Source organism: Papio anubis, chromosome 6 (assembly GCF_008728515.1).
Source record: "Papio anubis isolate 15944 chromosome 6, Panubis1.0, whole genome shotgun sequence".
NCBI lineage: Eukaryota > Metazoa > Chordata > Mammalia > Primates > Cercopithecidae > Papio > Papio anubis.
In genome coordinates this window covers 27,030,113-27,170,208 of record NC_044981.1, presented here as the reverse complement: position 1 = coordinate 27,170,208, position 140,096 = coordinate 27,030,113, and the positions used below count along the sequence as shown (strand labels likewise).

The following is a 140,096-nucleotide window of genomic DNA, read 5'->3' as shown; positions in this document are numbered from 1 at the left end:
TTGCTCAGTACAGTAGCCACTAACCACATTAGCTATTGAGCACTGAAATGTGACTATTGCAATTGAATAATTAAGTCTTTTATTTAATTTTAAACAGCTGCATGTGGGGAATGGCTACCATATTGGAGAGTGTAATTCTAGAATATCAAGTGGTAGCTGTAGACACAAGCTGACTTCTTCATAGCTCCTCTCTCTTTCCTCAGAGCCACTGTCTCAAGACTCTGCCCTTCTTCAAGAGAAGAGCCCAGAAGAAGAGAGAATGACTGCTAGGCCCTTGATGGCTGGATTCAGGGTGAGTTATATTTTCATTTCCTGAAGTATCTTACATTTTCTACTTTCATTCTGGTGGTTTGGGGCCCAAAAAACTTCAATTCAGTGACTTGAATTCCAGATATTTTATTTTCTAGGAAACAAGGCCTATTCTCTTTGATCATGAATTTTAAAAGATTGGTTGTCTATTGCCACCTGCCTTCCCATAATGTTTTGGTTTTTGTTTGTTTGTTTGTTTCTGGTAACTAGCATAGCATTTAGTAACTAGCATTTGGTAACTAGCATAGCAGGTAGGTTCTCAATTAGGCATTGTCTGTGGTATTCAGTTCTTCAGCAGCCTTGTCTAACCAAGGAATTAAGGAAGAATTCAAGGAAACACACACATCCATTTTAAGTGGTAAAGAGAAAACATCCCGTAGGAATTCAGAGAAGGAGAGTGTGATTTGGAGGATTTTATGAAGGGGTGGGATTTTGGTGTGCACTGAAATATAGTTGCAATTTGCTCAAAGGAGAACTGAGGGATTTTAAGGGGAGAAAATATAACACAAGGCTTAGAGGTAGAAGAGACTGTGTTTTCTATGGGGCAATGGGTAGTAGCCTTATGTTAAAAATGTTAAGGGTGAAATTTGCTGTGCTAAATAGGACTAAGGGTTTGACTTTGTCATAGAGTTGATTGTGAATTATTAGAAACTTTTGGGGAAAAAAATGCCATGACACAGCTTGTTTCGGCAAGGAACAGTAATGTTTTAGTTTAGATTTAGGGGATGAAAGAGAAAGGAATTGAAAGTAACTCCAGTTAAGAGAATCTAGAATATCTAAGAGGAATAAGGTACTTTGGAAGAGCCACCAGTGTGCTGTGGAGAGAACATGGGTGGGAAACTAATTGGGGTGAGTTAGCATTGTAAATAGATTATGTTAAGGCATATAAGGCAAGTTGAAAATGTCATGGGATCCTTGGGATGTTGCTTTGCCAGCCAGAAACCTCTGTGGCCGGCAGCTCCTTCTGCCTGAGTGAGTATTGGTCTTACCACTGGGCTTGTTCCACTTACTCAGCCTGGCAGGCTGTGCTCAGCTCACACTACTGTCTCAGATCCCACACCTGCCAAGGGTGAGCCACACAACCAGGGGTATGTGGGCAAGTGAGCACGGGGTCTGGCCAGTGAGCACAACCACACACGCTGGCTGCTGCGGTGGGGCAGGCAGCTCCGTGCAAGGCTGCAGCTGGAACAGATGTACCGCATGCAGTGGAAGTACCTCCACTGTGGGCACCCATGTCTGGACAAGGGGAACGCAATGACTTCTGGAAGCTTGGACATGCCAGGAGCCACAGAGCCTCAAAGAGGGTGTCATAGTGCTGGCTCAGGGAGCCTCTAGATTTAGGCTCACTTAAGGTCTGCAGCTCTTCTTCTCATTGCCCACAACATGGCAAGCAGGGAGGCATGTTTCAACCCTGTTTGTGTTACAGCTTTTTCAGTCCTTCCATTTGGCAGGTCCCAAGTTTTTGGCCCATGCTTGGTCCGTATTCAGGAAGAATAAGGTATCTGGACAACTGGAGGGTGAAGAAGTGGGAGAGGAGCTTCATTGAGTGACAGAACAGCTCTCAGGAGACCCAAAGTGGGTGGCTTCTTTCCGCAGACAGGTTGTCTCGATGAGTGTCCAGCTGTCAGCAGAGAGGAGACCTGCAGTGGGTAGCTCCTTTCCGCAGGCAGGTCCTCCCAATGTCTGTTTGAATCTGACTGAGTCTGAGGTTTATATGAGCTCAGAAGGGAGGAAGTGCATGCCAATTGGTCCATGGGTGATCACAGGTGGGTGGAAAAAGCACCAAAAGTTCTCACTCCCTGCCAGGCTGTGGACTGCACCCAGAACTGACAGCCCAGCCCCCCATGCTTTAGGCCATCCCTGACTTGAAAGTGGGGCTTCACTGGGGACCCACCCCTTTCCACCCAGGAGCCTGTCTGCCTCCTGCCACCACCAATCATGTCCTCCATGGTGCCCAGGCTGTTCATGCTGGGCCTGAAGGCCCACACTGAGCCACCGTCAACCCGGCTTCAGCCTCCTTCCCATGCTTTTCAGTGCTCAAAGTCTGGAGGGGGGCAAGGTGGCAGGGGCTGGCATGTCAGCGCTGCTCTGAGCATGTGCACACCTGGTCAGGTTGTGACTGCGCCCAGGCTCAGCCTCAACTTTGCTGTAAAATCAGAGTGGATGCCACGACCAGGGAGATGCTAAGCAGCAGGAGCAGGCACTTTGGAGCTTGTCGGGGACAGGGCTTCCAGGACCCACAAGAGCACAGGGATGCCCAGGTCCGCAGCCACAGCTGGGCAGCTGCAGCTGTTCCTGGGAGGGTAGAGTTCCCGCCCCGCCAACTTTCATGTTGAATTATAATCCCCAGTGTTGGAGGAGAGGCCTGATGGGAGGTGCTGGATCATGGGGGCAGACATCCCCCTTGCTGTTCTTTTGATAGTAAGTGGGTTCTCACGAGATCTGGTTGTTTAAAAGTGTGTGGCACCTCCCCTCTCTCTCTCTTTTCCTCCTTTTCCAGCCATGTAAGGCGCGCCTGCTTCCCCTTCACCTTCCATCATGATTGTAAGTTTCCTGAGGCCTCCCTAGGAGTGCTTCCTGTGCAGCCTGTGAAATGGTGAGTCAATTAAACTTATTTTCTTTATACATTACCTGGTCTCGGGTAGTTCTTTATAGCAATGCAGCAACAGACTAATACATAATATACAATGTATTTATGTAGCAAGTCTATTGTTTGTCTTTCTTACTATGGAGTATGCTCTATGTAGGCAGAGTTTTTCTTTTCTTTCTGTTTTGTTTTGTTTTTTAGTCTCTTTCACGTTAAATCACCTGTGCCTAGAGTATTTAGCATATAGTACTCATTAAACTTATGTTGAATAAGTATTGAATGATTTAAAACAATTAAAAGTTTTTGATCTCTAACCTCACAATGCCCCCTCGATAATCTTGGCAGTCCCTAACACTTCTGTGGAAAACTTAATTTGCTATATTAATTTTAATCTTCATCTGGCTGAATTTTAAGGTTTTCTCTTAAAAATCTTGAATTTTCTTACAGACTTTTAAACTATGTTTTTAGTAGTTGCTCTAGGGATTACAAGATATATATCGTTACTTCTTCACAATCTTTCTACATTTAATGTGTCACTTCACAAAAAACGTGGAAGCCTTACAACGATATGTGTTCAATTATGACGCCTTGTTCTTTTTGTTCTGCTTGTTGTTCTTTGTGTTACATCTACATATGTTATAAGTTGTTCAAGAAAATGTTATTTTTTTTTCTTTAAATAGTTATGTATATTATAAAGAAATAAAGACAAAAGCAGCCAGGTGTAGTGGCTCACGTCTGTAATCCCAGGACTTTGGGAGACCAAGGCAGGTGGATGGCTTGAATTCAGGAATTCAAGACCAGCCTAGCCAACATGATGAAACCCTGTCTCTACTAAAACTTAAAAAAAAAATACCTAGGCCTAGTGGTGCATGCCTGTGTTCCCAGCTACTTGGGTGGCTGAGGTGGGAGGATCACTTGAACCCAGGGTCAGAGGTTGCAGTGAGCCAAGATTGTGCCACTGCACTCCAGCCAGGATGACAGAGAAAACCCTGTCTCAAAAGAGAAAAAGAGAAAAAAAAAAAGATAAAAGCAAACTTTTAAAAACAAATTTTAATTTGCCCAATTATTTCTAAATGCTCTGTATTTCTTTTTGGGAATCAGAATTTCTATCTGGTATGATTTCCCTTCATCCAGAACTTTCTTAATTATTTCTGCATTAATCAGACAAAATCCACAGTGGCACTCCATCCATTTAGCCACTCTAGCCAGAGTCCAGAAATTCACCTTTATAATCCCTTTCTCTTCATCTGCGTTTTCAGTTTGCCATCAAACCTTGTCAAATTTATTTCCTAAATATATTTCAAATCTATCACTTCTTTCTGTCTTTACTCACTTTATTTTTAATCCGTGTCCTCATCATTTCTTGGCTAGATTCCTGGAGCATCCACACAAATATTTTTTCACGTCCATTTTGGTCGTTCTACTTCTACTTATTCCACCTACTGCCGAAAGTGTCTTTTGCAGCTCTCAAATTTGAATTTGTCACCTTTTTGCTTACAACTCTTAAATGGCTTCCTAATGCTGTCAGGATAAAGATGCCACACTTTTTGCATGGCCTGTGAGCCTCATGTGACTGGACTCTAATTTTCAGTCTCAGTTCTTCCCCCATTCTTCATGTATACCTTCTTTGCTCTATTCACAGTGGCCTTCTTTCAATCTCTCTTCCTCCCCATTCCCCCTGTCATGATGGTGACTTCACACTTGCTATTTCCTCTGCTTGGTGTGGTTTTCTTTAAAGATTTGATATGTTGATATTGTGAGTCAGCCTAGCATAAACTCAATTGATATTAGCTATAAACCAAAAACTTCATCGAAGTTCTTTCCCTTTTTTCTAAGACGTGAAATGATAACTCTGAAGACAACATGTGCAGACAGGAGAAAATAGATAAACAATGCACTGCTATTAAGTGCTAAAATTACAAGTTAAAATAGTAAGTTGTAGGAAATCAGGGAAACTGGAGAGTAAGGAATGTTGTGGAACTAGTGTCATTTGAGTGACACTCCAAAGTAGTGTCAAGAATTAGATGGGCTAAAGAAGGAAGAAAGAGCTTTTTGCACAGGAGAAGCAATAATAAAGTATTGTTTGTTGTTATTATTTTTGTTTTTGCTTTTGTTTTTGCTTTTTTAAATTTTTTTATGATAATAAATAAATTAGAGTTAAAATGAGAAATGAGTGTTGGATGTTAGGAGTGCAGCTAATAAAATCATTAATTTTTATGTGTAATATATGCCAGAATCTAGGGGACACATTGAAAACAGGTGGTTTAGTAAAAATCTACATATTGAATGGAGAGACTCTCACCTCAATTTTTCCTTCTACTTGATTTCTATATCCTACCCCGTTTCAGGTAGAAGGTTAAAGTGATCCATTCTGGGGAAATTAACCAACCTAAGATAAAAGAACTGTAGGTGCCACTATTTGGGCATCCTCTAATAAATCAGCCAGGTCCCTTCTCAGTCGTCCTGCAATGGAACCCATTATAAATCATGACCTTACAAACAATTTTCAGTCATCATATTAGTATATTAACTCTCTCTGAAGTATGAATCCAGACTGAAGGACCACTTTTTAATATGCTGATGTATAAAAAGAAGAGCTATCCTTTTTTCCCTATGCTTTATGTTACCTGCCTCTTTTTTTTTTTTTTTTTTGAGACAGTCTCGCTCTGTCACCCAGGCTGGAGTGCAGTGGCCGGATCTCAGCTCACTACAAGCTCTGCCTCCCAGGTTTACGCCACTCTCCTGCCTCAGCCTCCCAAATAGCTGGGACTACAGGTGCCCGCCACCTCGCCCGGCTAGTTTTTTGTATTTTTAGTAGAGACGGGGTTTCACCGTGTTAGCCAGGCTGGTCTCGATCTCCTGACCTCGTGATCCGCCCGTCTCGGCCTCCCAAAGTGCTGGGATTACAGGCTTGAGCCACCGTGCCCGGCCACTTGCCTCTTTATCCATGACTGAAAGTGAAAAATAATGTAGATTTGTCATTAGAAAGACCTAATAATTATTTTTTCATTTCAAAAGAGTAAATTTCCCCCTTTTCATCCTTTCCTTTGTCCTTAAACCTAGAGTTTACGCTCTTTTTATACCAAGTATAAAGCAATAACATTAGCATTTACTTGACAAAGAATAATTAGCTAAAAGTATTACTTTGTACAAGTACTAAAAAATCTAATATAAAAGCTTATTGAAAATAAAAAGCTGTTAGTATTTTTTAAGATAATAGTTTCAATGCTGAGTAAGTAGTTTTCTCATAGGATAATTTCTGTAAGACCATTTCTCTCTGATAACAGTTTTCATTTCTTAATCCCTGATAATTGTTTCTCTTTTCTAATATTCACCATTTAGTTTTTTCCCTAATCATTCTTCTCACCTGACAGAATGTTTGCTTCATTCCCTGTATCAGGCACTTTCACACCACTAGTATTTCCTTCTCACTCCTCCCTTGATTACTATCTTATAGTCCCAGTATTTATAGTCCCAGTATTTTATGTTCTCAGTATCTGCAATTTCATTATTCCATTCCTAATATAGCAGCTTCTTTTCTCCCAACATTTGGCACACAGTAGAGTCATATTTTTATGTCTTTTAGATGGGAAGCTTGAACCTGGGGCCAAGACATCAAGAGTAGAGCAGCAGGACATTTCAAAAGAAGATTAATCTCAAGGATTAGAGATGGAAGAACTTGCAAAGAGAAAGTCTATACCAGAATAAATCTGGAAATCTAGAGGCCAGTTTAAGAATCAGCAGCTAAACAAGGGGAATAATCTAGGGTAGGAGATAGCTACCTGCACAAAAATTCCTACCAGAGAAAGAGATGTAGAATCTAATGAATTTGTGAGAATTTTTACTATAAGATCAATACTTGTTACAGAGCAGAGAGATCCTATAGAATTGTCATAAATATGGTACGTGTTGAAAGACACACAAACAAAACTCAGATTTAATTATACAAAGAAAGTATGATGGAAAAAAACCCTTGTAAATATAGTGAATATGGGAGAACCTTCAGAGGCCGTGTCTTGTTCAGCATCAAAGAACTCATTGTGGAGAGAGAGACCCTATAAATCTACTGAATGTGGAAAGGGATTTAATCAGAGTTCCCACTTAAGAAATCTTCAGAAAACTCATATAGGAGAAAAGCCCTACAAATGCAGGAAGTGTGGGAAGGCCTTCATTTATTGCTCAGTTCTTAATTCAACATCAGAGAATTCACAGTGGAGAGAGACCTTATGAGTGTACTGAATGTGGCAAGACATTCAGTCGTAGTACACACCTTACTCAGCATCAAAGAATTCACACCAGTGAGAAGCCCTGTAAATGTCTTGAATGTGGCAAGGCTTTTAATCAGAACACACATCTTACTCTACATCAGAGAATCCATACTGGAGAGAAACCTTATGAATGCAATGAATGTGGTAGGTCCTTTAGTCAGAGTGCACATCTTACTCAGCATCAAAGAATGCATACAGGAGAAACACCCTATGAATGTAATGAATGTGAGAAAGCCTTCCATGATCACTCAGCTCTTATTCAACATCATATTGTCCATACTGCAGAGAAACCCTATGAATGTCATGACTGTGGGAAAGCTTTCAGTTACTGTTCGGACCTCTTTCAACATCAGAGAATGCACACTGGAGAGAAACCATGCCAATGCAATGAATGTGGGAATGCCTTTAGTGATTATTCAGCCCTTATTCAGCATCATAGAACTCACACTGGAGAAAAGCCCTATGACTGTAATGAATGTGAGAAAGCCTTTGGTAACTATTCAGCTGTTATTCGACATCAAAGAACACATACAGGAGAAAAGCCTTATGAATGTAAGCAATGTGGAAAAGCCTTTAGCAGAAGCACATACCTTACTCAACATCAGAGAAGTCATACAGGAGAGAAACCATATAAATGCAATGAATGTGAAAAAACTTTCAGCCAGAGTTCATTCCTTACACAGCATACGAGGGTTCATACTGGAGAAAAACCCTACAAATGTAATGAATGTGGAAAAGCTTTTAGTGACCGCTCAGGACATATTCAGAGAACTCACACTGGAGAGAAGCCCTGTGAATGTAATGACTGTGGGAAACCTTTCAGTTTCTGTTCACCCCTAATTCAACATAAGAGAAATCATACCAGAAAGAAGCCCTATAAATGCACTGACTGTGGAAAAGCCTTCAGTGATCGGTTAGCACTTGTTCAACATCAGATAAATCACACTGGAGAAAATACCTATAAATGTACTGAATGTGGAAAAGCATTCAGTCAGAGTATACACCTCAAAAATCACCAGAAAACTCATACTAGTGAAAAATCCTATAAATGTAATGAATGTAGAAAGGCATTCAGTTACTGCTCTGGTCTTATTCAACATCAGGTCATTCATACTGTAGAAAAACCTTATGAATGCAGTAAATGTGGCAAAGCCTTTAGGCAGAGGACAGACCTTAAAAAACATCAGAAAATGCATACTGAAGAGAAACCCTATGAATGTAATGAATGTGGGAAAGCCTTTAGCCAGAGCACATATCTTACAAAACACCAAAAAATTCATAATGAAGAGAAATCAAATATACATACTGAGTGTGGGGAAACCATAAGACAAAACTCTTCTTTTTTACAACAATAAAAACTTCACGCTGGAGAGAAATTCTCTGACTGCCTTAAGAATTTGGTTAATATGGACACCCTTCCCAGGGAAACAGAAGGAGGATCATAAAAACTGTTGACTGCTTAGAATGATCACATGGTTTAGTGGAGAGAGCATGTTTCTGGGTTTTAGAAGTCATGGATCTCAATCTCAGCTCTATTACTAACTAGATCTTTTACTTCGGGGTAAGTCACTTCATATCTTCAGGCCTTAATTTCCTCATCTGAAAAATTGGAAGGCCTGATTTGTTGAGCTTTAAGATCCTCAATTATTATATTTACTAGGAATTCAAGTTTCTATAAATGTGGTTCAGATTTGTGACTTATTTAATACACATCAGGTATGACTCACAAGTGAGCTTGTAGTAGCTATTAAGGAGTCAATAAAGATATAAAGCACATGTCATGTAGCTGTTTATTACCCTTGTATTACTTTTCTAAAATACATGTCACAAATATTGAAGAAAACTAAGAGAGAAAGTGGTATAAGTTCTATGAATTATTACATTAGGGGTTTGAGATCTTTTCTTGATTAAGAATATGGTGTTAGATAAAAACTGAGAAAAAAAGAATCAGATTGTTGATAGATAAAGGCTAAGTTACCTGGATTTCATTCAAGCCCAATCTTGCAATATAAACCCTACTAAGTTGAACATGGCAATCATCATGTTCCAGCTGAGAAGGGGCTAGAAAACATGACTTAATCAGGTATCTAGAAAGGATGAAATTGGAAAGTGCATTTGTTATTTCCACACCTAAATACGTAAAGGCCATGTAAATGAGAGTAAATTTTGAGATCTAATATGTCTAGAAAAGTCTATTGTCTTTTTCCTATGGTTACAGAGACAATGGCCTGAAAATATGAAGATTACCTCAGAAGACTGTAATTTAAAACTGATCATCTAGGGACAGGAAAAAGCCATTTGTTATGGAACTTATCCAGTGTGTGGCTTTGGAGACTTAGTGCAGACTTACTGAGTTTGGGGTTGGTTTTGGTGTCCAGGACAACTGCTTACACATAAGGATAAATAATGGTGAACCTGCTAGACAGTCATTGAGAAAACTTACACTTAAAGCAGCAGTGTTTAAGCTTTTGTGAATGTATATGTCTGTCTGAGAACCTATTACTTTCATAGACTTTCTCACTGGAATAATGCATGGCACATTCATATGATTTTGTGAACAGCTACAAAATGAATATGTATAAAATTGGTAGTACTACATACACATAAGTACTAATAATTAATTTGAAAGCATAATAGAAAAAGTATTCACAATAGCTGTAGAAATATGAAATATAGGAATGAGTTTAATAACAAATATACGAGACAACAAAAATGATTTAGAAATTTTTATGAGAAAAGGCTGATTCATACATGAGGAATTATGTACCTTTATGGGATGAGTGAATAAAATTGTCAGTTAAAACCGTATTTGTAAGTTGAATTTAAGATGATTCTAATTTTAGTATGAAAGAAAAAAAGGGAGATGAGTGGGCAAAATATTTCCAAAATGTGATAATTCTGAGTTAGCATGGCAGGGAAACTGCAAAAAAATTGATAGATCAATAAAGCACAAGAGAAAACACTGTAATTTTTTCAGTACATGAAAAAATTTAGCATATGAAATTCTAAATGAGGAGTGGTTCGATAATTCAGTAAGTTTTCAAAAAAGTAGCTAGTTGTTATAGAAAATACAGTTCCAAGATGGTTAAACATTAAATATAAAATTGAAATTATAAGAGAAGTAAATATATATACACAAATACTTAAACACTCGGGATTGTGGGAGCTTTCTGAAATATTCACAAAAAATAATTGATAGCTATCTCTACCAAAAGACACTAAAATTTATGTTTCCAAATACCTTAAAAACTGAAAAATCACGCCGGGCGCAGTGGCTCACGCCTGTAATCCCAGCACTTTGGGAAGCCGAGGCGGGCGGATCACGAGGTCAAGAAATGGAGACCATCCTGGCTAACACGGTGAAACCCCGTCTCTACTAAAAATACAGAAAATTACGGGGCGTGGTGGCGGGCGCCTGTAGTCCCAGCTACTCCAAAGGCTGAGGCAGGACAATGGCGTGAACCCAGGAGGTGGAGCTTGCAGTGAGCAGAGATCGCGCCACTGCCCTCCTGCCTGGGCGACAGAGGGAGACTCCGTCTCAAAAAAAAACCCAATCGAAAAATCAAATGACAGTTTGAAAAAAGAACTTTTCTGTGATATATACGATAGAAAAGAAATGTAATGAAATAAAACTCAAAAGGAAGAAGTTAAGGATCTGATACTGAAGAAATACAACGTGACCAATAAAACGTGAAAAAATATTTGGCCTAATTTGTTTTCAGAAAATTGTGGTTTAGAACAACTATTAGATACACTTTTTGTTTTAACAAATTCACAGAGTATTAAAAACAAATGCTACTCAGTTGTGGGGTTTGAGTATATTAATATACTGTTATGATTCCCATATTTATTGGTACAATATTTCTGGAGGCAGTTTGACTATATGCAACATGGGACTTAGAAATATTTACATTGGCTAATGTAGCATATTCATTTCTGGAAATGTATTTTAAGGATATATATACATAAGGATATACAATCTTGGATATACATACAGACTTATCAACAAGGATTTGTTTAGATTAATTTTTATTGATACATAATTATATGTATTTATGAGGTACATGTGATATTTTGATGCATACAATATGTAATGATCAAATCAGGGTATTGAGGATATTCACTTCAAACACTTATTATTTCTTCGTATTAGGAACATTTTGAATTTTCTAGTTATTTTGAAATATAGTCAGGTGTTACTTAATGACATGATGTTTTCTGAGAAATGCATCATTGATACATAGATTTTGATGTGCAAACATGATAGGATGTACTTACACAAACCTAGACGAAATAGTCTACCGTACACCTGAGCTAAGCTATATGATATTATTGTTCCTAGACTACAAACCTGTACAGCATGTTACTGTACTGAATGCTGCAGGCAATTGTAACACAGTGGTATTTGTGTATATAAACATTAAAAAGGTACAGTTAAAGTACAGTATAAAATATTTAAAAATGGTACACCTATATAGGGTACTAACCATGAATGGAACTGGCAGGCCTGGAAGTTGCTGTGTGTGGGTCAGTGAGTGAGTGGTGAGTGAATGTGAAGGCCTAGAACATTACTGTATACTACTGTAAACTTTTATAAACCCTGTACACTTAGGCTACACTAAATTTACTTTATAATTCTTCAATAATAAATTGATCTTACTATAAACTAAACTTAGTTTATAAACTTAAAAGCTTTTAATTTTTTAACTTTTAACTCATTTTAACTTTTTGACTCTGTAATAACACTTAGTTTAAAACACAAACACATGGTATAACTGTACAAATATATTCTTATTCTGTAAACTATTTCCTATTTTTAGCTTTATAAAAAAAATCCTTTAAAACTTTTTTTTAAAAAACTGAGTCACAAACACATACATTAGCCTAGGCCTACACAAACTTGGTATCATCAAGATGTCGCTAGACAGGTATTTTTCAGGTCCAGCATAATCTTATGGGACCATCACGTATGTGGTCCATCATTCACAGAAAAGTTATTATGTGGTGCATGACTATATACAATAAGTTATTGCTAACTATAGTCACCCTATTGTGCTATCACACACTAGAACTTAAGCCTTCTATCTGTGTGTAGCCACTGACCAACCTCTCTTCATTGCCTCACCACTTCCCAACCTCTGGTAACTATCACTCTACTCTCTACGTCTACGAGATCAGCCTTTTGAGCTCCCATGTATGAATGAGAACATGCAATATTTGTCTTTCACTGCCTGGGTTACTTCACTTAACATGATGACCTCCAGTTCTATTCACATTGCTGCAAATGTCAGAATTTCACTCTTTTTATGGCTGAATAGTATTCTATTATGTATATATATCACATTTTCTTTATTTATCCATTCAAGAACACTTGTTGATTCCGTATCTTCACTATTGTGAATAGTACTGCAATAAACATAGGGTTCAGATATCCCTTTGATATACTGATTTATTTTCCTTTCGATAAATGCACAGTAGTGGGATTGCTGGATCATATGGTAGTTCTGTTTTTAGTTTTCTAAGAAACCTCCATTCTATTGTCCATAATGACTGTACTAATTAATATTCCCACCAACAGTGTATAAGAGTTCCCTTTGGTCTGCATCCTCACCAGCATTTTTTTTTTTTAATAGCCATTCTGAGGTGAGATGATACCACATCATGGTTTTGATTTGCATTTCCCTGATAATGAATGTTGTTGAGCATCGTTTCATATACCTATTGCTCATTTGTACGTCTTCTTTTGAGACACGTCTACTCAGATACTTTGTCTACTTTTTAATAGGATTATTGTTTTGTGGTTTTTCTTTTGCTCTTATATGAGTTCCTTGTATATTCTGGATGCTAATCCTTTGTTGGACAAATAGTTTGCAAATATTTTCTTCCATTCTACAGGTTGTCCCTTTGCTCTGTTGGTTGAATTTTTTGCTGTGCAGAAGCTTTGAGTTTAATGTAGTTTCATTTGTCTGTTTTTGGTTTTGTTGTCTGTGCTTTGGAAGTGTTGGCTATAAAATATTTGCCTAGACTAAAGCCCTGAAGCATTTCCACTGTGATTTATTTTAGTAGATTTATAGTTTGGGGTCTTATGTTTAAGTCCTTAATCCATTTTGAGTTGATTTTTGTATATGGCAAGAGATAGGAGTCTAGTTTCATTCTTTTGCATAAGAATATCCAGCTTTCCCAGCATCATTTCTTGAAGAGGTTGTTCTTTCCCAATGTATGTTCTTGTCATCTTTGTTGAAAATCAGTTGGCTGTAAATATATGGGTTCATTTGGGGATTCTCTGTTCTGTTGCATTGCCCTATGTGTCTGCTTTTATACCAGTACCATGCTGTTTTGGTTACTATAGCTTTTAGTATATTTTCAAGTCAAGTAGTGTGATGCCTTCCAGCTTTGTTCTTTTTGCTTAGTATTGCCTTGGCTATTTGAGTTTTTTTGTGGTTCTATATGGATTTTAGGATTTTTTTTCTATTTATTTGAAGAATGTAATTGGTTTAGGGTTTGCATTGAATTTGTAGTTTGCTTTGGGTGGTATGGTCATTCTAATAATATTAATTTTTCCAATTTATGAGCAAGTGATGTCTATATTTGTTTGCCCTCTTCAATTGTTTTTCATCAGCGTTTCATAGTTTTCCTTGTAGAGGTCTTTCAACTCCTTGGCTAAATTTATTCCTAGGTATTTTATGTTTATATTTTATGTTGTAGTTGTCATAAATGGGATTTTGTTCTTGATTTATTTTTCAGCTCGTTCATTGTTGATGTGTTGAAATGCAACTAATATTTGTATGTTAATTTTTATATCCTGCAATTTTGCTAAATTCATTTATCAGTTCTACAAGTTTTCTGGTGGAGTCTTTAGGTTTTTCTAAATATAAGATCATGATGTCTGCAGAGAGGTGCAATTTGACTTCCTCTTTTCCAATTTGGATGACTTTTCTTTCTTTTGTCTAGCTACTCTACCTAGTACTTTCAGTACTAGGTTGAGTAGGAGTGGTGAATGTGGACATCTTTTTTTATTGGGGTGCTCAGACCCAACACCAGGTCTTGGGGGCTACAAAGTCCGGCAGAGTCAAAGGAATGACACAAGACAAGTTAAGAATACATAGGGTGGGTCCAGGGCACCAACACCAGTATGGAGGCCGTGAAGGCCCCGAGCTCTAGGAGCCCACACTGTTTATTGGTAATCAAACAAAGAAGCAGGTGGTGAGGAAGTGCGGACGTGGGGGTAGACAGGTGAGGACGTGAAGACGTGGGGGTAGAAAGATAGCCGTGCATCAAACGTAGATGTGACAGTTTAGCATATGCTCTGCTACTTGAGATAAGGGAGGAGAGGTCCTTCTAATTCAAGATACAATGAATTTACAATCTTGGGAGAACAAGGAACAAGGGGCCAGTGAGTCTGGACACATTCCAGAGGCTAGGAGGGGCCCTGAGCCCTGGGTTCTCTCCAAGCCACAAGGGGTTTTATGCCCTGGGCTTAGATTGTAGTGCGGCAGGGCACCCTTCCATGCTTTGGCACAGAGTTTAGTGTTCCATAGGCCATGAGGGGTTTTAGACCTTGGACCCAGGACATGTTCCAACACTCTTACATTATGTCAGACAAGTGGGCCTTGCCTCAGCCCTTCCACCAGCACTTTTCTTGTGTCAGTTCTTAAAAGAAAGGCTTTCAGTTTTTCCCCATTCAGTATAAGGTTACCTGTGGATTTGTCATATATGGCCTTTATTATGTTAAATTATGTTCTTTCTATGCCTAATTGGTTGAGAGTTTTTATCATGAAGTAATGTTGAATTTTATCAATGCATTTTCTGCATCTGTTGAGATGATTATATGATTTTGGCCCTTCATTCTCTTGATGTAATACATCACATTTATTGATTTGTGTACACTAAGCCATGTCTGCATCCCTGGGATAAATCCCATTTAACTATGATATATTCTCTTTTTGACGTGTTGTTGGATTTGGTTTGCTAGTATTTTGTTGAGAATTTTTGTATCTATGTTTATGTGAGATATTGGCCTGTAGTTTTGTTGTTGCTGTGTCCTTGTCTGATTTTGGTATCAGGGTAATGCTAGTCTTGTAAAATGACTTAAGAAGAATTCTCTCCTTCAGTTTTTTGGAATAACTTTAGAAGAATTGGTGTTAGTTCTTATTTACGAATTTGGTAGAATTCAGCAGTAAAGCCATTTTCTCATAGGCTGTTCTTTGTTGGGAGACTTTTTCTTACTGATTTAATCTTGTTACTCATTGTTGGTCTGTTTAGGTTGTCTGTTTCAATCTTGATAGGATGTATGTGTCCAGAAATTTATCTGTTTCTAGGCTTTCTACTTCATTAGCATGTAATTGTTCATAGTAGTCTCTAATGATCCTTTGTATTTCTTTAGTATCAGTTGTAATGTTTTCTTCTTAGTTTCTGATTGTATTTATCTGGATCTTCTCTTGCTCTTGGTTAGCCTAGCTAGTGGTTTATTAATTTTGTTAATCTTTAAAAACTTTTTGTTTCATTGATCCCTGTGATTTTTTCAGTCTTTATTTCATTTAGTTCTGCTTGGATCTTTATCATTTATATTAATTTGAGATTTGGTTTGTTCTTGATTTTTCTATCTTTGAGGTGCATCACTAGTTTGTTTATTTAAAATCTTTCCAGTTATGTAGGCATTTAGTGCTACAAACTTGCCTCTTAATACTGTTTTTGCTGTGTCCCATAGGATTTGGCCAGTTGTGTTTCTATTTTCATTTATTTCAATAAGTCTTTTTTCTTCTTAATTTCTTCACTGGCCCAATGGTCATCCAGGAGCATGTTTAATTTCCATGTATTTTTAGTTTTCAAAATTCCCCTTGTTATTCATTTCTAGTTTTATTGCATTGTGGTCTGAAAAGATACTTGATATTTTGACTTTTAAAAATGTGTTGAGATTTGTTTTGTGGCCTAACATATGGTCTATCCTGGAGACCATACGTTCCAGATGCTGATGAGAAGGACGTGTGTTCTGCAGCTGTTGGATGAGATGTTCTGTAAATGTTGTGTTAGGTCCATTTGGTCTGTAGTGCAGATTAAGTCCAATGTTTATTGATTTTCTGTCTAGATGATCTGTCCAGTGATGAAAGTGAGATGCTGAAGCCCCAAACTATTATTTTATTGAGATCTCGCTCTTTAGCTCTAATGATATTGGCTTTATACATCAGGGTGCTCCAGTGTTGGGTGCATATATATTTGCAATTGTTATATCATTTTGCTGAATTTATCCCTTCATCATTATATAATTGTATAAACTATGTACATTCAAGGTTATTATTGATAGATGAGGACTTATTCCTGCCATTTTGTTTATTGTGTCCTGATTGTTTTGTATATTCCTTGTTCCTTTCTCTTTTATTCTTTACCTTTACCATTTTTTTTTTTTTTTGGTAGTGGTAACTTTGACTCCCTTCTCATTTGTCTATCCATTCTACCAGTGAGTTTTATACTTCTCTGTGTTTTCATGATGGTAGATAGTGTCCTTTTATTTTCAGATGTAGGATTCCCTTAAGCATTTCTTGTAGGACTGATGAGTTTCCTCAGTTTTTGCTTGTCTGGGAAAGACTTTCTTTATTCTACATTTTTAAGGATAGCTTTGCTGGGTATGGTAGACTTGGCTGACAGTTTTGGATTTTCTTTTCCCTTTCAGCACTTTGAATTTCTCATCCCATTCTCTCCTGAATTTCTGCACAGAAAAATTCCCTGTCAGTTTGATGGTGATTCCCTTTTATGTGACTCGATGCTTTTCTTTTGCTGTTCTTAGAATTCTTTGTCTTTAACTTTTGACAGTTTGACTATAACCTGCCTTGGAGAAGACCTTTTTGGGTTCAGTCTATTCAGGGATCTTTGATCTTTTTGTATGTAGTTGTCTACATGTCTTTCAAGCCTTAGGAATTTTTCAGATATTATTTTATTAAATAAGTTTTCTATGCCTCTTTCCATGTGTTCTCCTCTTAGAATTCCCAGAATTCCAATATTTGGTCACTTTATGGTGTCCCATATGTTATATAGACTTTTATCATTCTTTTTTATTTTTATTTATTTATTTTTTTGGTGTGACTGGGTTATTTCAAAGGACCTGTCTTCAAGTTTGGAAATTATTTTTTCTGCTTGACTTGATCTATTGTTGAAGCCCTTGATTGTATTTTCAATTTAGTCATTGAATTCCAGGATTTCTGTTTGGTTCCTTTTTATGATATCTCTTTATTGAATTCCTCATTCAGGTCATTAACTGTTATTCTGATTCCTTTGTATTGTTCATCTTATTTTTTGGTTTGTTTTTGAGATGGAGTCTTGCTCTGTTGCCCAGGCCGGAGTGCAGTAGTGTGATCTCAGCTCACTGCAACCTCCACCTCCCGGATTCAAGCGATTCTCCTGCCTCAGCCTCCTGAGTAGCTGGGATTACAGGCACGTGCCACCACGCCTGGCTAATTTTTGTATTTTTAGTAGAGACAGGGTTTCACCATGTTAGCCAGGATAGTCTTGATCTCCTGACCTCGTGATCCGCCTGCCTTAGCCTCCCAAAGTGCTGGGATTATAGGCATGAGCCACCGCGTCCAGCCTCACTGAGTTTCTTTAATATCATTATTTTAATTTTTTTGGGCATTTCATAGATTTTTCATTGGTAACTATTACTGAATAATTACTGTTTTCTTTTGGAGATGTCATGTTTCTTGCTTTTTTTATGTTTCTCATGCCCACGTTGATATCTATGCATCTGGAATAACAGTCACTTCTTCCAATTTTGTGGATTGCCTTTTGTAGGGAAAAAAAATTTTTCCTTTAAAGGTTATCCATAGTGTTGGCTGGGTATCATGCTTTGGTGTTGATTCTAGATGGGCACAGTAGTATAGTTTCTATGGCTGTAATCAGTGTCAGTAATGTCTATGATTTTCTCAGTGGCTTATGTTTCAGTTGTTAATGAAGGCTGTGGTGAGGCTTTGCTAGGGATGGACATGCCAGGTGGGCTGGTCCTTAAGCACCAGTGTTGGTGGTAGTGGGCTGGATGTGCCAGTCCATGGGCCCTTGAGTGGGCCAGTGTTTGGGCCTCCAGCTGGCTTGCTTGGGTGCTAGCAGTGACAGCAATGGACCAGGTGGGCAGGTCCTTGGGCCCTCACATGGTGTGTGCGGGGTCACTGGTGGCAATGATGGTAGACCAATCTTTGGGACCCCAAGCAATGCACATGGCACCAGCAGTGGCAACAGCAGACCAGGTGAGCTAGTCTCCAGGGCCCTGGGTGGCACATGTGGGTGACTGTCAGTGGCTGTGGTAGTGGCAGGCTGGGTGGGCTAGTCCCTGGGTCCCTGGGAGGCATATGTGGACACTGGCAGAAGATGAAATGTGCTTGTCTTACACCTCTGAATGGCACACATGTATGCCAGTAGTGGTGGGCAAGGTAGGCCTATCTCCAGGCCTCCAGACAGCATGCATGGACAGCAGTGACAGACAGGGTGGGTCAATCTCCAGATCCTTAGATAACATTCTTGGGCACCAGTGGTGGTGGTGGTCAGCTGGGCAGACCTGCCCTCTGGCCCCTGGATGGCACACATCACCACCAGTTGCAGTAGGCAGGGCAGTTCAATACACAGGCCTGTAGATGGTGCACTCAGGCACTGTTGGCAACCGGTGGAGTTGGCCTGTCCTCAGGCCCCAAAACAGTATGCGGGTAGACCAGTCCTCAGGGTCCTTGAAGGTACATGCAGGTGTGTGGTGCCCCAGCCCTGAAAGAGGTAGGGTTGCTGTCAGTGGCAGTAGCCCTAAGCAGATGGCTTTCATGATCTGGGGAATACATGGTTCAGCTCCTTTTAATCTGGGGACACTCTCTCTAGTGTGTGCACTGCCCACTTCCCAGGGTGTAAGACACTGTGAACAACAGTCCTGGGGACCTGGCTGCACTGCTGGATCCATCCAGCATAATGACACTGAAGCCCTCTGGGTGGGCATGAGTATGTAAGCAGGGCTTTAGGGATGTGGAGATGCAGAGGCTGTGGAGTTCCAGGGTAGGATGTAGTCTAGTGGGGACTGGGCTCTCAATATGGTACCATGCTGCAGCTGCTTGGGTCTCAGGTTTGTGGGACCCAGCACAAACTCGCTCTGTGGAGCAATGCCATTCTGTGAACTCCAGGCAGCTCCTTATACAAGTCTCAGGGCCTGTGAGGGCCAAGGGACTCTCTTGTGGCTGGCTGGGATTCCAGGAGTCCATGGTGGGAATATGGACTGTTGGCATTCTCTCCCTTACTTTCCCCTACTCCTCCTGCAATGAGGACTTCCTCCCAGCTCTGAGCTGATCCAGCTTGGCCAGCTGCTTTCCTTTCTTCTTCTTTCATGCCTCGGAGGTTCCCTGTCACTTCCCTGCTGAATTCCCTTTTAGAAGCTGTTATTTTACATGTTGTTATTTACTCACTGTTTTAATCCTTCTGTGTAAAGAGGCTAGTGCTGGGTGCCTCTAGTCAGGGATCTTCAAGCCCCCTCTCAATGAGGATTTTTTTTTTTTTTTTTTTTTGAGATGGAGTCTCAGTCTGTCTCATAGGCTGGAGTGCAATGGTGCAATCCCAGCTCACGCAGTCTTGACCTCCCTGGGCTCAGGTGATCCTCCCACCTCAGTCTCCCAGGGAAGCTGGGACTATAGCTGAGACTATAGGCATGCGCCACCATGCCCAGTTAATTTTTTTATTTTTGGTAGAGACAGGGTTTTTCCAAGTTGCCCAGACTGGTCTCAAACTCCTGGACTTAAGCAATCCACCTGCCTTAGCCTCCTAAAGTGCTAGGATTATAGACGTGAGCCATTGCCCCTGACCACAACAAGGATTTTTAATTTAACTTTGCTACATGGATGAAAAGCTAGAAACAACCAATTGGTGTTTCACAGTGGGAAACTGGTTAAATGAGCTGGAATATTGTAGAATCTTTAAAAATAACAGTATAGAATATTCAGCAAAAATTAATATAAAGCAATAAAACAGGTTAAAACTAAGTATAGTGTGTGTATATATATATATAAATAATGTATATAATCACTGGAATTATATGCAACAAAATGTGGAACTTTATTGGTTATCATTTTATTTTCCAATCTTTCCTTAATTTACATGTATTATTTTATATGCAGAGAAACTTTTTTTTTTTTTTAAAGGAACTTGGTAACTAAGCAAATTTGATGGTCTTGGAATATAAGAATACTTTAGGGAATTATTATACAATGAATTTTAAAAGTATTAATATTAATTAAATGTAAGATTGTCATGCACCTATAATCATATGGCTTTTTTGTTGTTGCTGTTTCAACCTAAGAAAATTCATTTACTTAATTCCCCATACAGCAAATACCATCCTACTCACTGAAACACATTTCAGTGACTTTCACTTCTACTTCCCAACACTTTTACCATGTGGCAACTGCAATTGGAATATCCTCATTTATTTTTCTTTTTTTTAAAATTTTTTTTTATTATTATACTTTAAGTTCTAGGGTACATGTGCACAACGTGCAGGTTTGTTACATATGTATACATGTGCCATGTTGGTGTGCTGTACCCATTAACGCATCATTTACATTAGGTATATCTCCTAATGTTATCCCTCCCCCCGTCCCCTCCCTACAATAGGCCCCAGTGTGTGATGTTCCCCTTCCTGTGTTCAAGTGATCTCATTGTTCAATTCCCACTTATGAGTGAGAACATGTGGTGTTTGGTTTTCTGTTCTTGTGATAGTTTGCTGAGAATGATGGTTTCCAGCTGCATCCATGTCCCTACAAAGGACACAAACTCATCCTTTTTTATGGCTGCATAGTATTCCATGGTGTATATGTGCCACATTTTCTTAATCCAGTCTGTCACTGATGGACATTTGGGTTGATTCCAAGTCTTTGCTATTGTGAATAATGTTGCAATAAACATACATGTGCATGTGTCTTTATAGCAGCATGATTTATAATCCTCTGGGTATATCCCAAGTAATGGGATGGCTGGGTCAAATGGTATTTCTAGTTCTAGATCCTTGAGGAATCGCCACACTGTTTTCCACAATGGTTGAACTAGTTTACAGTCCCACCAACAGTGTAAAAGTGTTCCTATTTCTCCACATCCTCTCCAGCACCTGTTGTTTCCTGACTTTTTAATGATTGCCATTCTAACTGGTGTGAGATGGTATCTCATTGTGGTTTTGATTTGCATTTCTCTGACGACAAGTGATGATGAGCATTTCTTTATGTGTCTGTTGGCTGCATAAATGTCTTCTTTTGAGAAGTGTCTGTTCATATCTTTCACCCACTTTTTGATGGAGTCATTTGTTTTGTTTTGTTTTGGTTTTTTTCTTGTAAATTTGTCTGAGTTCTTTGTAGATTCTGGATATTAGCCCTTTGTCAGATGACTAGATTGCAAAAATTTTCTCCCATTCTGTAGGTTGCCTGTTCACTCTGATGGTAGTTTCTTTTGCTGTGCAGAAACTCTTTAGTTTAATTAGATCCCATTTGTCAATTTTGGCTTTTGTTGCCATTGCTTTTGGTGTTTTAGACATTAAGTCCTTGCCCATGCCTATGTCCTGAATGGTATTACCTAGGTTTTCTTCTAGGGTTTTTATGGTTTTAGGTCTAACATTTAAGTCTCTAATCCATCTTGAATTAATTTTCGTATAAGGAGTAAGGAAAGGATCCAGTTTCAGCTTTCCACTTATGGCTAGCCAATTTTCCCAGTGTCATTTATTAAATAGGGAATCCTTTCCCCATTTCTTGTTTTTCTTAGGTTTGTCAAAGATCAGATGGCTGTAGATGTGTGGTATTATTTCTGAGGGCTCTGTTCTGTTCCATTGGTCTATATATCTGTTTTGGTACCAGTACCATGCTGTTTTGGTTACTGTAGCCTTGTAGTATACTTTGAAGTCAGGTAGCATGATGCCTCCAGCTTTGTTCTTTTGGCTTAGAATTGTCTCGGCAATGTGGGGTCTTTTTCGGTTCCATATGAACTTTAAAGCAGTTTTTTCCAATTCTGTGAAGTAAGTCATTGGTAGCTTAATGGGGATGGCATTGAATCTATAAATTACCTTGGGCAGTATGGTCATTTTCACAATATTGATTCTTCCTATCCATGAGCATGGTATGTTCTTCCATTTGTTTGTGTCCTCTTTTATTTCACTGAGCAGTGGTTTGTAGTTCTCCTTGAAGAGGTCCTTTACATCCCTTGTAAGTTGGATTCCTAGGCGTTTTATTCTCTTTGAAGCTATTGTGAATGGGAGTTGATTCATGATTTGGGTCTCTGTTTATCTGTTAGTGGTGTATAAGAATGCTTGTGATTTTTGCACATTGATTTTGTATCCTGAGACTTTGCTGAAGTTTCTTATCAGCTTAAGGAGATTTTGGGCTGAGACAATGGGGTTTTCTAAATATACAATCATGTCATCTGTAAACAGGGACAATTTGACTTCTTCTTTTCCTAACTGAATACCCTTTATTTCTTTCTCTTGCCTGATTGCCCTGGCCAGAACTTCCAATACTATGTTGAATAGGAGTGGTGAGAGAGGGCATCTCTGTCTTGTGCCAGTTTTCAGAGGGAATGCTTCCAGTTTTTGCCCATTCAGTATGATATTGGCTGTGGGTTTGTCATAAATAGCTCTTATTATTTTGAGATATGTTCCATCAATACTGAATTTATTGAGAGTTTTTAGCATGAAGGGCTGTTGAATTTTGTCAAAGGCCTTTTCTGCATCTATTGAGATAATCATGTGGTTTTTGTATTTGGTTGTGTTTATATGCTGGATTACATTTATTGATTTTTGTATCTTGAACTAGCCTTGCATCCCAGGGATGAAACCCACTTGATCATGGTGGATAAGCTTTTTGATATGCTGCTGGTTTGGTTTGCCAGTATTTTATTGAGGATTTTTGCATCGATGTTCATCAGGGATATTGGTCTAAAATTCTCTTTTTTTGTTGTGTCTCTGCCAGGCTTTGGTATCAGGATGATGTTGGCCTCATAAAATGAGTTAGGGAGGATTCCCTCTTTTTCTATTGATTGAAATAGTCTCAGAAGGAATGGTACCAGCTCCTCCTTGTACCTCTGGTAGAATTCAGCTGTGAATTCTTCTGGTCCTGGACTTTTTTTTGGTTGGTAGGCTATTAATTATTGCCTTAATTTCAGAGCCTGCTATTGGTCTATTCAGGGATTCAACTTCTTCCTGGTTTAGTCTTGGGAGAGTGTAAGTGTCTAGGAAATTATCCATTTCTTCTAGGTTTTCTAGTTGATTTTCATAGAGGTGTTTATAGTATTCTCTGATGGTAGTTTGTATTTCTTGGGGTCGGTGGTGATATCCCCTTTATCATTTTTTATTGTGTCTATTTGATTCTTCTCTCTTTTCTTCTTTATTACTCTTGCTAGTGGTCTACCAATTTTGTTGATCTTTTCAAAAAGTCAGCTCCTGGATGCATTGATTTTTTGGAGGGTTCTTTGTGTCTCTATCTCCTTCAGTTCTGCTCTGATCTTTGTTATTTCTTGCCTTCTGCTAGCTTTTGAATGTGTTTGCTCTTGCTTCTCTAGTTCTTTTAATTGTGATGTTAGGGTGTCAATTTTAGATCTTTCCTACTCTCTCATGGGCATTTAGTGCTATAAATTTCCCTCTACACACTGCTTTAAATGTGTCCCAGAGATTCTGGTATGTTGTATCTTTGTTCTCATTGGTTTCAAAGAACATCTTTATTTCTGCCTTCATTTTTTATATACCCAGTAGTCATTTGGGAGCAGGTTGTTCAGTTTCCATGTAGTTGAGCAGTTTTGATTGAGTTTCTTAGTCCTGAGTTCTAGTTTGATTGCACTGTGGTCTGAGAGATAGTTTGTTATAATTTCTGTTCTTTCAATTTGCTGAGAAGTGCTTTACTTCCAACTATGTGGTCAATTGTGGAATAAGTGCAATGTGGTGCTGAGAAGAATGTATATTCTGTTGATTTGGTGTGGAGAGTTCTGTAGATGTCTATTAGGTCTGCTTGGTGCAGAGTTGAGTTCAGTTCCTGGATATCCTTGTTAACTTTCTGTCTCGTTGATCTGTCTAATGTTGACAGTGGGGTGTTAAAGTCTCCCATTATTATTGTATGGGAGTCTAAGTCTCTTTGTAAGTCTCTAAAGACTTGCCTTATGAATCTGGATGCTCCCGTATTGGGTGCATATATATTTAGGATAGTTAACGCTTCCTGATGAATTGATCCCTTTACCATTATGTAATGGCCTTCTTTGTCTCTTTTGATCTTTGATGGTTTAAAGTCTGTTTTATCAGAGACTAGGATTGCAACCCCTGCTTTTTTTTGTTTTCCATGTGCTTGGTAAATCTTCCTCCATCTCTTTATTTTAAGCCTATGTGTGTCTCTGCATATGAGATGGGTCTCCTGAATACAGCAAACTGATGGGTCTTGACTCTTTATCCAATGTGCCAGTCTGTGTCTTTTAATTGGACAATTTAGTCCATTTACATTTAAGGTTAATATTGTTATGTGTGAACTTGATCCTGTCATTATGATATTAGCTGGTTATTTTGCTCGTTAGTTGATGCAGTTTCTTCCTAGCATCGATGGACTTTACATTTTGGCATGTTTTTGCAATGGCTGGTATCAGTTGTTCCTTTCCATGTTTAGTGCTTCCTTCAGGATCTCTTGTAGGGCAGGCCTGGTGGTGACAAAATCTCTAAGCATTTGCTTGTCTGTAAAGGATTTTATTTCTCCTTCACTTATGAAACTTAGTTTGGCCGGATATGAAATTCTGGGTTGAAAATTCTTTTCTTTAAGAATGTTGAATATTGGCCCCCACTGTCTTCTGGCTTGGAGAGTTTCTGCTGAGAGATCTGCTGTTAGTCTGATGGGCTTCCCTTTGTGGGCAACCCGACCTTTCTCTCTGGCTGCCCTTAACATTTTTTCCTCTTTTCAACTTTGGTGAATCTGACAATTATGTGTCCTGGAGTTGCTCTTCTTGAGGAGTATCTTTGTGGCATTCTCTGTATTTCCTGAATTTGAATGTTGGCCTGCCTTACTAGGTTGGGGAAGTTCTCCTGGGTGATATCCTGCAGAGTGTTTTCCAACTTGGTTCCATTTTCCCCGTCAGTTTCAGACACACCAATCAGATGTAGATTTGGTCTTTTCACATAATCCCACATTTCTTGGAGGCTTTGTTCACTTCTTTTCACTCTTTATTCTCTAAATTTCTCTTCTCGCTTCATTTCATTCATTTGATCTTCAATCACTGATAATCTTTCTTCCAGTTGATCGAGTCGGTTACTGAAGCTTGTGCATTTGTCACGTAGTTCTCGTGTCATGGTTTTCATCTCTATCAGTTCTTTTAAGGTCTTCTCTGCATTGATTATTCTACTTATCCATTCATCCATTCTTTTTTCAAGGTTTTTAGTTTCTTTGTGCTGGTTACATAATTCCTCCTTTAGCTCTGAGAAGTTTGATCAACTGAAACCTTCTTCTCTCAACCCATCAAAGTCATTCTCCATCTAGCTTTGTTCCGTTGCTGGCGATGAGCTGCATTCCTTTGGAGGGGGAGATGTGCTCTGATTTTTTGAATTTCTAGCTTTTCTGCACTGCTTTTTCACCATCTTTGTGGTTTTATCTGCCTTTGGTCTTTGATGATGGTGATGTACTGATGGGGTTTTGGTGTGGGGGTCCTTTCTGTTTGTCAGTTTTCCTTCTAACAGTCAGGACCCTCAGCTGCAGGTCTGTTGGAGTTTGCTTGAGGTCCACTCCAGACCCTGTTTTCCTGGGTATCAGCAGTGGAGGCTGCAGAAGATAGAATATTGCTGAACAGTGAGTGTTGCTGTCTGATTATTGCGCTGGGAGCTTCGTCTCAGGGTGTACCCAGCCTTGTGAGGTGTGATGTGTCCGTCTGCACCTAGTGGGGGATGTCTCCCAGTTAGTCTACTCAGGGGTCAGGGACCCACTTGAGCAGGCAGTCTGTCCGTTCTCAGATCTGAACATCTGTGCTGGGAGAACCACTGCTCTCTTCAAAGCTGTCAGACAGGGACTTTTACATCTGCAGAGGTTTCTGCTGCTTTTTGTTTAGCTATGCCCTGTCCACAGAGGTGGAGTCTACAGAGGCAGGCAGGCCTCCTTGAGCTGCGGTGGGCTCCACCCAATTCGAGCTTCCAGGCGGCTTTGTTTATCTACTTAAGCCTCAGCAATGGTGGGCGCCCCTCCCCCAGCCTCACTGCCACCTTGCAGTTAGATCTCCAACTGCTGTGCCAGCAATGAGGGAGGCTCCATGGGCATGGGACCCTCTGGGCCAGGTGTGGGATATAATCGCCTGGTGTGCCGTTTGCTAAGACCTTTGGTAAAGCACAGTATTAGGGTGGGAGTTACCCGATTTTCCAGGTGTTGTGTGTCTCAATTTCCCTAGGCTAGGGAAAGGAATTCCTTTCCCCATTGCACTTCCCAGGTGAGGCGATGCCTCGCCCTGCTTCAGCTCTCGCTGGTCGGGTTGCACCCGCAGACCAGCATCAACGGTCCGACACACCCTAGTGAGATGAACCCAGTACCTCAGTTGAAAATGCAGAAATCACCCATCTTCTGTGTCGCCCACGCTGGGAGCTGGAGGCTGGAACTGTTCCTATGCGGCCATCTTGGGTACCACCCCTCATTTGTTTTTCTTACTCCTGCCTCTTTCAAACTTCTCATGGCCGGCCTAGCACATACATAGTTTTAGTTTATTATTATTTGCCTTCATCAGCTCCATTCAACATTCATCTCTTCTTTTTTTGAATTTCTGTAGTGTATATTCTTGTGGTGTTTAGTGCTTATTGGTACTGTGATGTTCAGTAACAAGTTCTTTGAGGGTAGGGTCCATACATTAGAGTTTTAGAACTTCACAGAAGCTAAGGAGAAGTAGAGATTTACAAGATGCTCGGTGAATTTTCACTGACCCAGGAAGAGTGTTGTAATATTGACTGCATAAGGGAGGATGCTTTAGTAACATTGACTGAAAGTGAGTTCTGTGATAACAAGACCATAAGGAAGTCAGGCACTTTATTTGATTTGCAAGATGAGTCTTAGAACTGTTTGGTTCAACTCACAAATATATAACCACATCTATCTTTCACTATGTATTTATATATTTAAATATATATACTTATATGTATATATTTAAAATGAATTAAATCAAAATTTACAGTGATTACTCAAATCAAAGTTGATGCTACCCAGCAATCTTTTATTTCTTTAAATAGACAACTAAGGTACAGAAATGGTATGGTCTGAATGTTTGCATCCATACAAAATTCATATGTTGAAACCTAATCCCCAATGTGGTGATATTGAGAGCTGTATCATTTGAGAGATAATCAGTTAATGAAGGCTACCCTCATGAATAAAATTATTCCTTTTATAAAAGAAGCCTGGGGGAGCTTGTTTACCATTTGGGCCATGCAAGGACACATAGAAGACATCATCTATCAAGAAGAGAGCAAGCCCTCATCAGACACCAAATCTGCTGGCACCTTGATCTTGAACTTTCCAGCCCTCAAAACTGTGAACAATACATTTCTGTTGTTTATGAATTACTTAGTCTAAGGTATTTTTAAATAGCATTCTGAATAAATTAAGACAATAGATGTAGGTCTCCATAATAATTTCTAACTTCTATACTTAACACAACTGTCTTGGAATTTTTTACTTGATATGCTCAATTATCTCTAGCACTGACCACCAAACTCCAGCTATAGATACTGAACCTTCATGCCTAATTTATTCTGGTATGTTCTTCCATAGCTTATTCAAAAATAACTTTGGAAATAACTCTTCCATTGAAATAGTGAATCACTTAGTTGGTTTGGTCTTCATGAAGTATCCATTTGCTTTTTCCTGTTTATGAGAGGAGCCTGTTAATCTTTATTAATGTAAAATAACTTCTTCCATTTCTCTTTACGTGCATGTTTTAACATACTAAGGTTATTTGTTATACCTAGTTGATTTCCATTCAGGTTTGGCTCTGTACTCAGAAGTTGTTAGTATATAGGAATATATCTTATAACAGACTCAAAATATCAGTGGTTACACAAAGTTTAAGGACAAAAGCCACCCAGAATTCACAGATATAAGAAGTCCATAATAGCAAGAACATAGGATCTTGCAATCTCATTGCTCCATCATCTTCAACCTATGCTTACATTTTGAGGTTACGGCATCTTGCCTGTTTTCAAGCTGGCAGGAATTGAAAGATGACACTTTCCCATTAGAGGCATGACCTATGGGTTTTGTGCAATATTTTAATATATATTCCATTGACCATAAATGAGTCATATTACTTCATGTACCTGTGATGAGAATAAGGAAAGTTTCAAATGACTTTAAAGGGAAACATGATAATAAGCAGTCAGCAGAGGTCTTAAAGTGGTTGTATCTCTTATCAGTTACATTTCAATAGAAAATGACCTGGTTTCAGCTGGGTGCATTGGTTCATGCATATAATCCTAGCACTTTGGGAGGCTGAGGATGGTGGATAACTTGAGCTCAAGAGTTTGAGACCAGCTTGGGCAACATGGCAAAACCCTGTCTCTACAAAAATATATAAAAATTAGCTGGGTGTGGTGGTGTGTGAAAAGTAAATGATCTGGTTTCATCATAAAGTCATTGACCATGAATTCAGGCAGGAGGGTAGGTTGGTAGGTTACATGTCCCAGTAGGGTAGCTCAATCCTTGGAGAAGTGAAAAGGTTGAGAGAAAGTGCCTCTATGGGGCAGGTACATGCTCAGAAGGTACAGACATAGTCAAGATGTAGGAGGTTGTCCTTTTCCCAAAAACATGGTTTTGAGCTTAATCTTAAATTATTAACTTTTAATAGACCTTTCTTCCCAAGTGATGTGCCCAAATCTGGGCAGCAAGCTGAATACGAGCACCTGCAAAGCAAACACATTACAAAGGAAATCTAAATCATTTTTCAAGAAAGGTGAAGGTTTGTTGCTTTCTTAAATAACCGTGTACTCTCCACCCAAATCTGTCAGGGAAGTTGGAGCATTTGTTTTACTCTAACTTACCTGGAAATTAAAGTCATTTCCCTTCAGTCTAGTACAGACATGAAACTTGTTAACCAGACTCAATCTGGTGAACCCCCCTGACAGGATAATGTTGAAGAGTTCTCTTAAATGGAATGCACATTTGCGAGAAGCAGTATAGGAAATGGTTAAGGGCAGGCCGGGTACGATGGCTCACGCCTGTAACCCAGCACTTTGGGAGGCCGAGACGGGCAGATCACGAGGTCAGGAGTTCAAGACCAGCCTGGTCAACATGGTGAAACCCCGTCTCTACCAAAAATACAAAAATTAGCTGGACGTGGTGGTGGGCGCAGCTACTCGGGAGGCTGAGGCAGGAGAATTGCTTGAACCCATGAGGCAGAGGTTGCAGTGAGCCAAGACCGGGCCATTGCACTCCAGCCTGGGCAACAGAGTGAGGCTCCATCTTAAAAAAAAAAAAAAAAGGAAAATGGTTAAGGGCACCAGTTTCTCCACTTGACAACTGAGTAACTTTTGGTCAGTTAATATAACCTCTCAGAGGTATTTCCTTCATCTGTAAAATATGCACGATTACCTACACAGAATTACATTAGGGGTTAAATGAGATGATATAAAGTGCCAGATACTTTGTGGGTATTTTATTATTATTGTAATTATGCAATACAATAATGAGGCCCAGGCGTGATGGCTCACGCCTGGAATCCCAGCACTCTGGGAGGCCGAGGTGGGTGGATCACCTAAGTTCAGGCATTAGAGACCAGCCTGGCCAACACGGTGAAACCCTGTCTCTACTAAAAAAATACCAAAAGTTAGCCAGGCATAGTGGTGGGCACCTGTAATCCCAGCTACTCATGAGGCTGAAACAGGAGAATCGCTTGAGCCAGGGAGGCAGAGGTAGCAGGGAGCCAAGATCACGCCATTGCACTCCAGCCTGGGCACAAGAGCGAAACTCCATCTCAAAAAAAAAAAAAAAAAAAAAAAGACTTAAAGAAACAAAAGTAGGCCGGGCGCGGTGGCTCAAGCCTGTAATCCCAGCACTTTGGGAGGCCGAGACGGGTGGATCACAATGTCAGGAGATCGAGACCATCCTGGCTAACCCGGTGAAACCCCGTCTCTACTAAAAAATACAAAAAACTAGCCGGGCGAGGTGGCGGGCGCCTGTAATCCCAGCTACTCGGAGGCTGAGGCAGGAGAATGGCGTAAACCCGGGAGGCGGAGCTTGCAGTGAGCTGAGATCCGGCCACAGCACTCCAGCCTGGGCGATAGAGCGAGACTCCGTCTCAAAAAAAAAAAAAAAAAAAAAAAAAAGAAACAAAAGTATATATTCATGAGTTGTAAAATCCTACAATGTTGTTAAATATCTATTCAACTAAAATTGATTAATAGATTAATGTAACTCCAACTAAAATCTCAACATTTTATTGAGTTTAATAAGCTTTTCTAAATATTTTTATGAAAATGTAAAAAGCCAAGAATAGCTAAAACATTCTCGATGAAGAAGGAACTAAGAAAACTTGCTCAACCCTATGTGAAAACTTCATTTAAAGCCTTGTAAACTGACAATGTGGTTATTGGTACAATGATGGACAAATGCGCCAATGGACCAATGGACAAAAAAAAAAACAAAAAAAACCACACATTTGGTATATAATAATAGGATAATGTAGAAGTGTAAAGAAAGAAAGAACTATTCAGTAAATCATGCTGACACAATTAGATATTCTCATGGAAAATATATCACACATTAAAATTTCAGGTGCAGTAATGCTGAAATGTAAAAAGCAAAGTATAAAGCATTTAGAAGAGAATATAGAAAATATCCACAGGACTTTTGGGTAGGAGAGGATTTCTTAAAGAAGGAATAACACATAATAATACTAAATATAAGGGGAAAATGATAAATTTAATGACATTAAATTTGTAAGTTAAGAATAAATGAAATAAGCCGGGCACGGTGGCTCATATCTGTAATCCCAGCACTTTGGGAGGCTGAGGCAGGCAGATCGCGAGGTCAAGAGATCGAGACCATCCTAGCTAACATGGTAAAACCTCGTCTCTACTAAAAATACAAAAATTAGCCGGGTGTGATGGCAGTCGCCTGTAGTCCCAGCTACTGGGGAGGCTGAAGCAGGAGAATCACTTGAACCTGGGAGGCGGAGGTTGCAGTGAGCCGAGATCATGCACTCCAGCCTGGCAACAGAGTGAGACTCCGTCTCAAAATAAGTAAGTAAGTAAGTAAATAAATAAATAAATAAATAAAATGAAGAACTATGTTCATCAAAAGACACCATAAAATTATGAAACTGAAAGTCACAGGTCAGAGAAGTTATTTGCAATATAAATAACTTACCCAGGATTATCATGAAAATACAGAATATATAAAGAACTTCTATCAGTCCATGAGAAAAATATAGACAATTCAATAGAAAAATGGAGAAAATTGGGAAAAATAGAGACTTCCCAAAAGATGAGATCCAAAATGGTCACATTAAAAGTTAATAGTTCTATTTATATATTGGTTATGAAACAAACCACTCTAAAAGTCACTGGCTTAATATAACATTTATTTTGTTCACAAACTTGCAATTAGATCTGAGTGCCATGGGGTCAGCTTGTCTTTGATTCACTGGGCGTGAGTTGTGGCTGCTTGAAGTTGGGCTCAAATTATCTGAAGATTCTAGCAATTAAATGTCTGAAGGTTGATTCTGGCTGTTGGCTGTAACCTGAATTTGGACTCCGATAGGATCAGCTACATGTAGGCTCTCCACACTGCTGCTTGGCTTCTTTGCAACATGGTGGCCAGATCTCAAGGACAAGCTGAGAGAGAGAGATTGGTAATGAATGAATATATGAATGCATCAGGCAGAAGGTATTTTGCCTTTTATCATTTAGTCTGAGATTTCAGGAATGGTGTCTCTTCTGCTTCATTCTTTTTGTTAAAAGCAAGACATTAATTCCACCCCACAATCAAAGAGAGGGAAATTAGACTCCACCTTTTGATGGGCAGAATGCCAAATAATTGGTGGACATATTTTAAAACAACTACAGCAATCACCCTTGTTAGAAATTAGGAAATTGCGGCCGGGCGTGGTGGCTCAAGCCTGTAATCCCAGCACTTTGGGAGGCCGAGACGGGCGGATCACGAGGTCAGGAGATCGAGACCATCCTGGCTAACACAGTGAAACCCCGTCTCTACTAAAAATACAAAAATTTAGCCGGGCGAGGTGGCGGGCGCCTGTAGTCCCAGCTACTCGGGAGGCTGAGGCAGGAGAATGGCGTGAACCCGGGAGGTGGAGCTTGCAGTGAGCTGAGATCCGGCCACTGCACTCCAGCCTGGGTGACAGAGCGAGACTCCGTCTCAAAAAAAAAAAAAAAAAAAAAGAAATTAGGAAATTGCAAATTAACCCTGTAATTAGATACTACTGATCTTCTACCAGAATTGCTAAAATTAAAAAAACAAAAAGTAATCATTATTGGTAAGGATATAAAGTAGTAAGAACTTTCTTTTTTGTTGTTTTGTTTTGTTTTAAGACGGAGTCTCGCTCTGTCTCCCAGGCTGGAGTGCAGTGGCGTGATCTCGGCTCACTGCAAGCTCCGCCTCCCAGGTTGACGCCATTCTCCTGCCTCAGCCTCCCGAGTAGCTGGGACTACAGGCGCCCGCCACCACGCCCGTTAGCCAGGATGATCTCTATCTCCTAACCTCGTGATCCACCCGCCTCGGCCTCCCGAAGTGCTGGGATTACAGGCGTCAGCCACCACGCCTGGCCCAAGTAGTAAGAACTTTCATCACTACTACTGAGAATCTAAATTGATAAAACCACTTTAGAAAACAGTTGGATATTATTCAGTAAGTTAAGGATATACATATCTTATTATCCTAGATACATATCCAAGAGAAATGTTTGCATGTGTGCAAATATGTACGAGAATGTTCATAGTAGTAGTGTTTGTATAACCAAGAACTAGAAACAACCTGAGTGCACATTTACAAAAATTGGATAGTGTTGAATGCAAGTCAATAATGACAATGGACAGGTCAGAGATATGTACAATATGAATGAATCTTATAAAAATAATTTTGTGAAAAGACGACACAAAAAGAAAGTATGATTAGACTTATATAAATTTCAAACCAAACAAAATTATGTTATATTGTTCAGGGATATATGTATAGGTGGTAAAATGTATTAAAAATGTAAATAAATGGACTGGGCACAGTGGCTCATCCCTGTAATCCCAGAACTTTGAGAGGCCAAGGTGGGCAGATCACCTGAGGTCAGGAGTTTGAGACCAGGCTGGCCAACATGGCGAACCGCCCTCTACTAAAAATACAAAAATTAGCCAGGTGTGGTGGTGGGTGCCCATAATCCCAGCTACTCGGGAGGCTGAGGCATGAGAATCACTTGAACCAGGGAGGTGGAGGTTGCAGTGAGCTTAGATCACCCCAATGCACTCCAGGCTGGGTGACAGAGAGAGGCTCTGTCTCAAAAAAAAAAAAAAAAAAAAGTGAATAAATGATTACCATAAGTCAGGATTGTGGTTTTCTGTGGGAGTGAAGAGAGTGTGCAAGGCAGAGGTTGTGAATTGAAGAGGCATGACAGCAGTGTTCTATTTATCCTGAATTATGGTTAAACATGTGTACACTGTAAAACTACTTTTCAAAGCTCTACATGTAGGTCTTATTTAGTTCTCTGCATATTTTACAATAGGAAGACATAAAACAAACATGGAAGCTTTTTATATATCAATGTGGAAAGATTTCCAAAATATATTGTGAAGTATCAAAAGCAAGGTCCAGAACATGTGAATCTATATTTGTATTTACATGCAAGTAGATAAAGAAGAATAGACAAGAAATTAACAATAGTAGAAACCTCTGGAGGATGAAGGAAAGGGTAGAAACCAAGTATGTAGGTGACAGGGATGAGAGAAAACTTTTCACTGTAACTATTTGTCTTTTAAACTCTGTGAGTGTATTACCTTTTCAAAATACAAGCCAAATTAACAAACAAAATCTCTTAAAGCCCTAAAAGAGACCTCAGAGAAAAGTATGTCTTCTTAGAACAGATTCCCACTCCCTCAAGGCTTCATGTGTTATCTTCATTCTTAGGAGCCAGGAGCTCAGGAGTCAGTGTTTGTTTCTGGACAGAGAAAAGGTTTGGAAAGAATTAGTGATTACGCAGATCAACACCTACAGCTCCCCAGATGGGACTATAAGTCTCAGATGCTTAGTCCTACTGCAGGGTCAAGCTTTAACTTCTCATACAAGCACTGACCAGTGTAGTGGATCAATGTGATTAAACAGCCCTGTGATTAGTAACTTGGTCAGTTTTACACATATAATCACAACAGGCAGCTATACAGAGTTCAGAACATTTAGCAATGAACAGACCATTCCTGTCCCCTTTCAGGAAAAAACTTATGTATTGAGCACTTCCTGTGTACTCTGGTGGACCATTTATTTAACAAATTATTAATGAGTAGCTGCTACATCACAAGTACTCTGCTGGGCGCTGGGACTATGGCTGTGAACATAATGGGCAAAACTTCCTCTCCTCATGGATTTTGTATTCTAACGTGAAATGCAAAGAAATGAAATGAATAAATAAAATATGTAGTATACTAGATAGTGATAAGCAATTACTTAGAAAAATAAAGCAGGAAAGATAATAGCAATGGCTATTTTTTTTTTTATTTTTTAATGTTTTGCATTTTTAAAGATGTCGAACAGGTAAGTCCCCACTGAGAAAGTGACATTTAAGAAAAAACCTAAAGGGAATAAGGAAAGGAACAGGGCACATATGTGGGAAAAGAAGTTTCCAGGCAAACAGTAAGTGCAAAGGCCTGAGGCAGGAGTTTGCCTGATGTTTGAGGAAGAACAAGGGGGTCTTGTGGCTAGAGGGGAAGAAAAGGGAGAAGAGCCCTCACAGGCCACTAGAAGCACTTTGGCTATTAAACTGAATGAGAAGGGAACCCTGGGAGAGTCTTGAACAGAGGCACTGCTGCTGCATTTAGAATACATAGTAAGAGGGCAGTGATAAATAGAAGCAGGGAGACCAGTGAAGAGCCTGTTGTGAAAATCTGGGTGAGATGTGATGACAGATTTTCTAGTATGGTAGCAATGGAAGTGGTAAAAAATGGTTAGGTTATGGATATATTTTGAAGGTAGAGCTGATGGGATGTAGGATCTGAAGGAAAGAGCAATCACAGATGATAGCACAGATATACTGGCTGTTTATTGAGATGGGGAAGATTCTTGAGGAGCAAGCCTGAAAGAATAATCAGGAGTTCATTTTTTGAAAGGTAAAAAATGCTTGTCAAGAAAGCAGTTACAGACAGGGCGCCGTGGCTCATACCTGTAATCTCAGCACTTTAGGAGGCTGAGGTGGGTGGATCACCTGAGTTCAGGAGTTTGAGACCAGCCTGGCCAATATAGTGAAACTCCATCTCTACTAAAACCACAAAAATTAGTTGAGTGTGATGTCGCGTGCCTGTAATCCCAGCTACTCGGGATGCTGAGGCAGTAGAAACATTGGAACCTAGGAGGCAGGGGAAGTTGCAGTGAGCTGAGATCGCGCCAGTGCACTCCAGCCTGGGCCACAGAGCAAGGCTCCGTCTCAAAAAAAAAAAAAAAAAAAAAGGTAGTGAGTCTAGTGTTTGAAGCAGCAGTCCTAGATGGAAAGAGGCATTTGTATGTCTGTGGTATTTAAGGACTGAGCCCTGAGTATGCTAATTATTTAGGGAAGGATCATGCAAGCGATCATTTAATTTATACATGTAATAATAAGTACTATTAACATAACTAAAATAATCTCAGGAATCCTATGTATATTCCAGGAGCTTCTAAAACCTCTCTTGGGGAGTCAGCAAGAGCTTTCAGAAAGAGGTAATGGGTTATGTTTAAACTGAGATCTGAAGGACAAGTAGGAACTGGAGAATAAGAAAAGGGGAGGACCCTCCAGAGAAAATGCAACTGCAAAGTCCACAAGCAAGAGAGGACATGAAACAATCAGGAATTTCACTGTCCCTTCCACGTCAATGTCTCTGTCACACTTGTTCTGTCGGAGGAATGACTATAGGAGTTTTGGGAATGTTAAATTGTAGAGATTTTAAATTGGGGTTTGGTGGGCAATATTTGCGTGGCTTCTAGTCACTTCTGTGTAGAAGAAAATTATTTGGCATATAGTCATGTAACTCCTAGAACATACCAACTCAGAGGCAGCCTCAACAAAAGCCCAGTTCCCTGAAATAAGCTCCGGTTTTCAAACACAGGAACTCCTGGTTCCTGTCAAAACGCATCCAAACATTATCCAGTCGGAAGTGAAATTCTGAAAGTCTGGCTCCCTCGTATGCAAAGAAAACCCTTTGAGATTTTTGATAGTAGGTGGTTAAGACACTTGTCCCTGAGGCGGAGGTGTTAACTCCAGAGCTCCCCAGTTCTTCTCAAGCAGGGTTTCCCGAGGGCTTTGCTTGCTGGGCTCCTCCTGGATTCTCTCTGTAGTTCCTCCTCAGAGCTCAAGGAAGCTTTTGAAGAAAGGATTTCAAAGGTTAAATATTTGACAGATTGGGACTGCGTAGAGATGGAGGGACTGAAGACACCTGCTTCTTGAGGGGGCCAATTGTCAAGAGGCAGAAAAAAGGAGGAACGAGTAGGGAGGAAGGAAAGAAAAAGACTCAGGAAAACAATGAAACCATCTTCATGTTACAAAAACTGTAAAAATTGAATGGAATATTAGCAGTGCTACCTATTCGTAAGCAATGTGATGCCGTAGAAGCCTGCTGGGCTCATGACCTCAGAGGTTGAAAGATCAAAACCATCCTGGCCTACAGGCAACTTGGAGTGTAAATCTACTTCTGTATCTTCCCTAAAAGTCTGAGAATCAAATCAGTGATGGCACTCCATGGAAAGATACCACTTGATAAATTTCTGGTAGTTGTTTGCCTCTGACACATTGCCCCAGCCTAAAAATTCTCTCCTCTCGAGCTCCCAACATGGAAACAATTGGGAATACTAAGTTAGAACCTCCATCTATCGAGGTGGACTTGCATATTGTGTACAATTTCGTGGAGAAAGGGGGATGACAAATTCCGCAGTGACTTCCATTACATCTTCCAGTAAAGGGGCTTTAAAATTGTTATTTACCTATTAAGTTTTGATTATGTACTAGCAGTAGATGCAAATATAACACAATCCAGAAAAACTATCTTTAACACACATTTCAGGTAACAGGAAATAACATTAGACTTCAATATTTATATCTATATTTGGTCCAAAGAAGTGTCATAGAAGGATCAAAAAAAAAAAAAAAAAAAACTACAAAATGACATTGTACTAGGATAAAAATTCTATAAGAGACATGGAATGGCACTATGAATGCAGAAAAATAAAGGATCAATGTAAAATCTTCCACAATTAAAGAGAGGGCACTGTTCACCTCCCTCTTTTAAAAGGTTGTTGGTAAGTATTAAATTACTATGGTGTTTAGATTCCTATGATACAAGTCACTATATCCTTCAGAAAAACTTAAACTTAATGAAAAATGTTAGATGTCCACTGAAAACATGTGGTAGGTATCACGTTAGTCAAAATTCTTTTAGACAGGCAAGAACACCCCAGAGCAGTGAAAAGTATAAATAATGGGACATTTTATGAGATTTGTCAGGCTCTTACCATTGCTTTCAACTGGTTGCTTCCCACTTTTTTTTTTTTTTTTTTTGAGACGGAGTAGCACTGTGTCCCTCAGGCTGCAGTGCAGTGGAGCGATCTCGGCTCACTGCAACCTCCGCCCCCCGGGTTCAAGCGATTCTCCTGCCTCAGCCTCCTGAGTAGCTGGGATTACAGGCATGCGCCACCACGTCTGGCTACTTTCTTTTTGTATTTTTGGTAGAGGCGGAGTTTCAGCATATTGGCCAAGCTGGTCTCGAACTCCCGACCTCAGGTGATCCGCCCGTTTCGACCTCCCAAAGTGCTGGGATTATAGGCGTGAGCCACTGCTCCCGGCCAACTTCCCACTTCTCTTGTTTTTGTTTTTTAATTGTTTCTTTGTTCCTCTTTGTGTGTTTTTTGGTTATTTCTTGTTACCCAGTAAATATGGCAGTGCTGACAGATTTAACTAAACTTTACACAAATATTTATTAGGAGCAATCAGTTGTTTTCTTGTTTATTTTTCTTTCTACGAACTACACAAATAAGAATTTTTTTTTATGTTACTTACATTTCTTTTCTATGAACCTGCAGAAAACATAAACGAATGGTGGTTGAATTGATTCTGTGGAAGTTAAAGTTCTACTGAGTTACTCTTTTTCACATGTAAGAACCAGTGTATACTCCACTGAACTGTGATAATCATTGATCCTATTTGTAGAACTGTAAGAAAATGTTTGCTAGGGAGCCTGGGTAGCTCAGTCGGTAGAGCATCAGACTTTTAATCTGAGGGTCCAGGGTTCAAGTCCCTGTCCAGGCGCTAACAGAGGTGTTTTTACTTGCTTAGAATGAGGACACATCAAGAAATCCGTTAAATTTTACCTTAGCCAGTAGCAAAGATTTGAGGACAGAGGGCTAGGTGAGGACCGAGGGCTATCTTTGTTTGAGACGTAGTCTCACTCTGTAGCCCAAGCTGGAGTGCAGTGGAGCCATCTCGGCTCACTGCAACCTTAGCCTCTGGGGCTCAAGCGATTCCCCTGCCTCAGCCTCCCAAGCTGCTGGGACTACAGGCGCGCGCCACCATACCCGGTTAATTTTTTTGTATTTTTAGTAGAGACGGGGTTACACCATGTTGCAATAGGTGGTCTCCAACTCCTGAGCTCCGGCGATCCACCCGCCTCGGCCTCCCAAAGTGCTGGGATTACAGGCGTGAGACATCACTCCCGGCCTAAAGAGTTCTTAGACATGACATCAAAGATAATTCGTGAAAGAAAAGTTGGTTAATTGTGTATGTGACCAGCAATTGGATGACAGTCCTTGGGCTCCCCTTGGTAAACTGCTCGCCACTTTACCAAGGAAAATGAAAGAGGGCAGTCCTTCAGTCTTAGCGTGGACAGGGAGATAGAGTAAATGAGAGAGAAAAAAAAAATACGAGCATGCTAGCCTTAGCCCATGTTCCATCATCATCCAAAAGCTTACATTACTAATGATAAAAGATTTGCAATATTCCAGAATGACCCTGTCTAGTGTCATTATAAAGGAAGCTGCAAATGAGAGCTGGTGTTCAGGGACTTCCTAAAAGCTCTCTTCCCTGATTGATATAAGCCACAAGAAGAGAAAGATCTTATCTTTATTAGTTTATTATTTTTTTCGTGTTTTTGTCAAAATGGCCCCAAAAGGGATCCAATCGAAACTGTAGCTGTCATGTAATAATTTGAGCTATACATCAAGTTTATCCTCTTTATTTCAGGGGCACCGTTTTTGTTTCGTTTAAAATCTTGTGACTTTGCAAGCGAATGAAGAAACTATCATTTGATAATTACATATTTATACATGTATCGAAATATCACTCTATACCCCATATATATGTACAATACTTACTGTCAACTAAAAATCTTAAAATTACACTGCTATCACTAACAATTTCATAAAAGTCAGAAGTTGGAAGTTGTCAGGCTCATGATAACGGATACAAGTTTTGCAACATTCAAATTTTTGCTAGAAAGCCCCACTCTTATCATTGGTCACAAATACTGTCAGTTGTTTTCCTTGAAGTGGCAGGCTCACTTGGTTAATTAAAAAATTAAAAAAAATCATGTCTGTCAAATACCGAGTCTTAATAACCATAGTTTGTTAATCATTCTTTCAAATAAAAATGGTGTTTTCTGAAAAAGCCACTAGCTATGCTTGTAACGGAATCAGCTGGAGGAGTGCTTTTTCGGGAGATAACATTGTGCTGAGGTATGCAACGGAAGTCCTTTATGTATACTTTCCATTTCGTCACACAGAACACACACAAGTCGAGTTGAACTTTAATAACATTGATCATTTTTACTGCATCAAGGGAAAAAATCTCTTCTACGATCGTCTATGAAATTTTTTTATAGAAACAAACAAGACGGTTAACACGATTCCCCTCCGGTGACAGCTGCGTTCGCTCCACGACTGCCTAGATTCTACTCGAGAAGACTACACCTAGTGTTTTGCTTGGCGCCCTCCTCCTAGGCTCGCTGTGATAAACGAGTGTCTGCTAAGAGGCTCAGACCATCTTTGGCAGGTTGGAAAACACAGATTCGGAGGTTATGGCCTGAGGCCATCTAGTTATCGAGTAGCGAATCTTCAACTTCCTTGGCAGAGATAGGGACAGTGTAAACGATCAGATGCAAAATGAAATAATTAGAAAATGAAAATTTTGTCGGTACTGAAAGGTGATTTTGATGATTGAAACTAAGATCAGGGGGTTTTGTAATCCGGTCAGCAGACTGGCGCAGCGGAAGCGTGCGAGGCCCGTAACCCAGAGGTCGATGGATCGAAACCATCCTCTGCTACGAGTTTTAGCACGCCACCCCCCAAGAAAAGCCAAATCCCTGGATTTTATGCTTTCAACCATTCCTGAAAACCGCCATTTCCGCTCTGAGTTATGAGTTTCTTTCCTATGAAATCTCACCATTTACCCAAAAGTCGCACACCTCACAGAGCCATACGGTCCTACATTGGAAAATTCCTTTCTTCCCTGGTGTCAGACAAAAGTGTATGCTCAGCTGAGATGCATTTTTATTACTACTTTGTATGCAATTTCACCGTGGAAATGACAAAACCCACATTAACTTCTGCTAATTGCTGGGATATTCTCTTCCTTATTAATTATTTGCTTTAATAAGTATTTGACAATGTATAACTTTATTGTTTTAAGCTAGTTGCTCTCCACCTCTCTGCCTTTGTCATTACTTTTGTTGTTTTTCTTGGTCACCAGAAAAGTCCTTTTTTGGGTGCCAATGTTAAGTTCAATAACTAGCTGCTGAAGGGAATCAGTCGGTTCCACTTCTTCAGTCTTCCCTTTTACAGATCGTAGGTAAATGAATAAGGACTGTTGTATTGATCCTATTTGCATTCATCCTATATAGACCAGTTTGATTTCTTAGACTTAGTGCAAAAAAAAAACAAAAAACAAAAAACAAAACAAAACAAAAAAAAACAAGTAATAGTGAATACAAGCAATGTTCAGAGTACATGAATACACTTCTGTCCAATGAATTGACTCCATGGAATTCAAACCACCTCCTTAGTTGTCTTTTCTGAGTCTAATAATTCATTTATAACACCAGTCAACATTAGTGATATGTGCTAAAATCATTTCTCAATATGAATAAGAATCTCTTCTTAGGACCTATGTGGCTTGGTTGGTACAATACCAGACTTTTACTTTGAAAGTAAAGGGGTCAAACTCTTGTCCAGATGTAGTGGCAGGCCGAGTGCAGTGGCTCACACCTGTAATCCCAGCACTTTGGGAGGTGGAGGCAGGTGGATCACTTGAGATCAGGAGTTAGAGACCAGTCTGGCCAACATGGTGAAACCCTGTCTCTACTAAAAATATAAAATTAGCCAGGTATGGTGGCACATGCCTGTAGTCCCTGCCACTCACGAGGCTGAGGCATGAGAATCGCTAAAACGAGGGAGGCACAGGTTGCAGCGAGCCGAGATCATGCCACCACACTCCAGCCTGGGTGACAAAAGCAAAACTCCGTCTCAAAAAACAAAACAAAACAGATGTAGTGGTGTTTTCTGGTTTGTACAGCCAGGTTTCTATGTATTTGAGTGGGCATACTTAAGAAATCATACCCGAAGTGTCTCATACGTACTTGGATATGATTTAAATGCTAAATTCTGGAACCCTTCGGCCCTTTTGGAAGGTGGTGAGTGTATTTGGTGACAGAGACTGGGGTCATAGGTGGACAGAGGGCCTATCTGGTAGGCAGCCTCTAAGATGATCCCCAATAATCTCTACCTTCTGATATTCTTGCCCTGGTGTAGTTCCCTATGTACCAGGGGTGGTCTTTGTGTCTAATGTAAGTGATAGATCTAGCTCTAGAGGAAAGCCAGTTACTATGTCACCAGCTGTCCTGTGTAGTAGCCCATTTGGGGAGGGAGTGAGCCTTCCTGCCAGCACCTACTAGGGAGATTGAAAGAAGATCCTCCAGACCCAGTCAAGCCTTATGATGACTAGAGCCCTAGCCTGGCATCTTCATTGCAACCCCATGAGGAACCCTGAGCTGGAACTACCCAAATACAACACTTTGATTTTCTGAGTTACAGACACAGTAAGATAATAAATGTGTTGTTTTAAACCACTACATTTGGAATTATTTGTTACAGCAATTGATAAGCAATACAAATCTCAAATAAATTAAGTTTATAACTTAAGGCTCTCTGGACTATTCAAGAAATGCACTTCCAGGATGCCGATCTACTGTAGGTCACCTCGTGTCTTTGATTTAACAAGATGAAGATATTTTCTAATTTCTTTACTTGGTGAATTCCTAAGTGACAGGACTATTTTTCGGGCATTCACTAGGGATGATAGTTGAGGAAGTCTACTTAGGGGAAGAAAGTGGGAAAACTTTATTGGTCACGGCCAGACATGGTGGCTCATACCTGTAATCCCAGCACTTTAGGAGGCCGAAGTGGGAGGATCAGTTGAGCTCAGAAGTTCAAGACCAGCATGGCCAAAACAGTGATACCCATCTCTACTAAAAATACAAAAATTAGCTGGGTGTAGTGGTGCACACCTGTAATCCCGGCTACTTGGGAGGCTGAGGCAGGAGAATCACTTGAACCAAGTAGGCAGAGCTTACAGTGAACCAAGATTGCACCACTGCATTCCAGCCTGGGTGACAGAGCAAGACACGTCTCAAAAAAAAAAAAAAAAAAAAAAAAATTGGTCAGCCACTGTATCCAACTGATCAAAGTTTTGCTCCATAGAGCATTAATAGCCCTACATATAGAAGTTGTGCATGTGCAGATATCAAAGATCTCTCAGCAGCTCATATTTCAACAGCAACAGAGAAGCCTTATAGTAGAAGACAAGAAGTTCAACAGAGGTGAACAGTGAAGTCCTGCTGTTTTCTGCACACAGAGGAAATTGGTTGCCATGACTATTGGGGTAAAACAAGTTGCAAGGTAAGATGGCAAGAGAATCGGAGGTGGCACAAAAGATATGTCTGATACCCAAGAGTATGCTTGTCTTACAAAATATTTTAGGAAGTGTTCCTTTCTCCCTATTGCTTGAGAGTTTATGCAAGATTCATGTTATTTGTTTCATAAATATTTGGAAGAATTCACCTTTGAAGCAGCATAGGCCTGGAGTTTTCTCTGTAAGGTTTTAAATTACCGATTCATTTGTTTAATAGGTATAGGACTATTTAAATTTTCTATTACTTCCTGTATCAGTTTTTGTAACCTGTGTCTTCCTAGGAATTTTTTCATTTCATCTACGTTTTTAAATGCATTGCCATGTTATTATTTATAATATTCTCTCATACACTTTTTACTGTGTGCAGGGATGTATAGTGATGTCCTTTTTTATTTATTTATTTTTAAATTTTTATTTATTTATTTATTTTTTGAGATGGAGTTTCACTTTTGTTGCCCAGGCTGGAGTGCAATGGCATGATCTCGGCTCACCACAACCTCGCCTCCCGGGTTCAAGCAATTCTCCTGCCTCAGCTTCCCAAGTAAGTGGGATTACAGGTGTGAGCCTCCATGCCAGGCTAATTTTGTATTTTTAGTAGAAACGGGGTTTTGCCACGTTGGCCAGGCTGGTTTCAAACCCCTGACCTCAGGTGATCCGCCTGCCTCAGCCTCCCAAAGTGCTGGGATTATAGGCATGAGCCACCACGCCCAGCCTTTTTATAATATTCTCTTATATACTTTTTGCTGTGTGCAGGGATGTATAGTGATGTCCTTTTTTCATTTCTGATATTAGTAATTTATGTGAACTCTTATATATAAGAATATATCTTATCAGACTTGCTAGGTAGTTATCAATTTTATTAATATGTTCAAGTAACCAGTCCTTGGCTTTGTTTATTTTCTTTATATGTTTATTTTCCATTTCATTTTTCTGCTTTTAACTCTCTTGTTTTCTTCTTTTATGACCTATAACATGATTTCCTGTTCTTCTAAAAGTCCTTAAAAGTTTATTTTTTTAAGCTTTTTAAAATAATGTATTAAAGACTATACCTTTGTCAACTGAAAAATCATGAGATGTATAAATTTGGAAAGAATACTTTACTTTTTAAAAATAGTTACAGCCTGTAAGCTGGTTATACTGACAGGTTGGAAAGTGTAGCTTCCAGCCAAAGCCAGAAGGAGACACTTCAAGGGAGGAGGGATTGGGCAGGAGTTTTATGCTGAACAGGTTTACTACACACACATATTTAACAGGTTATAGGAGGAGTTATGAATATTTTCAAAGGGGGAATGTGCATATACATGATAAGTAAACATGTAAGTTACATGTCACTTATGTTTATTATGTTACTATGGGGTCGAGACTTAATATTTAAAAATATTACAATTAGCCCCTATACATCAAAAGGTGAAGCAGGGACACGAAGGTAAAGCAGAGACATGAAGCAGCGTCTGTAAACTGGCCAGAACCGGTCTGTGGTTGGTGGTCTTTTTATTAGAAGTTACTGAAACTAGTCTGTTGTCTAATCAAAGCTGTAGTTATGGCTTGTGAAATGGAGGGATCAGTTAGTCAGTGTTTGATGGGTGGTAAGCTGTAACTTTTTAAAAAAATATTGTTTATCTTTAAGCCGGTGTTTGTTTAGCTGTTAGAGAAAAAGGAGAAAAATTAACCTTGTGGCAATTAGAATAGAGTTTATTTTTTAAGTGTATGGGTGTGTGACTTAACCCTTGTCTGGCGTGGCCTTAGGTCTTGTTTATAATTTCCTACCTTATTGCCACAAAGAGTTTCTTTCTTTCTTTCTCCTTCCTTCCTTCCTTCCTTCCTTCCTTCCTTCCTTCCTTCCTTCCTTCCTTCCTTCCTTTCTTTTTCTCTCTTTCTTTCTTTCTTTCTTTCTTTCTTTCTTTCTTTCTTTCTTTCTTTCTTTCTTTCTTTCTTTCTTTCTTTTCTTTCTTTCTTTCTCTTCTTTCTCTTTCTCTCTCTCTCTTTTCCTTCCTTCCTTCCTCCCTTCCTCCCTTTCTCTCTTTGTCTCTTTCTCCCTTTCTCCCTTTCTCCCTTTCTCCCTTTCTCTCTTTCTCTCTTTCTTTCTTTCTCTTCTCTCTCTCTCTTTTTTATTTTTATTTTTTTTAAGACAGAGTCTTGCTCTGTCGCCCAGGCTGCAGTAGCACATTCTCGGCTCACTGCAACCTCCACCTCCTGGGTTCAAGTGATTCTCCTGCTTCAGCCTCCTGAGTAGCTGGGATTACAGGCGCCCATCACCATGCCTGGCTAATACAAAGAGTTCATTTCATCAGTCTTATGAACTCTATTTTAACATTAATGCTGGTCAGTTATTGTGTCTAAACTACAAAATGGCGGAAGTATGACGAAGTGTATCTAACTTCCCATCCTGTAACCTCCCTATGAAATTTGCATAATCATATGTCAATGTGTCTATTTGGAAACAGAAATAGTGTTCCATGCCAAGCATCTTTTGGGAATCCATGAATCTAATCAACTTTATAAACTTAATGCAAAATTCGTGCAAATAAATGGTTTACAAATTTGAGAAATATACAAGAAAGTATAGAAATAAGAGCAAATATTGTTTATTTTAAACTTATTTACAGGGCATTTTGGATATATACAGATATGAAGTACTAATAAACATATAAGCCAATTCAAGAAATAAAAAATTACAAATGAAGGTGAAGTCATCTATATTCCCAACTCTTTTCACATCTTCCAAACCTCTTAAAGATAACCACTACTTTGAATTTGATTTTTACCATGTCCTTACATTTCTTTATTTTTACTACATTAGAGTTTTTATTGATATAACTTTTCATGTTTTTAGAACCTGTATGTATTTTACACTTTACATACTCATCTGCAATGTACACATTTATGCTTGAAGAAACTTTCATAGATTGAATCGCAATGGATTTTTGTTTTCAAATTTTTACCTAGGTGCAATCAGGACTAAATTTATTTTTTATTTTATCATATATTGTTTCTCTTCAAGGATGACAACCAAATGAATAAATTTCTTTTTTTTCTTCTTCTTTTTCTTTTCTTTTCTTTTTTTTTTTTCTTTTGTTTGTTTGTTTGTTAGTTTGTTTTGAGACGGAGTCTTGCTCTGTCGCCCAGGCTGGAGTGCAGTGGCGCGATCTCGGCTCAATGCAAACTCCACCTCCCAGGTTCACGCCTTTCTCCTGCCTCAGCCTCCCGAGTAGCTGGGCCCGGCTAATTTTTTGTGTATTTAGTAGAGACGGGTTTCGCCGTGTTAGCCAGGTTGGTCTCGATCTCCTGACTTTGTGATCCGCCTGCCTCGGCCTCCCAAAGTGCTGGGATTACAGGCGTGAGCCACTGCGCCCAGCCTTCTTTCCTTTCCTTTCCTTTTTTTTTTTTTTTTCAGACAGGGTCTTGCTGTCTCCCAGGCTGGAGTTCAGTGGCGTGGTCTTGGCTCATTGCAGCCTGGAGCTCCCAGGCCAAAGGACTAAATTTCTAAACTCAGAAAAATTTAAAAATGCATTCTCTTGTAGTTAAAATAATTTTTATCAGGATTCCTTTGATGCAATAGAAAGCTGTGTGGTAAGCAGGGGGAAGTAATCATATTTAAAATGGCACAGGTTAATCTGGAAACTCTATTATCATAATTAATCAACATCAAAGTGCAGATAATTGGGTAGGAAGATGAAACAAAGCTAGTACTGTTCTCCAGGATTAGGCTGTTCTCATATATAGAGCTAATATAAGTGGAAAGACACATGTTAGTCCCATAAAAGAAAACAAAGCAGCTCACCAGCAAGAAGACAACATGAGTGGCTTCTGTTTCAGGAAAAGATTGTGGAGAGAGACTGATACTGTGAATATGAAAGACCGTCTTTTGATGCCTTAAGAAAATAGTCACCATGTAGAAACTACTCTAAATCATGAGGAACAAAAAGAGGAAACCTTGAGTAAACATGGCACTTTGAAATATCGTTGCATGGTAGTATATAAAATGTTTGTTTTACAGTATATCAGAGAATATCCAAGTCCAACATTAGTGGATTTGCTGGTGGCTATGGTGCTTATAATGACCCACATATTGATTAGCATGTTGTTTATTTAGGAATAAATCAATAAGGGAAAAAATTATGGGGAGATTTGAGGTTTGAGCCATGCCCACTTGGAATGACAAGGACTGATAATAACAGCCTGAAATATACTCAGGAGAGAAGAAGTACATACACAAATGTCCCGTGTCATTTTATAAATGTATAGCCCTGTTTTACAACAAGTATCAACAAAAGTACTTCTAATTCCGAAGGATGACATTATATATGGAACACCCTGATGATAACTGTTATAACGTTAGCCAAAGTTAGGTGCATAAGAATCACATCTAAGGGGTTCTTCTGATGGGGCCGAAATAAGATGATGTACATACATATAATGAATAGCAATGAGTTCCCCATGAGCCCAATGCCAGTTTGAAAGACAGGTAAGATTCCCAGTGTTGTGTCACTTGAATACAAAATATTCACGATTTTCTTGGATCTTTTGATTGAAGCCAGCGCAGCCTAAACAGCAGCATAAATATATTCCACATATGAAAGTTTAGCAATCACTGAATTCTTAGAAAGAAATTTCAATTTTGACATGGAAATTATCATGAACGAGGGACAAATCTATCATGAAAGAGGGACAAATACTCAACTATACATGAATTCATTACATTTTTGTGGGATTTCCAGAGGCTGGATGCCATGTATTGTTCAAATATCTAGAGAGCAGATTAAGTTTACGTGGCAGTTGGGCTTTGCATACACATTTTTACCATTTGTTCTAGCCCATTTTACAGGATTAGTCTGTTCTATTTTAAAGATAGTTTCCCATGTAATAAAAAACAATCTTATTTCAAATTCTAATATTGAATTTTAATTGTAAACTTATAACTTGAAATATTTTGTACTTTTTATACACAGGTAATATTTATAACCTATAAATAGCAATATATAAATATGAATCCACTTTTCAGAGCACTAATTGTACAATACTGTTATTTTATGAATAATAAAATGTATTTATAGAATATGGTTAACTACTGAGTAATTTATGTCATTAATGCTAAATTTGCTTGTTCTGAAAAACTTTCTTTGCTTAGGAAGCATATTTAATATTTTTACAAATGTAGTAAAGGTGTAATTGAAGTTGACAAAGTGATGAAATGTAATAAGGTATTAAATAAATTTACTTTCCAGTTAGCCAACAGGGTTGATGAAGTCCTTTTCATTTAATGGATAAACAGCCCTTCTCCTGACACTGAATTACCATCTAGTTATTACATAACTTTCTATGTTTCCTTACAGCTTGGTCTCCAGCTTGCCCTGCAGTATTCAGAATACTGTACACATGCACACACATCCTATTGATTCTGTTTCTCTGGAGACCTCAGACTTAGGAAGCGGAAATGCAACCTGCATGCCCAGGGCCAGATGCAAGCTCCAAAAAGTCCTAAGAGAACCTTTGGCTTGTACCTCTGATTGATCTTTGGAGTCCGTGCAAGCAGAAGATGATAGCTAAGGCAGAGTTGCAGGTGGCTTGGCTTAGAGATAAGGAGTACGCCAGCTCAGAGCCCATCTGCAAAGACCAGAGTGTTGGTTTTTTTCTCCCTCCAGATATTTATGAAAATCTTTGTCAAGTCACTGGCTGACTGCTAAGGTAACATAACTTCAGTGACAACACATGACAAGCAATATAGTCTTTGCAAAAATAGTTTGGGAAACTCACTAAAGAAACAGATGACTGAAATCCTCAAACATCAAAAATCAACTATAGCAAACCCTGTGGAGGCGAAAACATCTGATATCCAGAGTTTCCAGATTATAATATTCAAAATGTCCACTTTCAACAAAAAACTACAGGACATAAAGAAACAGAAATATGTGGCTCATTCACAGGGAAAAAAAGAAATGGACAGAAACTATCCCTGAGGAAGCCCAGACATTGGGTTTGCTAGATAAAGACTTTAAATCAACTGTCTTAAAGAGCTAAAGGAAACCATGAACAAAGAACTGAATGAAACCAAAAGAATGGTGTATAAACAAGTAAAGAGAATATAAACATATAAAGAGAACAAAAAGATAGAATGATAAAATGGAACCAAATAGAAATTATAGAGTTGAAAAGTGTAATAGTTTAAAAATTTACTAGAGGTGCTCAACAGCAGATTTGAGGATGTGAAAGAAGGAACCATTGAGCTTGAAGATAGGACAATTGAAAATATCCAGTCGGCTCATGCCTGCAATCCCAGAACTTTGGGAGCCGAGGAAGGCAGATCGCTTGAGCCCAGGAGTTCGAGACCAGCCTGGCCAACATGGTGAAACCCCATCTCTACTAAAAATACAAAAATTAGCCAGGCGTGGTGGCACATGCCTGTAGTCCCAGCTACTTGGGTGGCTGAGGCAGGAGAATCGTCTGAACTAGGGAGATGGAAGTTGCAGTGTGCCAAGATCATGCCTCTGCACTCCAGCCTGGGCGACAGTGAGACTCCATCTCAAAAAAAAAAAAAAAAAAAAAATCTTCACAATCTTGTGGTAAGAAAAATTTTGTTAGGACATAGAAAACACTAACAACAAAAAATTTTAAATACAATTTCACTAAAATTAAAATCTGCTCTTCAAAAAACACCCTTAATAAGATGAAAAAGGATAGCCAAAAATTGTTAGAAAATATCTGTAATACATATATCTGACAATGAACCTGTATCTAGGCTATATAATTTACCTCACAACCTCACAACAACATAATACCTATTAAATAAGGAGCAGCTGAGCACGGTGGCTCACATCTGTAATCCCAGCACTTTGGGAGGCCAAGGCAGGTGGATTACAAGGTCAAGAAATCAAGATCATCCTGGCCAACATGGTGAAACCCCGTCTCTACTAAAAATACAAAAATTAGCTGGCCATGGTGGCGTGTGCCTATAGTCCCAGCTACTTGGGAGGCTGAGGCAGGAGAATCGCTTGAACCTGGGAGGCAGATGTTGCAGTGAGCTGTGATTGTGCCACTGCACTCCAGCCTGGTGAAAGAGGAAGACTCAGTCAAGAAGAAGAAGAGGAAGAGGAAGAGGAAGGAGCAAAAGGTTTCAATAAATACTTCATAAAATAAGATTAATGAATGGCCAATAAAGCATTCAATAATGAATGCTCAACATCTTTATTCACTAGGCTAATGTAAATGAAAACCATTGTGAGATTCCACTACACACCCACTAGACTGGCTAAAGTTATTAAAGTTAACATACTGAAAATACCAAGTGTTGGCAAGGATGTGTAGCAGCTAAAACTTTTAAGTTCCTGGTGAGAATGTAAAGTTGTTCAAATAGTTTGGAAATTATCGGACAGTTTTTATCTATTTAAAGACATGCCCAAAGAACTGTATCCTAATTTTCGTAGCAGCTTTTTTTGAAATAGTTGAAAACTGGAAAAAAACTAAATGTCCATTAATATGTGAATGAACAAACAAACAATTATATATTCATATAATGAACTATTACTCAGCAATAAAATGAAATGCACCACTCTTACATACAACAATGTGGATGAATCTGAAGAACATTGCTCTGAATAAAAGAAGCCAGGCAGAACCAGTTCAGCGGCTGATGCCTGTAATCCCAGCACTTTGGGAGGCTGAGGTGGGGGAATCACTTGAGGTCAGGAGTTCGAGACCAGGCTGGCCAACATAGTGAAACACCCGTCTCTACTGAAAATTAAAAAATTAGCCAGGCATGGTGGTGCGCACCTGTAATCCCAGCTACTTAGGAGGCTCAGGCAGGAGAATCACTTGAACTCAGGAGGCAGAGGTTGCTGTGAGCCGAGATCATGCCACTGCACTCCAGCCTTGGCGACAGAGTGAGACTCTGTCTCAAAAAAAAAAAAGAAGCCAGACAGTAAAGAAGAGATACTCTATTACTCCATTTGTAATAAATCTTACGAGTCACAACTAATGTAATAGAAATTAGAGCCGTTGGTTGACTGGGCCCAGGTCGAGGATGCACTGATTGCAAAAGAACGTGGGAAATTTGGGGAGAATAAAATGTTCTGATTGAGGTGGTTGTGACATTGTGTGTGTGTGTGTGTCAAAATGATGAAACTGTACAACTTAAAATGACTCTTCTGTACATAAGTTATACCTCAATAAAGTTTATGCACACACAAAACAAGAAAAACAGGATTAGTAAGATAGAAAATTCAGAGTATATTGAATTAAATAGAAAGAAGATTTAAAATATATTAGATGCAATAAACAACAAAAAGGGAAGAGAGAAAAAGTAGGTAAAGAAGGAATAAAATGAAGAATTAGTATCAATAAAAAGAAAATCAAAAAGAGGAAATATTAAAAAGAAACATAATTAAATTACCAAAAGATAAAAAAAGTATTGGTGATGGCTAAAATATAGAAAAGTTGCGAACACACTTTTAGAATAAACAGCAACCAATAAGTGAGTCAGAGAAAGTGCTTGAAAAGGAGACAAAGGTTATAAATTGATATCCAGATATGCAGGGAAAGAGGAAAGAGAACACAAATATATAATTATTATGGCATTTTATTTACAGCATGTTATGTAAAATCCTACAAAGGAAAGTTTGGGAAGAAGAAAATAAAGTAATAAACCAATATGAAAATAGCAATGTTTACAAAAGGAAAATGATTTTACTTTAAGACAATCTGAAATATCAAAGAGTTAAAAAAAAAAACCAAAACTTAAGCAAAGACGTCAAGGAGGGAAAATATATTTTAAAATAATACCTGAATTGTTAAATATATTTCTAAATTATCAATACTAAAAATTAAAAGAATAATTAAAAGCAGCGTTAAAATAAAATAAAAAATATTGTTTAACAGAAGATGATTTAAAAAGAATACAAACCTGAGGTCAGGAGTTCAAGACCAGCCTGGCCAACATGATGAAACTCCGTCTTTACTAAAAACACAAAAATTAGCCAGGCGTGGTGGCACATGCCTGTAATTCCAGCTACTCCAGAGGCTAAGGCAGGAGAATCGTTTGAACCCAGGAGGCAGAGGTTGCAGTGAGCCAAGATCGCGCCACTACACTCCAACCTGGGCAACAAGAGCAAGACTCCATCTCAAAAAATAAAATAAAATAAAATATAAAAAGAATATAAAACATTTTCAACTTAAATATAAAGATGATTTGTAAAAGAATATAAAACATTTAATAAAATAAGACAGTATGAATAGAGAGGGAATAGAAATTGAGGGGGAACAGTATAAAGATAAAAAGAATGAAGAGAGAGAAAAAAGAAAAATAAGATATGAAAATCAGTGAAAAGAAAGTGTACGATAAGAAATAGACACTGTAGTAATGAAAGAAACAATACTAAAAGAAGATACAGAATGAGAAAAAATGAATGCGACCGGGCGCGGTGGCTCATGCCTGTAATCCCAGCACTTTGGGAGGCCAAGGCGGGCGGATCACGAGGTCAGGAAATCGAGACCACCCTGGCTAACACGGTGAAACCCCATCTCTACTAAAAAAAAAAAAAAAAAAAAAGAAAGAAAGAAAGAAAGAAAGAAAGAATAAAAAAGAAAGCTAGAATTTGGAGAGTTTTGTGTAAAAAATTGTAAAAGGACAGCAAAAGAATAAAAGTTATACAAATCCACTTCTGAAGTCAGAGAAAAGCAAAACCATCTGAGGAATGTTGTGAGCTTTAATCATTGAAAGAGAAGAGCTTTATAGAGAAGTGGTTGTAAGAAAAAAATATAAAATATCTGGAAACGATGCAAAGCATTTCAAATGTGAAAACATGGACCAAAACAATATAGAGATAAATAAGGGAAGTTACAACAGTACAGAAGAAGAGGTTATCCAGAAAGGAGCAGTAAAAAGAAATCCATAATTGGATTTTTAAAAAATTACTTAAGGTATAAAGTATAGGAAGAATAAAAACACTGAGGAGATATAATACATGAAATTAACTAAAGCTTGATTAAATAATATCAAAATAGTATATAAAGTATGGGGAGAATTTTAAAAATAAAGAATATCAAAGTAGAAAATGAAATATATAGAGAAAGAATATAAAGATAAGGTTACTTATTTAATAAATACTTGCTGAGCACTTATGTGTAAGCAATGTTCTAACACTTTACAGATACTTAACATAACTAACCCTCACAAAATCCTGTAAGGTAGGTAAAATTATTATTCCAAATTTACAGATGAGGACAAGAAGAGATTGAGTAACTTGCCCAGGTTCTCACAGCTCATAGGTTGCAAAATTGTACTTGACCCAGGCAGTGGAGCCCATTCTGTTAAGCACTACTGAGAAAATAAGTAGCAGAGAAGAAAAAGAGAAATGAAGGAAGAGAGAGAAAAATTTAAAAAAGAACAAAAATGTAAAGAGTCAGAACTTGGTAACCAAAATTAATGAAGTAAGACTGAAATAGAGGAAGGAAAATAGAAAGCTTGAATTACATTAATTTTGGAAGAGAAAGAATAGGAGTTGTACTGGCTGTTAAATTTGGGGGAACCAAAGCAAAACGAAAACACAAGGGGCCTCTTGTTAATAAATTACTAAGAATTTCAAGACAATGACAGCAGAACATTAAATCACGTATGGGGCTCTTCTATACATGGAGAAATAAGACAAGGAAAAGCTTTCCAGAATCCTTAAACTGCCTTTGAATTCTCAGAGCAGGGGCCTTTGAAGAATATTTACCACAGGAGATTGCTGCTGCCCACAACTGCAGGCAGATACTCTCGTGCTGTGCAGAGAGGCCAAGGTTGGCTCCTTCCCTTTTAGGGAGGGCTCATCTGCATTTTGACTTGTCATCCTTAGTGCACATGCCTTTTGTGGAGGGTGGATTGCTCTGATGCATCCAGAGAAGCTGCAAATAGCTCTTCCAGACGCCAAGTATCATCATGGTGAATTTATTAGAATTATTAACTGAAGGTGCAAAGCCACCACCTGGAAACACACACTTTTCCCTGCCTGAACAATGCAATAGAATATTCTGCTGCATTCCCCAAGGCTCTAGGACTGTGATGGGAGAAATTAATCGGTTTAATTTCACTCAGCCAATAAAATTACCACGAGTTTTACTATTGCTTGGGCCTTGTTGCATCTTCCCAGAGAATGTTTTTTCCCTTAAGATGCTGCTATGACTTTTTTCATTTGGAGCAGGTTTATATTTCTGAAGTTTCTTTAAAAAGCAAACTTAATACTGTTTTGTTTAATGAGTCAATTCAATTTTTAATTGAATTATCAGTACCTATATTAATTGGTATGTACAAAGTGATTTTCCTAAGATTTAAAAATTTTTACTGTATTTTAATTGCTTCTAACAACTTGTGTTAAATATTATAAAGTATATTTTACTGTGAAAATTTGAATGTACATTCATATTGACATACACACAAAAATGCAATATATAAAAGTTAAAATACTTTTTTGCAAATACAAATTTACCCAATAAAACTGAAGAAATAAAATATTGCCAATACTTTGAAGCCCTAAATCTGCCCTTCTCAATCTCATCTTCCTTTCTTCCTCTGCAGAATAATTATTTTATATTTATTATTCTTTTTACTGTTCTCAATTGATTTGCCACATATATATGCATTATGAGAGAATATGTTAAGTTTGCATGTTTCTGAACTTTATATTAATGTTGTTCACACTTCTACATTCTGCTTTGTGAAGCTGGGGCTGGGACTGCAAACCTCACCCTATACCCTCTCTCAGAATCTAGCAGTGGAGGACTCTAGAAGGACAATGGAAAGCTGGAAAAGAGAGAATAAACTCTCAATTCTGTTGTTCTCTTCCTGTTAGCATCATCCCAGCAGCACTTCACTCTGTAGCAGCAGTAAGTTCCAGCAGCAATTAGTTCACGTTTTCAGTGTTGTTTTCCACACTCCCAGAACCAACCTCATCATATCCTCTCGGAGATCACAGCACCAGCTGGCCAGTGACCCCTCCTCAGAGATCTGGCTTCAGCACTGAGTCCCTTTCTCCAAGCTTTGAGCTTCTAATAACCCCACCTCTTGCACATGTATTTCCTCAGCTCTTGGGGTGGTAGCTGTTTCATGATGTTACTACTGTTCCTTTTTGCCTTTTTAGTCTTCCAATACCCATTTTACCAATTCCACCTAATACATCCTGTTAAAATAATCAGTGTGCTCTCTGTTTTCCTTACTTGATACTAATACACCTCATGTGTATGAATCAAAAGACAAAATTTATTTTCCAGTTTTTGAACTTTATATCTATATTGTCTTTTTATTCTTTGTCTGCCTTCTTTTCCACAACTTTTGGTTTGTGATATTCATCCATATTATTGAATGTACCTGGAGACCATTCACTTTACATTGTGGTATTGTATTCCCCTGCACAGGTATATCACAATTAATTTATTTATTTTCTGGTGTTTGTTTTTGTGAATACACATTCAGATACCTTCCAGATTTTTTATATTCTAAATAATACTGCTATAAACATTCCTGTATTTGCCTTGTAGTACAAATGTATAAGCTTTCTATAAGGCAGTGGTTTCCCAAATATTGGGTTTTATAATTTTAGCTCTTGTATTTAGCTCTTTAATCCATTGAGTCAATTTTTGTATATGGTGTGAGGTAAGTGTCAAACTTTATTCTTTTGCACATATCTATCAATTTGTCCCGGCACCATTTGTTGGAAAGACTGTTCTTTTCCCATTGAATAGTCTTGGACTCTTGGAAAAAGTCAGTTGACCATAGACATAAGGGTTTATTTCTGACTTCTCAACTGCAGATTCCATTCGTCTATATGTTTATTCTTATGGCAGTGCAACATTGTTTTAATTACTGTTGCTTTATAGTAAATTTTGAAATCAGGAAGTGTGAGTCTTTCAACTTCGTTCTAGTTTTTCAAGGGTTCCATGCAATTGTAGATGCATTTTTGGGGTTGAAGAAATTCCCTTCTATTTCTAGTTTGTTGAGACTTTTTATCATGAAAGAGTGTTTAATTTTTGTCAGATGCATTTCTTCATCTTTTGAGATGATCATGTGGTTTTTGGGTTTTATTCTGTTGACATGGTGTATCACATTACCTGATTTTCAGAATTTAAAACTATCTTGCACTTCTGGGATAAATCCCACTTGGTGATGATATCTAATTCTTTTTACATGTTGTTGGATTCATATTGCTGGTGTTTTGTTGAGTATTTTTATGTCTGTATTCATAAGAAATATTGGTCTGTAGTTTTCTTGTGATGGCTTTGCCTGGTTTTGGTATAAGGATACTGGTACTGGCCTCGTAGAATGAGTTGAGAAGTGTTCCCTCCTTTTCTGTTTTTTGGAAGAGTTTGTGAAGAGTTGGTATTAATTCTTTTAAGTGTTTGGTAGAATTCAACACTGAAGCCATCTAGGTCTGGACATTTATTTGTATATAGTTTTTTTATTACTAATTTATCTCTTTATTTATTATAGATGTATTCAGATTGTCTATTTCTTCTGAAGTCAGTTTCAGTAGTTCGCATTATTACAGGGATTTGTCTGTTCCATCTAAGTTATCTAATGTTTTGGCATACAGTTTTTCACAGCATTCCTTTATAGTCTTTTTGTTTCTATATGGTTAGTAGTAATGTTCACTCTTTCATTTTTGGGTTCCAATAATTTCGGTTCTCTTTTTTTCTTGGACAGTCTAGCTAAAGGTTTGCTAATTTTGTTGATCTTTTCGAAGAGCTAGTTTTTCATTTCATTGATTTTCTTTACATTTTTCTATTACTAATTCCATTAATTTCACTGTTATCCTGAATTTTGCTTCTGTTTAGTTTGGTCTTTTTCCAGTGTCTTAAGGTGAAAACTTAGTTTACTCATTTGATATCTTTCTTCTTTTTTAATATGGGCATTTATAGCTATAAATTTTCCTCTAAACCCTAATTTACCTGAATCCCGTAAGTTTTGGTATGTTGTTTCTTTATTTTCATTTATCTGAAGTATTTTCTAATTTACCTTAATATTTCTTCTTTAACCCACTGGCTATTTAGAAATTTAATTTCCACATATTTGTGGATTTTTAAATTTCTCTGTGTTTGATTTCTGATTTCATTCCATCATGATCAGACAACATAATTTGCATTATTTCTATCCGTTTCAATTTATTTGGATTTGTTTTATGACCTAGCATAGGATCTGTCTCAGAGAATGTTCCATATGCTCTTGAGAAGAATGTACATTCTGCTGCTGTTTAATGGAGATTCTATAAATATTTGTTAGGTCTAGTTGGGTTTATAGCATTCTTCAGGTCTTGTGTTTCTCTACTGATCTATTTTGTAGTTGTTCTATTCATTATTGAAAGTGGGGCTGAGGATTCCAACTATTATTTTTGCATTGTCTATTTTTTTCTTCATTTCTGTCACTTTTGTCTTATGTATTTTGGTGTTCTTATTAATTGCATAGATGTTTATAATTATGATATCTTCCTGATGGATTAGCCCTTTTTGTCCTTACTTGTCCCTAGTAGCATTATTTGTTTTAAAGTCTACTTTTTCTATTAGTATAGCCATTACAGCTTTTTTTGGATGAAGTTGCATGACATATGTTTTACATCCTTTTACTTTCAATTTACTTGTATCTTTAAATGTAAATGGTGTCTTCTCTAGACAAAAGATAGTTGAATACTGTTTCTTTATCCACCCTGACAATCTCTGCCTTTTGATTGACTTGCTTAATATATGTACATGTAATATTATTATTACAATTATATTACTGCTATATTTGGATTTGTCTGGTATTTACTTTTTATTTTCTGTATGTCTCATGCCTTTTGGTTCTTCTATTCCTCCTATATTCCATTTTTGCATTAAGTAAATATTTTATACTGTAGCATTTAATCTCTTTGATGGTTTTTCCACTATAAATTTTGAATTATTTCTTCAGATTTATACTAACTTAATTTCAGTGAGATATAAAAATCTCACTCCCATATAGCTCTTTCTCCTATTTCTCCCTTTTAATCATATTATTGTTATACATATTACAACTATAAATATTACAAACCTAACATTATTACAATTATTACTTTATGTAATTTTATGTGTTTTAAATAAGCTGAGAGAAACAAGAGGAGAAAAAATATGTGTGTGTGTATATATATATATAAAGAGAGAGCTTATTCTATATTAATCTTCTTATTTATCATTTCTGGTTTCTTTGTTTATTCCTATAAATTTGTCTTAAGTTATTTCCTTAGCCCAGTGCAGCTTTCTTCTCACCCACCTCCTTTTGCATAAAACAAATCCAAATAAATTAGCATATATATTACATTTCTATATGCTATAGGCTCCCAGATGCATAATATGCATATTGTTTTGTACAATTACTTTTTGAATCAGTTAAGTACACATTTATACTGTCTTTTATAATTACGTGATTATCCTTACCAGTGCTCTTGTTTTAAATGTGTATTTGAATTACCATATAGTGTCACCTTCAGTCTGAAGAATTTCCTTTAGTATTTCTAAGACAGATCTTCTAACAACAAATTCAGTTTTTGTTTATGTGGGAATGTCTATTTTGCTTTCGTTTTTGAAAGGTAGCTTTGCTAGATATAGAACTTTGGGCTGACAGTATTTTTTGTTGAACACTTTGAATATCTTATCCTGCCGGGCGCGGTGGCTCACGCCTGTAATCCCAGCACTTTTGGAGGCTGAGGTGGGTGGATCACGAGGTCAGGAGATCGAGACCATCGTGGCTAACACAGTGAAACCCCATCTCTACTAAAAATACAAAAAGATTAGCCAGGCGTGGTGGCAGGCGTACAGGCAGGACCTGTAGTCCCAGCTACTCTCGGGAGGCTGAGGCAGGAGAATGGTGTGAACCTGGGAGGCAGAGTTTGCAGTGAGCCAAGATTGCGCCACTGCACTCCAGTCTGGACAACAGAGCGAGACTCCATCTCAAAAAAAAAAAAAAAGAGAGAGAGAATAAGAATATCTTATTCCACTGCCTCTGGCCTCCATTGTTTCACATGAGAAGTCAGTCATTAATTTGTTTAGGGTTCTTCTGTAAGTGATGAGTCATTTTTCTCTTACTACTTTCAAGATTTTCTCTTCGTCTTTGTCTTTCAGTGCTTTTACTTGACATGTCTCTTTGTGGAACTCTTTGTATAATCCTATGTAGAATTCGTTGAGCTTTCTGGATGTGTAGATTAATGTTTTTCAATTAGATTGGGAAGTTTTCAGCCACTCTCTTTGACAATTTTTTCTACTCCTTTCTCTGTCTCCTTTCCTAGTGCTTTCATTTTGTGTATGTTGGTGTGCTTAATGGTATTCCACATTTCTTTACCTCCTCTCCTGAAACCACTGTTGCACTCTCTTTGCTATCTCTATTGTTTTGCCTTTTCCGGACTGTCATGTATTTGAAGTCATATGTAGCCTTTTCAGATGGTTCCATTCACTTAGCAATGTGGGTTTTAGGTTCCTCTATATCTTTTCATGACTTGACAGTGCATTTCTTTTTAATGTTGAATAATATTCCACTGTATGGTTATGCCATAGTTTATTCATTTGCCTGTTGAAGGACTTCTTGGTTGCTTCCAATTTTTGCAATTATGAATAAAACTTCTATAAACATTCATGTGCAAGTCCTTATGTGGACACTCACTTTAAGCTCATTTGGATGAACATATGGATTGTGGTGGTTGAATTGTATTGTAGGACTGTGTTTTAGCTTTGTAAGAAATTGCCACAGTGTCCTCCAACGTGGATGTACCATTTTGCATTATCATCAGTAATGAATGAGAGTACCTGTTGCTCCACCTCCTCCTTAGCATGTGGTGTTTTGAATTTTAGCCAATTGAATAGGTGTGTAGTAATATCTTACTGATGTTCAATTTTTAATTATAGTATCTTACTGATGTTTAAATTGCAATCAGTAGTATTTACTGATGTTTAGTTATATATAGCTAAACATTGACATATAGCATATGTTTAGCATCCTTTTACACTGTTTACCATCTGTATATCTTCTTTGGCGGGGTTTCTGTTCAGATATTTTGCCCATTAATTTTTTACCTTATTATGAGTTTTAACATTCTATGTATGTTTTGTATACCAGTGCTTCAGCAGATACATACCTATTATGCAAATATTTTCTCCAGTCTGTGGCGTGTCTTTTCACTCTCTTAACAGTGCCTTTCACAGAGCAGAAGAGAACAGGAGGTGGCCTGAGCAAGGGACTGAGCCGAGTGTTTGTGGAGGGCTCAGGTTCTGGGCCGTAAGACGCGATTTCCCGTTCGTCCACTCCGGATCTCTGAGGCCACTCCTGATGGCAATCGCCATGAGTTTTCCAAGTGCGAACAGGAAGGAAACCTGGATTTGGCCGCTGGGAGACACAGGTGGACCTCAAAGGTGGCTGTGCGGCAAATGACTGACATCTACTGGCAGCGTCAAGAGCTGCAGAAGGGGAGAAGCGCGGGGATCTTCAATCAGGGGCCTTCCCGACTGCTAGTGCCACAAATGCCATCCGGACGGCACAGGTACACCGGTCCAGACCTCCAGTCCTGCGCACCTGCGAAAGCCGCCCGCACTCACCCCGCGGGGCGCGGATAGTGCTCCCCACTCAGACTCAGGGGATCCCGCGGGCAGACAGATCTGCACCGGGGCCCTGAGCCCTCTGAGCCTGTACCTTCGAGGCCCATAATAGTCGCAGCCTGGAAACTGTGCACCCACTCGATTCCAGCTCCGCGCCACTTGGTGAATCCGGACCACAGGGTCCCAGACAGCCGCTGCCGACGCCAGGGGCGAGGGGCCGTGCGCTTCCTCTCGAGTTCCTCTCCCCGCGCCAAGTACTGTAACTCGCTGCAGAGAGAGCAAAACGTCTGACCGCCCCGCTGAGGTCTCAAAACAGCTAAGCAAGTTACCGGGACTGCTGAAGTCCCGCGCGTCCCCCGTTCCCGCGGGTGCCGGGTCTGGAGAGTGCCAAGCGCCCTGAGACTCGCGCTTTCCTCGCGCGTGAATCCCAACGGTCAACCGAACACTGCGCTCTTCGACTCGGTCCGATTGTGCAGATGTCCGAAACCTCGGAAGCCAAAACCTTGCTTGAAGCCACTGACTGCGCCTCATATCTCCTCATGGGCAGTTTCCTGAGCAAGCTGGGACTTTCGCCCTCATCCCCAGCCCAGGTGCGCGCCGACTTGCCCGAGAGGCCCACGAAACGCCGGCCAACTCAGCCCCTTCACCAAGTTCATCGGGTTCAGTTCGTCCACCGCGCCCACCCTGCCCCACGGTATAGACCTGTGAGGAGGTCGCCAAACCTGGATCCTGCCAATCCAACCACGTGGCTGGCCAACGAGGCTTGGAGGCGCTTTCCCATGAAGAAGTCCCAGAATTCCACCCTGGGGCCTCTCCCTTCAGACTGGTGGGAAACTTACTTAAAGCGGACTATTTGGTCTCTTCGACATCCTAGGCCAATTTGGAGCCCAGTGACCATCAAGATCACTCCTCCTGACGAGAGGGTGTCCCCTTCCACTTCTCCTGAAGATGTAATTGCCCTTGCAGGACCCCCACCCTCTGAGGAGCCCTCAGATCCGTGTTCAAAGGAGACAGTGTTGAGGGCCCTCAGAGAGTGCAGAAAAGGGAAAGGGAGGTTGGAAGAACCACTATTCCCTGAGGGCTTGGACAGTAAGAGAAGGAGTCCAGAGACCAGACCATCTGCATTTAAGCCTCTGATGAAAAATGGAACCCTCACTTCTTTTGTGCCCAGGCCTGGGCCGCTGAAGAGAAGTCTCCATTCCTGGAGCTCGGATCACAGCTTGACTAAGAGACCCAGTTGCTCCTCCATGAACTCCTTGGCCAGCATATACAGAGGTGGCCCCCTCAGCTCCAAAAGGAATGCTATTTCCAGCTCTTACAGCTCTTCCAGAAATTTCTCAGACCCTTGGAAAAGAAGTATTCCCAGTGTATCATTCGAGACACCAGAGTGGCCAATAAAAAAGAAAAAAATTGATCATCGGCCTTACTCTCCAGTCCCACTGGTATCAGATTTTGAGTCCTCAGGAGCATCTGGAAGTTCTGGGCAGCAAAATCAAAAGATTCCACAGCTGCCGTCTAGCCCTGAGAACCTGCTGTCGGAGATCCCGCTTCCCCAGCTTGGTTATGCGGTCTCTGATGAGGACTTGACCTTGGGGAAGAAAACTGAACTACAGCGGAGCAACAACGCGAGAGAAGATACAACTGAGGTCACCACAGACCCTGTCCCTGAGACTTGGCTTGCTATTCAGCCTTCCCTATCTCTCACTCTGCCTTCTTCGGAAACAGATCTAACCCAGGGAGCGAATCCTCAGTTGCAAAACTTAACAAAAATGCAGAAGTCTCTAGGTCCACTGACCTCCCCACAGTCCACCGGAGAGGCAACCAGTGTGGCCCATTCTCCTTTGAAGACACCCAGCCTACCAACCCCACCAGGGTGCTCACAGTCAGAGCTCCTTCCAGGCACCTCTCCAGACTCAAAGCCCACAGCTACTTTCATCCTGCTGACCCCCACCTCTCCCACATCACCAGTTACTGACACCATCTGGCTGCCTTCAACCTTTCAGGCTGACAGGTCTCCCATGCCCCCAGACCCACCTGCACCACCCACCATCCAAAGTACTTTGCTTGGAATGGTGAGTAGCCCAACTCCCCATCTTTCCGCATCTGCACCTCCTGATGCAACTTCTGTTCACCTCATGTTAAAACCGATTTTGGGGCCCCTGCGCAATAGCGAGATTGGAGGCTCCTCATATTCCAAAATTTCAGTCACAGCTGCAGCGTCTTTAAGCTCTTCCCTCTCAACAACTCAGGGCACCTTAACTCCTACCTTCAAGCCTATCTTTGGCAGCATAGATCCACTTAAAACTATGCCCATGATAGCTCCTTTCTCCTCCAAGCAGACCCCTCCTCCATTTACTCATGCTTCTACCCATCATTTCCATGGCCTGGTCAAGGCCACCACTGTGGTCATGCCCACCACCCTAGCCAGCACATCTAAAGACTCTGTTTTTAAGCCACCTTTGGATTTTGGTGTAGTGAATGTTACAGGTGCCATAGGCAACACTTATTCTGTCCCTTCCACTTGCAACACTTTCCTGCTTAGGACTGCTCAGGCCTTCAGAGCCGACTTCACCCCAGCCACAGGATTCATTTTCCCACCACACCACCGCCCTACCATTCCTACTGTGCACACAGTCACCATCTTTACCCAGGTCCTTTCCAGTGCTGTCCAAATATCCCCTAGAAGCAGCACTGCTAATTTCAGGAGTGTGGGCAGCCCTCTGCCCGCCTCAGCCCTAGTATCCACGAACTGGCCTGCATCATCCCCCAGTGTCTCCAGCCTGACTCCAGCAATCACAAGTCCCTTGGGATCAAGCTCAAGGCCACCTTTCCCACTATCCCAAGGAGCTAATCTCCAGCCTGCATTTGGTGCCACAGATGGACAGAAACAAGGGCCTTCCCAGCCAGCCCTTACTCCAAGTGTCAGTAGCTCTTTTCTTTTTGGGAGCTCAGCAGTGGCATTGCCAACCCCAGTGCCAACTCCAGCTCAACCAGCCTTCATCAGTACCACACAGTCAGCCTTGGGGTGTTTGATACCCTCAGCCTCCACCTCTCAAACCCCTGCCAGCACCTGGCCAGGCATTGGCAGCATTCCAGCAGGTTTTCCCATTAGTCAAGCTAGTACAACTGGGTTTAGAATTGTAATTCAGACCCACCAAAGTGGGGCTTTTGGCTCAGTGTTTGGCAGCAGAGCCCCACGACCTTTCGCTTTTGGGGGATTCGTGACCCCTATGGACTGTGATGAGTCTGGGATTAGAATGACTGGCCCAGACATGAGCTCCACCTCCGGAGCTTTCAGCATTGGAGCATTGCCTAGTGGGACTACCAGTACCATGATCCCATATGGAAAAGGCTGGAGCCAGAACACTCAAGGCCTGCCCAGCCACAGCACAGCTTTTGCCTTGGGGAGAGCCAGCATTTCTGCAAGAAAGATTATGGCCCCCATTGCTCAAAGCACCCCAGTCCCTGGACAAGCTAAGGCAGGCAGCAGTGTTGACTTTGGGATGCCTTTTCCACCTGCCCAGGGCTCTGTTGGGAGAGGACCTTTTAGATCATCAGCCTCTTCATTTTCCATGGGCACAAAATCAAAAACCTCAAAGAATCGGGAACAAGGGCATTCCCGAAGGCATCATGCCTACAAGAAGTAGCCTGTGTTCCCTGTCACTTGCACCCTGATTTGGACCTCAGTATTGTTTTTGAAAAACCTCAGTGTCTTCCAATTTTCTAAAGTAAACATACTTCAGATCTAAAGCTGGAGCTTTAGATGTTCACACTGTGTGTACTAATCTACATCCTTGAAGAACGTGAAGGACTAAAGCATCTAGTGGTGATTGCAGATTGAGGCCAGGTGTTCCGTTGGACTTGAACAGAACCTCGCCTTCCGCTTCCTGTCCACTCCTCTCTGTGTCAGGTGTGCAGCATGCACATCAGCAGGATCTATAATATCCAGACTTTCCAAACAAGTTGAATGTCTATCAGTAAGAACATTTTTTCATACATCCCACCATCCCTACTGCTGGTAAACGCTAACATGTTCTCTGTCAGTCACTATACATTGTCTTTTTGAGAGTGTCACTTAAATGGAATCAAACAGTATGCAACCTTTGGAGACTGGCTTCCTTCACTCAGCATAATTCCACTGAGATTTATGCAAGTTGTTACTTATATCAATCATTTATTTCTTTTATTGATGATTAAAAATCCATTTTTAATTGTATTCAATTGTATGAGTGTACCACAGTTCATTTATCCATTTACCTGTTGAAGAACATTTATTTCCATTTTTTCTCGATAATAAGTAAAGTCACCATAAACATTCATGTTCAGGTTTTTGTGTGAACATGTTTTCATTTCTCTAGGAAAATTTCTGGGAGTGGTATTGCTGGGTCATATGATAAGTGTATATTTAACCTTATGAGAAACTGTCAAACTACTGAGTTAATGAGAATCCTATGAGTAGGCACTGTTTCAGTCATTATTTTGCAGATGGGGACAGAATAATGAGGAAGCCAAGTAGTTTGTCTAACGACACACAGTGAGAAAGTGACAAAGGCATGAATTGCGTCTGGGGTGTTGGCCAGGATGCAGAGAAAACAGTGTACGTTGGTGGTAGAAATGTAAATTAATACAGCCATTATGGTAAATGGTATGAAAGTTCCTCAAAAAACTAAAAATAGAACTGCCATATGATGCCCCAATCTCACTTCTGGATATATATTCAAGGAAATTGAAGTCAATGTGTTGAAGGGATATCTGCACTCCCATGTTTATTGCGGCATTATTCACAACAGCCAGGATATGGCATCAACCTAAATGTCTGTCCATCAATGACTGAATGGATAAAGAAAATGTGGCATAGATACACAATGAAATATTATTCAGCCTTAACAAGAAGGAAATTCCGTCATTTGCAAATGTGTAAGATGAACCTGGAGAACATCATGCTAAGTGAAATAAGACAAGCACAGAAAGCAAATACCACATGATCTCATTTATTTGTGGAATCTAATATAGTTGAACTCATAGAACTAAAGAGTAGAATGTGGTTACTGGGGTTGGGGGAGAGGAAGGGAATGAGAGATAGATAGGAGGAATAAGTTTTGAAATATATTGCACAGCAAGGTGACTATAAGTCAACAAAAATGAATTGCCTATTTCAAAATAAGAGAGTAAATTTCAAATGTCCCACCATAAAAAATGATAGGTAATTCAGCTCCTCTGGGTATGAAAAAATAAAAGATAGGCAAGGGAACATATCCAGCACCTGATTTAATTTAATTAACTAGCTTGATTTAATCATTCCACACTGTATACATATATGGAAACATCAAAACATCACACTGTACCTCATAAATGTAGACAATTATGATTTGTCGATGAAAAATAATTTTAAATTTTAAAAAATTGTTGCTAGGTAGTTTGGCTCCAAAGACTGTGCTCCTCACCCCTCATTATGGGACTTTCCTGGAGTAAAGGGTAGTGGTAAAAGTATAATATAGTCCAAATCTAGGCTGACACGTGGCTCACCTCACATAGGAAAGTTTCCCAATCACTCTGTGCCTTTTACCTAATTAATAGAGAATAACTCAAAGGAAAATTAAGCATCTTAAGCCCTTAGACTAGTAGTTGAATACAGGGAGGAAACAATGCCTCTTAGCTGATAGTACATTCCATAGTCCTCTTTCCGGACACCCAACACCTACGATGTCTTCAACTTTCCTCAGTGTAGAAAGTATGATATAAATGTGGGTTATTTTCAATCTACCCCTGGAAGGCAGTCATTTTCCTTAGTCAAGAGTTAATAATCTAGGAATGGTCCAATTGCTTCAGCTCTTTTTTCTGGATCGATAGCAGACACCATGCTGGTTAGTCTAAAGAATGTCAAAACTGTGTTTACAACTGTAAAATTAGTGATATATTAATCAATGGACATTGAAAAGAGGTCATGATAAAAATTTATGGTATACAAGATGCGGACTGGCTACATCAGCCATAGTCCAACAAAATATAACACAAGCCACAAATGTGAGCCAGGTATATAATTTTAAATAGTCTAGAAGCCACATTAAATGGGTGGTGATATGTATTATTTAATATACTCAAAATATTATTTTAACATTTAATTAATTTGAAAAAAATTAGAGTTTTTTCACATAAAGTGTACAAAATCTGTTGTGTATTTTACATTTACATCCATCTCAAGTTCAGTCACATTTCTTTCCTTCTTTTTTTTTTTTTTTTTTTAGAGACAAGGTCTCACTTTGTCATCCAGGCTGGAGTGCAGTGGTGTGATCTCGGCTCACTGCAGCCTCGACCTCCCGTGCTCAGGTGATCCTCCCACCTCAGCCTCCCAAGTAACTGGGATTACAGGCACGCTCCGCCATGCACAACTAATTTTTTATGGAAACGAGGTTTCACCATGCTGCCCAGGCTAAGTCTAGCCACATTTCATGTGCTCAATAGCCACTGTAGATAACAAGTACATGAATAGTGCAGGTCTAAAACGTTTTAGAGTTGCTTCTTATCCTTCATCAACACAGCATAAGAATATGGCAAGACTTACAGCTTTCTCCCTTAAGGAGGGCACCCCAGGTTCAATCCCCAAAGACTCTGTATTCAACAATTATATTACAAGTCTTCTTACTGGCTAGTACTCTAGCTTAAGGAAACAGAATAACTCCTCTTGAATGTTGTTGTGTTTACTTCAAGTGAAACTGTCATGAAAGATATGACTGGATTCTCTAAAAGAGAGAATGCTGGAATTTAATGAAATTAAAGGACTGGTTAAAGAATAGCTATAAATTGTTTGGTGCCTTTGTATGTGTGTCTATATGTCTATCTATCTGTGGGTTTGTGTGTGAGCAGCTGCCCTGTATGTGTTGATTTCCCCACCAGTAGTTTTAACTGACTTCCCCACCATTGCCACAGAAATAGCCTGACTCTCTTTACTCATTTTCCAGGGACCTCAGGATATACCCTCTGCTCCACTCCTGGACTGGCATAGTTAGTACTGCACATGCCCAACCACTCACGACAATGCATAAAAGGAAGCCAAAAAGAAAACAATAGAAAAGCATACGGTCTTCATGTAGTAATTGCAGCCAGCCACAGAAGAGACCTGTCCCTACTCAGGAGATCTTTCTTTGCCTCTGAAGTCCAGATCCATGGTCCAAACAGACATGTTTTCCTGAATATTGAATGAATGAGCACCTCAGTTAAACAATAAGTATTTCTTAGTTTTCTGGAGCTCCATTTAATTTCTGTTTATTTTTTTTCTTTTGGAATTAATACATTAAAAGGAAACTTTCTTCCTATTTAGGAGAAGGCTTTCAAAATCTATCAGAGCCAGTACCCCTATTAGGTCCACCATTCTGTCATACATTAAGGCCTTTTATAAACAATCCTACCTTCCTGGGAGGAGAGCAAAGCTCAGCAAAATAGTTTTGCATTGAGAGGGTGTTATCTGTGGGAGGCACAGCTCAGGTACTTTTTCCAGATAGTGCTAGAAATTTCCTTCTGCTCCTATGGACCACTTCATTGCTCTACAACTCCATTTAGGAAGTTGTCCTCTGGTCAATTTTGCCTTAGCTCCCTGAAGTGTATATAGAACATACTTTCCTTTTTCTTGCCTTCTTTCTTTCCTTTCTTCATTTCTGCTTTCACTTTTTTTGAGTACTTTATTGAAGTATACTTTACATACATACAATAAAATGTAAAAAAAAAAAAGTATACATAGACCTCAATGAATTTTATATATGTATAATTTCATGTAATTTTGAAATTACACCATCCAGATTAAGATTGAGAAAATATCCAAATTGCATTGGGTTCCCTTATCAAGTCAATAATGCATCCTGCAAGCGAAGTTGTATTCTGACTTCTATCACCAGATGTTAGTTTGCCTGTTCCGGAACTCGATAGAAATGAAATCATAGAGTATATCCCATGGTGTGGCATTTTTGCACAACGTTATGGTTTTGAGATGTATTTATGTCATTTTAAGATTTATTTGAGTTGGGTGTGGTGACTCATGCCTGTAATCCCAGCACGTTTGGAGGCCGAGATGGGAGGATTGCTTGAGCTCAGGAGTTCAAGACCAGCATGGGCAACATAGAGAAAGCCCCTCTCTACAAAAAATACAAAACCTGAAAAAAAAAAAAAAAAAATTAGCCGGGTGTGGTGGAGCGCGCCTGTAGCCCCAGCCACTCGGGAGGCTGAAGCGGGAGGATTGCTTGAACCTGGGAAGCAGAGGAGAGGTTGCAGTGAGCCTAGATCGCCTAGCTGCCCTCCAGCCTGGGTGAGAGAGGCCATGTCTCAAAAATAATAATAATAATAATAATAATAATAAATAAAAACTTTTATGTGTATTTAAAGAGTACTTGTGTTGTCACAGAAATTCATTCTTAGAGCTAAATAGGATTCCATTTTATAAATAAACCAGAATTTGTTGGTATGAGTAAATATAAACTTACTGATTATCATCTTAGCAAAGGAAAGTAAAAGGTCCTTTCGGCCTGCTAGCAGAGTGGCGCAGCGGCAGCGTGCTGGGCCCATAACCTAGAGATCGACGGATCGTAAGCCATTCTCTGCTAGGGTGTTTATGTTAATGATCACTATTTCCCAGGATCGTGGGTAGCTTGATATAATAAAGAAAATCAGATACTCAACGTCTCCTTACTTAACGTCTTAAAATTAATTATTACTCCATCGCCCAACTTTTATAAAGGCGTTAATCGTTTTCTTTTCTCATCTGTTCTTGCAATACCTTCCCTTATCAGTCATTTCAAAAGAGAGATGACAAATATAACTTTAATTTCTAGTGGATTCGCGTTCTGTCTTCCAGTGAATATAATACACACCTATCTTTGGTATGTTATGGTTTTATAATTTTCGTACACGAGAAGGAAAAGCATTTTTTACTTCTGCTCAATAACTATGCAGTCGTCCTTTGGTATCCGTGAAAGGTTGGTTTCAGGACCTCCCGCGAATAGTAAAATCTACCAATGCTCAAGCCCTTGATGTAAAATGACCGAGTATTTGCATATAACCTATGTACACCTTCCGGCATACTTTAAACCATTTCTAGATTATTTATCGCACCTTATATCAGGGGTCCCAAACCTCCTGGCCGCGAAGCGGTACCGGTCCGGTCCGTGGAAAAATTGGCTTCTACTAAATCGGTCCCTACTGCCAAAAATGTTGTGGATCGCTGTCTTACATGATGCGAATGCTATGTAAATAGTTGTTATATCGCACTGCATAGGGAATAATGACAAGAAAATTTCTGTGCATGTTCAGTATAGACGCAGGGTTTTTTCAAGTATTTTAGATCCGCGGTAGGTTGAATCCATTGCATGCAGAACCCATGGTTACGAAGGGCCAGCTGTTTCGCATTTTTACTTGGGTTAGACTCTCCTGCTCACTGTTACTCCTTTGTACGCTTTCACACATGATTTGTAAACTTCAGATAAAGTTAACGAGAATGCTTTGTGAATTCTTCTCTAAAGCAATATATGTTAATCACGAAGACACCTTCTTTTTTTTTTTTTTTTTTTTTTTTTTGAGACGGAGTTTCGCTCTTGTTGCCTAGGCTGGAGTGCAATGGCACGAACTCGGCTCACCGCAACCTCCGCCTCCCAGATTCAAGCGATTCTCCTGACTCAGCCTCCCTAGTAGCTGGGATTACAGGCATGTACCACCACGCCTTTAGTAGAGACGGGGTTTCTCCATGTTGGTCAGGCTGGTCTGAAACTCCCGACTTCAGGTAATCCGCCCGCCTCGGCCTTCCAAAGTGCTGGGATTATAGGCGTGAGCTACCGCGACCGGCCCAAAAAGACACAATTTTTATCCCCACATACATAAACTAGAGTCATTTGGACTTTATGGGGAAAACAGAAACAAATAAGTTAAATCTGAAATGCTAGTGGGGGAAATGGAATGCATTAAATGTTTTTTAAGTTTATGCATCAGGATTCAATAGCAAAATCGGGGAGGGGAGTCTTAGTACGATATTTGCAATTTTTGTTGTTGTTGATGAGGAAATTTTTTTTTTTTTTTTTTTTTTTTTTTGACTACAGGCGCGCACTACCACGCCCACCTAACCTTTTTTTTTTTTTTTAGACGGAGTTTAGCTCATGTTGCTTAGGCTGGAGTGCAATGGCGCGATCTCGGCTCAGTGCAACCTCCGCCTCCCGGGTTTAAGCAATTCTCCTGCCTCAGCCTCCCGAGTAGATGGGATTACAGGCATGCGCCACCACTCCTGGCTAATTTTGTATTTTTGGTAGAGACGGAGTTTCACCATGTTGGTCAGGCTAGTCTCCAACTCCTGACCTTAGGTGATCCGCCTACCTCGGACTACCAAAGTGCTGGGATTATAGGCGTGAGCCACCGCTCCCGGCCTATGTTTCGTGTTTTTAGTAGAGACAGGGCTTCGCTATATTGGTCTCGAACTCATGGACTCAAGCGATCCGCCCGCCTCCGTCTCTCAAAGTGCTGGCAATTACAAGAATAAACCCCCACACCCAGCCGTGAGAAAAAAAATTTAAATTAAAGCCCTCTTTAGTGAGTCGTTACATATGGAAAAAAAAAAGTATATAAATTATTCTAAACAATGAGCACCCTAATTAATGAGAATTTACACACAAAAAAATGAATCGGACAAACGGAAATAAGATGATGAGGGGAGCATGTTTTGTTCCTTTAATCTTGCTGCTTTGAAGATATTCTTGACCCCCTAGGCCTACAATCTTCAATTTATTTTTACCCACTGACTCCAAAAAGCATTTTGACTAAATGTCCAGTCATAGGAGACTAGTTTATACCTACAGTGCGTGTACACATTGGGATAGTGTGAAACAGAGTGAATAGGGACGATATCTATTAACTTCTATGGAACAATTTCTAGAAGACATTGTTAAGTGAAGAAAAAGCAAAATGCAAAGGACTATTTATAGTACTATATTACTTTCTGAAGTGCAAGAAGAAAGGAAAAATAAGACAGACATGCAGAAGGATAAATCAGGAAGCAATGAAGTCAATTATCAATTACCTAGAAGTGTAGTGGTTGCCAGACTCTGGGGCTCACACTTTTAATCCCAGCCCTGTGGGAGGCCGGGGCGGGCGGGTCCTTGAGATCAAGAGATCAGGAGACCAGCCTGAGAGAAAGGGCAAAATCCTGTCTCTACAAAAACAAAAACAAAAACAAAAACAAAACAAAACAAAAAAAACACGAGCTATTCTGGAGAGGTGAGAGGGTGGTTTGAGCCTCCGGGAGGTGGAGGTTGCAGTGAGCTGAGATCATGGCCCTACATTCCAGCCTGGGCTGGTATTCAAGAGAATACCAAACCACGGTGTAGGAAAAGAAAGAACCAGACCAAGTTACTTTTAACTTGGGGCAGGACGAGAATTACAAACAAATCTTGGACTCTTTTTAATTGATTTTGTTTTCTGTTGTAATGTGGACAAAGCAATTTTGAAGCAATTTTAGGTGTATTATAGGATAGGGCACGTGAGTAAATGTGTTGATTTACTCATTTGAGTAAATCATTTCAGCCACTATTCTAATTGCAGAAGAGGATCATACAAATAGATGGTGGGAAGGCAAACAATAAAAATTTAAATTAAAAAAAATTTTTTAAAAGCCCCTCAGGAGATACATTAGAATTGTAAATATCTGGACGGGCACGGTGGCTCATGCAGGTGCCGGTAATTCCAGCACTTTGGGAGGACGAGGCCAGATGATCACCTGAGGTCGGCGGTTCAAGACCAGCCTGACCAATATGGAGAAACCCCATCTCTACTAAAAATACAAAATTAGCTGGGGGGTAGTGGCACATGCCTGCAATCCTAGCTACTCGGGAGGCTGAATCAGGAGAATCGCTTGAACCTGGGAGGTGGAGGTTGCAGTGAGCCGATATCACGCCACTGCACTCCAGCCTGGGCAACAAGAGAAAAACTCTGGCTAAAAACAAAAAAAAAAAAAAAAAAAAAAAAAAAAAAAAAAACCTCTCGGCTTTCGGAGGGGGCAAAGGTGCAACTGTCTTCGGTCGTCCGGAATCCGGGTTCATCCGACACCAGCCACCGAAGTTCGACCCCAACCAGATCAAAGTCGTATACCTGAGGTGAAGTCGGTGCCACTTCTGCGCTGGCCCCCAAGATCGGCCCCCTGGGTCTGTCTCCGAAAAAGGTTGGTGATGACATTGCCAAGGCAACGGGTGACTGGAAGGGCCTAAGGATTACAGTGAAATGGACCATTCAGAACAGACAGGCCCAGATTGAGGTGGTGCCTTCTGCCTCTGCCCTGATCATCAAAGCCCTCAAGGAACCACCAAGAGACAGAAAGAAACAGAAAAACATTAAACACAGTGGGAATATCACTTTTGATGAGATCATCAACATTGCTCGACAGATGCGGCACCGATCCTTAGCCAGAGAACTCTCTGGAACCATTAAAGAGATCCTGGGGACTGCCCAGTCTGTGGGCTGTAATGTTGATGGCAGCCACCCTCATGACATCATAGATGACATCAACAGTGGTTCCGTGGAATGCCCAGCCAGTTAAGCACAAAGGAAAGTATTTCAATAAAGGATCATTTGACAACTGGTGAAAAAAAAAAGTAAATATCGTTGGGTACTCATAATTATTAAAATATTCATATGTATGTGCACACGCATGTATATGTGCACATGTACATATGTGTGTGTCTATTTGCATATTTTGTATATGTGAGTATACACATGTATTTCCTAGATATTGTTGATAATCTAGAAGCAAAGATATCTTAGAAACAGTAAGTACCCCTAGACCCTGGATATTGGTCTCTAATACATTCCTCACTAAAAGATCACCTCTGAGAAATAGGAGACTTCAGGACGGGGACAGGGTAAATGTAGTAGAGCCTAGAACAATTTGTCACGCCAGAAATTAAGAAAGTTTTAAGAAATATGGTGGAGGAATGTCACAAGGACAGAGTACTTAGCTTGAAGGGTCTGCCTCTGACAAAATCTGGGATACATGGACTACCAAAGTTATTAAGGCAATAATGGAATTGTAAACCACTGAAAAATAAGCTTTTATGAGCCCATACAGATAATAAATACATAAATGGATGTTAAAGGGGGACTCTTTTTTTATTTTTTATTTTTTGAGCCAGAGTCTCACTCTGTCACCCAGGCTGGAGTGCAGTGGCACAATCTCGGCTCACTGCAACCTCCGCCTCCCGGGTTCAAGCGATTCCCCTACATCAGCTTCCCAAGTAGCTGGGACAACAGGCGCCCGACACCATACCCGGCTTTTTTTTTTTTTTTTTTTTTTAAGTAGAGATGGGGTTTCACCATATTGGCCAAGCTGGTCTTGAACTCCTGACCTTGAGATCCGCCCTCCTCGACCTCCCAAAGTGTTGGGATTAGAGGCGTGAGCCACAGCGCCCGGCCAAGGGGGATTCTTGATTACAATAGAATGCCAAAGTAAAAACTGGTAAATGTGAAGAAAATTCTGGAGTTAAAAAAAAACATCATTTTGCAACCATCATAGTAAATATGGTCCACGTAGGAATTATCAATAGACGCTAACTCTAGAGGAAAATTTTGATGGGGAGCAAGTTATTTGTATGATCTTTAAGCATCTCCCGCAGATTGCTTATTAGTTGCAAGGAGGAAACTATACATATATATCAACTTGACTATGTGATTGGAATTAACCTCAGTAATGAGGGGCAATGAACATTGCATGTCTCCAGATTTAATAGTCCTGAGAACGACATGTCACATACATTCTATTCTCTGGGATGCAAAACGTGAACCCAATTATAAGGGGAGAAAAATCACGCAAAGCCCAAATAAGAAATGTTCTATGTTTTAAAAATGTGAGCAGTTACCATGTTCTTCAAAAAGTCAATGTCATAAAATAGAAAGGTTGTGAAAATGTTCCAGGTTAAAGGAGACTAAAGGGGTACGGAAAACACCCAATTCTAGACTGATTCCTGAATCGGAGGGGGTAAATACTACAAAGGATATTATTGGTCAATTGAAAAAAATGGAATACAGGTTAGAAAATTCCTAAAAACTTATATCAATGTTAAATATACTGAATTGGTAACTATATTATGGCTATAGCACAAGAAACTACTCCTTTAGGAAATACTCACTGAAATATTTAAGGGCAAAGGAACATAATATATATAATTTACTCTTAAATGTTCTGGGACACATACACACAAACATACACAGATATAAACATATACGGAGAGAGAGAGAATTAACGTTAATAGGTGAATCCTGATAAAAGGAATATGGGTGGTCTTTATACTATTCTTATTCTTAATTTTTTTCCTTAAGTTTAAAATTATTTCTGGATAAAATGTTTTAAAAGGCCGAGCGCAATGGCTCACGCCTGTAATCCCAGCACTGTGGGAGGCCGAGGCGGGTGGATCACCTGAGGTCAGGAGTTCGAGACCAGTCTGGCCAAGAAGGTGAGACCCTCATCTCTACTAAAAATGCAAAAATTAGCTGGGCGTGGTGGCGGGCGCCTGTAGTCCCAGCTACTCGGAAGGCTGAGGCAGAAGAATCGCTTGAACCCGGGAGGCGGAGGTTGCAGTCAGCTGAGATCGTGCCGCTGCACTCCAGCCTGGTCGACAGAGTAAGACTCTGTCCAAAAAATAAAAAATAAATAAAAAATAAAAAACATTTTAATAAAAATTTGAGGAAGTGAAAATATTAGTATAACGAACATTCAACTTCCCATCAACCAGCTTAAACAATTAACAATATTTTGTCAATATTTTCTCTATTGCTCTCCAACATCAGCTAGTATTGTGAAGCAAATCCAAGACTGGAGATTCCAAAGCACTTTACTTTGACAATAAGCAAAGGTACAGATTACTCGTTCATATGTAAACAGAGAGGAAGGTGACACACAAACTTCTGTTAATTGTTCGGAGGAGAGGGTAGTCAGGGTCTGACCAATGCCTTTGGTTCTTTGGCTTTGCAACATGAAGCACTATGTGAGTGGAGCAAGGGATCGGTTGCACCATGCGGACATCATGGCTGAGAGCCCTTCAGGTGCGTGCTGGATGTAGTAAACTGTAATCTAAGAATGGAGAGTAATTCCACTCAGATCCGCAGGAATTCTGTGGAACCTCAGGAGGAAATAAAACTGATAGATGATCGAGAGAAATAAGAGGAAGCAAAAGGAGGAAAGCTGTCGATAATATATATAACGTTTCTGAGAACAACTCAGACCTGCGACAGAAACCTGGTTACCCTCTTAAAGAAAAGAGTCGACGAAGGTGGGATTCGAACCCACGCGTGCAGAGCACAATGGATTAGCAGTCCATCGCCTTAACCACTCGGCCACCTCGTCCTTCTGGCTGCAAGACGTTTTTGGGATACTCCTTTAAGGCTTGTTTTTGACGAAGCTTTGCAGCTTGATTTTGGTGATGTGTTGATATGGATTGTGATGTCCTTCAAATTGTGGTCTCCTTAAAGAATTCTTACACAAAACAAGTTCTTTCCACCTTCGTATGGAGAACCTTTTACAGTTTGATGATCCTGCCCAACGCCCGTGTGTCCAGTCTTGAGTGTCATCGTTCCTCTGTATCCATTCTCACTTTCCAACTACAGTGAATTATTTTTCTCCCCAAGCTCCATGCTCTCCTTCTCATTTTCTAACCGCAGCACTCCTAACTCTTCTCTCTGCCCTCACTTCACCTGCCTTAGTTCATCACTCATTTCTCAGATCTCAAGTTAGGCCTTACAGCCCTTCTTACTGAAGGCTAAGCCGCTGAAAATTGGGGGTGGAGGGGGAGGAGGGGGGGGGACCCTTTTTCTGTTGCAAATGTATTTCTGTTCTGTTTCTGCCACAGAATTTTATCCCAATATTACGTATTTTTATGCGTAAAGACCCTGTCATAACGCACAGCAACGGAAAATACTTATATAAATTGAAACCTCTAATTTTTTTTATTTCCATTAATAATCCCCAAGAGTTTCACCGTTTTTCTTCTGGTTTGAATTACCTTTATATTCAATGGTGGCACACAATAACAAACACAAATCAACAATTTTGGTAAGTAATTTAGTATATATGAAAAGTAGAGTTGCATTGGAAATGCATCTTTTAGTGCAATGGCTGTTAACATGTTTTTTCTCCATCAATTCATGTGTCCGCGGATAAATACTTCTTATAGCTGGAATAAGAAAGGTTCGGTGGAATTAACAACTAAAAGATCAGTAGATTGTGGTTTTGAATAAGTCCGAGGCTTCCAAAAGGTGTTTTTATGATTATTTAAGGTGCATTATTTAAAGTGGAACCTTCAACACATTCCCATTACGTTTATCTAGTTTAATAAATAAATGGTAGCAGTAAATAAAAGTGGAACCTAGCAGGAGATTTGGGACCACGCAAAACATATAACTTTACGGATATTCTTATTTGATAAAAGTCAAAGAATTTTCTTAGTAGTCTCAATAATTGTAAAAAAAATGAAAACACTAACTTTCCACGGCCCAATATGTACGTTCCGATTTGTTAAAAACGGAATGTTATTAGTCGTAAGTAAATGAGGAATTTGTCAGTTCCTTCATAAAATCATGTAAAATACGCAATTGAGACACGCAGCCCTGTGTCTTGTTTACAGAAGACTTTGGAGACACCAGCATTTCCAATTGTTCTGTCACAGTAAGATGTTATCTAAAAGGCGAGAATGATTCGCAGGGGGAGACGGAAGCAGGGAGCATTCACATCCCACAGGGAGTTAATGCGCGGTAGGGGAGACACATTTGGGGAAATGTTTCTTTGTAGCCTCTAGGATCTCGTGGTCTCCGGTCCAGCAACCCTGTCGCTAAGCTTCTCTGCTGCACCGGGCGCTGGCTTCTCTGACATTCCTTTTTCAGAGAAGAAAAAGCGCAAGAACTTTTTCCTGATCACATTCCCTGCCTTCTCTCCTGGCTTACCGCTTTCTTCTTTCGTCCCCGCCTCTCTCCAAAACCGAACCGCCCCAGCAATTTCCGGGTGATCGAACTTCTCCAATCTGTCTAAGAGGGTCCGAGCTCTGAAATCCCTTCTTCAGGAGCTGGTCCATGCCCAGACGTGGAAATGCCAAGAAAGCCGAGTTGCTGCGCGCCCAGCAATGCGCTCAGGGAATCCTTACTAGGAAACGCTGAGGGACTTTGCGGGTTGGGGAGAGTGGGCGGGGAGGGGGCGTAGAGTAAACACTGTTATGCTGGGACAGGGAGTCTTTTCAGCTCATTTCCTCCTCTTCTCTGTCCAAGCAAAACTTGCTTGTGCAAACTCGAAGCAGCATCTATCTTTATTGACTATTGACTGTCGCCAGTTGTATCTTCCCGTCACCTGTTCTATCGGCCCAGCCCTCAGAAGTTGAGCTTGTATCCCCTTGTGGTCTTGTCTGAGGGCAGTTTTCTCTCGGCTTCGGCGACTGTCAGCTCTTCCAGACCCATTACGTGGGTAAATCCTTTCCTTAGTTTCCATCCCAACTTTTCTCTGTCCGTGACTATCACCCAATTTCCTTTACCTCTTCTCACCAGCCTCAGTTTTAGCAGAGGACAAAATACTAAGGTTCCACCGAGACTTGAACTCGGATTACTGGATTCAGAGTCCAGAGTGCTAACCATTACACCATGGAACCTACATCTGCGGCAGTCTTTCCTAAAGTCATAGGTGACCTATTTCGCCACCTTAGGTTGCTTCCCTCTGCCCCGAAGTTTGGGTGATGGGTACATTCTGCTTTTCCTCTTGGAGGATTAAGTCAAAAAGACGCTTACCTGCCACATGCCTACATTCGACACTTTTTACACCAGAGTCTTAATGGAAAACGTTGACTTCCAAATGTCCGGAGTCCTCTCATCCTTGTATTTCCTTTCAAGTGGTTTAAGAGCTTGGCACCTCGGCCTTGGGTCTCTCTATTTCATCAGTGGAAAACAAGTGAGATTGTTAAACAAGACTGTGTGCCAGGTGCCAGGCACACAGTATACCAGGTTACCGTGTGTCAGGTTTTGTGACAAGTGTTTTCTATTGTTACCTCACCTGTGAGGCTCACAACCACGCTGTGAGATGGGACCCATAATTTCTATTTTACAGGTGAGAAATTTGAGTCAGATACCTGAGATGCTTTACTCCTTTTCGTTATAGATCTAATTGTTTTCTCAAAAATCATTTTTACCAGGGTAACATGTAGCGTTTTTGAGGACACGTTATGGAAAGATTTTACCGAAGTCACAGGGGAGCCACGTTGCTGTTTACAGAAAACTGAAATAAATGCATTTGAACTACAGGGTTAGAGGACGATCCCGGCAACCCTAGGATAGCAACTCAGGGAAAGAAGGGGAAGAGTAGACAAAGGTCCCTCTGGAGTCTCCCAGGACAGTGCACAGCTCCCCTGGTCCTTCCACTGCCCTTCACCAATGGGAAATATGTACAGGGTAGACTTCCAAACGGACACAAAGAAAACTCCCTGCTTCTCCCTTGCATATCCTTTTGTGATACACACAGAAGACCATGTGAAAACATACACACACACACACACACACACACACACCCCACACACACAATCGGTTTCTGTGAACAAAACAAAACAAAGTCTGTGTTCCTCGTTTAAAGTGATAGCTTCCTCACAGGGCAATTTTGTCTCTCAGTTAAATTCGAAAGAGTTTTCAGAGACACACATCCACAACATTCTAAGAGTTTATTCTTTATCTTGTGTCTCGATAATTTGAGAAAGAAGGTAGGTTTCAGGACTAATTTGGAAGGAAAATGTGAAGTCAAATAAGCTTTATTGTTTTAAAAAATGCCAGTTATCTTTCCACTCCTTGAACTCTTTCCGCGCCCCCCACCCCTACTCTCATTAAGCAGGCTCCCAATCTTGGAGGTCTCTGCTCTGAACAACTTTCTGTCCCCAGTCCTTATTCCTGGAGGAAACAGAAAGAACATTTAAAACAAAAAAAAGAAGAACATTACCTGGGGAGATGTAGCATTTCAGATGATTCGGAAACAAACTTAGGTTCTAGGTTCATTAAGAAATGGGGACGGTGAATTTGAATCATCTTAGAGCATGAAAACCAAATTTGTCGGAGGAGGGGGAAAGAAAGCGAGTGGCCCGTACGGGGATCGAACCCGCGACCTTGGCGTTATTAGCACCACGCTCTAACCAACTGAGCTAACCGGCCGCTCCCCAGTAGCTAGCTTTGTTATTCTTCTCACCCGCATCCCCGCCACTGCTCCACTAAAGTATTAAATTCTTTAATGTAATTCCTGTTTGTCTTACAGGGAGGAACAATTTGTCAGTTGCTTTAGAGTCTTAATAGAAAGAACGAGAAATTTCCTCTCAATGCAAAAACAGAACAAAATAGCTGTATTCGTAGACTTGAAAGAGGACGCTTAAACCTTTCAAACTGTGGCTAATGGCCCAAGAATTTATGGAAATATTTGCTGCCTTCTGAATGTCTAGTCAATACATGCAGACAATGAATCAGATTCGGTGAAATATTAACGAGTCTTTGCCTCGTAAAAGCCGTTCACTAAAACAACATACAAATTGGTACCTGAAGGATTTTCCCAACGAGTCTGATTCTCGATGGTCCCACAATCGAGATCGTCCCAGGTTTCTTATGTCCAGATCCTCAATTTGGGAGTCTTCCTATGTGTTCCCTTAGATTCCCAAAGTGACTTCAAATCAAAGGTCGCTTCGAAGACCTTGGTATTGGAAAATGCTAGAAATGTGGTTCTAGTCACCATTCCAGGGGCCGTTAAACCGAATCGTTGTCTACTCAGCCATTGTTTCCCAAAAGCATTACCATTGTTTTTAATATCTTGTTTATCGTTCCAGAGATTTTGAATACATAGACAAAGTTACCCAAGTGTTTTCTTTTTTTCTCTTTACGAATAGTAGCATTTTATACACTTTTTAAATCCCTTGCCTTTTAAAATTTTTACTTACAACGTATTTTTGCAACCTTTCCATATCAGAATAGACAAGTGTTCTCCATTCTTTTAAAAATATGTATAGTATTATATATACTATACACGTGTATACCTATGTAACAAACCTGCACATTCTGCATATGTACCCCAGAATTTAAAGTATAATAATTTAAAAAATATACGTGTAGTAGTTGGCCAGGAGCAGTGGCTCATGCCTGTAATCACCACACTTTGGGAGGCCGAGGTGGGCAGATCATCTGGGTCAGGAGTTGGAGACCAGCCTGGCCAACATGGTGAAACCCCATCTTTACTAAAAATACAAAAATTATCCAGGCATGGTGGCACACGCCTGTAATCTCAGCTACTCAGGAGGCTGAGACAGGAGAATCACTTGAACTTGGGAGGTGGAGGTTGCAGTGAGTGGAGACTGTGCCACTGCACTCCAGCCTGGGTGACAGAGTGAGACTTCATCTCAAAAAAAAAAAAAAAAAAAAAAAGGTATAGTATTCAATTATGTTAGTATATATCATAGTTTAATGAGCAGTTAGTTTAGTTTTCCATCCTGCTATTGCAAACTATGTCTATGAACATACACCATCTCTGATAATCTGCCATGATACCACGCATTCATGTGGAAAAGCTGCATCAAAGAATACGTATATTGGCAATTTTGACGGCCATTGTCCCCCTGTGCTTTAGAGGGTTGATCCCAATATTCTTTTTCCTTGCTTGTTTGTTTTAACTATATTGAGCACAAATAGGACGCTGGGCACATTTCTACCCCTCTTTCTTCCTGAATTACAGTCAGTGAAAATGTAGAGAAATTCATACTGGGGAATGTTTGTTTCTGGAATATCACCTTCTCTCAGTTAGGCAAGACTTTGGGAATGTGACAGAATCAGGTGGGAGAAGGAAGGGGCTGCATGGAGAGCAAGGAGAAGGGCCAGCAGAGGCCTTCCTTTGTGCACCTCAGAGAGAATAACATGGCAAAAACACCTGATGGGAGAGGAGCTAAGACAGTGTCAGTGTGTCTGGTGATTAAGACTGAGTTGCAGAGTGATGTGCAAGCAGTAGGAGATGAGACCTGAGGAGGAGAAAACATGTGCATGCTGCAGGACCCTCTAGTAGATTATTATAAATAAATCAGGATACTTTACTTGATGGTGAAGAGGATGGGGCACTAAAATTAACAGGCGTTAATTGATCTATATTGAGTCTAAACTAAGAACTATGATTACTCTGTATAGGCCAAGTTAAGGATTTTTGAATTGGCCCTACCAACAATGGGAATCCATGGAAGGATTTTAGGCAGAGAAGTCTCATGAACAGATTTGCATTTTGAAAAGATCTTTTTAAGCTCCTGTAACAGACAAGCCCATTGTTACCGGGCCCATGCTTAGCTTCCATCACTGACATTAGGCTACTCAATTCATGTAATCAATCTGCCAGCACTGTAGAGGCTAATTATTAAGGCTAGCTGACAAAAACTGGTAGAATCATTCCAGTTAGTTAGTTGTTTAGTTCTGTGGTGGACGCACTCTGGTTAACTTAACTTGTGACACAAATATCTTCACGCTTTGTGTCCACACATCTCCCCACCTAGGTTCCTTTCGAGGACCCCAGTGTATGTACATGTAGGGAAACACCCTAACTTTACCCCATATCCACCTGGAGCGTCCTTAAGTGGAACTCTGCCATGCTCCGGTGGGAGCCAGGTTCCCAGCAGCAAGTGAGCAACCAGAGCCCAGCCTGGACCTGGAGAGGCGTGTCCGGCCCAATGTTCCATGCAACGCTATCTTCCCGCAAAAGTGCTACTAGGCATTGATCCCGCAGTGGAAATGCTCCGAGCCAAAGGGCCCTTAAACAAGGTTCCTGCGAACCTAATCCCTGAGGTCTTTGTGACGATCGGGAGATGGGACCATCAAGGGAAAGGATCGTGGAGAAACAGGCGACGCAGTAGCCTCTGCCCTAATTGAGCTCTCCCTGCAGAATCTTGTCTTCTACGTATTCCCTCCCCATTCTCTCTTCTTTTCTTCCCTAAAAGTCATGTGATGTTTGAAAATATTGTCTGACAATAAATGAATTGCTGGAGACTGGTAATGTTCACTCAAGTGGTCAGGGACTCTTGGTCTAGAAGCAGAGACTTTTACTTATGGAAATCCCCAAGAGCTTCTCTTTGAATAAAGCCAGCAGGCAACAGTTCGCATTAGGAAGAGAGCAGAGACTCCTCCACCCCCAATCTCGCCCCCTTTAAAGGCAGGAACCTCCTCCTATTCAGAACACTGCTGACAACATGCAGAGAGAAATACCTAATAGAACAGTATTAAAGCTTTTTGAAAGCTGAGAGTGTTCGAGAGATCGTGCAATGGTGCCTTTGTAAGGACGTCCACTGACAAGGTAAGCTAAGGGAATCTTGAAAAACAGAAACACCCCGAAAAATTACAAGTTGTTTCCGCTCGGTTTCGACCCGAGGACCTTTCGCGTGTAAGGCGAACGTGATGACCACTACACTACGGAAACCGACGTGCGCCATCGGCTTCCTTCGTTAAGGGAGAAATAAATTTTTCTCTTTCAACTTTGGTAATGTCGAGTTGATTGGCTTTTCCTTTCAGTAAATTGTCAAGGTTACTATGCTTTTCTTTACTACAAATCCTTCATTAAGACTTTTTTTTTTTTTCAGACGTGACTGGAGAATTTAAGAAAATTTCCCCTGAGATGCGAGGCTCCTTACTGTAGACGTTGATTTTTTTTCTTTTTCTTTTTTTTTCTTTTCACGGGGCAGAGGCAGGAATTCAGAAGAGTGTGATTTCGTTGTTGTTGATGTTTATGGAAAAAAATATAAGGAGATGTAATGTAGTAAACAAGATTCTACATAGTGTAAAAGGAAGGGTTGTGGTGGCCAGAATATTGCGAACTTAAGTTGAGGCTCAAAGTGAATGTATCTCCTATCTTGATGATCAGATGTCTGCGTTTCCTGTCTGGAGATCTTCATATTGTTCTGCATATATCACGAGGGTAAGCATGTTTACAGAATTTGGTAAGGGCAGAGGACTATCAGGAAAGTGGAAAGGTTCTATTGTCTATCAAATACCTCTCTATACAGCATTCAATTTGTGTAGTTAATTAGTGTCTCACTGGGGTGATTGTGAAAATCCTGTTCAAATACACCAGTCTGCATTTTTCCTTAAAGATGCTGACCATGAAGGCCATTGTTAATATCTGTCTTTTTTAAAGGGAAGAATTCAACTCCTCTTTCCCTACTGATTACACAGTTTCTGCAAATGAGTCCCAAATCTGAGAAAAATAGGAAATGACTCTTTTACTAATTCTGCAACTTGGACGATTAACTATTAACCTCAGTTCCTTGTCTCAAAATAAGATTAACGTTTACTTTATAGAATGGTATGGGTTCACATATTATTCAAATCGTGTTTATTGTGTGCCCATTGCATATATGGGCATTGCAATGGACAGTAGGGTTTTATTAGTAAACGAAACCAGGCACTGCACCTGTCTTCTTGGAAATTATATTCTTGTGAGAGACAGACAGTAATCAAGTTATCATCCAAATTAATGCATCATGTCCAAGAAAAGAGGGACATATAGTGCTCTCATTTAATATATGAAGATTAATTTAGAAAGTTTAGGGGAAGATTTCTCTCAGAAAATAATAATTCTGCTCAAGTTTGAAGGTTGGGGAGATGTTAACTAGGTTTAAAAGAGTGTTAAAGGTAAAAGAAATCATATGTACCCAAACCCATGGTAAATAAGAGGGACTGATTTGCAAGTAGGACAGTGTGGTTGGAGAGAAAGGGGCAGTGGGGTATGAAATAAAGCTGAACACATGAGAATCAGCCGTGGAGAGGATTTCAGGTCATAATATTAAGGATTACATTATTAAATAGCTATAAAATGTGTGATAATCGGCTCTTTTAAAATGCCAGTTTCTGCCCTTTATCCTTTCGTTCTCTCAAAGTACATAGGATGTGAGACCTAGTGTGAACTAATCTCTAAGTTAAAACCAGCTAAAATTTCCCCCAAATAATTTGGGAATACTCAGAGGAATTCAGATCATATGTATACCCTTAGCCAACTAAGAACAAAGGCGATGGTTTCAGTTGAGATCCCAGCAAATTTGACTCCCCTACCTAGAATTCCAGTTCTGTGTTCTCTCCGCCCCCACTCCCCTACCCCATCCGGTGCTGGGCTCTGCAGATGCACTAGGATTTAAGACATTGAAGTGTAGGTGGACTAGGGAGGTGGTAGCACTTATTTTCTAGTCTTGTACCCAATCAAGCAGAAATCCTGCACTCCATAGTTCTCTTTTTTTTTTTAAAACCAAAATCTGTGACTGAAATACACTCCAGTAACTCAATACACCATTAAACCATTTCCTCCTCTCCTTTCTCATTTCAAATTCCCTCAAACATCCTGGCAAATCCAGAGCCCGCTGTGCACAGTTCTGATTCCGGGCGGAGTAGGGCTCCCTCCTTGCAACCAGGACGTCTTCATCTCCACCTTGAGCTGAGCTGGATGTCGAGTCCTTGGCAATATCCTGCACCAGCTGCTGCCAGCCTAGATACCCTGCCTGCGAGGGCCCCAGTGCCGGATTTCATGTCTGTCTGTTCCATAGACCTATTTCTAAATCACACACTCAAGTAAACTCAACCCAGGCAGGACTATTTCGTGCCTAAATTAAACTCGCTAGAGCGGTGACTCTAGTGACAGATAACTGACAACCTCTGGCAGAGTGGCCGCCGAACCCAGGGAAGCCTCCGCCTGGACTCCAGACCCCTGCGCGTCTCCCGGGATTCCTAGAAAGGTGAGGCTCGGAGTTGACCCTGTTGCAGAAACACTTTAGCAGAGAGACGCAGATCAAGTTGGGCTGCTGACCAAGTCCCTGAAGGAATTGCTGGTGGTAAGAACAGGGTCGCGGCGGCAACCGCGGCGAAGGAAAGCAGAGTAAGGTTAAGTAGTCATCTCTATCCAAAGAGATCTGCCGCAGCTCCAGACAGGAAACTTTTCTTAGTAATCTTCTCTATCCCCTACTACTTTCCAGCCCATCCCCTCCACGCACAAATCTCCTGCGGAAGGTTTCTGAAAATAATTCTGTAAAGGAAAAAACAATAATAAATGTTTGCCAGAGATGGATGACACCTGGTAGCGTCGTCTCTCATTTTTCGTTTGTTTACTTGTTTAGACCCTCTTCTCTCTCTCTCTCTTTTTTTTTTTTTTTTTTTTTGACTAATTGCAAATTGTTCAGTAGCCATTTGGCTGTCTTTGTGAAGCTCGTGTTCAAATTGTTTAACCATACACCTTAAAGTGCAAATGAAAACAAAGCCTATTAAAGAAAATTTAGAAAAATCCTTTTTGCCTTTGCGATAGTCAAATGTTTTGTAGATTTGACAAAACAAGTAAGCATTTTTAAAAAGATTGAAACTATAGACTTCATCCAAACTAAACGTTATTTTCATTAAAAGGCTATTGAGAGAGAAAACGCCAGCCTCAGACTGGAAGAAGGTATTCGTGAGACAAATTTTTTGGAAAAGTTGTTGTTTCCACTGGATTTAAAAACCAGAATCCTTTCACAGGCTAGGCGGACATGCTAATTATTACATTACAGAAATTCCCTGCTACAATCAGGCCTTTCACAGCAGAATGAGATGGTGATTCTTTGGATATACTGAAACCTAATAACTTTTAATGTTTCTCTTTTTTCTTTTTCTTACTTTCTTTCTTTCTTTCTTTTTTTTTTTTTGAGACGGAGTTTCGCTCTTGTTGCCCAGGCTGAAGTGCAGTGCTGCGGCGATCTCAGGTCACTGCAACCTCTCTCTCCTGATTCAAGCAAGTCTCCTGCCTTAGTCTCCCAAGTAGCTGGGATTACAGGCAGATGCTGATACGCCTGGTTAATTTTGTATTTTTAGTAGAGACAGGGTTTCACCATGTTGGTAAGGCTGGTCTCGAATACCTGACCTCAGATGATCCACCCGTCTTGGCCTCACAAAGTGTTGGGATTACAGGCATGAGCCACTGTGCCCAGCCATGTTTTTTATTTATATTTTTACCCACGTGTGTTTCTTTCCTTCATGCTTTTTTTTTTTTTCTTTTTCTTCCCCCCACCCCCCGAGATGGAGTCTCACTCTCTCCCTGGCTGTAATGCAGTGGCACGATCTCAGCTCACTGCAACATCCACTTCCCAGGTTCAAGCAATTCTCATGCCTCAGCCTCCTGAGTACTGGGATTACAGGCGTGCGCCACCATGCCTGGCTAATTTTTGTATTTTTAGTAGAGACAAGGTTTCACCATGTTGGCCAGGCTGGTCTCAAACTCCTGACCTCGTGATCCGCTGGCCTCCGCCTCCCAAAGTGCTAGGATTACGGGCGTGAGCTGCCGCACCTGGCCCTTTCCTTCATACTTTCTATTTGTTAAAATTAATGCTATAGGAACTCCATGATTCATAACCAAATACAGCTTATACCTAGAGTCTAAATTTCTCCCCCAAAGCTAGGCAGAATAAACACAGGGATTCGATTTCAAGGAACTCTTCAATGTTTTCCTATGGCTTTGATTTCCAACTCTCTTCTTGACTTTGAGGAGCCGGGAGGATCCAACACACTAAGATCTGGAGACCACTCAAGCTTCTGCAAAGTCAATGCTTGTCTGGAGGACACTGCTGAGCAGGGGATGTGATGGGGGAGGGGTGAGCTGTCCCCAGTTGACTGTCAGAAGGTGATGAAAAAAGAGGTGGTATCTGCGAATTCATGTGACTGGGAGTTCATGTGTGGTGAGTGTGTCTAGGAGTCATCAGTCATTCTATTGTTTGTGTCACTCATACTGCTCTGGAAAGCATATGCTCAGTGATTATGTCAATCTGTTTAATGGACAGATGATGTACAACATTCATCTATTCTTTATTTCTTTTCCTATTTCAACTGACATTTGTCACTGTCTTTTTTCCTTTTCCAGCATTTCCCGGGTATCTGGAAGATGCTCAACAGTGAGATGGTGCTCTTCCTCCAAATCTGTTGACATGACAGGACAGTGCCGCTTATGAATCTCCGACAAATAGCAAAGTGGAAAACTGCTCTTGGCAGCTAAAACTTGAATTGATCACAATGTTTCAGGAAACAGAGAAGAAAGACAGTATTTCCCAGTTAGCAAGATCTTGAGTCTTATGATTTTTTTCTGACATTAAATCTGAAGCATAAATGGCATGAGTTTATTATTTTCAACAATTTGATTAGACATTTATTTCAAAGAAATTAATGAGTAGCCTACAATATGCCCCATCCTGAGCTAGGCTCTAGAGGTAACAGATAATCTGAAAAAATGGACGTGCCCGAGGTAACAGAGGGCTCAAGCCCTGATTTTCATTATAAAATTACCCAAAACAGGGTGGTTATATTTTAAATTGACAAATGAAACCTCGGAGATAAATACTCATGCACTATCACAGAAACATAGAAAAGGGGAAACTCTGTCACTCCAAATAATGAGGAAAAGCTTTCAGAAGAAGTTATAACTGATCCAAGACTTAATAGATGAAAAGTAAGAAATTGGCTGATGAGAGATGGAGGGGTTAGGGGAATTTGTCATTAGCGGCAGCATGGAGAAATAAGTCAGTGTTTGCAGAGACTCCAAGGAATTCTAAATTTGAGGCAGGGAGTAGGAGCAAATAAGACAAAATGAGAAAATAAGGGTTAGAGCAGGAAGACAGAGGAGTATCTTTCACTTAACACTTTAGTGTGATGTGCTGTGGAGAGTTAGGAAAGTTTGAAGAAGAAAAGTTATATTTTCCGTTTCAAGCTAAAGTCTCAATGGCTGCTATGCAAATGAGAAATTTAGGGGACCAAATATGGAGACAAAGGAGCAAGGAAAGCTTTTCTGCATACCTTAAGGTAAGGCCTCAGAAAATTTAATACTTTAATTGGATTACCTGAAAGAAAGGAGTCAATAGAGTAGACGTAATCATTGAAACGATTATCCAAGGAAAGTTTCTATAAATAGAAGCCTAGTATCAGACTTCTGAACAGTAATATAAAAAATTAGATCAGCATTAAAAAATAGAAATAAAGTGTGAACCAAGAATTACATAACAAGCTAAGCTAATCTTCAAGAATCAAGATTATGGAAAATAAATCGGGAGGCTGAGTCTGGAGAATCGCTTGAACTCAGGAGGTGGAAGTTGCCGTGAGCCGAGTTGTGCTGTTGCACTCCAGCCTGGGCAGTGAGAGAGACTCCGTCTCAAAAACAAACAAACAAACAAACAAAATATATATATATGTATATATATGACGACAACTAAACAATATCGTTTCTTCAAATTGAGGTATTAAGTGTTACTTAATACCCCCTCTGGCAGGTGAAATTATCTTGATGACTGTGCTTGGATTCAGCAGTGACAATCTATAGTTTGTATTCAGACATATTGGTTGCGTTCACAGCGTTCATAGATGATCGATATAAATGATGAAAAGCTAACACCCACTGTGGCCCGTTCGGGGATCCAGCCCGCAACCTTGGCATTATTAGCACAACGGTCGAACCAATTACGTTAACCGGTGGTGACGCGAAGTTCACTTCCCTCTTAACAAGATACATATATGTTAAAAAAAAAAAAAAAAAAAGCCGGGAGCAGTGGCTCACGCCTGTAATCCCAGCACTTTGGGAGGCCGAGGCGGGAGGATCACGAGGTCAGAAGATCGAGACCACCCTGGCTAACACGGTGAAACCCCGTCTCTACTAAAAATACAAAAAATTAGCCGGGTGTGCTGGCGGGCGCCAGTAGTCCCAGCTACTCGGGAGGCTGTGGCAGGAGAATGGCGTGAACCCAGGAGGCGGAGCTTGCAGTGAGCCGAGATTGCGCCTCTGCACTCCAGTCTGGGTGACAGAGCGAGACTCCGTCCCCCCTCCCAAAAAACAAAAACAAAAACAAAACAAAAAACTATTTTTTTCTCTCTTCACTTTTTTTTTTTTTTTTTTGAGACGGAATGTCGCTCTTGTTGCCCAGGCTAGAGTGCAATGACGCGATCTCGGCTCACCGCAACCTCCGCCTCCCGTGTTCAAGCTATTCTCCTGCCTCAGCCTCCCGAGAAACTGAGATTACAGGCATGCACCACCACGCCCGGCTAATTTTGCATTTTCAGTAGAGACGGAGTTTCTTCTTGTTGGTCAGGCTAGTCTAGGAACTACCAACCTCGGGTGATCAGCTCGCCTCGGCCTCCCAAATTGCTGGGATTATAGGCGTGAGCCACCGCGCCCGGCCTCAAGCAATTTTCTTATTCGAGTTCAAAATGGGTCGTAAAGTAGCGGAGACAATTCGCAATATCAACAACGCATTTGGCCCGGGAACTGCTAATGAACGTACAATGCAGTGGTAGTTGAAGAAGTTTTGCGAAGGTGAGGAGAGCCTTGAAGATGAAGAGTGTAGTGGCAAGACAATTGAGAGCAATCAGCGAAGTTGATCCTCTTACAACTACCAGAGAAGTTGCCAAATGACTCAGCGTCGACCATTTTACCTTGCGGCATTTGAAGCAAATTGGAAAGGTGAAAAAGCTTGGTAAATGGGTGGCTCATGAGCTGAGCAAAAATTTTTTTTAAAAAATCGCCGTTCTGAAGTGTCATCTTCCTTTATTCCACGCAACAACGAACCATTTCTCCATCGGAATGTGACGTGCGATGAAAAGTGGATTTTATACGACAACCGGCGACGATTAGTTCAGGGATTGGACCGAGAAGAAGCTCCAAAGCACTTCCCAAAGCCAAACTTGTACCAAAAAAGGTCATATTCGCTTTTTGGTGATCTGCTGCTTGTCTGATTTACCATAGCTTTCTGAACACCCGTGAAACCATTACATCTGAGAAGTATGCTCAAATCAATGAGATACACCGAAAACTGCAATGCCTGCAGTCAGCATTGGTTAACAGGAAGGGCCCAATTATTCACGACAACACTCGACTGCACGTCGCACAAGTAACGCTTCTAAAGTTGAGCGAATTAGGCTACGAAGATTTTCCTAATCCATCATATTCATCTGACCTCTCACCAACCGACTACCACTTCTTCAAGCATCTCCACAACTTTTTGCAGGTAAAACGCTTCCACAACCAGCGGGATGCAAGCATTTTCTAACTGTTCAATCCCGTAGCACAGGTTTTTACCCTCCAGGGATAAACAAACTTATTTCTTGTTGGCAAAAATGTCTTGATTTTAATGGTTCCTATTTTGACTAAAAAAGATGTGTTTGAGCCTAGTCATAATGATTTAAAAATTCACTGTCCGGGCCGGGCGCGGTGGCTCAAGCCTGTAATCCCAGCACTTTGGGAGGCCGAGACGGGCGGATCACGAGGTCAGGAGATCGAGACCATCCTGGCTAACACGGTGAAACCCCGTCTCTACTAAAAAATTACAAAAAACTAGCCGGGTGAGGTGGCGGGCGCCTGTAGTCCCAGCTACTCGGGAGGCTGAGGCAGGAGAATGGCGTGAACCCGGGAGGCGGAGCTTGCAGTGAGCCGAGATCTGGCCACTGCACTCCAGCCTAAATATTAATTTTAACGAATTGAAAGTATGAAGGGGCCGGGCGCGGTGGCTCAAGCCTGTAATTCCAGCACTTTGGGAGGCCGAGACGGGCGGATCACGAGGTCAGGAGATCGGGACCATCCTGGCGAACACGGTGAAACCCCGTTTCTACTAAAAAATACAAAAAACTAGCTGGGCGAGGTGGCGGGCGCCTGTAGTCCCACCTACTCGGGAGGCTGAGGCAGGAGAATGGCGTAAACCCGGGAGGCGGAGCTTGCAGTGAGCTAAGATCTGGCCACTGCACTCCAGCCTGGGCGACAGAGCGAGACTCCGTCTCAAAAAAAAAAAAAAAAAAAGAAAGTATGAAGGAAGAAACACCCTGTGGATAAAAATATGCTAAAAAGAAAAACATATTAAAAGTTATTAGGTTTGCGTATATCCAAAGAATCCTCCTCTCATTCTGCTATGGATTGCTGCACAGAAGAGAAAGTTTTTTGGGGTGTACTGGTTAGCACATCTGCCTACAAGAAAGGGGTCTCAGATTTTAAACTGATGAAAACAATAGCTTTTCCAAAAAGATTTCTCACTTTATCGAGAAATACAAATAATCACATTCCCTAAATGCCAAAGTCTTCCTGTTCTCTCTGTTGTTCCAAACTTAAATATGAAAGGTTTTCCCAGTTCTTCTAGAAAAAGGACTCTGCCAGATTTGGTCTAGGCCATTTAGTCATTTAGGCAAAAAGGTGCTGTTAAGTCTACATATTACCATTATACACACACACACACACACACACACACACACATTCTCTCTCTCTCTGATTCTTCTCTTAAAACACTTTTACGTTTTGAGGTGTTAATTTTGCCCACTTTGAAAACTAAAATAGGTAAACAATTTGTCAAAAGATAACATGTCTGTTTTAAATTTATGAGGTTAATAAATCAGTTCCTACATTCCAACATTTAACGTCAATTATGATTTATGGAGTAACTTTATTAAATTTGTGCCGCCTTTCATCTTTACTGTTTGTTTTTGCACACTTTTAACTGTTGCATGATTTATCACACATTTTGGCCAAGATTCTTCCCCTTAGTGAGTTATGTCTTTATTCATAGTAGGAGGAAATCATGTGATTCTACAGAAAAATGTATTTTCATGTATTTTATGACATTTAATTAAAAATAATAGAGTACTCATTACTAATCCATGCACACATCGTCAGTACACAATATAAATATATAAGAAAATACAACAAAACTGAAACTATGGTAGATTAACAGACTGCAAAAATTAGTGATGAGCCAACAATAAAAAATAAAATTTACTGTGTGTACACCAATAAAAATGTACACACAGATGATAAATTGGAAATGATACTTCCAAGGCACAGAGAGGCTAAATGCATTTCTTTATCCATTCATCCAACGGTGAACACAAGAATTCCATATATTGGCTGGGCGCGGTTGTTCACGCCTGTAATCCCAGCACTTTGGGAGGCCAAGGCGAGCTCAGGAGTTCAAGATCAGCCTGGGCAACATGGTGAAAACCCATCGCTACTAAAAATACAAAAAAAAAGAAAGAAAGAAAGAAAGAAAGAAATCTGCGGGGTATACTGACGTAGGCTTGTAATCCCAGCTACTCGGGAGGCTGAGGCACAAGAATCGTTTGAACCCGGGAGGCAGAGGTTTCAGTGAGTCAAAATCACACCGCTGCACTACAGCCTGGGCAGAGGGAGACTCTGTGCCACCAAAAAAAAAAAAAAAAAAAAAAAAAAAAAAAATTCCATATCTTGGTAGTATGCAGATAATCTCTTGGACATACTGATTTCACTTCCTTTAGCTGTATACCCACTAGAGGGTTTGCTGGATCATATGGTATCCCTATTTTTTATTTTTTGAGGAACCACCATACTGTTTTCCATAATAAATGGTATTAGTTCTTTAAATAGTTGATAGAATTCACCAGAGAAGCTACAGGTCCTGGGCTTTTCTTTGACGGGAGACGTTTTTATTACTGATTCAATTTCCTTATCTACTATTGGTCTGTTCAGATTTTCTATGTCTTCATGATTCAGGCTTGGTAGGTTGTGTATGTCTAGGAATTTTTTTTCATTTTTCCCAGTCCTTATCCTGCCTGGCAGACAACTGGACACACTCGACTCCCGGGCCCTCAATTTCTTCCCTTGGAGCACTGCCCAACACAAAGAGTGGGCCGTTTCCAGGGTTCAATCCACTGGCTCCTGGTAATTTTCTTGGGGTAATTTTCTGCCTCCCAAGAGATGGAGATCACAGAGCCTTCTATTGTTGGAGAAGGCCTAACAGAGGGAGCACTTAAACAGAAAAAAATGTACTCTACTGGGGGGCTAAGTAAAATTTCTGTGCTGTGTTTGAAAAGAAAATTTTTCACAAGTTGTAGTATTTTCTTTGTGTGACTCGTGAACTCCAATATTACTGATTTTAATAAATAGAAAAGCTTATCAATCTTGATAATTTCCTGAAAGAAAAGATCAATTCGATGTTACCAAATCTGGGATACCCAGAAAAATTTTCTTCTCCCCCTGGGAGAAAAATTGTCAAACATGAGGGTTTCTGTAGTGCAGTGGTTATCACGTTCACCTCACACACGAAAGGTCCCCAGTCCGAAACCGGGTAGAAACAACTTGCGTTTTTGAGGAATCCTTAGCTGAATTTCTCAGTGCACGTTTTTAGAATTGCACCCCCGCACCATCTTTAGCCGTTTAGGAGAGAAGGTTGTCCTTGTCACCTGTGGTGTGAATATAAACCAAAGTACCCCTGCCGCCTTTCTCCCACCAGAGCCCCTACCGTTTTCGACACGGAAAAAGTCCTCTTCAAAGCCAAGAGTCCATGTCTCCTCAGGTGGACGCGAACAGTCCCAAGCAATTTTTTGCCGAGCAAAGTATTATTATTATAATTGATGCTCTCATCGCCTGGTCCCCAAAAGACCTCAGGGACTCGGTTCGCAGGCAACTTGAACGATCTTTCATTTCAGGAACATTTTTCCTGCAGAGTCAATGCGAGGCCGAGATTTTGCTGAAAGCCACCGTTTCCGGGAGCACTGGGCAGACTCGCCTCTCCAGGTGCAGGCTGGGCTCCAGTCGCTCACTCGCTGCTCCTAAGTTTCGCTCCATGGGATCATCACAAGGTTCCACTTAGACTCAGGACGCTCCAGGAAGATTAGGAGTGGGATTAGGGTGTTTTCCTATATGTACATGTACTGAGGTCCTCGAAAGGAACCTGGGCTGGCAGATGTTCTCGCTGAGTTTCCCTCCCCACCCAAACTCAAGAGTCCAGCTCGGAGATTACTGCACTCAGGCCAAGGCCAGCCCCTGTGGGTAAATGGAGCCTACTGGCTCTGGATATATGGACCCGTTTGTGGATTTCTTTTTTTTTTTTTTTTTTTTAGGTATAGAAGGAGCCAAACAGCCACTCGCCTCTTTTCAGATTTATTCACGAAGAGATCAACCGGAATCCTAGAAAAGTTATTCCCAGGTGGGATGAATTCATTAATGAAGGAAGCGGCTCTGAGTAGGGCAAGTGGTAGACTGTAATGGATATGATGGTGTTCTACCTAGAACCCATTGGTTTTCTACATTGCCCAATGTTTTGTGGGGCAAGGTACGCAGACACCCAACATCCTGGTGTGCTGTTTGCTGCTAACTCAAAGCTGAGCTCTTTCCAGGAATTGTTCTAAGCTAAAGAAAGCTACCCTGTTTAAGATTATACCTTTTCTCTGGGATCAGCCTACATCTAAAGCCACGTCTATGAGTGGATACAATGACCCAGCTCCTTTTCCCCAATTCAGGACAATTCTAAAGGATCATTATAGCTCCAGAGCTCCCCATGGGAATGGTTGAGTCCTCTTTTGTTTATCATTCTTGGATACACAATAGACTTCCTTCGTGAAAACTATATCCTGGAGCCTGTTTCTCATGGAATACAAAAACCTAATGCACTCTGTTTTTTTTGGTTGAGACGGAGTCTAGCTCTGTCGCTCAGGCTGGAGTGCAATGGAGAGATCTGGGCTCACTGCAAGCTCCGCCTCCCGGGTTCAGGCCATTCTCCTGCCTCAGCCTCCCCAGTAGCTGGGACTACAGGCGCCCACCACCACGTCCGGCTAATTTTTTGTATTTTTAGTAGTGATGGGGTTTCACCATGTTAGCCAGGATGGTCTCAACTCCTGACCTCGTGATCCACCCGCCTCAGCATCCCAAAGTGCTGGGAGTACAGGCGTGAGCCACCGCACCTGGCTAATGCAATCTTAATATAAAACCGAATACAATCTCCTAGAGTCTGTTTACAAAGACCTACTAAAAACGGTATTTTAAAGCATATATCAGATTTGTCTCTCCTAAAATCAGAATTATAAAATAGCTTCCCGTTTTACTTGAACTAAAGCCAAAGTCCTAAGACCTCCTACAAGATCCTACATACTCCGATCCTCCATCTCTCTCTGATCTCATCTCTATGACTCTCTTCCTCCCTTGTGCTCTGGCCACTGAACCCTTTTACTGTTCCTCAAACATTCCATGCGAGTACCCACCTTTAGACTTTTATAGTGGTTGTGCTCTGCTTGTAACACCTCACATGTCAGATGGCTTGATTGCTCATTTTCTTCCAGTCACAATCTTATTAAGGCTGCACTAACAGCTCTGTTTAGCATTCCAACCTATTCCCATCACTCCAATTCCTCCTACCTGCCTCTATTTACCAATCACATTTAACACCTTCTTACATATTTTATAATTTATGTTTTTATTATGTTTGTTATCTATCTCTGTTTCCATCCTCTATGAGGGCAGATATTTCATTGGCGCAGTACTACTGATGCGTTGCTATGGTTCCCTGATGCCTGTCAAGTGTCTAGAACTGGACCTGTATAGTTGTTACACAAAGTTAAAGAGATCTTTTTAAAACGTGAATCTGGCTGGGCACAGTGGCTCACACCTGTAATCCCAGCACTTTGGGAGGCCGAGGTGGGTGGATCATTTGAAGTCAGGAGTTCCAGACCAGTCTGGCCAACATGGCGAAACTCCGTCTCTACTAAAAATACAAAAAAAAAAAAAAAAAAAAAAATTAGCTGGGTGTGGTGGTACATGCCTGTAATCCCAGCTACTGGGTACCGTACTAGGGAGCCTGAGGCAGGAGACTCGCTTGAATCCGGGAGGTGGAACTTGCAGTGAGCCAAAATTGCGCCACTGTACTCCAGCCTGGGGGACAGAGCCAGACTCCGTCTCAAAAATAAATAATAAACAAAATTTTAAAATGTGACTCTGTCCATGTGACTTTTCTGCCTTAAATCCTTGCATAGATTCCCATTATTGTTAGGACCAATTCAAAAATCCTTAACTTGGCCTATAGTGATCATAGTTCTTAGTTTAGACTTAATGTAGGTCAATTAACACCTGATAATTTATTTTTATTTTTATTTATTTATTTATTTTAGACGGAGTCTTGCTCTGTTGCCCAGGCTGGAGTGCAGTGGCGCTATCTTGGCTCACTACAAGCTCCACCTCCCAGGTTCACGCCATTCTCCTGCCTCAGCCTCCTGAGTAGCTGGGACTACAGGCCCCTGCCACCACGCCTGGCTAATTTTTGCATTTTCAGTAGAGATGGCGTTTCACCGTGTTAGCCAGGCTGGTCTCAAACTCCTGACCTCAGGTGATCCGCCCACCTCAGTCTCCCAAAGTTCTGGGATTACAGGCGTGAGCCACCGCACCCTGCCAATTTATTTTTAGTGCCACATCCACTTTACCATCAAGTATTCTGATTAATTTATAGTAATCTACTAGAGGGTTTTGCATCATATATTAATACATGTTCTCTCCTCCTCAGACTTCGTCTTCTACTAGTCGCCCTGTACCACTCCGCAGCTCAGTCTTAATCTCCAGACAGACTGAGGTGTCTTAGTTTCTCTCCCTCAGGTGTTTCTGCCCGTGTTGGTCTCTCTGAGGTTCACAAAATAAGGCCGCTGTTGTCTCCTTCTCCCTGCTCTCCACTCAGCCCCTTCCTTCTCCCACCTGATTCTATCACAGTCCCTTTACATCATTACTTGTAACCCCAAAACAATATTCCAGAATATAGTATGTCCCAACTAGAAAGTCTACACACTGATTGCCTAGTTTCACTTCGAATTTGTAGCAGGGAATTCAGGAAGAAGGTGTAGAAATGTGTCCAGGATCCTATTTGTGCTCAGTATAGTTAAAACAAACAAGCAAGCAAAAAGAGTGTTGGGATCAACCCTCTAAAGCACAGGGGGACAATGGCCATCAAAATTGCCAATGTAAATTTTCTTTGATGCAGCCTTTCCACATGTGCAAAGTATCATGGCATACATCAGATACAGTGTATGCTCATAGATACGGACAATTTGCAATAGGAGGATGGAAGTCTAAGCTATGCCCGTTGAACTATGGTATAAACACATATAACTGAATCCTATGCATATTTAAAAGAGAATGAAGGACATTTTTCTGTTCTGATATGAAAGAATTGCAAAAATATATTCTGAGTTAAAAAAAAAGCAAAGGGTTTAAAAGTGGATTATCGGAAAAAACCCCCACCCCCAATATTCAACGTGGGTTCTTTTCTATTTCCCTAAGCGTTGGCTGGTCTGAGAAATAAAGGGAAAGAGTACAAAAGAGAGAAATTTTAAAGCTGGGTGTCCGGGGAAGATGTCACATGTCGGCAGGTTCCATGATGCTCCCTGAGCCGTAAAACCAGCAAGTTGTTATTAGCGATTTTCAAAAGGGGAGGGAGTATACGAATAGGGCGTGGGTCACAGAGATCACATACTTTAAGGGCGACAAAAGATCACAAGGCAGGATGTCAGGGCGAGATCACAAAGTCAGGGTGAAACTAGAATCACTAATGAACTTCCATGTCCACTTGTGCATGCATTGTCATTGATAAACAAGGTTCAAGAGCAGAGAACCGGTCTTACTATAATTTGCCAGGCTGGAATTTCCTAATCCTAGCAAGCCTGGGGGCGCTGCAGGAGACTAGGGCGTGTTTCATTCCTATCTACTTCTGCATAAAGACACACACTCCCAGGGCGGCCATTTTAGAGGCCCCGCCCTGGGAATGCATTCTTTTCCCAGGGCTGTTAATTATTAATATTCCTTACTGGGGAAACAAGTCAGTGATATTTATCTCACCTGTTTTCAGTAATAAGAGAAATATGACTGTGTTCCGCCTGGCCCAGACAGTCAGACTTTAAAGTTATCTCCTTTGTTCCCTGAAAATCGCTGTTATCCTGTTCTTAAGGTGCCCAGATTTCATATTGTTCGAATACACATGCTCTACAAACAATTTGTGCAGTTAATGCAATCATCGCAGGGTCCTAAGAAGAGATTAAAGTAAAGACAGGCATAGGAAATCACAAGAGTATTGATTGGGGAAGTGATAAATGTCCATGAAATCTTCACAATTTATATTCTTCTGCCGCAGCTTCAGCCGGTCCCTCCATTCAGGGTCCCTGACTTCCCACAACAGTGGATAAAATGCCACTATTTGTGAAGAGAAAAAAGAAAACATTTGTTTAACTTTGTCTATGTGTTCAAAATCTCTGAAACAATAAAGAAGATACAAAAAACAATGATAATATTTTTGGGAGACAATGGCTGGGTAGAAAGATTGGTTTAACTGTCCCTGAGTGGTGTAGAGCCACATTTCTAGAATTCTCCAATACCAAGGTCTTCAAAGTGGGCTTTGATTTGAGATCACTCTGGAAGTCTGAGGCAACAGGTAGGGACACTTCCAAATGGAGGCTCCGGGCATAAGAAACCTAGGACGATCTCGACGGTGGGACCATCGAAAACAGACTCGTCGGGAATGTCCTTCAGATGCCAATTTCTAGGTTGTGTTAGTGAACGGCCCTTAAAAAACAAGGACTCACTAATATTTCACGGAGTCTGATTCACTGTCTGCACGTACTGATTACCAGACATTTAGAAAGCAACAAATGTTTCCATGGATTCCTGGACTATTCACAGCAGTTTGAAATTTTTAAGCGTCCTTTTTCAACTCTAGGAACATGGCTTAAAAACTAAAATAATAAAAATAAATAAAAGAAAAATGTTCTTTCCTTGTTTTGCTTTTGTTTTAAGAGAAAGTTTCTCATTTTTTTTTATTAAGAGTGTAAAGCAAGTAAGAAATTGTCTTTTCTTGTTAGACAAACAGGAATTATATTGCTAAATTTAATTCTGTCCCAAAAAAGGGATGAAGGTCGAGATTAAATGCAAGACAAAGAGGTCGGTGTTAACCAGGGTCTGTTAGCTCAGTTGGTTAGAGCGTGGTGCTAATAACGCCAAGGTCGTGGGTTCGATCCCCGTACGGGCCACCTCAGCACTTTTTCAGGGCAGTTCTAGAGAAACTCGTCGGTTTTCAGCCAGCTGAGGGCTACAGATAATTAACAAAGCAATGCGTTGGTTTTCAGCTAGCGAAGAAAATAAGTCCTCTCAGACGGTCCAAGTTCGCCGCCGCCATTTCTTAATCCATCTGAAACCTAACTCCATTCCCGAATCCCCAAAATTTCTACATCTTCTCAGGTAAAGTTCTTATTGTTTTCCACTAGGTGTAAGGGCTGGGGACAGAAAGCTGTTCACGGCAGACGACCCAAGACTGGGAGCACTGCCTAAGAAAGAAAAAAAATTAGAAGATTACTGGCTTTTAAAAAGTTATTTAAATGAAGCTCACTTGATCTCAAATTGTCCTTCCAAATTACTCCTGAAACCAATCTTCTTCCTCAAATTGTCAAAAGATACAAGATAAAGGGAAGACATTCTTAGGAGATTGTTATTATATGTCTCTGAAGACTCTTTCAGATTTAACTGACAGAAAAGATTGCCCTGAGAGGAAGCTATCGCTTTGAACATGGAGCACAGACTTGGTTTGGTTTATTTTGGTTTGGTTTCTTGTTTTGTTTTTAGGAAAGGATGAACTAGACAAGAGTCGAAGCTGGCCTCTTGTGATTAATAAACATGCATATTGCATACTGCTTCCAACTTGAAAGGGCAATTCAATATTTCTTCTCTGTTATCTCGTATCTCTTGTAACTTTGAGAAACAAGGTTGGTTTCAGTAGTAATTTGGAAGGACAGTTTGAAATCAACTAAGGTTTATTTAAATAATTTTTTAAAAGCCGGTAAAATTCTAATTTTTAATTTTTTTTTTTTTCCTTCGGCAGGACTCCCGATTTTGGGCCCTTTGCCCTGAACAGCTTTCTGTCCCCAGCCCTTACACCTGGAGGAAAAGAATAAGAACTTTACCTGAGGAGATGTAGACATCTGGGGGATTCGGGAACGGAGTTAGGTTTCAGAGAGATTAAGAAATGATGGCAGGGAATTTGGACTGTCTGAGAGCACTGTTAATTACTCTCAGCTCTTCGCTGGCTAAAAACCGACGAGTTGCATTGTTAATTACCCTTAGCTCTTCGGTGGCTGAAAACCGACGAGTTTCTCTAGAATTACCGAGAAGTACTGAGGAAAACATGTGGCCCATACGGGGATAGAACCCGCGAGCTTGGTGTTATTAGCCCCATGCTCTAACCAGCTAAGCTAACCGGCCAACAGCCGAAGTTTTGGGTCTCTTCCTCCCCCTCCCAGCCCATTCATCTAGACCCTCATCTTTTTTTGGTGAAAGCATTAAATTCAGCAATATAATTCCTGTTTGTCCCACAAGGAGAAACAATTTCTTAGTTACTTTAGACAATTCAATATCATATTACCTCTGATGATTCTGGGTAGTCTTTTCTGTCCTGTATAGTTTCCATGCCTGCACATACTCATGAGTATTAAGCTGAACACTGCAGAAGTTTTTTCTGGAGTTATCTCTTATTACAGCTCTCTTCTTTCTGGTATGCTGTCATATTAACTGTAGCTGCCCTAGTCTCCCAGTCTATCAACTCCTCATCAACTCTGGGAGTCCACCGGCTCTGCTTGGGTTCTGTCTTCCTTCACTGGGGCCTGGAAACTCAAGGCCATAGTTAGGGGCTAATCCTGGTGTTCACTTCCCCCTCTCTCCAATCATTCATTTTTTCCCCTGTGATTCAGGGGTTATTATTCTTCCTTACCAAATATTGTACGTCTTGAAAAGTGTCATTTCATCTTTTTTGTTAGGTTTTGGTTCTTTACAGCAGGAATGTAAATCTGATCCCTGTTATTCCAACTTGACTAGAATCATCTCCCAGTTATTTGGAGGATGAGGAGCTATCTGGAGGAGCTATTTTCTGCTAAGCGTTGCAGGCTTTTGGCACCAGAGAGGACCCTGTTATTATGTAAGTGCAGCAGCCTGTCTCCCAGGGCTGTCCGGAGATCTTGCAGCCTCAGGATTCTTGGGGCAGGCAGACACTGAACTGCGTCTCCAGGCTCTGACTGGGACAACATGTCTGAAGAGTTCAGGCTACAGGCCCCAGGGGGGCTAAATTGCCTGCTCTTCTTTTGGGTTTGCCCCGGAATGCTCTGTTTGACTGATTGGAGTGGGCACAGAGGTAGAGAGCGAGCTTGGGGGAGGGCAGGTTCTGGGACCAGGGGTCCGGAGGGTCAAATATAACTAAAATGGGCATTCGGATCTCTGCTGGACATCAACTGGTAGGTGGGATCCACGCACTTTTTCTTTATTTGTGCCCTGTAGCCACCAGTAGATATCCTTCACCTGAGGAAATTGGAACACCTTCGCCTCTGCACTCTATGGGCGTCTTCTGGTAAGGGAATCTGGGCGGTCCTCCCAGCGTCTGTACCTAGGAGGCCCCAAGGGTGGTTGCCATCTGGCACAGCCTAGGGGATTGTGAGTGGATGAATGCCAGCCGCCCAGAACCTGAGTTCCCCACAGCGAGTCTGCTCAGTCCCTGTCCTTCCCCACAACAGAGGGTACGGAGACCAGAGATCTGTGTGAACTCGCTTGTGGACTAGATGATTTTTGATAAGTTGTTAGCTGACGACCTTTAAATTACCTTTCTTGCAAAAGTTACATTTTACATCTATCGGTGGTGGTGTTAGAAAGAGTTGCTTGTGTACATCTTTAAAAGCTGCTTTGTTTGAAATTCTCAGGAGATTGAGTATCCTAGCTGCTTTTATTATGGCATAAATATTTAGCCACTAATTCAATTAGATCTTATGGTATTTATACTAAAATTATAAAATCCTAGTGACCCTACAATTGTATCGAGATAAGTAGGCTTTTTTCACCTTTTCAAATAGTTAACGTTCTAATTTTAAAGTGTATTTGGAGAAATAGAAGTTAGCATTTTTATTATATGCCCTGAGAACTTCTTTAGTTTCATTGAGAATCATTTCATGTATCTGATTTTGTAAATCAGTTACCCTTTAAAAATAATAATAATTTTTCACTGTTTTTGTCTTTTCTGTTTTCTCTATGAAGTAGCTAATATATCTTATCTATTGGAACTAATATAAAAGTTTCTTTTAGATACAAATCCATATTCCAAGCACACCTGCATTTTTTTCAGTGAACATTTTAAAAAGAGAGAACAGAAATAAATCTATATAAGAAATATGTGGGCCGGGCGCGGTGGCTCACGCCTGTAATACCAGCACAATCGAGAGGCCGAGGCAGGCGGATCACAAGGTCAGAGTTCGAGGCCAGCCTGACCAACATGGTGAAACCCCACCTCTACTAAAAATACAAAAATTAGCCGGGTCATGGTGGTGTGCGGCTGTAGTCCCAGCTACTTGGAAGGCTGAGACAGGAGAATTGCTTGAACCCGGGAGGCGGAGGTTGCAGTGAGATAGGGCCACTCTACTCTGCACTTCACTATTCCAGCCTGGGCGACAGAGCGAGACTCCGTCTCAAAAAGAAAGAAAGAAAGAAATATGTGAGAGGATTTAGAGAAATTATATTCTGTAAATCCGACAGTGGTCAACTTGCAAGTATTTTCCCGGGTGGTTGAGACAAAACCACTTAGATTCCACCTCTACCAAACAACTTGATAAATGCAAAAGAAGAGGAGAATGCTAACACAGGAACTCTGCCCAGAAACTAAATCAGCAGAGATGTCAGGTTAACAAACTGTTGACAGTTCCCCATCTCCAAAAAAGAACTTCTCATTGTTATAAAGGTGCTTAAAATCTAAACATGAACCCTGTGCCTAGCCTACAATTTTTTCAACAAACTGCAAAGAACCCTACACTAGTTATTAATATCAAGTTTCCACCCAAAATGGTCCAATAATTTGTTTGAAATACTTAACATGTGAACTGTTAACTTGGCAAACTACAATTATGATGAAGTTTTATAATAAGATTTCAACCAGCCTACTGCTAAAGTTTCACCATTGTAATTTCCCATGAGCCACTGCGCCCAGCCAGAATTTCCTTTCAAGGCTGAATATTCCATTGTATGTGTATACCACGTTTTGTTTATCCATAAATCTGTTGATGGATATTTGGATATCGTGAATAACACTGCTATGAATCTGTTTGAGCCCCTGTTTTCATTTCTTTTGGATATATACCCAAAAATGGAAGTGCTGGATCATATGGTAATTCTACACTTAACTGAGGATTGGCCGGGTGCTGTGGCTGACGCCTGTAATACGAGCACTTTGGGAGGCCGAGATGGGCGGATTGCCTGAGCTCAGGAGTTCGTGACCAGCCTGGGCAACACGGTGAAACTTGGTCTCTACTAAAATACAAAAAAAAACTTAGCCAGGCATGGCAACGCGACCCTGTAGTCCCAGCTACTCGGGAGGCTGAGGCAGGAGAATTGCTTCAACTCAGGAGGCAGAGGCAGGCAAGGTGCAGTGAGCCGAGATCACACCACTGCACTCTAGCCTGGGAGTCAGAGCAAGACTCTGTCTAAAAAAAAAAAAAAAAAAAAAAAGAGAATTTTGAGAAATCTTACTGTTTTCCAAGGTGGCTGCACCGCTTTTCATTTCCACCAGCGATACACAAGGGTTCCTTACCAATAAATCCTTACAAATTTATTTTCTGTTTTTTGATAATAGCCATCCTAATTGGCCCACAAATTACTCTAAAGTATACTTATGAGAGTCATATAGATTAATGGAATAAAATAGGGACTACAAAAATAGATGTACATGTATAATAAATTTGCTTTCAACATAGGTGCCTATGTGCTTTATAAGGAAAGGATAGTCTTTTAAAAAATGGTGCAGATACAAGGAGATAGTCATATGGAAAAAAAATTAACTTTCACCCTTATTTTAGAATACACAAAAAAATTAACTGAAAATAGATCATAGGCCTAAACGAAAGTGCTAATTTATAAATCTCTGAGAAGGAAATATAGGAGAAAATCATGATTATGAAATAGGCAAAGATGTCATAGGATATCTTTCACAAACATTAAGTCTGACAACAAATGCTGAGGAGGTTGTATAACCGGAACTCTCATACAATGCTTTTTGGAATGTAAAGTGCACCACCACTTTGGATAACACTGGTAGCTTCTTATAAAGTTAAACACCCACTTACTAAATGACCAGTAATTCCACTTCTAGGTATTTCCTGGAAAAGAAGTGAAAACATATGCAATGGTTAATTTTTCATGTCAACATGGCTAGCTCATAGTACTCAGATATTTGATCGAACACTAGTTTAGACGTTGATGTGAAGGTACTTCTAGATGAGATTAACATTTAAATCAGTACACTTTGAGTAAAGCAGATTGCTTCCTACCAGTTGAAAAATACTTAAGAGAAAAAAGACTAACTTCTTTCCCCAGGAAGAGGGACTTCTGCCAGGAGACTGCCTTTGAGTTTTAGCTGCCACAGTAACTTTTCCTGGATCTCCAGCCTACTGGCATACCGTGCAGAATCTGAATTGGCCAGATTCTACAATCATGTAAGTCCATTCCTTAAAATCACACACACACACACGCGTGCACACACATACACACACAAACACATACTATTGGTTGTCTGTTTCTGAAGAACTCTGGCTTATATATGTCTACACAAAGACTTGTTACACAAATGTGCACAGCAGCCCTATTTATAATAGCTAGAACGTGAAAATAATAAAAATGTTCACCCACACATGAATGGAAAAACAAATGGTGGCATGTCTGTACAAATAGAATACATTTTACCAATAAAGTGCTAATAAATGGAATAAATTACTGATATGTGCAACAACATGAATGAATCTCAAAAATGTTCTGAGCAAAAACCAGGAACTAGAGTACATAGCATATAATTCCATTTAAATTCCAGAAAAGGCAAAACCATCATAATGGAAAGGGCCTATAGTTGACTGGAAACTGTGTGGTTGGAGTGTGACTGACTGGGAAAGGGCATGTGTTAGTTTCCTATTACTGCTGTGAAAAATTACCACAAACTTAATAGCTTAAAACAACACAAATTTTTTATCTCACAGCTCTGGATGTCAGCGGTCTAGAGTGAGTCAGCAGGGCTGTCTTTCTTCTGTAAGCTCTACAGAATCTGTTTCCTCACCTTCGCCAGCTAGAAGAGGCTGCTGGCATTACTTGGCTCATCGCCCTGCATCACTCCAACCTTTTTTTTTTTTTTTTTTTTTTAAGATGGAGTCTCACTCTGTTCCCCAAGCTGGAGTGCAGTGGCGCGATCTCTGCTCACTGTGACCTCCGCCTCCCGGGTTCAAGCAATTCTCCTGCCTCAGCCTGCTGAGTAGGGAGGATTACAGGCGCATGCCACCATGCCTGGCTAATTTTTGTATTTTTAGTAGAGATGAGGTTTCACCATGTTGGTCGGGCTGGTTTCAAACTCCTGACCTCAGGTGATCCGCCACCTCAGCCTCCCAAAGTGCTGGGATTATAGGCGTGAGCCACTGTGCCCCGCCTCATCACTCCAACTTTTGCTTCCACTGTCACATCTCCTTCTCTGACAATGATCCCTCTTAAAAGGATCCTTGTGATTATAATGCCCAATCCAGGTAATTGAGGATAATCACCTCATTTCATAATCCTTAATTTAATCACAGCTGCAAAGTTCCTTTTGCTGTGAAAGATAACATTCACAGGTTTCAAGGATAAGAATGTGGACATTGTTGGGGGACCACTATTCTCACTATCACAGGCCACAAGGGAACGTTTTGGGATCATGGAAACGTGCTCTACTTTGATTGTGGTAGTTGTTACATATATGTATAAATATGCCAAAACATCAAATTGTATACTTTATCATATGTAAATCATCCCATAATAAAGTTTTTCTTAAACAAAAAAATCATAATCTTGCAAAACTGTTTTGGATTCTGTTTTTTCCACATAACAATATCTCAACAGCAACTACCAGACGTAGAATAACAACTAATTATTGCATTCTAAAGAGTGGAGAAATCAGTAAATATTTGCTAAATTAATACATATTCTTGTACTATTTTATGCTGTTAGGCAGAAAACGTGTTGTCCTCCTTTGTAGTAGAACATTATAGCTGTCATCATCTCTCCGACTTTCAAGTTTCTCAAAGTCTCCTTCTTGTGTACATTCCCTCCTTCAGTGATGCAAAGAGAACATTTCAGGTTCAACTTCTGCTGAATATGCCAACTCTTGAAAATGAGCTCTGATTTTGCCAACTGCAAAGTGCTATTTGCTAGATCTTTAAATACTGATAAAATAGTGATTCCAAGTTACATTGTGAAGTGATGAAGGCAAATTGCAACATGATGTGTTCCTTTATAAAAAGAGACGGTCAGACATGGTGACTCAACGCCTGTAATTCCAGCATTTTGGAGGCCGAGGTGCGTGGATCACTTGAGGCCAGGAGTTCAAGACCAGCTTGGCCAACATGGTGAAACCCTATCTCTACTAAAAATACAAAAAATTAGCTGGGCATGATGGCAGATACCTGTAGTCCCAGCTACTCGGGAGGCTGAGGCACAAGAATTGCTTGAACCTAGGAGGCAGAGGTTGCAGTGAGTCAAGACAGTGCCACTGCATACCAGTCTGGGCAACAGAGCCAGACTCTTTCTAAATAAATAAATAAAAAACGAGACAAAACCAGAATTTGTATAAATATTGGAAAGGATACATAAGCAACTATGCATAGAGTTTACCTATGGACATTGGAAATGATTTATGGGTGGATAAGCCATAAGAACAGACTTTTCACTGTATCTTTTTATGCTTTTTAACTTTGAAATGTGAATATATTTCTTTTCTTTACTTTTTGAGACAGAATCTCGCTCTGTCGCCCAGGCTGAAGTGCAGTGTTGCGATCTCGGTTCACTGCAACCTTCGCCTCCCGGTTCAAGCGATTCTCAAGCCCCAGCCTCCAGAGTAGTTGGGATTACAGGCGTGTGCCACCACACCCAGCTAATTTTTGTATCTTTACTAGAGATGGGGTTTCACCATGTTGGCTAGGGTGGTCTCGAACTCCTGACCTCAAGTGATCCACTCGCCTCGGCCTCCCAAAGTGCTGGGATTACAGGCATGAGCCACTGCACCCACCATATTTCTTATCCCAAGATTAAACTTTAATTAGACGTTTAAACAACAATGTCTTTTATATGTCATTTCAGTTTAAAATGAAGCTTTTAGCTTTTTTTTTTGTTTTCCTAGTGTGTTGATGTTAATGAAAATTGTTCACATATGTCATTTAAAAATCCTATTTCATGTGATCCAGTGAAAACCCAGGTGTGGAAGTGATTGGAAGTGCAGATGACTTTACAATTTCTTCTCAGATGGAGACAATTCACACAGGCCAATTTTCTGTATATGAAGATGGAAATAAAAGCAAAGACTTAAATTGTGAGGGAACAGCCATCAGATTCTACAGATTTATTGGGGATCTTGTTAAACCTTGGAGAGGACTTGCAAGATCATGAAGTGTGCTTAGCCAGGGACAAATGGGAATCTATGACAGAATTCTAACCAGTTGAGCTAACCAGTCACAACAAATAGAATCTTTTTTCATCTTTCACAAGTTTAACGTGAAACGATGTTTCAAAAAGTTTTGTCTAAAACAAAGCTGGAAACTGTTTAATGCTATTTCCCCTTCCCTTAGCACACACACCTTACCTTACTCAATTTTACTTAAAAACGAAAATGAAGGCCTCCATCTTAGCTCTCACATTACTTTTTTTCCTCTTCTTTTCTTTTTTCTTTTCGTTTCTTTTTTTTTTTGAGATGGAGTTTCACTCTTATCAGCTAGGCTGGAATGCAATGGCGCAATGTTGGCTCTCTGCAACCTCTCCTTCCTGGGTTCAAGCGATTCTCCTGTCTCAGCTTCCCAAGTAGCTGGGATTACAGGCGCCTGCAACCATGTCTGGCTAATTTTTGTATTTCTAGTAGAGACGGGGTTTTACCATGTTAGCTAGGCTGATCTCGAACTCCTGAACTGAAGTGATCCGCCCACCTCGGCCTCCCAAAGGGCTGGGATTACAGGCGTGAGCCACCGCCCTTGGTCACATTATTCTTTTAAAAGACTGTGTTCCTAGTTCAGTAGTGGCGATATAGAGCTTATTTTCAGAGAAAGTGTAAGCAGAATTCACAGGAGATGTGATCAACAAAAGTGGTAAAGAACTAATTTCCCTCATGTGGCCCGTAAGGCGATCAAATCCACGACCTTTAGCATGATTAACACAACACTAACCAACCGAGCTAACCAGCCGGCAGGATGAGAATTGTGGCCCCTTTGCTATATGCAAAGGAAAACAAAACGAGTTTTTTCTTTATTCTCTTTAACTCTTCTTTTCCTTGCAGGGAAAAAAAATCCCCAAACGTGAAACAACCAAAAACAATTTTTAAAAATCTTCACATTCTTCCTATTGCATTCTCTTCATCACGCAGATAGGAAAAAGGAAAGAGAAAAGCTCAACATTTGGCCCAAAGAACCCTACTTCTTATGTAGAAAAGTAGTCTTTCTTAAACAGCCGATTCTTGACTGGGTGCGGTGGCTCACTTGGTCTCAAACAACCACTACCACTACCACTACCACTACCACTACCGCTACCGCTACCACTACCACTACCACTACCACTACCTGATTCTGACCTGAAAAACTTCAAGTTCCCACGCACGCTTCCTTCTCCCATCTGGGGAAGGCCCGGGAGCAAACGCCAAGCTGCTCCAACCCTGAGACTGTGGTGAGTGGATCAGGGAAGCAACCACGAAGCCACCGCAGGGTTCAAAGGACTCGGCTCCCTAGGGCAGGGTGCAGATTCCTTTTCACTTTTGGAGACCCTTACCAGGCAGGTGGGCTCTTCCCTGAGGCCTCAGAACCAGGGAGTTTGCAGCCTCTCGCCGCCTGGGCTCAGGGTGGTTCTCCAGGCACCGCGACCCTGAATGGTCCTGCATGGGTGGGTTTTGTTTTTATTTATGTGTTTATTTTTTGAGACGGATTTTTGCTCTTGTCGCCCAGGCTGGAGTGCAATGGTGCAATCCGGCTCACTGCAATCTCTGCCTCCCGGGTTCAAGCAATTCTCCCGTCTCAGACTCCCGAGTAGCTGGGATTACAGGTGTCCGCCACTGCGACCAGCTAATTTTTGTATTTTTAGTAGAGATGGGGTTTCACCATGTTGGCTAGGTTGGTCCTGAACTCCTGACCTCAGGTAATCCAGCAGGTGGGGTTTTAAAAACTGTGTGGGACGGCCTGTCTCCAGAACTCTGAGTTCTCCCCATCTCCGGGCACAACCTAGACTCCCAAATCAATGCCACGAAGAACTCGAGGCCAGGGTGCATCCAGAGTCGGGGCATTTCCCTTAAGAGAAACATCAAAATTTGGGAAAAGCTGTAGGCATTGAGACTCAAGTTGGGCAAATTCACAGGTGGCAGGCAGGAGACACTTTGGCCCTGCCAGGTGCGGAGCAGCCTGACCTTTTTCACTGACTATGGAGATAATGTTTAAAACCGCCCCTGGGCCAGGCACGGTGGCTCACGCCTGTAATCCCAGCACTTTGGGAGGCCGAGGTGGGTGGATTACGAGGTCCAGGAGTTCAAGACCAGCCTGGTCAACAAGGCGAAACCCCGTCTCTACTAAAAAATGCAAAAATTACCTGGGCGTGGTGGCAGGCACCTGTAATCCCAGCTACTCGGGAGGCTGAGGCAGGAGAATTGCTTGAACCCGGGCAGCAGAGGTTGCAGTGACCTGAGATCCACTACTGCCCTCCAGCCTGGGTGACAGAGTGAGACTCGGTCTCAAAAAACAAAAACAAAACTGCCCCCCTGGGATGGTTGGAGGTGACTCCCAGTCACTGCAGAAAACTGTTTAATTCAGGAGGGACGTGTGTGTGTGTGTGTGGGTGTGTGTAATTTTAATTTTAATGAATTTGATGTTAACAAAGGCATGTACCACCAGGCAGGTTTTCCTCAGGAAAAATGATAGTCTTGAATTTGGTTGGCAGAAGCATTAGTAGGAATTTTAATTTTTGAGAGTGCTTGATCTAGTATCAAAAACTTCCTCCAACCTCTTTGGCCAACACACACACATATGCACACACATACATGCCATGTGTTCCAGGCCACATTATAGCCCTGGTAGTGAAATAAAAGCTTTGAACATAAATTTAGATGACTAGGTTTAAGTATGAGTTTTATTGCCTTTGTTTCTGTGAGATGCTCGATCATCTCTTGAGATTTCATTGTTCTCATCTGCAAACTATAAGAGTCTAGTTTTGTATTTTTTTTTTTTTTTTGAGAAGGAGTTTCACTCTTGGTGCCCAGGCTGGAATGCAGTGGTGCGGTCTCAGCTCACTGCAACCTCCACCTCCTGGGTTCAAGCAATTCTCCTGCCTCAGCCTCCCAAGTAGCTGGGATTACAGAGCCGGCCACTACACCTGGCTAATTTTCTATTTGTAGTAGAGAGGGGGTTTCACCATGTTGGCCAGGCTGGTCTTGAACTCCTGACGTCAGGTGGTCCACCCACCTTGGCCTCCCAAAGTGTTGGGATTACAGGCATGAGCTACCATGCCTGGCCGAGATCTTCTTGTTTTAACTGTGCTGTTTACTTAAAAATACACCAGACTCTATCTTAAAAGTAATTTCTCACATTCTACAAGTGCAGTACCTCACTTATCCCAGGTACAGGTAGCATTTTCATTTAAAGTCTCTGGAAATTGACCAAATTTCTACAGCATATTGAAAATCACTTACTGAGTATTGGTAGAGACCATGAAAGTCTGTGGCACTTAAGCCAGGGTTTGTGCTCATCTCTCCCGTTCCCAACATGTTGTAGAAGTCCCACTCTAGACATGAAGGGTCATCTGTGAGGACCAGTAACTCCCATTGCTCCTGTGAGCCCCACTCCTACTCTTTGGCAAGGAAGCTCCTATTCCCACTTCCCTAAAGCTTCAACTCTGTGTTAAAGAGGTTCTGCCCTAGTAGGTATGGCAAACCTTGATGACTGGCTGCTCAGGGCCCCTGTGTGAAGGGGTTGACTTTATTTGGAGTAGAACATGGAAAAATTCGGCCCAAGGGCAAGGTTGAAAACAATAGAGGTCACAGTGAAGAGTAATCAGGGAAAACTGACAGCTCAAGGATACTAACAGAAGCATGCAAGTTAATATATTCAATTTAGAAATCTACCAGAAATTTAAAAATGACATCTAGGGATGACCGAAGGGCACCCTACCCTTGTGCAAGTGCACAGTCATCCAGACCACCCACTCATCTCTGGTGGTCTGGAAGACTGTACACATGCACAAGGGTGGGCTTGCTCAGAAAAGACCAGAAAGGATACTGTCTCTGGCTGAATGCACAGTAGACTTGTAAACTCCCTGAACTAGAGAGCAATCCCCAAGCCACATGAGATCCAAGATAAAAAGTTTGAGAGATTGAATATACAAACGGATAATGGCCAAACTAAAAGTAAAAATAGACCTCTGACCTACAACCTGCAGTAACCAGCACAGAAAGCCAACCTACTATTACAGTAACCAGTCCAGGAAGTCAAGCTACTATCTGTAGCAAACAGTAGGAGAAGACAAACAATCATACCCCTGTTCTGATTGGCTCCAAATGGCTAGCACTTAGTAAATATAGTAACTCAGAATTCCCTAATTTTTTTTTTTTTTGAGACGGAGTCTCGCTCTGTCGTCCAGGCTGGAGTGCAGTGGCCGGATCTCAGCTCACTGCAAGCTCCGCCTCCCAGGTTCACGCCATTCTCCTGCCTCAGCCTCCAGAATAGCTGGGACTACAGGCGCCCGCCACCTCGCCCGGCTAGTTTTTTGTATTTTTTTTAGTAGAGACGGAGTTTCACCGGGTTAGCCAGGATGGTCTCAATCTCCTGACCTCGTGATCTGCCCATCTCGGCCTCCCAAAGTGCTGGGATTACAGGCTTGAGCCACCGCGCCCGGCCAGAATTCCCTAATTTTTGCCCTTGCTTTCAACTTAGGACCAATGAAGGAAAGCCATACATGTACTCCCAACCAATCACATATGATGCCCCTCTTCTAGTTAGCCTGCCCACAGCTTCCCCATGCCATAGCCTCTAGTTAAGGCATACCAAGAATCTTCTCTTTTTTCCACTATAGCGCTTTCCCACTCCTCTGCCTGTTGTGAATTGCTGCCAAACACAAATAATGGTGGTGGATTGTCTTGGTACAGCAAGTTCCGAATAAATAGCCTTCACTTGTTATCATTTGGGTGGCGTTATGGTTGAACTGTGTCCCACCTTCTCCCCAAAAAAGATACAATGAACTCCTCACCCCCAGTACCTCAGTCTGTGACCATATTTGGAATCAGGGTCTTCACAGAGGTAACCTTGGAATTAGGGTCTTCACAGAGGTAACCAACTTAAAATCAGATCAATAGGCTGGGTCTAGCCCAAGATAGCTGGTATTCTCATAAAAGGGGAAATTTGGACATATGGATAGGCATGTGCAGAAGGAAGGTGATGTGAAGGCACACAGGGAAAATGGCCATGTGACTGGAGTAATGCATCTACAGGCCAAGGAACACAGGAGTGCTGGCAAACACCAGAAGCCAGAAGAGGCACGGAAGCATTCTCTATTTGTCTTTCTAATCTCCTTTTGTTTCTCTGAATATCTTCATTTCTATCTCTGTGTTTTTGTCTCTTTCTCTGTTTGTCTTCCTGTTCTTCAATCTGTAATTTTGTTTTTGGCTCTCTGTCAGTGTCTTTGTCTCCCCTCTCTCTCTTGCTCTGCCCTGGCTATTTCCACTGCTCTATTTCTGCCTCTCATTTTTGGTCAAGGAAGGATTAGAAGGCAAGGGAGGATTCTCTCCTAGAGCTGTGAGAAAGAGAATGGCTCTGCTGACACCTTGATTTCAAACTTCTAGACACAAAAACATATAGTATATACTGCATGTTTCCATTTATATAAAGATTAAGAACAGGCAGAACTAATCTGTAGTGGAGATTGACTCTGGTATGATAGCATGAGGAGGTTGCCTCTTACCAACAAGGAAATATGAAACTGGGTAAAACTCTAAAACTACCATCTCTGTGCATACAAAGATGTACAAAAAGCTGAGAAGTATTTATTGTTAAAAACAATTGCTCTTTAGGAAAGAACAGTGCAAATCTATGGCAGGTTCTTGTCACAGTTAACATAGCCTAAGCAGGCACCCTTAGGATTAGCCCTGTCCTCCCAGGCCCTGGAAGAAGGAGTCTCCACCAGAATGATGAATCCCTAGGGTTGGAAGCTGGAAGTACCAGGGAGTGATATTTGATTGTGGGAAGAGATGGTGAGTGAAGGGTGTGGAAGGAAGACTAAATGAGAGAGATAGAGAAGGACAAAGATTAAGTGACAGGAAAATAAATAGAGACACAGAAGAGCATCAGAGACAGAAACAGAGCCTCAGGAAGACAAAGACATTGAGGACACAGCAGAGGAGAGAGGGAAATATAGACAGAGATAGAGTGAGAGAGAAAGTGACTAGGAGACACACAGAGAACAAAAATGACAGTCAGAAATAGAAAAGTGGAAATAGCCAGGGCAGAGCAAGAGAGAGAGGTGACACAAAGACACTGACAGAGAGCCAGAGACGAAAACACAGATTGAAGAACAGAAAGACAAACAGAGAAAGAGACAAAAACACAGAGATAGAAATGAAGATATTCAGAGAAACAGGAAACTAGAAAGACAAATAGTGACAGGGCAAAGAGAGAGGAAGAGACTGAGGGAAATGGGTACAGTGAGAGAAACTGAGAAGCAAGGACAGGTTCAGGATCTAAAGTCCAGAAAGAGAAACTTACAGCAAAGCCCCTAACCCAGGAACTGGAGTGGCAGAATTTGAACCAGAATCCGATCAGCAGGGGGAGGGCACCAGCATGAGGAGTCACATTTGTTTGACATTTAACATTCAAAATACCAATATTTACAATGAGAATAATCATCTACTTATATTTCCATAACTCTCTGAGATAAAGCACTTGAAGTTGGGAATAAAGATGTTTGCAGACACATGCCGGTTACATGCAGAACAGGTGCTGAATCCCAATTCCTGGGAATTTCTTCTTTCAAAACAAGCTGCTTTCTTTTGTTCAGTGAATAAGTGTGTCCAGGACCGAGGTGACCATGCAGGGAGTGGAAAGGGTATGAGATTCAGGCCTCACCCTTAACCTGGCTCTCCTTTGCCAGCTTGAGCCAGGTCTGTAGCTGCTGAAAGATGTTCTGTGGGGAGGTGGGAAGAATTTTGAAAGTCAGATTTCAGCACCAGCAGAAGGAAGGAACATGCAAGTGATTATTCAAATGAGAATGCAAATTATTCAGAGACATTTTTCTCTTACCTGGCGCCCTAGGCGGAGGCTGGGGGAGTCTGAGGGCCTCTCAGGTGCCATGTCCAAGCAGTGGGAGCCAGTGCGGATAAGAAGAGCTGATTCTGAGGATCCTAAAGCCTGCGTTACACTTAGCACATGCCAGGGGTCTGTGTCCCCTGGAAAGAAAGGAGAGGATGGGGCTAGGTAGATGGGGGCTGGGAGAGGATGGGGCTATGTTGAGCTGGGGATAGGTGGAGGTTTAGGAGCCAGGTTTTGATAGCATGCTCACCATTAACAAACAGCACTTGGTTAGCCCCAGGGGTCTGGCCACCGTAGTAGGAGTTTGTTTGAGCCACAGCCTGGGCTACTGACAAGGCTGAGAGCCCGAACACCTTCTCACATAGGTCTAGCTGGGAGGGTAGTGCAGGGAGCTGGGAGAAAGGACATCTGGGATTCCCACAGGTGACATCTGTGTAGGGAGATACCTGTAAGTGTGGGTATACAGCCAGCCCACCACTCTCCTTTAATAATCATTTTCAGAGCTTTCCTCAGTGACGACGAGAACATTTGTAATACTCCCTTCAAGGAGCTCACAGTCCTGGCAGAGAGACTCACACAGTCCCCCAACAGTGACAGCCCAGAGTGATCAGGGCTATAATTGAAAAAGGCCAGAAGGCAGGGATCCCAGAGGAAACAAGATGGGCTCAGGGAAAGCATCCTGCAAAGGATAAGACCTTGAGAAATGAGTAGGACTGAGCCAAACAAAGATAGAGAGAGAAGGCATAACAAATAGAGGAAATAGCATGTGCAAAGGTCTGGAATGCTCGGAGCTCAAATTGTATTATGTCTCCCCTGCTTAAAATCCGTAGCTCACTGTGCTTTCAGGGTAAAGCTAACCCATAACATCAGATTAATTCATCCCTTCCCTCCCTATTTGTTGACCACCTACCATGTGCTCAGATAAATGTTGTACACTATTGGACACACGGTGGCAATCAAGACAGCTCCAGGTTCTGCTGTCACAGGACTCAATCCAGGGGGGAAGACAGGCAATAAAAAATGTATGATGACAGGCTGTGTAAAATGCTAAAGAGAACACAGAGCTATCGAAGTCGGAGGTGGGAAGGCTGACTTATCTTGAGGGATCATGGCTTCCTGAGGGAGGACATCCTGTTGAGACTTGAAGATGAATAATCTAAGCAAAGTAAACAGCATGTACAAAGATGCTAAGGTGTTAGGAAGACTAATGTATTAAGAGGGTTAAAATATGTAAAGCCTTATAATAATAACAACAGCAAGGGTTTATGGAATACTTACTGTAGACCTGCATTATTCTTAGAACGTTACAAATATTACCTCTTTTAGTCCTTGAAACAACCCTATGAGAGAAGTACTGTTTGTATTCCCACTTTATAGATGTGGAAACAGGCATAGAGAAGTCAGTCACTTGCCCAAGTTTGCCCAAGATCACGAGTAGAAAATGGAGCTGGAGCTGGAATTTGAACATTTAACTTTACCATATGTAGTATTTGGGAGATGCTTATACTAAAAAAAAATCTGTTGTATATCTGAAATTCAGATTTAACTGGGCATCCTGTATTGTATCTGGCAACCTTACCCTGGGGTCTTTGAGGAGCTGTGGTTTTGAGTAGAGGAGGGACAAGTTTATATTTACAAGGATCTCTGTGGATGCTATGAGAAAGTTGGATTGTAGAGATGAAGTGAAAACCATGAGACCAGAGAGGAGGCTGGGAAGGGATCCAGGCAAGAAAGGATGGAGGTTCCTAGCAGGACAGCAGAGGTAGGCACAGAAAGCAGAAGGGATGGACTACAGAGTTGTCCATGCAGAGTGAGGACGACTCAGTAATTGACAGGCTAGCTAGAAAATGGGAAGGAAGCAACTAAAACAAGGCTCAAGTTTCTAGTGTGGTGGCTGGGGAAAGGGGGGCATCCCTGGAATGGGGACACAGAGAAAGAACAGGCTGAAGGGAAGATCACTCAAGTGGAGACCTCGGTGTGTGCGTGAGGAGGCATGTGAGGACCAAGCACATGCGCACACTAGTATGGCTTCCACCTTCTCCAGCCCAACATCTGCAGGTTACACAATGCCTGACCGCTGGGTCGAAATGAGTCCAGACCACCTGTAAGATGACTTCTCTGGGCACAGTAAAAAGGTTGTTTGAGGGGACAAAGTTAGGGTTAGGCCAGTCACTTACAGAAGCCGAACTCGGTACATGTCTGGTACAACCACTGCCGGTCACCCACACCGGACAGTTGAGGTTCTGTGCTCCTCAGCTGTGCCACTGTCTCTGCTCGGGAAAAGCTTAAACACTTCTGGCCCAGGCTGTGCAAGACAATCTAGGGAACAATGTACATACATAAGACATAAATTCCTCCTCTCTTCCCAGCAAGCCAGGGCCCAAGGGCCTATGTCCCCAGAGGTCAAAAGCCAGAAATACAAGGGTGAGTTCCTGAGTTCTCCTGGGAGTCAGTGGTCAGAGTGGGTGGACGCCTGGGTCCTTGTGCTCACCTGCACCGCCCGACGAAGACCGCAGTAGGGCGTGGAGTGGCTGCGGTTGCCCCCGCCCCCGAGGAGAAGTCCGCAGAGCTGTCGCACGCTTAGCGGCGCTCCCGCCTGCCCATCATACTGCACTGCACCTCCCACCAGTGCCTGCAGCGCCCCCAGCAGCTCCGCCTGGTTTTCAGCGCTGCCCAGGGTACCGCACGCGCTCAGCTCACTCCGCAACGCTGCTTGAGCCGCCCCACCCAAGCGCAGCCGCCGCTCCACTTCCGCGAAGGCGGCGGACACCGCCGCCCGGCACTGTGGGAAGCAAGAGCCGATGTCCGCCAATACTTAGGCTGGGCCTCGGCTTTCCCTGCCCAGGACCTGCGTCCTCCTTGGGTTCCCCACTTTCCTGCAGCGAGACTCAGAGGGTGCAGACCCAGCTCTTGGCCCAGGCCCCCGCCCCCAGGCCCCCGCCCCCAGGCCCCCGCCCCCAGACCCCCGCCCCCAGACCTTGGACCCGCAGCCCTCCTCCTCGGGTCTTCCCTGCAGGCCCCGCCCTCCGTTGTGGCCCCGCCCCACCTTGAGCCTTACCTCCGGATAGGATCGTCCCTGCCCAAACCCCGCCCTCCCTGGGGAGCGCTTCTTTTCTTGGTGCTCCGCCTCTTCGTCAGCTCCCGCCTTTTTCCAAAACCTGCCCATTCTCCCGAGCTCCGACCTTCCTTAGACCTCACCACGTTGCAGGTTTCGCCCTTCTGTGGCCTTCTGTTCCCTGGCATCCGAGGCCTCTTTTCCCTCCCAGTCCCCCTCGGTCTAGGCCCCACCTCCTACCTCCAGGGACCCGCCGATCGCCGTGCTCATTAGGCTTCTGGATACCACCTGTGGTCGGACCGCAGAGGAAGGTATCGGAAGTGTCAAGGGTCTCCGTCCACTGCGACCCCCCTACCCTCCGCACCTGCTGCCCGCCATCCTTACGTCATTATACTCGGAGAAATCCAGCACGGCCCGCACCGGGGCGGAGGAGGCAACGGACGCGAAAATGAGATGGGGGAACTAAGGAAGGAGACGCCGTCAGCCTGCGGGCTGAGGGACTGGAATCGCATATCTTCCTGCCTCTGTATCACTCCCTCGCTGTGTGATCTCGGGCTCTTGTGAGGACAGCTTGTGCAAAATTCTTTGGGGGGCGGGAGGAAGGTAGTGGTGGGAGGGTATTTGTATTATCTGAGACTGGGGCCCTGTAGTTCCCTCCCCCAGCCCACCCGCAGAAGTCACAGGACCTTCAGCCGGGCCCAGGCGGCCAAGGAGCCGGCATAGGAGCCTCCGAAGCAGATCCAGGGGCTGGAGGAGGAGACGTTAAAGAGGCGGGAAAGTGCCAGGCGGGCAGAGACCACATCAGCCAGCCTAGGGTCAGAGGGGGAACTCGGTCGGTCCTCATCGCTGGGAATCCCTGAAGATTTCCCCATTCTGGGGGAAACCGGGATCCAGATACATGAATGGGTGAATCTGGCCAGAAGCCAGGGCTGTTTTCTCATGATGTGTTTTCAAGGGTTCTCAAAGCCACATACACTTCCCAGAACATGTGTGCCTAGGCCAAGGGAGACCCTGTCCTCGTCCACTTTCTAGAAAGCCTCCACCCTCTTTCCCTTCTCGTTTTAGGTAGGAGAGGAAAAATTTCCAAGTCAGTTTAGATGAAAACCTGACAAATGTAGGGAAGGGTTGAGGGCACTCAAGGAGGGCTACTCAGAGGAGAAGGAGGGATCCTAACCTAATGAGTCAGAAGGTATTGGGAGAGGGAACAGACACAAAGAAAAATGGAAAGTGAAGTCTGGATATGTCTAACATCCTCTTTCTCCTCCCAAAGGCTTTCTTTCTTCCCTAACGTTTCTGAAATGGCCTGCAGTTGGTGCCATCCTGCTGTAGTTAGAAAACCGTTTAGCTTGTAGAAAAGATTAAGATGCAGAGAGGGACAGAGATGGAGACAAAGAGGCACGTATGTAGATACAGAGACGGAGAAAATGAGACAGACAGGCAAAGAGACTATTACAGACAGAAACAGACAGAGACACCAATGAAGAAAGAAAAAGCTAAGTTCTGTAAGAATAAACCAGATGAAAGAAACAAAAAGCAGGTGAAGTAAAGTTGGGGGAAAAATGGTGGGGGTTGTTAATAGGAGTGAGATGCACTGAAGGAGGCTGGGGTGGGAGCCATACAAATATCTGGGGGAAGGTCACGCCATGCAGAGATGAGTTCAAAGCCTCAAGGCAGGAATGTGCCTGTAAGTCTGGAGGACAGTGAGGACTTCAGTGTAGCTGGAGCCCAGTGAATGTGAGAGAGTGGAGGTCAGAGTTAACTAGAGGCCAAAACCCATTGGACCCATGGCCACTGTAAAAGCTTTGACCTTACTCTGAGCAATGCAGAAGACGTCTGAGGGACTTAAGCCAGGGAGGATCATGACCTGGTTTATGTACTAACAGAATTACTCTGATTTCCACCTGGAAGTCAAGGGCAGAGCAGGGAAAATGGTGAAAATGGTGAGAATGCTGTGGCTGTAATCCAGGTAAGAAATGCTGGTGGTCTGCACAGTGATACAGTGGCTTACTTCAGACAGAGACACAGAAACAGAAAGAATACAGGATAAGAGAAAGACAGATAGGGAGAGATAGAGACCCAGAAATGGAAAGAGAAAAAACAAGATACTGTGAAAGACAGAAGAAAACAGAGGGAACCAGAGACTCAGAGGTTGACTTCAGACAGTGGAGGAGAGAGACACAGATGCAGAGATGCCAAAGCACAGACATTCCTGTCCTTTGACCATAAACACTTTCCCTTCCTCCACTCACGCATGGCGGCTGGACAAGAAGCGGAGCTGGGCCATTTCCAGGCCTCCAGCAGGTATACTCAGGCCATAAAATCTGTGTTCCAGGCTTATCACCAAGGCACCCCAAGCTGGGGCCAGGGCTGCGGGATGGCCTGTGAAGAGTGTATGGGTGGGGGGGGTGTGAGATGCAACTTGAGTTTAAGTCCTTGCACCCCTCAGGTCTCACAGTATTGCAATATGCAGCTCCCCTTCCTGGTCCCCACCAGCATCCCAACTCCTTCTTTTCCCCAACCTTGCCTCTTACCTCTCATCACTGAGCCAGGCCCAAGGCTGCCCTCACCCCCAAGATGCAGGAATATGGGTCCATCCTCACCAACCCAATGTTGCTCATTCACCCAGTAACGCTAAGAGGTGGGATGGGGAAGAAGAAATGGCATTGTGAGTGAGAGTCCTGACTTATTCTCGATTCCTCGTTTGTTCCAGTCTCTCTCCCTAATGGATCTTTCCTTATGTACTTAACAGTATCTGAAATGAGCTTGTTTATTTACTTGCTCACTTTTCTCCCGTTCATCTCATCTAGAATGCAAAATCTACAACAGCAAATTTTTGGCCTGCTTTTTCACTCTTATATCCCCAGAACTGAGGGAGTGGCTCTCACATTGAAGGAACTTGCTGTTTCTTGAAGTAATAATTGTAGAATAAGACATAAATGCAGATGGATTTAGGAATAAGATCCAAGTGGGATGATCTTTGGAGACTAAATACAGAGGAAGCACTGAAAAATGGTGAATTTGTTCCTTCTTTTGGTAGGTATCTTTGAGTGCCTGTTGTGAGCTAGGTCTGATTCCAAAGCTGGTTCAAATTTCTGCTACCTACTGAGACCTCGTGGTAGGTTTTGTGTCCAGTCTGGACAGGGAGAAGGGGGTAGGGAGGAGCAGTGAAAGAATGAATGTGAATGACAGAGAGAAAGAAATGGTGAAAGACAAAATCTGAGAGACAAAAAGAGTGGGACCCCGGGGAGAGGGGAGACTAAGGCCAAATCTAAAAAACAGGGAAGGAAAAGGGATACTGACAGAAGGCATAACATGAGATTCAAGCAGAGGGATGGGGAGAACTGAGGTGTGGAGAGGGAAAAAAGTGCAGACTGAGGAAGAGATGAGGGAGACTGAGGAGAGGGCAGAATGGGCAGTGGACTCCCCTTCTCCTGGCCTCACCTGCAGGAAGGATCGCCTGTCGGACACGTTGAAGGGGTCCAGCAGTTGCTCCAGCCACCCCACTTTTGGGAGGGCCGCAGCACCTGGCCCCAGGCTCAGGCCCAGGCCCTGGGCAGAGCTCTCCTGAAACTGCTGAATGTGCTCACCCAGGCGCCTAAGAAGGGAGGCTGTGGGACATGGAGGGGAGGAAGTCAGACTGGCCCCCTTAGGATGCCCTGCTTGACCCCCAGCCTCCTCTTACCTGGAGCCGAGAGTCCCCAGAGGGAAACCAAGAGCAGAGGGCCCAGCCACCGGGCAAGCCAGACAGTCATGGTGTTTGGGACTCTGTTCTCCCCCAGGAGGACCTTTATCTTATCCTCAGCAGCTGGGCTTTAAATCCATCACCTTTCAGCAGAGGCTCAGGTTTCTTTCCTTTCCTGGCAGGTCAAGCGTCTGTAGGAACTGCTAAAGCGGGGCAGGGACGCTAGAGTCTGTACACAGAGGCTGCTGATGTGGCATCGGAACTCCCAGTTCCTTCTCTCTGGGCCTCTCAGTCTGTTCTTCCCTTAGCTCTCAGTAGCCCTCACTGTCTCAGTCTCCTTCTCTCCACCCTTCAGTCTACCCTTTCTTTATCTCAGATTCCTCCTTTGCATGCCTTACTGTCCTTCAACCTCTGTCTCTCCCCACCTCAGCACCTCCTCTGGAACCCCAGTTGCCCACTTATTCTCAGTCTTTTTTTTCTGCCCCTCAGCATATCTTCAGTACCCCTCAGTTGTTCCCACACTCAGTCTCTCTCTCTCTTTGTCCTCAGCACCCCCATCTCTTTTTCAGTCTTTCTCTCCATCCTCCAGTCTCTCTGTCCCCCAATCTCACCTTGTCTATTTTCCAGCCCCCTCACTTTCTGCTCCTCTTCACTGCCCCGAACCTCTCTGACCCACAATCTCACACTGTTCATAGATTCCTTACAGTTCTTTGAACATACCAGGCTTTCTTCTGCCTTAGGGTTCTTATTCTTGTTGTTCCCACCCTGTGGATTGTGATTTCCCCATATATCCACATGACTTGCTCCCTCACTTCAATCAGATCTTTATTCAAAGGACGTTCATTCAGAAAGGTCTTCCATGGTCATCTTTTTAAAAATTGCCAAACCTATGGCCCTCTTCTATTCCTTTTCAAACTTTATTCCTAATTCTTTTTTCCTTCCTTCCTTCCTTCCTTCCTTCCTTCCTTCCTTCCTTCCTTCCTTCCTTCCTTCCTTCCTTCCTTCCTCTTTCTTTCTTTCTTTCTTTCTTTTCTTTCTTTCTTTCTTTTCTTTCTTTCTTTCTTTCTTTCTTTCTTTCTTTCTTTCTTTCTTTCTTTCTTTCTTTCTGTCTGTCTGTCTGTCTGTCTGTCTGTCTGTCTTTTTTTGATGGAGTCTAGCTCTGTTGCCCAGGCTAGAGTGCAGTGATGTGATCTTGGCTCACTGTAAACTCTGCCTCCCGAGTTCAAGCGAGTCTCCTGCCTCAGCCTCCCGAGTAGCTGGGACTACAGGCGCCCACCATTACGCCTGGCTATTTTTTTTTTGTAATTTTTAGTAGAAACGGGGTTTCACCATGTTAGCAAGGCTGGTCTCTATCTCCTGACCTCATGATCCGCCCACCTCGGCCTCCCAAAGTGCTGGGATTACAGGCGTGAGCCACTGCGCCCAGCCCCTAATTCTTTTTCATAGAACTTGTCAGTATGAGAAATACTGTACATTTAAAAAATTATTCCCATAAATTTAAAAAATATATCCAGAATCTGATGACTTCTCACTACCTTCAGTGCTGCCTCTGCTGAGCCACCATCATCTCTGACTTGGGATATCATGGAAGCCTTTTAGCTGGTCTACCTGTTTCTGCCTCATGATTTATTCTACACTCAGCAGACAGAGAGATATAATTAAATATTAGCCCAGTCATTCACAATCATTCACTCCCTGGTTCAGAACACTTCCCTGGTGCCTCATCTTACTCAAAGTAAATCTAAAGTTTTGAAAACAGTTTTTAAAACTCTGTATGACCTGGCCCCTTATTATATATACTGTCATGATTTCATCTCCTACCCCTCCTGGGTTCACTGCTCCAGCTGCATTGGGCTATTTTATATTTCACAAGACACACTCCTTCCTTAGAATTTTTGCTCTCATTGGATGCTTTTCCTCCAAATGTCTGCAAGTCTTATTTATCACTTCCTGTAGTTCTCCATTCATATATTTTATCTTACCAAATAGGTTTTACCTGACCACCCTTATAAAATGGCACAACCCCTGACACCCTTCCCCTGATCCTTCTGTTGTCACTCCCTGATAGTGATGACATTTTATTGCATTTCTCTTCCAAACCATTCCCCAGGAAGTAAGCTTATTGTGGGAAGGAATTTTGTCTGTTTTGTTCACTGGTGTACTCATAACACCTAAACTACTTCAAGGCACTTGATAGGTTCTCAACGAATATGCAATGAGCAAAAGGCTATATGGATAAATTGGTTAATTAATCAATTAGTTTTCTGCTCAGGAAAGAATTCCCTAAGAATGTGACCTAATTGCTGAGGCAAGGGAGTGAGTGGGGAGGAAGGAAGGCAGGAAAAAAAATATCTGAGGCAAGAATGAGGAGCTGTGGGGAGCATGAGGTTATCTGGAGTCAGAGGGTTTCTGGCCCAAGCAAAAGCAGGTGCAAAGACTCTGAGTCACAAACCCCCTTGGCACCTCCAAGGAACATCAACAGTTAGTGGGCTGGAAAGTCAATGAAGGAATTTGAATTAGATGGGAAGGGAGAAGTAATCAGAGATTCAACCCTGCTGGCAAGCCATAGAAAGGGCTTTGGTTTTTATTTAAAGACTGATATATAGCCAGGCGCAGTTGCTCATACTTATAATCCCAGCACTTTGGAAGGCCGAGGCAGGCGGATCACAAGGTCATGAGTTCGAGACCAGCCTGGCTGACATGGTGAAACCCTGCCTCTAGTAAAATTACAAACATTAGCTGGGCATGGTGGTGGGGGCGCCTGTAATCCCATCTACTCAGGAGGCTGAGGCAGGAGAATCGCTTGAACCCGGGAGGCGGAGCTTGCAGTGAGCCGAGATCAGGCCACTGCACTCCAGCCTGGGCAACAGAGCTAGACAGCATCTCAAAAAAAAAAAAAAAAAGACTTATGTTGCCATAAGGATCCCTTTAACAAATTAATACATAAGTAAATTTAAAGTTGGGTGTGGTGGTGCATGTCTGTATTCTCAGCTACTTGGGAGGCTGGGGCGGGAGGGCTGGGAGTTCAAAGCTGCAGTGCGCTGTGATCGAGCCTGTGACTAGCCACTGCACTCCATATTGGGCAACACAGTAAGAACCCATCTTTTAAAAAATGTATTAGTAAATTTCTAAATTTATTTTTTGATAAATACCAATTTACGTAGTTGTTTTAATTGCTAGACTGGAAAGACACGGATCTTTATCCCAACTCAGTAATAAGACAAATAGCACAATTGGAAAGTGAGAAGGGGTTTGAATAGGTATTTCTCCAAAGAAAATATACCAGTGGCCAATAAGCACATGACAAGATGCTCAACATCATTAGCCATTATTAAAATGCAATTTTTTTTTTTTTTTTTTGAGACAGAGTCTCACTCTGTCACCCAGGCTGAAATGCAGTGGTATGATCTTGGCTCACTACAACCTCCACCTACTGGATTCAAGTGATTCTCCTGCCTCAGCCTCCGGAGCAGCTGGAATTACAGGTGCACACCACCACGCCTGGCTATTTTGCATTTTTAGTAGAGACGGGGTTTCACCATGTTGGCCAGGCTGGTCTCGAACTCCTGAACTCAAGAGATCTACCCACCTCGGCCTCCCAAAGTGCTGGGATTACAGGCGTGAGCCACTGCACTCAGCCACTAAAACACAAATGAAAACTATGAGATAATCCTTCATACTGACAAAAAATGGCTCTGATAAAGGTAGGCAATACAAGCATTGGAAATGTAAAAGGAAACAGCCACTGTAGAAGACTCTTGAACTCATTTTTTTTTAAAATCACTTTTGTTAGGTATAATTTACATACCATAAAACTCACCTGTTTTTAAGTGTACAATTTAATGTTTTTTAGTAGATTTACAGATTTGTGCATCTATTAGCAGAGTCCAGTTTTAGAACATTTTCAGTAACCCCCAAAAAGTCTCTTCATGCCTATTTGCAGTGAATTCCCATTTCTATCCTTGGCCTCAGACAACCGTTAATTTATTTTCTCTATGTATTTATTTGCCTTTTTTGAACATTCCATATAAAAGGAATTCTACGATATATGCTGTTTTATGTCTGGCTTCTTTCACTTAGCATAATGCTTTTGAGGTTCATCCATGTTGTAGCAGGTATCAGCATTTCATTTCCTTTTATGGCTGAATAATATTCTCTTTTATGGATATACTATATTTGAGTTATCTATTAATCAGTTAATGGGCATTTGGGTTATTTCCTCTCTTTGCTATTGTGACTAATGCCACTATGAACATTTGTGTACTGGTCTTTTTGTTGAGATACATTTTCATTTCTATTCGGTAGATACCTAGATGTGGAATTACCAGAGCATATATTAAAATAAAATTTAACTTTTAAAGAAATTGAACTGAACTGTTTTCCAAAGTGGCTGTACCATTTGTTCATGTAATTTCTTAGACTCCAGAAACCTGAACCAAACAGGTAGAAAGCCCCCAATTTCAAACATGAACACGCTGGAAAAGTGAGAACTGAAAGATGCCAGGAAAAATCATTGAATAGAGAGGACCAGAGGCTGCAGATTATCCCTTCAGGCATGAAACTGAATCTTTTTATTGTGGGCAGAGGTGCCTGCTGCTTGAAGTTCAGCGGGTCAGACCCCTGGCGAGCATAGACATGATGTCCTTCAGGAGGGTCAGAAATTTCCGTAGATTCCCCAGTCATAAGCTCCAGGTTTGAAAACGTCTGCATCCTTTGTCTACTCCATAAGTAGGATTTAAAACCAAAGTTTGTTTGTTTTAATCAAAAACAGATTATTATTTTTATTGAGGCAGGGGTAGAAGGTGGGAAGGGACTTCTTTCCAGTCTCAGATTATCTACGAGAAAAATGTTGATGAAGTTAATGTTTTCAAAGCAAAGACAAGTCAGTGGAATGATTGGTAGCTTAGTTGGGCTCGAGTGTGGTCCTAGCACCCACAAAATTGTGGGTTTGCTTCCAATACCTGTACCTTCTCTATGGTTTTTGTTCCTCTGAACTGTTCTTACCAGAAGTCATCTCAATTTGAGCAGTAAAACAGGGGATAAATTATGATGCTCTAGGAAGCTTTAAATCCATCCCCTAGATTGCTTTGCCTTTTTAAACCATTCGCAGCCCAACAGATTCGTGATCATCGGCAGGCAGAACACTAGCGCTCTCACTCATTTCAATCCCCTGCGCCCCATCCAGCACGCTTTCATGAACGTCAATCAACCGTCATAAACTATTTGCGAAATCCACCTGATAACTAAGGGCATCTTTTGATTTGTGTGAGCGACTTTCCATGTGATCTTGATTTCCTCTCAGCCCTTCACTCTGTCTCAAGCGCCTGGAGTTCCTGGCCCTACACAGAGAAAAGAGACCCATCTGTTTAAAGTGACACTGTCCAAAATGTATTTCCCATATCTTCCCTCCACCCTCGCCTTTTCCTTTGGGAGTTTAACTTTTTTCAGCGATCTCCTGCCCTCTCCTTGGGGACACTTTCTTAGTTACTCCCTTTTGCTTTGAAGCCATTGCCTTCTTCTTCTCCAGAACCTCAGGCACTAGTGGAAGGAATTTGAATTCAAGAAACTCCTAATTATCTTGCAATTTCTGGTCTGCATCTTTCTTGGTCCTACAAGTGACCTGAAAAGGAATCAAGACTCCCCAAAATGAACCTTGGAACTCTCATGATGTCTCTGCTATGTTAGCTTCTGTCTGGGAGAGACTGTGAGGTCGAGACAGGTCCAGGTGTGCAGGTGGTAATGACGGGTACTGGGGCCATGCAATGAATGCCCAGTGAGGATAGAAGAGGTCTTTAAATGCCTTTCTGTTCTGGGTCAGTCATATGTTTTTTTCAGGTCTATGCTGTATATATGAAAATTTCCTTTTTGATGAATTTTGAAAATTCATTATTGATTAATCTGGTTTTAAAATTTAAAAATATAGTTGACTCGCCAGGCATGGTGGCTCACGCCTGTGATCCCAGCACTTTGGGAGGCTGAGGTGGGTAGATCACGAGGTCAAGAGATCGAGACCATCCTGGCCAACATGGTGACTACTAAAATACATGTTTCTACTAAAAATACAAAAATTAGCTGGGCGTGGTGGTATGCGCCTGTAGTCCCAGCTACTCGGGAGGCTGAGGTAGAATTGCTTGAACCCAGGAGGCAGAGGTTACAGTGAGCCGAGATCACGCCACTGCACTCCAGCCTGGCGACAGAGCGAGACTCCATCTCAAAAAAAAGTTATATATATAAAAATATATATATAATATGTAAATATTATATATATATATAGTCCCAAATTAACTGACATGCATTACTGTCCTTTTTCTTCTAAAATGTTTAGCTAGAAGTGAGCTCCATTTTCTTGCTTCTAACTGAAACTTTTTTTCATGGCTGGGCAGAGGCTCACAAAAGTGCTCAGAAGTAAGACCTTTTTTTCCCCACAAATTAGAAATGATTTGGGATGTTACGAAAAGCCTTTTCACATGAACACCGTATATGTGCCGGGTCCGACCTGCAGACCCTGACCAAAGGTCGGATGAAAACATGCACTCAGACACAGATATCCAGTGAAAGAGTGGGCTAGGGGACCGGGCGTTCACAGAAGGAGTTGTTGCAGTCTGCTTGCACACACCAAGGAGGGTGTTCTAAAGAGTACGCAGCTGTGGCCCTGACAAGCTGGCACTGCGGGCATTTATTCAGTACAGATTTAATGGCAAAGGCTTTGAGTCAACACACCTGTGGATAATTAATATTGTCACCCTCCACAGAGAGAGCAGTCCTGCGGGTGACTAAAGGCCAGGGTCGGAGGCCTAAGTAAACTAACTTTTCTAGATCAGTTTCTTTACATCCCCTTGTTATTTGCTCAAGGTAAGAGGATCAGGCTGCCTTGAGCCATAAGCCTTCCCTAAAGCTTTTACAAAACCTCCCAGCGTTCCAAGAAGGTTTGTGTTTTTCCTGTAATTTTCTCTTACAACTTCTCCCACCACCCTGACCGAAATCCTACATATATGTGGTTCATATAGCAAGTTTCCCTTACCCTGTTAATGCACATGCTTAATGTATTTCCTAGTGTTACTCGGAGTTCAGTTACATCTGTCCCACTCTCTCCACTGATTACAAAGGCACAAATTCAAACATGTTTCAATTCTGACTTCCAAAGGCAATAAAGCGATGACTTTCATATGCCTTGGCTACTTATTAACCAAGTGCCATGGTGAAATTATTGAAACACTCAATAATACCTATCCTTTAGGAGTATGGTACCACAAAGTAGTGGGACATGATAGATGGTGGAGATCTACTCTTTTCAGAGAATGAGGTTCAGTGGTCTACTGCAGCAGTTATCAAACTAGGGTAATTTTACCCTTGGGAACACAAGAGGACCTAATTTTAAAAAGTGCAAGATCCGGCCGGGCATGGTGGCTCACGCCTGTAATCCCAGCACTTTGGGAGGCCAAGACAGGTGGATCACAAGGCCAGGAGTTTGAGATCAGCCTGACGAACATGGTGAAACCCCATCTCTATGAAACACACACACACACACACACACACACACACACACAAAATTAGCTGGGCGTGGTAGCACATGCCAGTAATCCCAGCTACTCAAGGAGCTGAGGCAGGAGAATTGCTTGAACCCGGGAGGCAGAGGTTGCATGAGCCAAGATCATACCACTGTGCTATCATCAACCACCATATAGATTTTTTCTAAAATTGATCTGTCTGAGAACACTCCTGATATCAAAGTGTGCATTTTCTCAATGGCCTTTCTTATATTAAAAAACAAAACAAATAACAACAAAAACAAAACAAACAAAAAACCCATGTTTCTCTCACTCTTCTCAATATGACCAAGGTTCTTTAGCTCAAAGTGCGAAACACTCTGGGCTTCAACACAGAGACCATTGGAAAGACCTGGGTGGGAAGAGTCTTTCCCTGGTAACTGAATTGTTCTAATTGCTATATAACTATCCTTTAGCAAGTCAGGAAGTTTCCAATGATTTGATTTAAGCAAATTAAGGGAAAATCTAGTCAAGTTCTCAACTAGAATAGAGTGTAAAATGTAATTATTTATTGTGGGTTACTATGTGATTTTTGGCAAATAACTTAGTGTTATATAATTCTGAGACATTTGTGTAACAAAACCTGATCTATTTTCATTTATTTGTATACTAAAATACATTTTCTCAGTAGTTTTAAGTTGGGCATAAAACTGATGTTGAAATGACTTATCATGGCAATGTGTATATTTATCAATAATCACATGAACTAATTATAAAAGCTCAATTGTGTCATTTAGATAAATATCTAATTAGTTTCACCTTTATACTTACTGATTAGTTTCCGAGTTCATATTTTTATTGTTATGCTTGATTGTATATAAGTAATAATTTTAGTGATAATTCAACTCAGAGGAACTCATAAAAATGAAAGCTGGCTGGGCACAGTGGCTCATGCCTGTAATCCCAACACTTTGGGAGGCTGAGGCAGGTGGATCACGAGGTCAGAAGTTCGAGACCAGCCTGACCAACATAGTGAAACCCCGTCTCCATTAAAAATACAAAAATTAGTTGGGCGTGGTAGCCACACCTGTAATCCTAACTACTCAGGAGGCTGAGGCAGGAGAATCGCTTGAACCCGGGAGGCAGAGGTTGCAGTGAGCTGAGATCATGTCATTGCACTCCAGTCTGGATGACAGAGTCAGACTCTGTCAAAAAAAAAAAAAAAAAAAAAGAAAGCCTGTGCCATCCCCCAAATTGACTGTAATGTACATATATATTTTTGTTGTTGTTGCAAGTAAGTAGGCTATGGAAAACTTAAAATAATTTTAAGCATAACATTATTACATTATTCAAAATTTATAATCTTCAACGTATTCAAGAATTATGCAGCACTTTAATTTTTTAAAATGTCAATAATTATAATACAAAGAAAAGCATCTGCTTAATCTTAAGATACGTATTACTTTATCAAAAATGTGTGTGGGGATGTACATAGTTTTAAAAAATTGTGGAGGACGGTGGGTAACAATATTTTGAAGCCTAAGGGCCCAGCTTGGCTAACCACTAAGCTCTGTTAAATCTTCAGTTTTTATCTTGTGTCTATTGGAAACAGCCTCCAAATCCAAAGAGGCCCACTCAGACCAGATATTACAACACGGCCTTCCTCAAGTTCTTGAAGTTTTCCTAGATACTCAGCAGGGTCATGGAGGCTAGCGTTATCCTCTTTGTCCTCAAAATAGAAATCCAAGAAACCTGAAAGTGAACTGAAAATTTAGAGCGCTGGCTCGTGGATGCCATTGTCACTCCAGAAATGGTCTGAATTCCTCTTTCCACTCGAAATTTATTTGCTGGCCACCAAACTAGAGTTGGACTCCAAACTAGAGCTGAGCCACACTCTTAATTCCTGGGAAATTGTCCAGGAAAATGAGCTGCCTGTTCAGGATCCTTGCGAGGGCTCTAGGGCGCAGACTTGTCTATTTCAACACATGCATACCTGAACCAACTCAACCCTGTTTGCATCGCCAGTGTGTTCCCTGTCTGAAAAGAACTGGGTGTCGAGCTTGTTGAACTTGAGAACCCTTAGGCTGCCCGAGGCGCAGCGAATGTGTACCAGGAACAGTAGCTGCGCCTGGACAGGAAGAGGCGCGGAAGCCTAGCTGAGTGGAAGTCCTTAGTCTTCCAACAGCCATAGCGCGGGAGTTGGGAAAGAAAAGGTAGGTACAAAGTCCTTTGTCGGAGAAGACCTCCGAACTGTTACTAAAGGACAGCTTTCTCCACCATCTTCCCATTCCACCACCAATGAGGAGGTAAATTGATTTCTGTTGAAAGTATTTTTTGGAGGGGGGAAGACGTTGAGACTCCTAAAGACATTTGCCTGACGCCTAGAGGATCCTCGTGCTCCACTTCGAAGAATCGAAGTCTTGATAATCAGCAGAAATGACCTCTGCACACCTTTTCCCCATTCATTAAACTATTCGAGCAGCCTACCATGCTGTGCGGGCACCCGAGGTACCAGGAGAATGAAGAACAAGATAGCACAAAGAGTAACACAAGCAGTTAATTATAATAATGTATAGTGGAGCAACAGACATAATCACCGGGCATTTTGAGGGGGCCACAGAGAAGGGTTACCTCCCCAGTCCTTAAGAACCCGCGAGGCATATCTGCCGGAGATTTTCTTCCTTCCAGTATGGAGCGGATTCCTCATGCCGCGAACCAAATCCACCAGCCATTCCGCGGGGTGAGTCAATTTCACAATCAAACCATTTGGACGGAAAACTCAGAACGACCAACTTCTGCTTCTAGATCGTTCCCCGGGTCTCTGGACCCTTCCCAGGATCAGAAGGAAGGAAGCCCCTCTCGTGAATGGTTCTCTGTAGTATTTTCTCCCGGCAGAATAGGTGAGTTTGAGAAAATATCATTTCCCACCGGAGAGGCGAAGTTCCTTTCTGCTGGAGGTGGAGTTTTTGGTCTTGTCCTTGTTTTCGTTTTTGTTTTCCTTCTTCCCTGCGGGAGTACGGGGAGGGAAAACGTAAAACACCAACAGAAGTTTGAAAAAACAATATTACATAGTCGCAATTAAAATTATTTTAAAAGACATCTCTTTGAGGAGAGGAAAAGAATTTCCTTTAGTTTTAAAGAAACACAAGAACAACAAACTTTTTGCTCTTGTAAAATTAAAAAAAAAAGATTGTTACTGGGATGGCCGGTTAGCTCAGTTGGTTAGAGTGTGGTGCTAATAACGCTAATGGTTGCGGGTTCGATCGCCGTACAGGCCGGAAGAATTGTCACCTTTTCTCTTCAATTTCGCGGCAGTCACTTCACATCCAGCTACACGTTGAAAATAACAGCCTCTTCAACTTAAAGTCGGAATTAAATGTTGATGTCATTTCTTCTTCAGCAGTGACACCTACCCATTTGATTCCTGCCCTCCTCTCAAGGGGCTTGGGAAAGAAAAAAAAATCTTATGGAACAAGAGACCTGACGCCCTAAGACATTTTAGTGAAGAAAATGAGGGTGTTAGAGAGAGGGTAGCACTGGGCTTGTATGTGTGTCTGATGCCCGCTGTCCATCTGAACTCCATGTATTTTTGGTCCCTTTCTCAGGATCCAGCCTATCACGTCTGCTTGTGGCTGTCACATGCGTCCTCCACCTGGTGGTCTCCTCACCCCTTACACTATCTTTTCAACACTGTTGAAATTGATATTCTGTATTAGATAACCACAATGGGAAACCATGCATACTTATTTTGCTTTCCTTTTTTTCATATTAAATTCTCAGTCGGTTCTCATCAGAATTTTTGTCTTTGAGGACAGAATTTTTTCTTTTTTCTTCTAGATAACCAGGTCTCAGAATGGCTCTGAAGACAGAGTAAGCATTCGGTAAATATTTGTGGAGTGACAGTTGAAGACTCGCCATTAGAGTGTGTTTACAAACATTGGGATTTTGTTTGCCCAATCTGACTGATAAACATAGGTAAAGGAGCAAAAGTCTGCCAAGGTCTACATTTACAGCAAAACAATGTGGTTGTAAAGACCATATCATTTTATAGAATACACAGAATTACAGATGTGAAAAAGAAATGGTAAAAATAATCCCAGCAAGAAACGAAACTTAGACATTTCGGATTTGACAAAGGGGCATTTTCAAAGGATGATGAAACCACTGCTCAATACTTTAAAAAGACAAAATCAAAGCTCATTCAAGGGAGAGCTATACTGTAAACCACAGTCCCTAAAAACAGAACAGATTGCTAATCTTTTTTTCGTTAGGTTGTTATAATCTATGGGAGCATGGTTACTTGTCAGAGACTGCCATTGTTTGGTCGGCACTCAGAGGTTTGTTTATTGGAGTGAGTCCATCCCTGATCAGCTGACTTTCAGAAGCCAGAAGCAGACACTGATTAGTTTTCAAAAGTGTGCTCACAGAAGTGATTGTTACTGACAGATTGAGCTGATTGAAAACCGGTTCTGGGCCGGGTGCCGTGGCTCACACCTGTAATCCCAGCACTTTGGGAGGCTGAGGCGGGTAGATCACCTGAGGTCAGGAGTTGAAGACCAGCCTGACCAACACGGAGAAACCCCATCTCAACTAAAAATACAAAATCAGCTGGGCATGGTGGCGCATGCCTGTAATCCCAGCTACTCCAGAGGCTGAGGCAGGAGAATCGCTTGAACCCGGGAAACGGAGGTTATGGTGAGCCGAGATCGCGCCACTGCCCTCCAACCTGGGCAACAAGAGCAAAACTCCATCTCAAAACAAACAAACAAACCCCAACCACGCTCCCTTCCCTTTTGTTGGGAGCAAGCCCCCCAAAATCTGGCAGTAAACTGGCCCCAAAACTAGCAATAAACAAAATCTCTGCAGCACTGTGACATGTTCATAATGGCCCTAACGCCCAAGCTGGAAGGTTGTGGGTTTACGGGAATGAGGGCAAGGAACACCTGGCCCGCCCAGGGCAGAAAGCCACTTAAAGGCATTCTTAAGCCACAAACAATAGCATGAGCGATCTGTGCCTTAAGGGCATGTTAAGTAGCACAACATTCCTTTACTTCGGCCCATCCCTTCGTTTCCCATAAGGGATACTTTTAGTTAATTTCATATCTATAGAAACAATGCTAATGACTGGTTTGCTGTTAATAAATATGTGGGTAAATCTCTGTTCGAGGCTCTCAGCTCTGAAGGCTGTGAGACCCCTGATTTCCCACTTCACACGTGTATATTTCTGTGTCTGTGTCTTTAATTCCTCTAGTGCCCTTGGGTTAGGGTCTCCCCGACCAAGCTGGTCTCCGCACCTTTACCCATGCTGTTCTTCAGGTGACCTTGTAGTGCTCTTCCACTCTTTCTTTAAGCTAAGCATCATGACTTTGGGACGTTAGCAAATATGACAAAGAAGTTTTTTTTTTTTTTTTGAGACGAAGTCTCACTCTGTCGCCAGGCTGGAATGCAGTGGCGCTATCTCGGCTCACTGCAAGTTCTGCCTCCTGGGTTCACGTCATTCTCCTGCCTCAGCCTCCCGAGTAGCTGGGACTACAGGCGCCCGCCATTACGCCTGGCTAATTTTTTGTATTTTTAGTAGAGGCAGGATTTCACCGTGTTAGCCAGGATAGTCTGTTCTCCTGACCCCGTGATCCTGCCTCCTAGGCCTCCCAAAGTGCTGGGATTACATGCGTGAGCCACCGCGCACGGCCCCGACAAAGAAGATTCTTGAGTAAGCCCTTTGCTCTTTTTTTCTTGTTTTTAAATAGACTTTATTTTTTAGAGCAGTTTTAGGTTCACAGCAAAATTGGATGAAAGAGTACAGGGAGAGTTTTCTCATATACTCTGCCTAATCCTCCTCCTCAACCTCCCCACTATCAACAAGCCACACTGGAGTGGCACATTTGTACATATGAATCTGCACAGACACATCATTATCCCCCAAAATCCATAGTTTACATTAGGGTTCACTCTTGGAATTGTATATTCTATGGGTTTGGAAAAATATATAATGCAATATGGAGATTGATTGTTTATTGTGCCCCAGCTGGGACACAAACTGTCTGGTCAATCCCAACTTATCAGCTATGAACTAGTGAGCTAAATAGATCTGCATTTTTTTTTAAGCTATTGAGGTGGTTTATTAAGAAGTATATTTGTAGCAATAGATAACTGATATGTACACTAAAATATCATTCATTCTACATCAGCAAAGTTAGCTTTTTTGCTACTATTCTAATACATAAGAGAAACACATCAAGGTCTTTGTGGGCATGATTTCCTATGTTTGGAATGACTTTACCTAGATATCCCCATGGCTAATTCATTTTCTTTCTTCATAGTTTTGCTCAAATATAACATTTACTCCATTTAGAAACTGAAAATAAAAACTCAACCCTAATGTCCATCCTTGATTAATTTTTCTCTGTAACATTTGTCATCACATCATGTATTTTATATATACTTTCTTTTTTTTTTTTTTTTTGAGATGGAGTCTCACTGTTGCCCAGGCTGGGGTGCATTGGTGGGATCTTGGCTCACTGCAACCTCTGCCGCCCGGGTTCAAGTGATTCTCCTGCCTCAGCCTCCTAAGTAGCTGGGATTATAGGCGTCTGCCACCACACCTGGCTAATTTTTGTATTTTTAGTAGAGATGGGGTTTCACCATCTTGGCCAGACTGGCCTTGAACTCCTGACCTCGTGATCCACCTGCCTCAGCCTCCCAAAGTGTTGGGATTATAGGTGTGAGCCACCGCCCCTGGCCTATGCTTTACTTTTCTAAAAAAGCACGTTAATCCTGCCATTAGAAAGGAAAAATTTCTTTATATTTTGTTCATTGGTGTTACCCCAGTGCTTAGTACAGTATGTGACACATAGTATGCATTTAATAAATACTTATTGTGAATGAATGAGTGATCAAATTCTTCTTTGTCTAAAGAAAAGAGGACACATGCTTGAAGAGAGGTTGGGAGAGAGAAGCAAAGATTACCTTAGGTCTGGGACTTCAGATATGTTGTGTCATTAACACTGGAACAATCCATTTTCCTTTTCTGAAAGTTCATAGCAGGACCTACCTGGTATAAGCTGTCTCCCTCCATCTCCTGTCCGGTGTGATTGGAGTTACCCACATTAGGTTTTAGCAATAAGGTCATCTATATTCCAGCTCAAAGTATCTCTTAATTTATCAAGATCTATGGAAAGTCTAGATTATCTCAAACCCACTGAAGGGCAGTAATTCATTGATCTATATTCTATCAATTGGGGATGAATGTGAATCAATAAATCTTTCAGCATCATCTTCTCTTTGAATCTATTATGTCTGTCTACTATCTGATTATCTTTAGTTTTTCCAGTTTCAATGTACCCTTTAAGAATCCATGTGGAGTACCTATCTAAATACTTGAATCCCTTTTGGGAAGAGCTTTTGTTTTTATTTATTTATTTGTTTTAACTGAAGGTCTCATAGATCTCCTCACAGATTACTTGATAGCCAATGGATTAACTGCCTTTACAAAAGGCAATTACATATGGCCTGAGCTTAAGAGTCAGCATTACATGTTAGAAAATATGGACACTTCTGAAGAATATAGATCACTTTTTTTTTTTTTTTGAGATGGAGTCTGGCTCTGTCGCCCAGGCTGGAGTGCAGTGGCCGGATCTCAGCTCACTGCAAGCTCCGCCTCATGGGTTTGCGCCATTCTCCTGCCTCAGCCTCCCGAGTAGCTGGGACTACAGGCGCCCGCCACCTCGCCCAGCTAGTTTTTTGTATTTTTTTTAGTAGAGACGGGGTTTCACTGCATTAGCCAGGATGGTCTCGATCTCCTGACCTCGTGATCCGCCCGTCTCGGCCTCCCAAAGTGCTGGGATTACAGGCTTGAGCCACCGCGCCCGGCCTATAGATCACTTTTGTGATAGGCTGGAGGTGGAGCAGTATTCATTAAATGACACCAATGACATGGCAAACTAGTGGATTGCCAAGTCTGTTGCTCCATAGTTGACTTCTCATGATTCTTTCCACCACTTTAAATTTTAGCGTAGCTATTCTAGAATAAGTCTCCATGTATCTTTGTCTTGAAAACAAAAAATAGCAGAAGAGAAGCATGAAATCAAAATTTACTGGTGACCTGTTGCTGTTAGACAGCTTTGAAAAATTCCTTATTCTCCTGAAGGGAAAGTAATTTTCCCATACTCCCATCAGTGAATTACTAATGACATAAAGAGAATTTTATCTACATTGAACTCAGCAATTTTCTCCTAGCTTTTGGATTATTCCTATGAACATTTAAATATGACATTTGACTCCAACCTTTTTTTTTTTTTTTTTTTTGAGGTGGAATTTTGCTCTTGTTATCCAGGCTGGAGTGCAGTGGCACAATCTTGGCTCACTGCAACCTCTGCCTCCCGGGTTCAAGCGATTCTTTGCCTCGGCCTCCTGAGTAGCTGGGATTACAGGCTTGTGCCACCATGCCCAGCTAATTTTTGTATTTTTAGTAAAGACGGAGTTTCATCACGTTGGCCAGGCTGTGGCTCATGCCTGTAATCCCAGTACTTTGGAAGGCCAAGACTGGCGGGTTACCTGAGGTCAGGAGTTTGACCCCTATCGTAAAAAAAGCTTCTCTTGGCTCAACATTTTTCTCTAGTTAGTGCCCCATTTCTCAGATGACTTTATTTAAAAATTTCCTATATTCAGTTATTCAGATTTACTATCTGCAGTTTCTCTCTTCCCTTTCTTTTGGAAACCCACCACCTTTAGGTTTTTTGGTATCAGCACTTCATGGAAACTTCTGGTCAAAATCATGAATGACCTTTACATGTCTAAAATTAATGATCACTCCCAAGTCCTTATCTTTCTTGACTTCTCAGGGGCAATAGGCACATTATTCTTCTTAAAACATTTTATTTGATTTCCAAGACACTGATCTCCTGATTTTCTTTCTCACTGGCTCTTCCTTGTCAACAGCCTTTGTTTCCCCTCTTCCCACAGGACTCCAAAAAAAAAAAAAAAAAGACTATAAGTCAAAAATGCGTTTAGTACCCTCCCCCCCCCAAAAAAATCACAAAGTTTAGAAAATTTAAGGCAAACCATGGTAAGTCAGTTACTGTATTAGAAATGAACAATTAGGGCCAGGCGCCATGACTCACGCCTGTAATCCCGGCTGGATCATCTGAGGCCAGGAGTTTGAGATCAGCCTGGCCAACATGGCAAACTCCGTCCTACTAAAAATGCAAAAAAATTAGACAGGTATGGTGGCAGGCGCCTGTAATCCCAGTTACTCAGGAGGATGAGGCAGGAGAATTGCTTGAACCTGGGAGGCGGAGGTTGCAGTGAGCTGAGATTGCGCCATTGCACTCCAGCCTGGGCGACAGAGCGAGACTCCATCTCAAAAACAAACAAACAAACAAACAAAACACATATCTGATTGTTGTGGTTTGTTCAGAAAATATAAGGAGCTCTCAGAACTCAAAAACAAGAAAACCAAATAATAACGAATATTTAAGCACACACTTTGCAAAGATTGTATATGGCCAACAGATAAACACATATACATTATGAAAATATACTTTAATATTTAGGGAAATGCAAATCAGAATCACAGTAAGATACTAATATATTTTTGCTAGAATGGCTACAAAATTAAAAAATAATTGAAAACAAGCATTGGTGAGAATGAGGGGGAACATAAACTCTAATATATATGGTTCCTGGGAATTTAAAACGGTATGAATTGTTGCCGGAAATTTAAGACGATATGACTGCTTTGGAAAGCAAGTCAGCAGTTTCTCATGAAACTTGTAATACAAAAGTGATAAACACTACATGAAGGTCCAATATCACTGTGAAGAAGGACAGGAGAGAATTCTAAAAACAGCAGAACTCAAACAACAATTGGTTGCAGTCATCAGATGCAAGGATATTCTCTCACTAAGTATATACAGCAGTCGGATTACACATATTTTTCTCTTATAAAACTATAACCACACTGAAGATCATTTCCTTTCATTTTCTTTTCAATATTGATTTAGGTTGGCCAATTATCTCTTGCTCGAAGTAAATTTAAAAGTACATTATTTACTTATTGATGCTTTCCTATAATGTCTTAGCTGAACATTTCTAGTCTGAAAGACTATTTACATTCGACAATCTTGCTCGCATTTGGGATAATTTCTCCTACCTGAGTCTGATTTTTGTAAGGAATATTGAGAGCCTTAACCTTAGTGGAGTTGGGCTTCTCTGAGTCCTGCTCTCTGGCAACAAAAAGAAGCAGTGCATGTAGGATTCACTTTTGCCTGCCTCAGTGACAAAGAGAACCTAAAAGCAAAATATTTCACAATTTCCTTTCTTTTGGAACTGAATCGCCTGCAGAATTCAGGTCTCTTTAGGCAGAACATCCACTTAGGCTCTCCTCTTCCCACAATTCCTTTTTTTTTTTTTTTTTTTTTTTGAGACAGAGTCTCACTGTCTTGCCCAGGCTAGAATGCAGTGCTGCGATCTCAGTCACTGCAACCTCCGCCTCCTCCCCAGTTCCGGCGATTCTCACGTCTCAGCCTCCGGAGTAGCTGGGCTTGCAGGAGCGCACCACCACACTGCGCTGATCTACCTTTCTTTCCTTTTCTTTCTTTCTTTCTTTCTTTCTTTCTTTCTTTCTTTCTTTCTTTCTTTCTTTCTTTCTTTCTTTCTTTCTTTCTTCCTTCCTTCCTTCCTTCCTTCCTTCCTTCCTTCCTTCCTTCCTTCCTTCCTTCCTTCCTTCCTTTCTTTTTCTTTCTTTCTTTCTCTTTCTTTCTCTCTTTTCTTTTTCTTTCTTTCTCTCTCCTTCCTTCCTTCCTTCCTTTCTTTCTCTCTTTCTTTCTTTCTCTCTCTCTCCTTCCTTCCTTCCTTCCTTCCTTTCTTTCTTTCTTTCTTTCTTTCTTTCTTTCTTTCTTTCTTTCTTTCTTTCCTTTCT

General features: G+C 41.3%; 3 protein-coding genes, 2 long non-coding RNA genes, 8 other non-coding genes and 2 pseudogenes across 14 annotated transcripts; 6 read left to right on the top strand and 9 right to left on the bottom strand.

The window, feature by feature from the left end:
- The first annotated feature begins 5,794 nt into the window (after window positions 1-5,794).
- LOC103883562 (zinc finger protein 665-like) lies at window positions 5,795-8,932 on the top strand. The gene has a single exon (XM_017957673.3). It carries the CDS (start codon window positions 7,353-7,355, stop codon window positions 8,517-8,519), a length of 1,167 nt encoding a protein of 388 aa, XP_017813162.2. The 5' UTR covers window positions 5,795-7,352; the 3' UTR covers window positions 8,520-8,932.
- A 22,769-nt stretch (window positions 8,933-31,701) lies between these two features.
- LOC110742972 lies at window positions 31,702-34,545 on the bottom strand. The gene is made up of 2 exons (XR_002521308.2): window positions 34,139-34,545; window positions 31,702-31,975 (listed from the first exon to the last, which is right to left on the bottom strand). It is a non-coding gene; the product is annotated as an uncharacterized LOC110742972 (long non-coding RNA).
- Window positions 34,546-38,549: 4,004 nt separating this feature from the next.
- TRNAK-UUU lies at window positions 38,550-38,622 on the top strand. Its single transcript has one exon. It is a non-coding gene; the product is annotated as a tRNA-Lys (tRNA).
- An 8,048-nt stretch (window positions 38,623-46,670) lies between these two features.
- LOC110742964 lies at window positions 46,671-47,585 on the bottom strand (annotated as a pseudogene).
- An 11,628-nt stretch (window positions 47,586-59,213) lies between these two features.
- Window positions 59,214-67,059, top strand: POM121L2 (POM121 transmembrane nucleoporin like 2). Its single transcript, XM_003897208.5, has one exon. The coding sequence runs from the start codon at window positions 61,308-61,310 to the stop codon at window positions 64,476-64,478; it is 3,171 nt and encodes a 1,056-aa protein (XP_003897257.1). The 5' UTR covers window positions 59,214-61,307; the 3' UTR covers window positions 64,479-67,059.
- A 2,967-nt stretch (window positions 67,060-70,026) lies between these two features.
- LOC101024300 lies at window positions 70,027-73,445 on the top strand (annotated as a pseudogene). The gene is made up of 2 exons (XR_002521294.2): window positions 70,027-70,064; window positions 72,860-73,445. The product of XR_002521294.2 is annotated as a 60S ribosomal protein L12 pseudogene (transcript).
- Window positions 73,446-75,659: 2,214 nt separating this feature from the next.
- LOC108585399 lies at window positions 75,660-80,865 on the bottom strand. Its single transcript, XR_004184247.1, has 2 exons — window positions 78,610-80,865; window positions 75,660-77,015 (listed from the first exon to the last, which is right to left on the bottom strand). It is a non-coding gene; the product is annotated as an uncharacterized LOC108585399 (long non-coding RNA).
- TRNAS-GCU lies at window positions 76,108-76,189 on the bottom strand. Its single transcript has one exon. It is a non-coding gene; the product is annotated as a tRNA-Ser (tRNA).
- TRNAQ-CUG lies at window positions 78,402-78,473 on the bottom strand. Its single transcript has one exon. It is a non-coding gene; the product is annotated as a tRNA-Gln (tRNA).
- Window positions 79,937-80,010, bottom strand: TRNAI-AAU. The gene has a single exon. It is a non-coding gene; the product is annotated as a tRNA-Ile (tRNA).
- Window positions 80,866-83,211: 2,346 nt separating the features above from the next.
- Window positions 83,212-83,284, bottom strand: TRNAV-UAC. Its single transcript has one exon. It is a non-coding gene; the product is annotated as a tRNA-Val (tRNA).
- Window positions 83,285-99,565: 16,281 nt separating this feature from the next.
- On the top strand, window positions 99,566-99,639 carry TRNAI-AAU. Its single transcript has one exon. It is a non-coding gene; the product is annotated as a tRNA-Ile (tRNA).
- Window positions 99,640-100,790: 1,151 nt separating this feature from the next.
- Window positions 100,791-100,864, bottom strand: TRNAI-AAU. Its single transcript has one exon. It is a non-coding gene; the product is annotated as a tRNA-Ile (tRNA).
- Window positions 100,865-113,673: 12,809 nt separating this feature from the next.
- PRSS16 (serine protease 16) lies at window positions 113,674-121,817 on the bottom strand. The gene is made up of 12 exons (XM_031666993.1): window positions 121,692-121,817; window positions 121,451-121,617; window positions 120,541-120,640; window positions 120,259-120,388; window positions 118,696-118,819; window positions 118,394-118,471; window positions 118,250-118,297; window positions 117,446-117,736; window positions 117,132-117,273; window positions 115,205-115,384; window positions 114,946-115,091; window positions 113,674-114,829 (listed from the first exon to the last, which is right to left on the bottom strand). Exons 1-12 carry the CDS (start codon window positions 121,759-121,761, stop codon window positions 114,761-114,763), a joined length of 1,545 nt encoding a protein of 514 aa, XP_031522853.1. The 5' UTR covers window positions 121,762-121,817; the 3' UTR covers window positions 113,674-114,760.
- Window positions 121,818-132,381: 10,564 nt separating this feature from the next.
- On the top strand, window positions 132,382-132,456 carry TRNAI-AAU. Its single transcript has one exon. It is a non-coding gene; the product is annotated as a tRNA-Ile (tRNA).
- The last annotated feature ends 7,640 nt before the right edge of the window (window positions 132,457-140,096 follow it).

What these genes read in the sequence shown, in the direction of transcription:
- LOC103883562 (XM_017957673.3), top strand. Translation starts at nt 7,353, where the DNA reads ATGCATACAGGAGAAACACCCTATGAATGTAATGAATGTGAGAAAGCC.
- POM121L2 (XM_003897208.5), top strand. Translation starts at nt 61,308, where the DNA reads ATGTCCGAAACCTCGGAAGCCAAAACCTTGCTTGAAGCCACTGACTGC.
- PRSS16 (XM_031666993.1), bottom strand. Translation starts at nt 121,761, where the DNA reads ATGACTGTCTGGCTTGCCCGGTGGCTGGGCCCTCTGCTCTTGGTTTCC. An exon ending in CTGGGGACTCTCGGCTCCAG is followed by an intron (nt 121,618 to 121,691) that starts GTAAGAGGAGGC and finishes CATGTCCCACAG; the next exon opens with CCTCCCTTCTTAGGCGCCTG. An exon ending in CCGCCTGGGCCCGGCTGAAG is followed by an intron (nt 118,472 to 118,695) that starts GTCCTGTGACTT and finishes CTCCTTCCTTAG; the next exon opens with TTCCCCCATCTCATTTTCGC.